This window comes from Salvelinus alpinus, chromosome 1 (genome assembly GCF_045679555.1).
Source record: "Salvelinus alpinus chromosome 1, SLU_Salpinus.1, whole genome shotgun sequence".
Classification (NCBI taxonomy): domain Eukaryota; kingdom Metazoa; phylum Chordata; class Actinopteri; order Salmoniformes; family Salmonidae; genus Salvelinus; species Salvelinus alpinus.
In genome coordinates this window covers 36390776-36534954 of record NC_092086.1, presented here as the reverse complement: position 1 = coordinate 36534954, position 144179 = coordinate 36390776, and the positions used below count along the sequence as shown (strand labels likewise).

Here is a 144179-nt window from a genome sequence, read left to right as displayed (position 1 = left end):
GGGAGAAAAGTGACTTTGAGGAGGAACAGAGCAGACTGACGGAGTCCCTCTCTCTGGTCCTTATGGTCTCTCTGAGCTGCTGTGTGTTCATACAGGCCTGTGGTGCTGCTGATTATACCAGGACAGCATGGTGACTGACTGGTACCAGGTAGGGAGGGAGAGAGGAGGACGGTTAGATTGATGGGAGTTAGAGTAGGTTGTGGTAGCGCTCTGTCTAATCTGGCTATGTGGAATGATGATGGTGGAGATTATTCCATTTTTTTTGTCCTACAACAGAAACAAAATACATGACAAACAAGAGGACGAGATGGAGGGTGTTAAGAAATAGGACCCGGCAGCCTATTTAGTTGGTTGTGGAACAACAACTGTTGAGACAGTCAGTGGTTCAGGTGCAAAAATAGATGGTTTTTATTTACAGTGCAGGCAGTGATGAAGAAGACTGAATCCAGAATTGAGAGTTGTATTTACAAAAATGTACAGATGGTAAAAATGATGAAAATAGTTGACACAAATAATTAACTTGAAAAAACAATAAACTTACTTGACCAAGGTAAAAACACCCTAGAATTGACCATTTCAATAGCAAACTCCCACAGCTGAGTAATAGCAAAGCTTCTAGCAACATGTTACTTCAAAAGCAGCTCTTCCCTAAACGGAGAGAGTGGGGATCCTTAAAGGATCTGCCCGAACTTGGCATAAACCATTCACCTTTAAACAGGTAGACTACATTTTTTATGAACAGTTATAATATACTTTAACAGCAATACTATTGGACACTTAACATTACAATGGTCAATAACTAACTCCTTCATGAAAAAAGGCATACTTTTCATAAACATTAAGTTTCTAAGAACTATGAACCTCTTAAGGATCCACCTCAATTTTCGCCTAAAATTACATACCCAAATCTAACTGCCTGTAGCTCAGGACCTGAAGCAAGGATATGCATACCATTTGAAGGGAAACACTTTGAAGTTTGTGGAAATGTTAAATTAATGTAGGAAAATATAACACATTAGATCTGGTAAAAGATAATACAAAGAAAAATACCAAGATTTGTGTCTTGGATTTGTGTCTTTTTGTACCATCATCTTTGAAATGCAAGAGAAAGGCCATAATGTATTATTCCAGCCCAGGCGCAATTTAGATTTTGGCCACTAGATGGCAGCAGCGTACGTGCAATGTTTTAGACTGATCCAATGAACCATTGCATTTCTGTTAAAACGTTTGTATCAAGACTGCCCAAATGTGCCTAATTGGTTTATTAATAACTTTTTAAGTTCAAAACTGTGCACTCTCCTCAAACAATAGCATTGTATTCTTTCACTGTAATAGCTACTGTAAATTGTACAGTGCAGTTAGATTAACAAGAATTTAAGCTTTCTGCCAATATCAGATATGTCTATGTCCTGGGAAATGTTCTTGTTACTTACAATCTCATGCTAATCGCATTAGCCTATGTTAGCTCAACCGTCCCGCGGGGGAGAGACGTGGTTAACGGTACCTCTTAACTGAACACGGTATGGGGCGATGAAACATCGGAAGCCGCTCGTTTTCAAGGGAGGGAAGCAAAGTGTCAGGGGAAATGTTGGGCGATGCGAGCATGGGCGAGAAAGTGTGAACAGGGCGGGACCAAAGTTGGGAAAGCTGAATATTATGCAAACAATCTGCGACATTGCGGCGCTATTGACCAATTGAAGCTCACTACAGCTTCCAGACCCTACTGGATTGGTTGTTGATACCTAGCACTACCTAGTATGCTTGCTACTGTAGCATCCACATGAGGGTGAAGCTATCGTGGTGTAATGCTGGGAACTAGATCAGCTCGCGCTCATCTAGAAAGCCTGGACCTAGTACTGGCTAGTGATACCAAACAACAATGCTTAACATTTTGTGAAGAATGATAATCAAATGCTGGCGTTTTCTGTTCACTCTATATTTAAAGCAAAATGTTTAATATGACTAGCGATAGCGTAGTTAATTTAGCAAGCGATGTTTGTACCAAACAATCAAGAGGCCTACGTTTGTCCGGGGAGAAAGGGAGGGAAATGTCCCACTTCATGTGACACATCGGCAGGGTTGTACATGTAATCAGTTACGTTACCAGCAAAAATATTGTAATCAGATTACATGTACTTTTGAAAACTAGATTAATACTTTTAAAATCAGAAAGGATGTTTGCGAGGAGGAAGAAAAGTTTGTTCCATCTGAGCGAGTCTAACCACAAATCAGAGACTACTATAATAACACACCAAATGTTTTTTAAGGATCCTTTTTGTCTTCTTCTAATGCCTCTTAAGGGGAAAGTAAACCAACCCAGCCATAACAGTGTTAACCTTATTTCCAACTGAACACAGACCAGTACAAATAACAGAAAGTAATCAGATTATGTTACTGAGTTTGGGTAATCCAAATTTACTTTACAGATTACAATTTTGTACAGGTAACTAGTAACTGCAACGGATTACATTTAGAAAATAACCTACCCAACCCTGCGCATCGACACAAAGAGTGATGTATAAAAACTGTGGAAGAGCATAGTTGAGGCATTGAAGGTCAAAGGGCCTTAGTTCAGACCTCAGCCCATTTGTTAAATGATCATTCAGCTCTGATTGTATATGGATCAGATGTCCCTGATTACACCAGCCTTCTGTCAACACCTTCCAGAGATGACTCCCTCACACCCACTCTGTGCCCCCCCCCCCCCCCCCCCCATCCAGAGTCACCCATTCGGACTCATCTCTTATGGGTTGACAGCCTAGGGGTATGAAGGAACCCTGGCTCTGAGGCCCACACTGACAGACAGGTCAGACTCACGCTGCCGCTGCTTACAATAACCAACCAGAGGAGCTGGTGACACCATTAACCCAGTCAGCTAGTTGGCCAAGCAGCCACTGACTGATGAGCTGAGTGACTGACTGAGTAGGTGAGAGAACGTTAGGGTGGTGGTTTATTTCCAGAGTGGAGCGAGCAGCTCCTTTTGTTTAACCCTGTTATAGTTGAGCAGATTCATCACTGTGATTAATACTCCTTCAGAGAGGGAGAGGAGGGGGTCGGAGTCTCTCCACCTGGTCTTTGAACTCACCCCTGGACCTGAGCCTCAGCTCTACCAGCCTCTGTCCTGTCCAATGATGGATAGTGGTGGTGCTCTGCTTTGTAATGCAGTACCACACAGCCTGATCCTGTCTCTACCTGGGAAGAGAGAAAGCTCCTGATCCTCTGGCGCCAGCCGTTCTTTCCATTGTGGTGCTATAATACCGTACATTAGTCCTGCTCTTTGATATCCATAGGCAAGGTGTAATGTGAACTGGTATTACTCACAAGACTTTCACTATTTCATGTTTAAACCTAGAATGAGGAATGGCTGTGATCGTTGAGAGTTTCATGACGAAGCATGAAAGTCTGTCAGAACAGCAAGCAAACACATCGAATCAGTGTTCTGACACGGCAAGTAATGTCTCCTCCAGCCGTTTATTTTCACACCCCCAAACATTGTCGGCCATTTTGAAACCTGTTTGTTTTTCCATCACTTCAAACGGCCTTGACTGCACCATGTTGGCCTAATCACTGGCCATGTAGCTGACAGAATGAAAGGGAGAGAGAGAGAGATGGATCTGTGCATGGTGGAACCCGGGTGGCCTGAAAGGTGGGTGAGGAGAAAGATTAAGAACATGAGGACTTTGTGTTTACAAAGGGGGGAGAGAGTTAATGTTGCCATAGTGAAGCACAGAGGCTAATTTGTCTGGTTAATGCTCTAATCTCGCTCCTGGTGTTGGTCTGGGATGTGTCTCCTCCTGCCTCCTGTAATGCCTTCCAGGCAGCTGTCAGAATGGGGGGGAATTATTTTTATAAATGTGTTTTTAAAGGCAGAGGAGGCTCTGTTAGAAAAGAGAGCAATCTGAGTAAATGACGATCAGTGAGAGACAATGGGGTTTGGAACATCATCCTTCACACACACTCTCTCTCTCTCTCTCTCTCTCTCTCTCTCTCTCTCTCACCCCCATCTCTCTCTCTCACCCCCCTCTCTCTCTCTCTCTCTCTCTCTCTCTCTCTCTCTCTCTCTCTCTCTCTCTCTCTCTCTCTCACCCGCGTCTCTCTCTCACCCCTCTCTCTTTCTCTCTCTCTCTCTCTCTCTCTCTCTCTCTCTCTCTCTCTCTCTCTCTCTCTCTCTCTCTCTCTCACCCCTCTCTCTCTCTCTCTCTCTCTCTCTCACCTCTCTCTCTCACCCCTGTCTCTCTCTCTCACCCCTGTCTCTCTCTCTCACCCCCCTCTCTCTCACCCTCTCTCTCTCTCTCTCTCTCTCTCTCTCTCTCTCTCTCTCTCTCTCTCTCTCTCTCTCTCTCTCTCTCACACCTCTCTCTCTCTCTCTCTCTCTCGCTCACTCTCTCTCTCTCTCTCTCTCTCTCTCTCTCGCTCACTCTCTCTCTCTCTCTCTCTCTCTCTCACACCTCTCTCTCTCTCTCTCTCTCTCAATTCAATTCAATTCAATTCAAGGGGCTTTATTGGCATGGGAAACATGTGTTAACATTGCCAAAGCAAGTGAGGTAGATATTATACAAAAGTGAAATAAACAATACAAATTAACAGTAAACATTACACATACAGAAGTTTCAAAACAATAAAGACATTACAAATGTTATATTATATATACACAGTGTTGTAACAATGTACAAATGGTTAAAGCACACAAGTTAAAATAAATAAGCATAAATATGGGTTGTATTTACAATGGTGTTTGTTCTTCACTGGTTGCCCTTTTCTTGTGGCAACAGGTCACAAATCTTGCTGCTGTGATGGCACACTGTGGAATTTCTCCCAGTAGATATGGGAGTTTATCAAAATTGGATTTGTTTTCAAATTCTTTGTGGATCTGTGTAATCTGAGGGAAATATGTCTCTCTAATATGGTCATACATTGGGCAGGAGGTTAGGAAGTGCAGCTCAGTTTCCACCTCATTTTGTGGGCAGTGTGCACATAGCCTGTCTTCTCTTGAGAGCCATGTCTGCCTACGGCGGCCTTTCTCAATAGCAAGGCTATGCTCACTGAGTCTGTACATAGTCAAAGCTTTCCTTAAGTTTGGGTCAGTCACAGTGGTCAGGTATTCTGCCACTGTGTACTCTCTGTTTAGGGCCAAATAGCATTCTAGTTTGCTCTGTTTTTTTGTTAATTCTTTCCAATGTGTCAAGTAATTATCTTTTTGTTTTCTCATGATTTGGTTGGGTCTAATTGTGCTGTTGTCCTGGGGCTCTGTGGGGTGTGTTTGTGTTTGTGAACAGAACCCTAGGACCAGCTTGCTTAGGGGACTCTTCTCCAGGTTCATCTCTCTGTAGGTGATGGCTTTGTTATGGAAGGTTTGGGAATCGCTTCCTTTTAGGTGGTTGTAGAATTTAACGGCTCTTTTCTAGATTTTGATAATTAGTGGGTATCGGCATAATTCTGCTCTGCATGCATTATTTGGTGTTCTACGTTGTACACGGAGGATATTTTTGCAGAATTCTGCATGTAGAGTCTCAATTTGGTGTTTGTCCCATTTTGTGAAATCTTGGTTGGTGAGCGGACCCCAGACCTCACAACCATAAAGGGCAATGGGCTCTATGACTGATTCAAGTATTTTTAGCCAGATCCTAATTGGTATGTTGAAATTTATGTTCCTTTTGATGGCATAGAAGGCCCTTCTTGCCTTGTCTCTCAGATCGTTCACAGCTTTGTGGAAGTTACCTGTGGTGCTGATGTTTAGGCCGAGGTATGTATAGTTTTTTGTGTGCTCTAGGGCAATGGTGTCTAGATGGAATTTGTGGTCCTGGTGACTGGACCTTTTTTGGAACACCATTATTTTGGTCTTACTGAGATTTACTGTCAGGGCCCAGGTCTGACAGAATCTGTGCAGAAGATCTAGGTGCTGCTGTAGGCCCTCCTTGGTTGGTGACAGAAGCACCAGATCATCAGCAAACAGTAGACATTTGACTTCGGATTCTAGTAGGGTGAGACCGGGTGCTGCAGACTGTTCTAGTGCCCGCGCCAATTCGTTGATATATATGTTGAAGAGGGTGGGGCTTAAGCTGCATCCCTGTCTCACCCCACGACCCTGTGTGAAGAAATGTGTGTGTTTTTTGCCAATTTTAACCGCACACTTGTTGTTTGTGTACATGGATTTTATAATGTCGTATGTTTTACCCCCAACACCACTTTCCATCAATTTGTATAGCAGACCCTCATGCCAAATTGAGTCGAAGGCTTTTTTGAAATCAACAAAGCATGAGAAGACTTTGCCTTTGGTTTGGTTTGTTTGGTTGTCAATTAGGGTGTGTAGGGTGAATACATGGTCTGTTGTACGGTAATTTGGTAAAAAGCCAATTTGACATTTGCTCAGTACATTGTTTTCATTGAGGAAATGTACGAGTCTGCTGTTAATGATAATGCAGAGGATTTTCCCAAGGTTACTGTTGACGCATATTCCACGGTAGTTATTGGGGTCAAATTTGTCTCCACTTTTGTGGATTGGGGTGATCAGTCCTTGGTTCCAAATATTGGGGAAGATGCCAGAGCTAAGGACGATGTTAAATGTCTCTCTCTCTCTCTCTCTCTCTCTCTCTCTCTCTCTCCCCCTTCGGTACCTATCTCATGGATGCAGACACACACATTAAGATGTAGCAAAAATGTGGCAAATTCCAGATGTCAACACTCGATCAGAAATTGTAATGTGAGACGTACATGAAAAAATTCTCCCTAGTGGAAAAAAACATTGGATTAGTTGCATGTCATCCTATTGTTTAGGAAAAACACGCAGCTTGTGTTATGATCGCCTGTTTCTATTTAAGTATAGTTCTGAACGTGCTCCAAGACCCAGCAGATCAAATGGCATACAAGCTGGCAGCTCCACTTGTATTTATTCAACTTTGTGAAAAGGTACCTCTGTGTATTTTTCCTTCCTGGTAATCCCTCATGTTATAAACCTATATTAGACAATGTTATAACTCCACACCTGCTGTTAAGCTATTCTGAGAGTTCCTGTCTTTGAACCTCATCTCAGGGTTGCGCTTGTTAAAGTACTGGTCTGTGTTCAGTTGGAGATAAGGTTAACACTGTTATGGCTGGGTTGGTTTATTGACAGGGACAGAAAAAGAGACTGGGCTGGGCTGGAGTAACTGTCAGGATTGTTGCTATATGCTTGGTGTTTTATGGTGTCTGACTGTGAGGACGATCACACTTGTCTGACTGTGATGATGATGACACGTCTACTGAGTCTGTCAGTCTATTGGACTGGTGTAATAGTGAAGGACCTGTGTTTCAGTCTGTGGTAAACCTACGTTTTCTCCCATGTGAACACTGAAATGATTAGAATATGTATCTCATTTGCTCTGCGACCTCCCTCCTCCCCCTCCTTCCTTCACTCTGCTTTAACTCTTGCTCACAGGATGTGGTTTACTGCCAAACATATTCCAACAGCCCTCCCTGAATACAGACTAATCTATCCCAACAGGCTATACTTGTATCTCTCTCCCCCCATCTTGTTTTGTCGTAGTGAAATGCCATGATCTCCACATCCCTCTTTTTCTGTCTCTCTCTGTTGATGTCTGTCACTGTCTTCATCCTTTCCTCGATCTCATTATTTGAGTCTCTCCTTTTTTTCAGGTTTCTCTCTTCTTTTTCTCCCTGTTCCCCCTCTCTCTATCCCCCTCTCTCTCCCTTCTCCTCCTCTACTCTCTCTCTTCGTTCTCTATCTCTGACATTTAGAAACATCCTGCTCATGGTACTCAGATGACAAAGACACAGCTGGTCTGGGTCTGGATTGGGGCCTGCTTTAGTTTATTTATGCCCTTTTCTCCTCTCTCTCTCTCTCTCTCTCTCTCTCTTCTCTCTCTCTCTCTCTCTCTTCTCTCTCTCTCTCTCTCTCTTCTCCCTCTCCCTCTCTCTCTCTCTCTCTCTCTCTCTCTCTCTCTCTCTCTCTCTCTCTCTCTCTCTCTCTCTCTCTCTCTCTCTCTCTCTCTCTCTCTCTCTCTTCTCTCTTCTCCCTATCTCTCTCTCTTCTCCCTCTCTCTCTCTTCTCCCTCTCTCTCTTCTCCCCCTCTCTCTCTTCTCCCTATCTCTCTCTCTTCTCTCTCTCTTCTCCCTATCTCTCTCTCTTCTCTCTCTCTTCTCCCTATCTCTCTCTCTTCTCTCTCTCTTCTCCCTCGCTCTCTTCTCTCTCTCTTCTCCCTCGCTCTCTCGTTTCCCCCTCTCTCTCCTGTTTCTCTCTCCTCCATCTCTCTCCTGTCTCTCTCTCCTCCATCTCTCTCTCTTCTCTCTTCTCCCTCTCTCTCCTGTCTCTCTCTTCTCCCTCTCTCTCTCTCGCTCTCTTTCTTTCTTTCTCTCTCTCACACTCCCTCTCTCTCTCCCTCTCCTGCCTCTTTCCCCCCTCTCTCTCTTTCTCTCTCTCTGTCTCTCTCTGTTCATAGGCAGCAGAGAAAAGCAGCGTGAAGAGTGGTCAGTGATCCTACCATTGGAGCAGATGGTTGCGATCTTCAATTGGACAGTGCTGTTCTGTTCCGTCCTCATAATTGATACTTGGTACCAATTGCCTCATTAATTATGCATAGAGGACTATGTAATGTATTGTGAGCGGCCGCCGAGAAGTAATCCCTCCAATCAAGTAAAAGAGTTGAACAAAGGAAATACACTGTAGTTCTGTGACATTAACCGAGAGGGAATGGGGCTCCATCACTTCCACACACAGCCAAGATATCGCCTGCTGACCATTAACCGAGAGGGAATGGGGCTCCATCACTTCCACACACAGCCAAGATATCGCCTGCTGACCATTAACCGAGAGGGAATGGGGCTCCATCACTTCCACACACAGCCAAGATATAGCCTGCTGACCATTAACCGAGAGGGAATGGGGCTCCATCACTTCCACACACAGCCAAGATATCGCCTGCTGACCATTAACCGAGAGGGAATGGGGCTCCATCACTTCCACACACAGCCAAGATATCGCCTGCTGACCATTAACCGAGAGGGAATGGGGCTCCATCACTTCCACACACAGCCAAGATATAGCCTGCTGACCATTAACCGAGAGGGAATGGGGCTCCATCACTTCCACACACAGCCAAGATATCGCCTGCTGACCATTAACCGAGAGGGAATGGGGCTCCATCACTTCCACACACAGCCAAGATATCGCCTGCTGACCATTAACCGAGAGGGAATGGGGCTCCATCACTTCCACACACAGCCAAGATATCGCCTGCTGACCATTAACCGAGAGGGAATGGGGCTCCATCACTTCCACACACAGCCAAGATATCGCCTGCTGACCATTAACCGAGAGGGAATGGGGCTCCATCTCTTCCACACACAGCCAAGATATCGCCTGCTGACCATTAACCGAGAGGGAATGGGGCTCCATCACTTCCACACACAGCCAAGATATCGCCTGCTGACCATTAACCGAGAGGGAATGGGGCTCCATCACTTCCACACACAGCCAAGATATCGCCTGCTGACCATTAACCGAGAGGGAATGGGGCTCCATCACTTCCACACACAGCCAAGATATCGCCTGCTGACCATTAACATATGGCAGATATGCACTGTAGACTTTAGCCATACGTTACGTACACCATACCATATGCATCTTACACGGGGCATACGTACAAAGCCATTTTCCATTTACATCTGTGGACGGTCACAACAGCCAATCCTCCAGCCTGAATATGTGTGGATCATACAGTAAGGTGGAGGGTGGTTGTGTGGGCGGGTATGTAAACAGTTGTCCCACCCGGTTTTAACTGATCTCCCACAACCCTCATGGCTGCTGCTGTGAAAGCTGGCACACAGGAATGCCAAACCACAGAGCATGGATACACTTGACTTCAGCTCACTACACTACAGTACACATGGCCTGGTTTGTACTGTATTGGTGGTCTAGCTGGGTGCTTTGGTCATTTGGCCACGCTTGTGGTTGATTAGCAGGACCTGTCTGGGGTGTACTACTGTACACACAACATGCATGAAGCACACACTGTGTGTTGGTGGTCTGTCTGACTATATAATGACAAGCAGCACACCAACATCCAGCATCCAAGGCATTTCTACTGTGATTGGTGGAGGGGAACAGAGAAGACTGGACACATACAAGGGTCCACTGCTGATCTGCTCAATGAACGTGGTTAGAGTTGATGGCCGTTTGATTGACTGCCATGTAGTACAGTTGAGTGATGGTGTATTGTAGGTTTCAGGGCACCGAGCTGCTTCCATAGGGCTTGGTGAGGTGGTAATGGAGGTAATGGAGGTAATGGTCTTGCTCCACTGCCTCTCAGTGTGTGGTGCTGCCGGAGCGGGACCTTTGTGTGTACGTGTGTGTGTGTACATGTGTGTGTGTGCCAACCCTCCCCTGTGGGTTTATTGCCCAGTATGGGGTCCAGTGTAGAGGAATGCAGAGCAGGAGTTAATGTGAGAAGCTACGTTAGTAGCACCAAAGGTTCAAGAGAAAACACTGGAAACTTCAAGACTCATTAACATGAAGTATTGTGTGTGTGTGTGTGTGTGTGTGTGTGTGTGTGTGTGTGTGTGTGTGTGTGTGTGTGTGTGTGTGTGTGTGTGTGTGTGTGTGTGTGTGTGTGTGTGTGTGTGTGTGTGTGGAGCCCCCTGTCTGAGTTGTAGACAGCATCATTATTGTTGGTGCCTGCTTTGATGTCCCAGATGATGTTTTATGTAATCTTAACACATGTATTCTCTTGCTGATATATAGAATTCTACTGAGAGGGAACAACAGGTCATGTGTGTATTACAGTATATGAATCAAAGTCCTAATGACATGTGTGGTATGTAACAATTCATTTGGACAACAGAACTTGGGTTGGTACAATAATTGAACATTGTCATAGTAACAACATGACTGACATGCCTTTCCATCCAACTCTCTCTCTCTCTCTCTCTCTCTCTCTCTCTCTCTCTCTCTCTCTCTCTCTCTCTCTCTCTCTCTCTCTCTCTCTCTCTCTCTCTCTCTCTCTCTCTCTCTCTCCTGTCTCCTGTCTCTCTCCTGTCTCTCTTTTCTCTCCCTGTCTCTCTCTCTCTCTCTCTCTCGCTCTCTCCTGTCTCTCTTTTCTCTCCCTGTCTCTATTTTCTCTCCTGTCTCTCTTCTCTCTCTGTGTTGGCAGTGAGTGAGTCATTGCTGTCTCTCATGATCATCATTTAGAGTCTCCAATAGGGGGGATTAGACCTGTAGACCCTACATCGGGTTCTGATCATACCTCCATTGTGTGGAATACTAACCTTCAGATTGGTGGGGGACAAAGAACCAGTGAGAGACAGACAGAGCAGTGTTTCTGCTCTCCCTCCTCCATTCTTCTCTTTTTTCATCAACCCTCCTTTCTTTTCCCCAGAGAAGTGACAAATGTGCCCATTCCACCTTTTTTTAGGCGCAGTAATAGCAGGGTTTTGTCATTCTAAGTCAGAGATGAAGCACAATAATCTCTAATGATGATTACTTTAATTACTGCTCAATTTGTCTGCCTCCACACCCCCACCGTGACCCCATCTCCCCATCTCCCCCCTCTTCCCTTTACTCCTCCCAGTCAATCAACCTTTCCTGAAGTTTCCTCATACAATCAGCAGGTGCAGTTTATTATTAATGGTTGCCAAGGCGGGTTTCTAAGCGGAATTGATGTGGAATAAGTGTTGCTTATTGATGTTATAAATCCCAGGGTTCCTCTGAGAACGAGTATAATCTGTGTGTCGTGTATGTTCCTAAGGCTGTCAGAGTTCACCTTTGACCCGATGTTATGTTCCCCAACAGCCTCTCTGGGTAACAGACCTGTGATTCAGTGCTGTGGTCTACTGCACAGACACAGTGGCCGTAGTCCTCCCAGTGAGTTGGGTTCCCCCCACCACCCCATTCTCTCATGCTCCTTCAGCAGACACTCAGATCTCACCGAGGCCACGAAGGCATCTGATACCACTTTCAACCATTGTGGTGTATTCTATGTTAGTGCATGTATTTTATTCTCTCTCTCCTTCATTCTCTGTCACAAACACAAACACATTCACACAAACATTATATTGTACATTGTAGGTAGTAGTCATTGTGTTCCAATCCCCACTGTTTAACACAGAGAGAAGCCACTGTCCAGTATTCCCAGACCTCTCTCTCTCTCTCTCTCTCTCTCTCTCTCTCTCTCTCTCTCTCTCTCTCTCTCTCTCTCTCGCTCTCTCACGCTGTCTCGCCCGCTTAGGTTCTTTTCATCCCACTTTGTTTGGGATTAGATTGGTAACTTCTACTCTGTGTCTGCTGGTTAATGTGGTTTCAGCCCACAGACATTCTCTCACACACACAGAGAGAGAGAGGCTCAGTCACATGGTTTCCAGTTCTGACTGGAGAGAGCTTGGGTGTTGGGGATAATGTGAAGAAGAAGGCAGACTAAGACAAACTAAGAATTAGTCAAGATTATTCTTAAACTTCCAGCACACTTTGAAAGCGTGAGATGGCTCAAAGTGGAGGAGAGAGTCTCTCAGATTAAATTGTGTCTGGTACATCAGATTGTCCACAGTATGGTCCCCAGGTACCTATGTAACTACTTTAACTTGGTACGGGATAACCATAACAATTCCACTAGAAGGAGTGAAACTGACGCTGTTCCTTTTAGATTTAAAAGTGGTATTGGGAAATAAACTTTTTTATACTCAACCGCCGTTCTTTGGAATAGTCTTCTGAAGAATTTGAAACTTATGACCTCCACAGGTAGTTTCAAGTTCTCACTGAAAAAATGGCTAAAAAGTAGCATGTCTCAAAAGTGATTAGTAAGATTATAGTACGTGGCTGAGTAGGAAATGCCCAGGATAGTTTATGGTCTGCCTTTGGTACAGTACCTGTTGTTAATTATATTGTGATTGTGTCAGGTATGCGTAAATGGCTGTAAGAGAGTCAGGTGCAGGAGAGCAGATATTGGGTAGCCAACGGAGCCTTTTATTTAGGCGAACCAAAAGCACACGGCAAAATAAACACAAAATAATAATTTGGGTTAACATAACCCAGCGCAACAGACTAACGTACGCATAACATGAAACAGAATAAACAATACCACACAAAGACATGAGGGAAACAGAGGGGTTAATGCGGTAATCGGGGGGAAGCTGTAACCTGTAACATACAGGTTGTAACCTCATTCACTCTCCGCAGGACTTTAAATGGCCCCACAAACTTTCTGGCGCAGTACGGCACGCTGAAGGTGGACATGGGCGGCGTCCCATGTTTCTTCCGCGCGCCGGAATCAGTCGTCCACCGCAGGAGCCTCGGTCTGACTCTGATGCCAAGGAGCCAGAACCGGCTGATACCCCAATACACACTGGAAGGGAGAAAGGTTAGTGGAGGAGTGGCGGAGCGAGTTCTGGGCCATCTCTGGCCAGGGCACGAACGCCGCCCACTTCCCCGGCCGGTCCTGGCAATAAGACCTCAGAAACCTACCCACATCCTGGTTAACTCTTTCCACCTGCCCGTTACTCTCGGGGTGAAAACCTGAGGTAAGGCTGACCGAGACCCCCAGACATTCCATGAACGCCTTCCAGACCCTTGACGTGAACTGGGGACCCCAATCAGACACTATATCCTCAGGCACCCCGTAGTGCTGGAAGACGTGTGTAAACATGGCCTCCGCCGTTTGTAGGGCTGTAGGGAGACTGGGCAAAGGGAGGAGATGACAGGACTTAGAAAAATGATCCACAACGACCAGGATCGTGGTGTTGCCCTGTGAAGGTGGAAGATCGGGTAGGAAATCCACCGACAGGTGCGACCACGGCCGTTGTGGAACGGGTAAAGGTTGTAACTTACCTCTGGGCAGGTGTCTAGGAGCCTTGCACTCTGCGCTCACCGAGCAGGAGGAAACATAAACCCTCACGTCCTTAGCTAAAGTGGGCCACCAGTACTTCCCACTGAGACAGCGCACCGCCCGACCGATCCCAGGATGACCAGAGGAGGGTGACATGTGGGCCCAATAGATCAGCCGGTCGCGGACAGCAGATGGAACGTACAGACGCTTAGCTTGACACTGAGGGGGAGTGGGCTCTGCACGTGACGCCCGCTCAATGTCCGCGTCCAGCTCCCACACTACCGGCGCCACCAGGCAGGAGGCCGGGAGTGGGATCCATGAGCCGCTCCTCTGTGTCATACAGCCGGGACAATGCGTCTGCCTTAACGTTCTGGGAGCCTGGTCTGTAAGAAAGAGTGAAAACAAAACAGGTGAAAAACATGGCCCGCCTTGCCTGGCGAGGGTTCAGTCTCCTCGCCGCCCAGATGTACTCCAGATTGCGGTGGTCAGTCCAGATGAGAAAAGGGTGTTTATCCCCCTCAAGCCAATGTCTCCACGCCTTCAAAGCCTTGACGATAGCCAACAACTACCAGTCCCCCACGTCATAGTGTCGCTCCGCCGGGCTGAGCTTCCTCGAGAAGAAAGCACAGGGGCGGAGCTTCGGTTGGTTACCCGAGCGCTGAGAGAGCACAGCTCCTATCCCAGCCTCAGACGTGTCCACCTCCACTATGAACGCCAAAGAGGGGTCTGGATGAGCCAGCACGGGAGCCGAGGTAAACAGAGCCCTCAGGTGAATAAAAGCCCTGTCCGCCTCAGCTGTCCACTGCAAGCACACCGGGCCCCCCTTCAGCAGTGAGGTAATGGGAGCAGCTACCTGACCAAAACCTCGGATAAACCTCCGGTAGTAGTTGGCAAACCCTAAGAACCGCTGCACCTCCTTTACCGTGGTGGGAGTCAGCCAATTACGCACGGCTGCAATGCGGTCACTCTCCATCTCCACCCCTGAGGTGGAAATGCGATACCTTAGGAAGGAGATGGACTGTTGAAAGAACAGGCATTTCTCAGCCTTGGCGTACAGGTCCTGCTCCAACAGTCGACCAAGCACCTTGCGCACCAAGGACACATGCTCGGCACGTGTAGCGGAGTATATCAGAATGCCATCAATATACACCACTACACCCTGCCCGTGCAGGTCCCTGAAAATCTCGTCTACAAAGGCTTGGAAGACTGATGAGGTACTCATAGTGCTCAGAGGTGGTACTGAAAGCAGTCTTCCACTCATCTCTCTCCCGGATACGCACCAGGTCATAAGCGCTCCTGAGATCTAGTTTGGTGAAGAAGCGCGCCCCGTGCATTGACTATATCGCTGTGGCTATGAGCGGTAGCGGGTAACTATACCTCACAGTGATCTGATTCAGACCCCGATAGTCAATACACGGGCGCAGACCTCCCTCCTTCTTCACAAAAAAGAAACTCGAGGAGGTGGGTGAAGTGGAGGACCGAATGTACCCCTGACGCAGGGATTCGGAGACATATGTTTCCATAGCCTCCATCTCCGCCTGTGAGAAGGGATACACGTGACTCCTGGGAAGTGCAGCACCTACCAGGAGATCAATCGCCCCGTCGATGAGGTGGTAATTGAGTCGCCTTCTTTTTGGAGAAGCCGAGAGCCAAGTCGGTATATTCAGGAGGAATGCGAGACCTGGTCTGGACTCTCCACTGTAGTGGCACCAACGGAAACCCCTAAACACCTACCTGAGCACTCTCGCGACCACCCTGTGAGAGCCCTCTGTGGCCAAGAAACAGTGGGGTTATGACAAGTTACCCAACACCACGGGAAACGCAGGAGAGTCAATAATAAAGAGACTAATTCTCTCCGTATGACCCCCCTGCGTCACCATGCCCAAAGGAGCGGTGACCTCCCTAATCAACCCTGACCCTAATGGTCGACTATCTAAGGCGTGAACGTGGACGGGCACATCCACGGGAACGATGGGGATCCCTAAACTATGGGCAAATGATCTATCAATGAAATTCCCAGCCGCGCCTGAATCGACGAGCGCCTTATGCTGGGAATGCGGGGAAAATTCAGGAAAAGTAACAAACAAAAACATGTGTGCAACAGAGGGCTCTGGGTGAGAATGGTGCCTTCTCACCTGGGGTGACGCCAGAGTGCCCTGCCTGCTGCCTTGAACCCTAGAGGAGCCAACACGGCACCGACCAGCAGTGTGACCTCTGCGGCCACAGATGGTACACGTGAAAGCCCCTCCTCCGGTCTCCCTGTGCGCAGCACCTCCCAGCTCCCAGCTCCTCGTGCAGGCTGCAACGGTAGTGATCGATGAGGGCCCTGTCGCTACATCCCGCTCCGGCGGCCAAGGTCCGAAATTCCAGTGCGAACTCCTGGGCGCTCTTCGTCCCCTGCCTCAGGTGGAACAGACGTTCACCCGCCGCTCTACCCTCGGGCGGGTAGTCGAAGACTGCCCGGAAGCGGAGGGTGAATTCCGTGAAGTCATCCAACGCCGCATCTCCTTCTCCCCACACGGCGTTGGCCTACTCCAGAGCTCTCCTTGAGAGGCACGAGACGAGGGCGGACACCCTCTCCCTTCCCGAAGGAGCTGGATAAACGGTGCCCAGGTAGAGGTCCAGCTGTAGTAGGAAGCCTTGGCACCGTGCCGCCGTCACATCATACACTCCGGGAAAGGCGAGACGCATCCCACTGGGACCGGGTACAGGAGGGACGGGTAGTAGGACCCCTGTTGTGCTGGAGGAGGTACTGGAGGACCTCCCTGTCTCTCCCAGCGATCCATCGTCTGACAGACGCAGTCCATGGTAGTGCCGAGATTGTGAATCAACGCTGTGTGCTCCTGGACGCGCTCCTCGACTCCGCTACCATAGGTACCTGCTCCTGCTGACTCCATAATGGGTGTGGTATTCTGTCAGGTATGCGTAAATGTCTGTAAGAGAGTCAGGTGCAGGAGAGCAGATATTGGGTAGCCAATAGGCGAACCAAAAGCACACGGCAAAATAAACACAAAATAATAATTTGGGTTAACATAACCCAGCGCAACAGACTAACGTGCAAATAACATGAAACAGAATAAACAATACCACACAAAGACATGAGGGAAACAGAGGGTTAAATACACAACACATAATGAGGGAAATGAGAAACAGGTGTGTGGGAAAACAAGACAAAATGGAAAATGAAAAATGGATCGGCTATGGCTAGAAGACCGGCGACGTCGACCGCCGAGCACCGCCCGAACAAGGAAGATTGTCTTGTATATATTAGGGATTGATTGTTTTATATATTAAGGGTATGTGAGACAAGGGAGAAGTACCTGTCCAGAGTAGTTTATTTGGAAAGGAATTTGTACCAATTATCTCATGTTATGAAACAAACAACAGTTTTGTCTGTCATTGTCTGTTGCCACTACTATCGCCGACTAACCTTGTTGCATTCCCTCTTCCCTCTTCAAAAGCACCACAATGGAAATAAGCTGTTAAGCTTTATTGTGTTATCCTTGATGATTTTCTTAAATTGTATGTGGAGGTGTCACCGGCTGGAGCGCCCTTATGTACGTATGTATTTTACAAATTGTCAAATAAATTCAATCAATCAATCAAGACAGACAGGAGGTTGGTTGGCTGTGGTGTGAGGCTTTGGGGGCTTAAAATGGCTGCCATAACTGCCACATGCTTGGCTGCCGAACACCAGCTCATACCCCCCTCTTGCTCCCCCACCTTTCACTGCTTCAGATTTCCTAGGTTCCAGACGACCTTTAGTGTAATTGCCCTAACTGCCTCCCTCTGTCTCATTAGTGTCCCGTGGTTAAGCCATAAACAGCTGCTGAGCTCACCCACCACTGGTACACCCTGACCTGCAGACCGGCTTCCTCCCTCCCTCGCCCCCTGGAACCTGCCTCCGCCCACGTCAGCACTGTCACTACTGTCATCCTCAATACCATCAGCCTCAGAAACACCAGATTCATCATCAGGTATAGTGCTGTTAGTTAACCATCAGCCTCACCCTCAGGTATACTGCTGTTAGCTAACCTTCAGCCTCACTCTCAAGTATACTGCTGTTAGCTAACCTTCAGCCTCACCCTCAAGTATACTGCTGTTAGCTAACCTTCAGCCTCACCCTGAAATATACTGCTGTTAGCTAACCTTCAGCCTCACTCTCAAGTATACTGCTGTTAGCTAACCTTCAGCCTCACCCTCAAGTATACTGCTGTTAGCTAACCTTCAGCCTCACCCTCAAGTATACTGCTGTTAGCTAACCTTCAACCTCACCCTGAAATATACTGCTGTTAGCTAACCTTCAGCCTCACCCTGAAATATACTGCTGTTAGCTAACCTTCAGCCTCACTCACAGGTATACTGCTGATAGCTAATCATCAGCCTCACCACCAGGTATACTGCTGATAGCTAATCATCCGCCTCACCACCAGGTATACTGCTGATAGCTAATCATCAGCCTCACCATCAGGTATACAGCTGATAGCTAATCCTCAGCCTCACCACCAGGTATACAGCTGATAGCTAATCCTCAGCCTCACCACCAGGTATACTGCTGATAGCTAATCATCAGCCTCACCATCAGGTATACAGTTGATAGCTAATCATCAGCCTCACCATCAGGTATCATGTTGATAGATAATCATCAGCCTCACCACCAGGTATACAGCTGATAGATAATCATCAGCCTCACCTTCAGGTATAGGTATAGGTATCAGGTATACTGCTAAGGAGAGGAGCAGAGGTATGGTTTCTCTATGTTGTGACTTTGATGTATGGTTTATTTATCCTGCATGGTCTCTGTGTGTTGGTTCTCCAGCTTGTGCTGCTGGGCGACCTGCCGTCACACAGCTGTCCGGCTCTGGCCACGCTGGCTTCTGGTTGGTTGCCATGGAAGCCCTCCGGCCTGCCGCACGCCTTCATTTTCATAGTCATTAGAAATGCATTATTTTGGAGGAGCTGCATTTGACCATAAGCACAATAGACTGAATCAATAAACACAGGTCAATGAACTCCATTCAATACATCTAGCGAAACTCACAAATACGGTCAACAATACAGTCCGTGTTCAGCGGCCTGCCAGCATATGACTCCTGAGGGGATGCTGTTTTTGCTGCGCTGTGTTAAAACTCTAATGCAATTATGGCCAGAATAGTTCCTGAGTATTGACTGGGTGTGAGGGACCAAGAGGGGTGAGGCGGGGCACTGCTCTGGGGATGACCCCTGCCACTCTCTGATTGATTGGGTGTGCCGGAGCAATTCCTGGCCAAATGACTCAATTGGAGTGCATCGAGCCTGGGCCCCCATTATTAACTTACCCAGGCAGAGGGCACCGTAAATAGCCTGGAGTGGAGCCTCGTTGGGGGATACTGCGGAAATAAAGAGGGGAAAAGCAGCCTTGCTAAACTCAATTTGTAATCCAACCCTTGGTGCTGCCATCGATCGAGATGCTCTCCTGCACCGGCGGCCAGGGCACGGCTCAGACTCCATCTCTCTTTATCACCCTCTCTCCTTTCCTCCCCTTTTCTCTCCCTCCTCTTAGAGATGCTCTCCTGCACCGGCGGCCAGGGCACGGCTCAGACTCCATCTCTCTTTATCACCCTCTCTCCTTTCCTCCCCTTTTCTCTCCCTCCTCTTAGAGATGCTCTCCTGCACCGGCGGCCAGGGCACGGCTCAGACTCCATCTCTCTTTATCACCCTCTCTCCTTTCCTCCCCTTTTCTCTCCCTCCTCTTAGAGATGCTCTCCTGCACCGGCGGCCAGGGCACGGCTCAGACTCCATCTCTCTTTATCACCCTCTCTCCTTTCCTCTCCTTTTCTCTCCCTCCTCTTAGAGATGGTCATGATACTGTCCGTCTTAGCTGGACACACACTTACTCTCTGTCTCACTTTCTCTCTCTGCGTCTCCCCCCCCCCCCTCTCTTTCTTTCTTTCTTTCTCTATATCTCCCTTCCTTTCTCTATCTCTCTGTCTCTCTCTCTTTTTCTCACCCCCTCCCCTCACATACACAATGCAGAGATGGTTATTCAAGAGATTCAGCCCCTACACTGCAGACTTGGCCATACAGCACATTGTTACCCTACAGACTGCCTCTACTATACAGGCCTGCTGGCTGGGTCTCAGGTGAGTCCATTCAGAATGCCTCTATCATCACCCAGTGTCCATGTGGCTTGTGTCCAGCCCTGTCCTGTCTCTGTCTGTGTCTGACCCACGGGGTCATTGTCTCCCTCCAGGCCCTGAGGAGCATAAAATAACTGTGGTCCTTTTGTAGCCAGGACAATGCAGCGCCAGGATGGGGAAGCTCTCCATTCTCTCCCGCTTTGTTTGATCTGAGCTCGATTGGCTCTGCCTGACAGGCGATACCTGTGTTAACTACCATCTGTCAGCTGAATACTGTCTGAGTCCAGGGGCTCCTCCGAGCCAGAGAGGGGGTTTGCATGTCTTGGATGAAGTGCCACGCCTCTGCCTGATGCCACAATCCCGCTCCGTAACTTCTGGGATGGTCTCTATAGCAAAGTGAATGTACTGTTGCACTGTGTGGGGGGGGTTTGATTGAGAAGTGTCCTAGTCATGTCAACAGGGTGGGCCAAGAGCAATGTCTCTGTTCTCACCGTCCTCTCTGATTCTGTATGGTGATACTGTATGACTCTCTCTCTCTATGTAGTCAGTGTATTCTGTATGGTGATACTGTATGACTCTCTCTCTCCATGTTGTCAGTGTATTCTGTATGGTGATACTGTATGACTCTCTCTCCATGTAGTCTATGTATTCTGTATGGTGATACTGTATGACTCTCTCTCCATGTAGTCTATGTATTCTGTATGGTGATACTGTATGACTCTCTCTCTCCATGTAGTCTGTATTCTGTATGGTGATACTGTATGACTCTCTCTCCATGTAGTCAGTGTATTCTGTATGGTGATACTGTATGACTCTCTCTCTCCATGTAGTCTGTATTCTGTATGGTGATACTGTATGACTCTCTCTCTCCATGTAGTCTGTATTCTGTATGGTGATACTGTATGACTCTCTCTCTCCATGTAGTCAGTGTATTCTGTATGGTGATACTGTATGACTATCTCTCTCCATGTAGTCTGTATTCTGTATGGTGATACTGTATGACTCCCAGGTTTTATTGTTTCCATGTGTCCCATGCAGGCTTGTCTTGGGGAATAGGAGGGAATTGATCCCTAAATAAACAGCCTGCTTCAAACTTTCACATCGGGTTAGCCAATCAGCACCCCCTGCTGCTCCAACTCTCTCACAGCTCTCACAGCCAGTCTCACTGGAGCTTCAGTCAGATCTTCAGGAATGCACACATACACTCTCATTCACACGACTAATTAATTCATTTGCAATGACAGATTCATTTGAAATGACTTTCTCACAAGTCACAAGAGAGGCCAAGGATGTTGAGTGTCAGTCCCCTAGTTTCTTGGCTGCTCAACGTGGGCTGTCGTTATTGATAGACAAGGGTTAGACAGGCAATGAAGCCCATTCACTACAGGAATGAGGTAACCTTGACCGTTGCCCTTCGATTAATATATAATTTATTAGCATTAGCATGGGGAATGAGCCTACTTGATTTGGGAGGTAATTTAGCAGATTGGGTTAATTAAGTGTTTGGTGCTAATTTACTGTAGAGGCAGTGACTTACTGTATTAAGTGAAAGGACGTCCAGTTCATAGAAGGCTCCGATTTCAGCCAACAAGACGTAGCCACTCTCCCCTAATGTACTTATATTTAATGTGTCTCTCCGCTTTTAGTTGTATATCATACTCTCTCGTCATTTGATTTGTATATTCTGGAAATCATTCACAATTAAAAGCTAGGGGACGTTATTTTCAGCATGATTGCATGTTGTCAGGGGGCTATGATTTAACGTCTCCCAGGTTTGGGGAATGTACGAGGTGTAAATACTCTCAGATGGATCTGCTGCTGTTGCTGCAATGAGGGGAGAGAGGAGGGAGAGAAGAGAGGAGAGAGAGAGAGAAGAGGAGCTCTAACTCAACAGGGCTCTGCACTCTGACACGGGTCATTGGAGAGCTCAAAGGGCTTGGAGGAAAATAAATGATTTACTCATTTCCAAGGTTTATATTTCTGTGTTAAAGTGTCCGGGAAAACCTGGTTCGCAGGCCGAACCGAACATGATGGATCAAAAGACAAGGCAAATATACACACTCTCCTATAGACACACATACTTTGACACACACTCACTCATTTTCACCTCCTGTACACAAAATATGTCTCTTTACCAGATGTAGACTTCTTAGGGTAACCCACTCTGTCTCACACACACACACACACACACACACACACACACACACAGTTCCATTACAACGTTGCACCATGCAGTAACACTCCAGTTCCCTTTTCGCTGGCTCTTTTCTAAATAAACAGACAGATGAAAGGACAGGTTGGAACTGAGAGTCAGTCTGTTCTCTACTAATGAGCTGACCCAACCTTATGGATGCCTCATTACCGATAGTACACTGACTACTGCTTGGTTTTCTTAAAAGATGAATTTACCTTTGTCCAAGCCTGGCTGTCAACTTCGACTCGCCTTGCCACAATTGTTTTGTAGTGAACAACGTGCCTCCATGCCTGTTTTGATGTGTGAGAACGCTGGTACATATGTGCATGTGGGGGTTTGAGAAAGAGGGGCTGTGGGAAGGAAAGGAAATAATCTGCTAACCAAGTGTATGTTATGGACCACGTAGACCAGCTGAATGACCCATAACCTGAGAATGAAACACACTGAGACATGTTATGGACCATGTAGACCAGCTGAATGACCCATAACCTGAGAATGAAACACACTGAGACATGTTATGGACCATGTAGACCAGCTGAATGACCCATAACCTGAGAATGAAACACACTGAGACATCGGGATGGACCAGCTTCCTCCTCTCCAACAGACTTCAGATGTGTCATAGTTCAGACATAAGGGTCATTCAGTCAACACAGACATAATGAACATTCCTCCTCCATAGTCAGTCTCTCAAAACCTGTTTCATAATCTTAGACATGTGGAAGAGGTCACCCAGTCTAGCTTGACACTTTGTGTGTGTGTGTGTGTGTGTGTGTGTGTGTGTGTGTGAGAGAGAGAGAGAGAGAGAGAGGGGGGAGGAAATACAACAGACTGGTGTCCTGCTCAGCACAAAGACAGGTGAAAGGTGACAGGTGTTAACATTAGTCCTTTAACTCACTCACTCACTCACTCACTCACACACATGTGTCTACCCCATCCTCCCTGTTTCCTCCAACGTGCCAGTTAGCCACTCCTCTCTGACAGGGTGTGCTTAAAACGATTAGAAAGGAAAAAGGTCAAAAATGTCACCTGCCAAAAAGAGAAGAAAAGATAAAAAGCATAGTTCCTTTCCTAGATTAAAACCCCTAAATCATATCAGGTGTGCCATCAGTGTACGCTCAGCAGGCTCCTGATGGCTTGGCTGCACTTTCATTTCATGAATTTCCTCTTTCCTTTATTCTTTATTCTTTCTTCCTTCAGAGTGGTCTCTCTGACTAATCTGCCGGGGGAAGAGCGGGTGCAGATGCCTGGGGCCAGGCAACGTAGGCGTGGGGAGGGGGGCACAGTGCCCGTAGGTAGGCTACTGCCAGCCCTCAGCTGCAGAGCTGGACCATTGGAAGAGTTCATGGAAGAGAGGAGGATGCAGCCACTCCCTTTCCTCACATTTACATTTACATTTAAGTCATTTAGCAGACGCTCTTATCCAGAGCGACTTACTCACCATCTTACTGTATCAGCTCTCCCTCACGTATGTTCATTTATTCTAAAAGACAGATTGATATAAGGTGGACCACATCATGCAGTATAGCACATTTCATTATCACGCACATACTTCTACTCTTGCATGTACAGTGGAGACACGTGTGAAACAGCATTACAGATGTTTCCAATCCGTTGTCCCAATAATCCTGAACCCCTCCTAACCACCTCAACTCTAGCCCTCCGACCGTGGGATGCTGAGGCAGGACAGTCCGTGGTGAGGGATGAAATGCCGCTGGCTGTGTGGTGTCTCTGTGTGTATCAGAGTGTCATCTATACGCATGGCCACATGGGTCCTTTTTAAATGAAACCCTGTTCCTCACTGTCTTTGTTTCGGGATTAGGAACAATGCTGCGTTGGCACCCGGCTTTCCCCTTTAGGATTGGTGGGAAGAAAGGGCTGTTCTGTGTACTCTCTCCCAGACTCTGTTGTGTGATATTATGATGACCGATGCCGAGCGTGACTGAGAGATCGGAACTAAAGAAAAGAGGCCTGATTCAGAATATTGTGTGTAGATTAATGAGGGAAAAACGGGGGGATTTTTTTTGTTTTAATTACGATTTAATCCATTTTAGAATAAGGCTGTAACGTAACAAAATGTGGAAAAAGTCAAAGGGTCTGAATACTTTCTGAATGCACTGTATGTTGACCACATGCCACCACTCCAATTCACTTTAGAATGTCATACGATTCATTTGCCGGAGACCATTGTGACACACAGAGACACATACAGTTACTTCCTTCTGAGTCAAGTACTGTATTGGTTTTCATGCCCACTTCTCTCCTATTATTCTGTGGATGAGCATCACATCTGTATACTGTAACTCTTTAGACCATAATAGCCATCATAAGACTCATTGTAGGACATTTGACTGATTCCTCTGTGTCTGTGGCTGTTTCTGTCATCCCTCTTTCTAACTCAGCCCACACCCTTGTTGTACTGATAATAGGGCTGGCAAGCCTGTGTTACTCACTGGAGTGTTGAGGCTGAGTCACTGCTGCAGTTTTCTCCTCAGACCCCCTTACCCCTCTCTCCCCACTGCAGACCCCCACCCTCTCTCCCCACTGCAGGCCCCCACCCCTCTCTCCCCCCTGCAGACCCCCACCCTCTCTCCCCCCTGCAGACCCCCACCCTCTCTCCCCCCTGCAGACCCCCACCCTCTCTCCCCACTGCAGACCCACACCCCTCTCTCCCCACTGCAGGCCCCCACCCCTCTCTCCCCACTGCAGGCCCCCACCCCTCTCTCCCCACTGCAGGCCCACACCCCTCTCTCCCCACTGCAGACCCCCACCCCTCTCTCCCCACTGCAGACCCCCACCCCTCTCTCCCCCCTGCAGGCCCCCACCCCTCTCTCCCCCCTGCAGACCCCCACCCCTCTCTCCCCAGTGCAGGCCCCCACCCCTCTCTCTCCGCTGCAGGCCCCCATCCCTCTCTCTCCGCTGCAGGCCCCCATCCCTCTCTCTCCGCTGCAGGCCCCCACACACCCTCTCTCCCCACTGCAGGCCCCCATCCCTCTCTCTCCGCTGCAGGCCCCCATCCCTCTCTCTCCGCTGCAGGCCCCCACACACCCTCTCTCCCCACTGCAGGCCCTCATCCCTCTCTCCCCACTGCAGGCCCCCACCCTCTCTCTCCACTGCAGACCCCCCCCCTCTCTCCACTGCAGGCCCCCACCCATCTCTCTCTGCTGCAGGCCCCCACCCCGCTCTCCCCACTGCAGGCCACCACACACCCTCTCTCCCCACTGCAGGCCACCACACACCCTCTCTCCCCACTGCAGGCCCCTACACCCCTCTCTCCCCACTGCAGGCCACCACACACCCTCTCTCCCCACTGCAGGCCCCTACACCCCTCTCCCCCTACTGCAGGCCTGTCTGCCCACCACTCTCTCTCTAATCTCATCAATGTTGATTTCTGATACGGCAGAGAGAGCTTTTAAGGAGATGGTATAGAGGGTCTTCTACGTGAATGTGATGGGTGAGAGGATAGAGGATGGGGGAGGTGGAATAGAGTGGTGGGCTGCGGAGTGAGATGCAGGTATTTCCTGTAATGGCCTGTGCCCCTTTCCTTTTAGTCCCCCCCCCCCACCTGACCACTAATGAGCCTGAATAGACACCCTTTAGGGTTTATGATGATGTTGTGGTGTGTGTGTGTGTGTGTGTGTGTGTGTGTGTGTGTGTGTGTGTGTGTGTGTGTGTGTGTGTGTGTGTGTGTGTGTGTGTGTGTGTGTGTGTGTGTGTGTGTGTGTGTGTGTGTGTGTGTGTGTGTGTGTGTGTCACTGCACAGCTGGTCACTTAGATGTATTGATATGTGTTTCAATCTGCCATACACATGCATTCATTCATGCACACACATTCCATTTTCTCTGTGTCTCTGTTCCATGCAGTGAACGGCTCCCCGCGGAGGGTCTGGACCTCTTTGTCTCTGAGTTAAGTGTCTCAATCTATGGGGTAGAGATGAGTGTCTCTCTCTGTCTATGTCTGTGGCTCTCTCTCCATCTCTCTCTCTCGCTCTCTGTCTCTTTCTCTCTCTGTCTCCCTCTCTATCTTTCCCTGTAAACACTGAAACCTGCTGTCAGGACAGTAGAGCTGAAACAGGAGCTGAAACTGTGTGTGTGTGTGTGTGTGTGTGTGTGTGTGTGTGTGTGTGTGTGTGTGTGTGTGTGTGTGTGTGCTGAGTCTCGTACAGTAGAGCAGTCCTGGAGGCTTCAGTTTCTTCACTGGTCTGCTTCTCATTACGCACTGAGGAGGGAGGCCCTCTGTCTTAATGAAAACACTTATTCAATCAGAGACTGAGTTGATCCCCTGATAAATAATGTGTCCAAAGATAATCCGTTTACTCTATACATCCAATGCATCTAAGTCCCACTGGGATAACCAGTGAAAAGTATTATTTTTGTACCATCTTTAAACATTGTTAAGGTCTGGTGAATATTTATCACAGTGAAGGCCCATGGCGTGTACTATGGCTTGATGTATAGGCTCTGTTCACAGTATGATATATCCTCTACTCTACTCTGTATTTTGTTTTGATATCTCAGATGATATCTCCTGTGAGAATCTAGAATATTATGTTTGATAAAATCTCAGTTTAAAATGGACCCAACGAAAGAGTGTCCGTTGCGATGGGTCAGTCTATAAAGAGAGAGAGGGGGGAAGAAAAGTGAGAGAGTGATTCAGGGATAAATGAAAGAGTGATGGAGAGCTCACACTCAGGTATGTTTCCATAGAGAGCATGGAGGCCAGGGCCTAGTTACTGTAACTGGGAGTTATGGGGCAGGAGAGGTGGAGGTCATCCTGGGGTTAATGGCCTCTGTATCCACATGGAACCATCTCAGGAACCAGAGCAGAGCAGGGCTCCCCAAAGCCTGGTGAGAGAACCTGCAGGTCTGTGCTGCAGACACCTGCTCCACAGGACGTTTGGTCATTCATCATCATTATCTGGACAAACAAACGACTATTTTCATCATTTTGCCCATATGTGAATATTTCCATGTGTGATAAATCAACAAACTTACAAACCACTGTTTGTAGAAATTCAAAGAAGAAATCATGGTATACAGATGTAGTATCTTAATTTGAGCAACAGGAAATGTGACTTATTACGTGGAGTATAATTAATGGAGATCGTTGGAGGGGTTGATACATTTCTCGTAGGGTAAAATCAAGTCAAATATTTCAGTGGAAATTACAAACTTCAGATGCCTTTTTAAACCTCAAATACTCTTCCTTTATTGCAGGAAAGTTCTCCTGTAACAGGATGTGTTACGGTTATGAGGTTTAGGGGGTGTAGGTTTCCATCACTCATATCATTGTGGGAGTTTTGGGGCCTAGATTACATACACAGATTAGAGAGTGCATCCAAAACTCCTAAACAGCTATTTTGTGTTGAGGATACCCAAAGCACTGGGGAAATAAACAAACACACGCTAGTCGTCACCTCCGTTTCTAACAGCAAATAGACTGGAGGAGCTGTCTGACAGGGTTATTATGATGCTCGACTGACAACAAGGGTGGAGAGTTGAATGGGGTCAACGAGGGTTTCCTTTCACAGATGTCACAGGGATAGGTGTCATAAACATATACACGACACACAAATACACACATGTAGGCCTACATTCTGTATTTAGACACTACACACACACATATACACTCACATACATACATACATACACACACACACACACATTTTTAGAGAGAAGGGAGGGATATGAATGGTTTCCAGGTGTGGGCCTCTCTCCCAGGTCTATCGTAAACACCATGTCTCCTGGAGAACAGGTTTACAAGGCTCTGCTGAGGCTCGGAGGTTCTGACCCCAGTCTGAGGGCAGCCTGATGGCTGATGGCCTTTTCAGATCAGGTGAGAGCAGAGCAGAAAGATGTGATCTCTGCTCACTGCAGTAATTCACATCAGGCAGCCCAGTCCAGTCCAACATATTTATGGCTGATATTGTGCTGTAAAACTATAATCTCTAAGGCGTACTGTACAGTGCGTGTGCTAGTGACAGCAGATGTTTCATTTAGTGTGACAGATCTCAAGTTCAAGTTGGACCTCATCTCTCCTAACGAAACGCAACTTCCTGGATCATACTTGAACTAAACTGTCTCTCTCTCTGTCTCTATGTGTTCCTGTCTCTGTCTCTCTCTGTCTCTGTCTCTCTCTGTATCTCTCTCTGTCTCTCTCTCTCTATCTTTCTCTGTATCTCACACTCTCTCTCTGTATCTCGCTCTCTGTATCTCACTCTCTCTCTCTGTGTCTCGCTCTGTCTCTCTCTGCATCTCGCTTTCTCTTTCTCTGTATCTTGCTTTCTCTCTCCAGGTGAGTGTGACTGACTCATCTGTATCTCTGACATTGTAGGTCAGTGAGCAGCCCTGATAGAATACACCACTACCTCTGATCTTGATTATTGGCTGGAGGGGAGACTGATAATGACTCATAGTCAACACGTCTCATCTTGTAACCACTCCATACCGCTCTCTTTCTCTCTCCCTCTCTCCCTACTGTCCCTCTCGCTCTCTCATTCTCTCTCTCTCTCTCTCCCTCGCTTTCTCTCGCTCTCCCTGTTTATTCTCTCTGCAGCTTCGAGCCACGCCATGGTGGTAAGATAATTGTGTTAGTCTGTTGGTCAATGGCCCAGCTGTAAGGGTGAGGAGTCGCCCCAGTCTGCGGTAAGGATGAGGAGGGGCCCCAGCCTGCTGAAAGGGTGAGGAGGGCCCCAGCCTGCTGTAAGGGTGAGGAGGGGCCCCAGCCTGCTGTAAAGGTGAGGAGTCGCCCCAGCCTGCTGTAAAGGTGAGGAGTCGCCCCAGCCTGCTGTAAGGGTGAGGAGTCGCCCAGCTTGCTGTAAGGGTGAGGAGTCGCCCCAGCCTGCTGTGAGGGTGAGGAGTCGCCCAGCCTGCTGTGAGGGTGAGGAGTCGCCCCAGCCTGCTGTAAGGGTGAGGAGGGCCCCAGCCTGCTGTGAGGGTGAGGAGTCGCCCCAGCCTGCTGTGAGGGTGAGGAGGGGTCCCAGCCTGCTGTGAGGGTGAGGGGGGGTCCCAGCTTGCTGTAAGGGTGAGGAGTCGCCCCAGCCTGCTGTGAGGGTGAGGAGTCACCCAGCCTGCTGTGAGGGTGAGGAGTCGCCCCAGCCTGCTGTAAGGGTGAGGAGGGCCCCAGCCTGCTGTGAGGGTGAGGAGTCGCCCCAGCCTGCTGTGAGGGTGAGGAGGGGTCCCAGCCTGCTGTGAGGGTGAGGGGGGGTCCCAGCCTGCTGTAAGGGTGAGGAGGGGTCCCAGCCTGCTGTAAGGGTGAGGAGGGGTCCCAGCCTGCTGTAAGGGTGAGGAGGGGCCCCAGCCTGCTGTGAGGGTGAGGAGTCGCCCAGCCTGCTGTGAGGGTGAGGAGTCGCCCCAGCCTGCTGTGAGAGTACTTCCGGGTTGGAGCGAGTAGTCGCATTTCGCTTCGCTCCACAGGTAGTATTACATTTCATTTCATTTCATTACAGTACAACGGTTTGATTTGTTTGATCTTAGCAATTTTTTCTTAGCTAGCTACATAGCCGTCTTTGTATCAAAGATAATTGTGTAGTTTAGAGTAATTATCGAGGTTAGCTAGCCAGCTATTTTCGTCCTTCTAACGTAGTCAACACTGCTAGCTAGCCTACTTCACCAGCCAGCAGTACTGTATCATTTTAGTCAATAAGATTTTTTGCAACGTAAGCTTAACTTGCTGAACATTCGAGACGTGTAGTCCACTTGTCATTCCAATCTCCTTTGCATTAGCGTAGCCTCTTCTGTAGCCTGTCAACTATGTGTCTGTCTATCCCTCTTCTCTCCTCTCTGCACAGACCATACAAACGCTTCACACCGCGTGGCCGCTGCCACTCTAACCTGGTGGTCCCAGCGCGCATGACCCACGTGGAGTTCCAGGTCTCCGGCAGCCTCTGGAACTGCCGATCTGCGGCCAACAAGGCAGAGTTCATCTCAGCCTATGCTTCCCTCCAGTCCCTCGACTTCTTGGCACTGACGGAAACATGGATTACCACAGATAACACTGCTACTCCTACTGCTCTCTCCTCGTCTGCCCACGTGTTCTCGCACACCCCGAGAGCTTCTGGTCAGCGGGGTGGTGGCACTGGGATCCTCATCTCTCCCAAGTGGACATTCTCTCTTTCTCCCCTGACCCATCTGTCTATCGCCTCCTTTGAATTCCATGCTTTCACAGTTACCAGCCCTTTCAAGCTTAACATCCTTATCATTTATCGCCCTCCAGGTTCCCTTGGAGAGTTCATCAATGAGCTTGACGCCTTGATAAGTTCCTTTCCTGAGGATGGCTCACCTCTCACAGTTCTGGGTGACTTTAACCTCCCCACGTCTACCTTTGACTCATTCCTCTCTGCCTCCTTCTTTCCACTCCTCTCCTCTTTTGACCTCACCCTCTCACCTTCCCCCCCTACTCACAAGGCAGGCAATACGCTTGACCTCATCTTTACTAGATGCTGTTCTTCCACTAATCTCATTGCAACTCCCCTCCAAGTCTCCGACCACTTCCTTGTATCCTTTTCCCTCTCGCTCTCATCCAACACTTCCCACACTGCCCCTACTCGGATGGTATCGCGCCGTCCCAACCTTCGCTCTCTCTCCCCCGCTACTCTCTCCTCTTCCATCCTATCATCTCTTCCCTCTGCTCAAACCTTCTCCAACCTATCTCCTGATTCTGCCTCCTCAACCCTCCTCTCCTCCCTTTCTGCATCCTTTGACTCTCTATGTCCCCTATCCTCCAGGCCGGCTCGGTCCTCCCCTCCTGCTCCGTGGCTCGACGACTCATTGCGAGCTCACAGAACAGGGCTCCGGGCAGCCGAGCGGAAATGGAGGAAAACTCGCCTCCCTGCGGACCTGGCATCCTTTCACTCCCTCCTCTCTACATTCTCCTCTTCTGTCTCTGCTGCTAAAGCCACTTTCTACCACTCTAAATTCCAAGCATCTGCCTCTAACCCTAGGAAGCTCTTTGCCACCTTCTCCTCCCTCCTGAATCCTCCTCCCCCTCCCCCCCCTCCTCCCTCTCTGCGGATGACTTCGTCAACCATTTTGGAAAGAAGGTCGACGACATCCGATCCTCGTTTGCTAAGTCAAACGACACCGCTGGTTCTGCTCACACTGCCCGACCCTGTGCTTTGACCTCTTTCTCCCCTCTCTCTCCAGATGAAATCTCGCGTCTTGTGACGGCCGGCCGCCCAACAACCTGCCCGCTTGACCCTATCCCCTCCTCTCTTCTCCAGACCATTTCCGGAGACCTTCTCCCTTACCTCACCTCGCTCATCAACTCATCCTTGACCGCTGGCTACGTCCCTTCCGTCTTCAAGAGAGCGAGAGTTGCACCCCTTCTGAAAAAACCTACACTCGATCCCTCCGATGTCAACAATTACAGACCAGTATCCCTTCTTTCTTTTCTCTCCAAAACTCTTGAACGTGCCGTCCTTGGCCAGCTCTCCTGCTATCTCTCTCAGAATGACCTTCTTGATCCAAATCAGTCAGGTTTCAAGACTAGTCATTCAACTGAGACTGCTCTTCTCTGTGTCACGGAGGCGCTCCGCACTGCTAAAGCTAACTCTCTCTCCTCTGCTCTCATCCTTCTAGACCTATCGGCTGCCTTTGATACTGTGAACCATCAGATCCTCCTCTCCACCCTCTCCGAGTTGGGCATCTCCGGCGCGGCCCACGCTTGGATTGCGTCCTACCTGACAGGTCGCTCCTACCAGGTGGCGTGGCGAGAATCTGTCTCCGCACCACGTGCTCTCACCACTGGTGTCCCCCAGGGCTCTGTTCTAGGCCCTCTCCTATTCTCGCTATACACCAAGTCACTTGGCTCTGTCATATCCTCACATGGTCTCTCCTATCATTGCTATGCAGACGACACACAATTAATCTTCTCCTTTCCCCCTTCTGATAACCAGGTGGCGAATCGCATCTCTGCATGTCTGGCAGACATACCAGTGTGGATGACGGATCACCACCTCAAGCTGAACCTCGGCAAGACGGAGCTGCTCTTCCTCCCGGGGAAGGACTGCCCGTTCCATGATCTCGCCATCACGGTTGACAACCCCATTGTGTCCTCCTCCCAGAGTGCTAAGAACCTTGGCGTGATCCTGGACAACACCCTGTCGTTCTCAACTAACATCAAGGCGGTGACCCGTTCCTGTAGGTTCATGCTCTACAACATTCGCAGAGTACGACCCTGCCTCACACAGGAAGCGGCGCAGGTTCTAATCCAGGCACTTGTCATCTCCCGTCTGGATTACTGCAACTCGCTGTTGGCTGGGCTCCCTGCCTGTGCCATTAAACCCCTACAACTCATCCAGAACGCCGCAGCCCGTCTGGTGTTCAACCTTCCCAAGTTCTCTCACGTCACCCCGCTCCTCCGCTCTCTCCACTGGCTTCCAGTTGAAGCTCGCATCCGCTACAAGACCATGGTGCTTGCCTACGGAGCTGTGAGGGGAACGGCACCTCCGTACCTTCAGGCTCTGATCAGGCCCTACACCCAAACAAGGGCACTGCGTTCATCCACCTCTGGCCTGCTCGCCTCCCTACCTCTGAGGAAGTACAGTTCCCGCTCAGCCCAGTCAAAACTGTTCGCTGCTCTGGCACCCCAATGGTGGAACAAACTCCCTCACGACGCCAGGTCAGCGGAGTCAATCACCACCTTCCGGAGACACCTGAAACCCCACCTCTTTAAGGAATACCTAGGATAGGATAAAGTAATCCTTCTAACCCCCCCCCCCCCCTTAAAAGAGTTAGATGCACTATTGTAAAGTGGTTGTTCCACTGGATATCATAAGGTGAATGCACCAATTTGTAAGTCGCTCTGGATAAGAGCGTCTGCTAAATGACTTAAATGTAAATGTAAATGTGAGGGTGAGGAGGGGTCCCAGCCTGCTGTGAGGGTGAGGAGGGGTCCCAGCCTGCTGTAAGGGTGAGGAGTCGCCCAGCCTGCTGTAAGGGTGTCCAGACTATCAGACATGCTGGCTATGCAATCCGACAGCCTCAGGCGCCGGCGATAACAGGTCCGGGTCCCTCACTCAACCATATGACAGGTGAGCTACAAGTCCCAGGAAATAACATGAAACACAGTGTGTGAGCAGCAGAAACACTGGCCAAAGTTAGAGAGGAGGTCATGTGAGCAGTGTTGCTGGCTAGAATCCCTGGTGGGCCTATAGTATTGGACATGTCCCTAAGCAAATGACAACACTTGATTGGATATCCTGTTGTATGAATGGAAGGATATGGGACACACACAATATGTGTTATGATAAGAGATCACCTACTATTAAATGACCATAAGGAGATGGTGTAGGACTACTATGAACACAAGTGAGACAATGAATCAATGAATCTGGTGATGTCAGAGAGATATATTATTTATTCTACTGCTGACACAGCTAGTGTCGCCACAGGATATAAACAATCTATATGTTACACAAACTGGGCCTGTTTCAATGAAACGTGTATGTCACTGAGAAGTGTGTTATCATCACAGTACATTCATACGTTCTGATTGGCTGCGGGTTGAGAGGGATTTGTCCTCTTCTGGTTCACCGAGGGTTGAGTCCAAGCTGTGAAAACACACACTACACAATTGTCCCTCTTGAAATGAGGGAAACATGACAAAATCAAGACAGGGCTGATCACAGTGTTGAATTCCTGCCTGATAATGTCTTTATGATTGGTTAACCCACATCACTTGAAAGGTTGCTCCAACATGTGTTAGACAAGTTGGTTACTCTAGTCTTTTGTCGTGATATTCCTGTGACTGTTTCTTGTTCTAAACACACACACACACCACATACAGTTTGTTGTCATTTGATTTGGATGTAGAACAAGTTAATATGGTTGTCATTAGGATGTAGAACAAGTTGATATGGTTGTCATTAGATTAGGATGTAGAACAAGTTGATATGGTTGTCATTAGGATGTAGAACAAGTTGATATGGTTGTCATTAGGATGTAGAACAAGTTGATATGGTTGTCATTAGATTAGGATGTAGAACAAGTTGATATGGTTGTCATTAGGATGTAGAACAAGTTGATATGGTTGTCAATAGGATGTAGAACAAGTTGATATGGTTGTCATTAGGATGTAGAACAAGTTGATATGGTTGTCATTAGGATGTAGAACAAGTTGATATGGTTGTCATTAGGATGTAGAACAAGTTGATATGGTTGTCATTAGATTAGGATGTAGAACAAGTTGATATGGTTGTCATTAGATTAGGATGTAGAACAAGTTGATATGGTTGTCATTAGGATGTAGAACAAGTTGATATGGTTGTCATTAGGATGTAGAACAAGTTGATATGGTTGTCATCAGGATGTAGAACAAGTTGATATGGTTGTCATTAGGATGTAGAACAAGTTGATATGGTTGTCATTAGGATGTAGAACAAGTTGATATGGTTGTCATTAGGATGTAGAACAAGTTGATATGGTTGTCATTAGATTAGGATGTAGAACAAGTTGATATGGTTGTCATTAGATTAGGATGTAGAACAAGTTGATATGGTTGTCATTAGGATGTAGAACAAGTTGATATGGTTGTCATTAGGATGTAGAACAAGTTGATATGGTTGTCATCAGGATGTAGAACAAGTTGATATGGTTGTCATTAGATTAGGATGTAGAACAAGTTGATATGGTTGTCATTAGATTAGGATGTAGAACAAGTTAAAATGGTTGTCATTAGATTAGGATGTAGAACAAGTTGATATGGTTGTCATTAGATTAGGATGTAGAACAAGTTGATATGGTTGTCATTAGGATGTAGAACAAGTTGATATGGTTGTCATTAGATTAGGATGTAGAACAAGTTAATATGGTTGTCATTAGATTAGGATGTAGAACAAGTTGACATGGTTGTCATTAGGATGTAGAACAAGTGATATGGTTGTCATTATATTAGGATGTAGAACATGTTGATATGGTTGTCATTGGATTAGGATGTAGAACAAGTTGATATGGTTGTCATTAGATTAGGATGTAGAACAAGTTGATATGGTTGTCATTAGATTAGGATGTAGAACAAGTTGATATGGTTGTCATTAGATTAGGATGTAGAACAAGTTGATATGGTTGTCATTAGATTAGGATGTAGAACAAGTTGATATGGTTGTCATTAGATTAGGATGTAGAACAAGTTAATATGGTTGTCATTAGATTAGGATGTAGAACAAGTTGATATGGTTGTCATTAGATTAGGATGTAGAACAAGTTGATATGGTTGTCATTAGATTAGGATGTAGAACAAGTTGATATGGTTGTCATTAGGATGTAGAACAAGTTGATATGGTTGTTATTAGATTAGGATGTAGAACAAGTTGATATGGTTGTCATTAGATTAGGATGTAGAACAAGTTAATATGGTTGTCATTAGATTAGTATGTAGAACAAGTTAATATGGTTGTCATTAGGATGTAGAACAAGTTGATATGGTTGTCATTAGATTAGGATGTAGAACAAGTTGATATGGTTGTCATTAGATTAGGATGTAGAACAAGTTAATATGGTTGTCATTAGATTAGGATGTAGAACAAGTTGATATGGTTGTCATTAGATTAGGATGTAGAACAAGTTGATATGGTTGTCAATAGGATGTAGAACAAGTTAATATGGTTGTCATTAGGATGTAGAACAAGTTGATATGGTTCTCATTAGATTAGGATGTAGAACAAGTTAATATGGTTGTCATTAGGATGTAGAACAAGTTGATATGGTTGTCATTAGATTAGGATGTAGAACAAGTTGATATGGTTGTCATTAGATTAGGATGTAGAACAAGTTAATATGGTTGTCATTAGATTAGGATGTAGAACAAGTTGATATGGTTGTCATTAGATTAGGATGTAGAACAAGTTGATATGGTTGTCATTAGGATGTAGAACAAGTTAATATGGTTGTCATTAGGATGTAGAACAAGTTGACATGGTTGTCATTAGGATGTAGAACAAGTTGATATGGTTGTCATTAGATTAGGATGTAGAACAAGTTAAAATGGTTGTCATTAGATTAGGATGTAGAACAAGTTGATATGGTTGTCATTAGGATGTAGAACAAGTTGATATGGTTGTCATTAGATTAGGATGTAGAACAAGTTGATATGGTTGTCATTAGATTAGGATGTAGAACAAGTTGATATGGTTGTCATTAGATTAGGATGTAGAACAAGTTGATATGGTTGTCATTAGGATGTAGAACAAGTTGATATGGTTGTCATTAGATTAGGATGTAGAACAAGTTGATATGGGAGTCATTAGGATGTAGAACAAGTTGATGTGGTTGTCATTAGATTAGGATGTAGAACAAGTTGATATGGGAGTCATTAGGATGTAGAACAAGTTGATATGGTTGTCATTAGATTAGGATGTGGAACAAGTTGATATGGTTGTCATTAGGATGTAGAACAAGTTGATATGGTTGTCATTAGATTAGGATGTAGAACAAGTTGATGTGGTTGTCATTAGGATGTAGAACAAGTTGACATGGTTGTCATTAGGATGTAGAACAAGTTGATATGGTTGTCATTAGATTAGGATGTAGAACAAGTTGATATGGTTGTCATTAGATTAGGATGTAGAACAAGTTAATATGGTTGTCATTAGATTAGGATGTAGAACAAGTTGATATGGTTGTCATTAGATTAGGATGTAGAACAAGTTGATATGGTTGTCAATAGGATGTAGAACAAGTTAATATGGTTGTCATTAGGATGTAGAACAAGTTGATATGGTTCTCATTAGATTAGGATGTAGAACAAGTTAATATGGTTGTCATTAGGATGTAGAACAAGTTGATATGGTTGTCATTAGATTAGGATGTAGAACAAGTTGATATGGTTGTCATTAGATTAGGATGTAGAACAAGTTAATATGGTTGTCATTAGATTAGGATGTAGAACAAGTTGATATGGTTGTCATTAGATTAGGATGTAGAACAAGTTGATATGGTTGTCATTAGGATGTAGAACAAGTTAATATGGTTGTCATTAGGATGTAGAACAAGTTGACATGGTTGTCATTAGGATGTAGAACAAGTTGATATGGTTGTCATTAGATTAGGATGTAGAACAAGTTAAAATGGTTGTCATTAGATTAGGATGTAGAACAAGTTGATATGGTTGTCATTAGGATGTAGAACAAGTTGATATGGTTGTCATTAGATTAGGATGTAGAACAAGTTGATATGGTTGTCATTAGATTAGGATGTAGAACAAGTTGATATGGTTGTCATTAGATTAGGATGTAGAACAAGTTGATATGGTTGTCATTAGGATGTAGAACAAGTTGATATGGTTGTCATTAGATTAGGATGTAGAACAAGTTGATATGGGAGTCATTAGGATGTAGAACAAGTTGATGTGGTTGTCATTAGATTAGGATGTAGAACAAGTTGATATGGGAGTCATTAGGATGTAGAACAAGTTGATATGGTTGTCATTAGATTAGGATGTGGAACAAGTTGATATGGTTGTCATTAGGATGTAGAACAAGTTGATATGGTTGTCATTAGATTAGGATGTAGAACAAGTTGATGTGGTTGTCATTAGGATGTAGAACAAGTTGACATGGTTGTCATTAGGATGTAGAACAAGTTGATATGGTTGTCATTAGATTAGGATGTAGAACAAGTTGATGTGGTTGTCATTAGATTAGGATGTAGAACAAGTTGATATGGTTGTCATTAGATTAGGATGTAGAACAAGTTGATATGGTTGTCATTAGATTAGGATGTAGAACAAGTTAATATGGTTGTCATTAGATTAGGATGTAGAACATGTTGATATGGTTGTCATTAGATTAGGATGTAGAACAAGTTGATATGGTTGTCATTAGATTAGGATGTAGAACAAGTTGATATGGTTGTCATTAGATTAGGATGTAGAACATGTTGATATGGTTGTCATTAGATTAGGATGTAGAACAAGTTGATATGGTTGTCATTAGATTAGGATGTAGAACAAGTTGATATGGTTGTCATTAGATTAGGATGTAGAACAAGTTGATATGGTTGTCATTAGATTAGGATGTAGAACAAGTTGATATGGTTGTCATTAGATTAGGATGTAGAACAAGTTAATATGGTTGTCATTAGATTAGGATGTAGAACATGTTGATATGGTTGTCATTAGATTAGGATGTAGAACAAGTTGACATGGTTGTCATTAGGATGTAGAACAAGTTGATATGGTTGTCATTAGATTAGGATGTAGAACAAGTTGACATGGTTGTCATTAGATTAGGATGTAGAACATGTTGATATGGTTGTCATTAGATTAGGATGTAGAACAAGTTGATATGGTTGTCATTAGATTAGGATGTAGAACAAGTTAATATGGTTGTCATTAGATTAGGATGTAGAACAAGTTGATATGGTTGTCATTAGGATGTAGAACAAGTTGATATGGTTGTCATTAGATTAGGATGTAGAACAAGTTGATATGGTTGTCATTAGGATGTAGAACAAGTTGATATGGTTGTCATTAAATTAGGATGTAGAACAAGTTGATATGGTTGTCATTAGATTAGGATGTAGAACAAGTTAATATGGTTGTCATTAGATTAGGATGTAGAACAAGTTGATATGGTTGTCATTAGATTAGGATGTAGAACAATTTGATATGGTTGTCATTAGGATGTAGAACAAGTTAATATGGTTGTCTTTAGGATGTAGAACAAGTTGATATGGTTGTCATTAGATTAGGATGTAGAACAAGTTGATATGGTTGTCATTAGATTAGGATGTAGAACAAGTTGATATGGTTGTCATTAGATTAGGATGTAGAACAAGTTAATATGGTTGTCATTAGATTAGGATGTAGAACAAGTTAATATGGTTGTCATTAGATTAGGATGTAGAACAAGTTGATATGGTTGTCATTAGATTAGGATGTAGAACAAGTTGATATAGTTGTCATTAGATTAGGATGTAGAACAAGTTGATATGGTTGTCATTAGATTAGGATGTAGAACAAGTTAATATGGTTGTCATTAGATTAGGATGTAGAACAAGTTAATATGGTTGTCATTAGATTAGGATGTAGAACAAGTTGATATGGTTGTCATTAGATTAGGATGTAGAACAAATTGATATGGTTGTCATTAGGATGTAGAACAAGTTGATATGGTTGTCATTAGGATGTAGAACATGTTGATATGGTTGTCATTAGGATGTAGAACAAGTTGATATGGTTGTCATTAGATTAGGATGTAGAACAAGTTGATATGGTTGTCATTAGATTAGGATGTAGAACAAGTTGATATGGTTGTTATTAGGATGTAGAACAAGTTAATATGGTTGTCATTAGATTAGGATGTAGAACAAGTTGATATGGTTGTCATTAGATTAGGATGTAGAACATGTTGATATGGTTGTCATTAGATTAGGATGTAGAACAAGTTGATATGGTTGTCATTAGATTAGGATGTAGAACAAGTTAATATGGTTGTCATTAGATTAGGATGTAGAACAAGTTGATATGGTTGTCATTAGGATGTAGAACAAGTTGATATGGTTGTCATTAGATTAGGATGTAGAACAAGTTGATATGGTTGTCATTAGGATGTAGAACAAGTTGATATGGTTGTCATTAAATTAGGATGTAGAACAAGTTGATATGGTTGTCATTAGATTAGGATGTAGAACAAGTTAATATGGTTGTCATTAGATTAGGATGTAGAACAAGTTGATATGGTTGTCATTAGGATGTAGAACAAGTTGATATGGTTGTCATTAGGATGTAGAACAAGTTAATATGGTTGTCTTTAGGATGTAGAACAAGTTGATATGGTTGTCATTAGATTAGGATGTAGAACAAGTTGATATGGTTGTCATTAGATTAGGATGTAGAACAAGTTGATATGGTTGTCATTAGATTAGGATGTAGAACAAGTTAATATGGTTGTCATTCGATTAGGATGTAGAACAAGTTAATATGGTTGTCATTAGATTAGGATGTAGAACAAGTTGATATGGTTCTCATTAGATTAGGATGTAGAACAAGTTGATATGGTTGTCATTAGATTAGGATGTAGAACAAGTTGATATGGTTGTCATTAGATTAGGATGTAGAACAAGTTAATATGGTTGTCATTAGATTAGGATGTAGAACAAGTTAATATGGTTGTCATTAGATTAGGATGTAGAACAAGTTGATATGGTTGTCATTAGATTAGGATGTAGAACAAATTGATATGGTTGTCATTAGGATGTAGAACAAGTTGATATGGTTGTCATTAGGATGTAGAACATGTTGATATGGTTGTCATTAGGATGTAGAACAAGTTGATATGGTTGTCATTAGATTAGGATGTAGAACAAGTTGATATGGTTGTCATTAGATTAGGATGTAGAACAAGTTGACATGGTTGTCATTAGATTAGGATGTAGAACAAGTTGATATGGTTGTCATTAGATTAGGATGTAGAACAAGTTGATATGGTTGTTATTAGGATGTAGAACAAGTTAATATGGTTGTCATTAGATTAGGATGTAGAACAAGTTGATATGGTTGTCATTAGATTAGGATGTAGAACAAGTTGATATGGTTGTCATTAGATTAGGATGTAGAACAAGTTGATATGGTTGTCATTAGATTAGGATGTAGAACAAGTTGATATGGTTGTCATTAGATTAGGATGTAGAACAAGTTAATATGGTTGTCATTAGATTAGGATGTAGAACAAGTTAATATGGTTGTCATTAGATTAGGATGTAGAAAGAGTTGATATGGTTGTCATTAGATTAGGATGTAGAACAAATTGATATGGTTGTCATTAGGATGTAGAACAAGTTGATATGGTTGTCATTAGGATGTAGAACATGTTGATATGGTTGTCATTAGGAAGTAGAACAAGTTGATATGGTTGTCATTAGATTAGGATGTAGAACAAGTTGATATGGTTGTCATTAGATTAGGATGTAGAACAAGTTGATATGGTTGTTATTAGGATGTAGAACAAGTTAATATGGTTGTCATTAGATTAGGATGTAGAACAAGTTGATATGGTTGTCATTAGATTAGGATGTAGAACATGTTGATATGGTTGTCATTAGATTAGGATGTAGAACAAGTTGATATGGTTGTCATTAGATTAGGATGTAGAACAAGTTAATATGGTTGTCATTAGATTAGGATGTAGAACAAGTTGATATGGTTGTCATTAGGATGTAGAACAAGTTGATATGGTTGTCATTAGATTAGGATGTAGAACAAGTTGATATGGTTGTCATTAGGATGTAGAACAAGTTGATATGGTTGTCATTAAATTAGGATGTAGAACAAGTTGATATGGTTGTCATTAGATTAGGATGTAGAACAAGTTAATATGGTTGTCATTAGATTAGGATGTAGAACAAGTTGATATGGTTGTCATTAGATTAGGATGTAGAACAAGTTGATATGGTTGTCATTAGGATGTAGAACAAGTTAATATGGTTGTCTTTAGGATGTAGAACAAGTTGATATGGTTGTCATTAGATTAGGATGTAGAACAAGTTGATATGGTTGTCATTAGATTAGGATGTAGAACAAGTTGATATGGTTGTCATTAGATTAGGATGTAGAACAAGTTAATATGGTTGTCATTAGATTAGGATGTAGAACAAGTTAATATGGTTGTCATTAGATTAGGATGTAGAACAAGTTGATATGGTTGTCATTAGATTAGGATGTAGAACAAGTTGATATGGTTGTCATTAGATTAGGATGTAGAACAAGTTGATATGGTTGTCATTAGATTAGGATGTAGAACAAGTTAATATGGTTGTCATTAGATTAGGATGTAGAACAAGTTAATATGGTTGTCATTAGATTAGGATGTAGAACAAGTTAATATGGTTGTCATTAGATTAGGATGTAGAACAAGTTGATATGGTTGTCATTAGATTAGGATGTAGAACAAATTGATTAGGTTGTCATTAGGATGTAGAACAAGTTGATATGGTTGTCATTAGGATGTAGAACATGTTGATATGGTTGTCATTAGGATGTAGAACAAGTTGATATGGTTGTCATTAGATTAGGATGTAGAACAAGTTGATATGGTTGTCATTAGATTAGGATGTAGAACAAGTTGATATGGTTGTCATTAGATTAGGATGTAGAACAAGTTAATATGGTTGTCATTAGATTAGGATGTAGAACAAGTTAATATGGTTGTCATTAGATTAGGATGTAGAACAAGTTGATATGGTTGTCATTAGATTAGGATGTAGAACAAATTGATATGGTTGTCATTAGGATGTAGAACAAGTTGATATGGTTGTCATTAGGATGTAGAACATGTTGATATGGTTGTCATTAGGATGTAGAACAAGTTGATATGGTTGTCATTAGATTAGGATGTAGAACAAGTTGATATGGTTGTCATTAGATTAGGATGTAGAACAAGTTGACATGGTTGTCATTAGATTAGGATGTAGAACAAGTTGATATGGTTGTCATTAGATTAGGATGTAGAACAAGTTGATATGGTTGTTATTAGGATGTAGAACAAGTTAATATGGTTGTCATTAGATTAGGATGTAGAACAAGTTGATATGGTTGTCATTAGATTAGGATGTAGAACAAGTTGATATGGTTGTCATTAGATTAGGATGTAGAACAAGTTGATATGGTTGTCATTAGATTAGGATGTAGAACAAGTTGATATGGTTGTCATTAGATTAGGATGTAGAACAAGTTAATATGGTTGTCATTAGATTAGGATGTAGAACAAGTTAATATGGTTGTCATTAGATTAGGATGTAGAACAAGTTGATATGGTTGTCATTAGATTAGGATGTAGAACAAATTGATATGGTTGTCATTAGGATGTAGAACAAGTTGATATGGTTGTCATTAGGATGTAGAACATGTTGATATGGTTGTCATTAGGAAGTAGAACAAGTTGATATGGTTGTCATTAGATTAGGATGTAGAACAAGTTGATATGGTTGTCATTAGATTAGGATGTAGAACAAGTTGATATGGTTGTTATTAGGATGTAGAACAAGTTAATATGGTTGTCATTAGATTAGGATGTAGAACAAGTTGATATGGTTGTCATTAGATTAGGATGTAGAACATGTTGATATGGTTGTCATTAGATTAGGATGTAGAACAAGTTGATATGGTTGTCATTAGATTAGGATGTAGAACAAGTTAATATGGTTGTCATTAGATTAGGATGTAGAACAAGTTGATATGGTTGTCATTAGGATGTAGAACAAGTTGATATGGTTGTCATTAGATTAGGATGTAGAACAAGTTGATATGGTTGTCATTAGGATGTAGAACAAGTTGATATGGTTGTCATTAAATTAGGATGTAGAACAAGTTGATATGGTTGTCATTAGATTAGGATGTAGAACAAGTTAATATGGTTGTCATTAGATTAGGATGTAGAACAAGTTGATATGGTTGTCATTAGATTAGGATGTAGAACAAGTTGATATGGTTGTCATTAGGATGTAGAACAAGTTAATATGGTTGTCTTTAGGATGTAGAACAAGTTGATATGGTTGTCATTAGATTAGGATGTAGAACAAGTTGATATGGTTGTCATTAGATTAGGATGTAGAACAAGTTGATATGGTTGTCATTAGATTAGGATGTAGAACAAGTTAATATGGTTGTCATTAGATTAGGATGTAGAACAAGTTAATATGGTTGTCATTAGATTAGGATGTAGAACAAGTTGATATGGTTGTCATTAGATTAGGATGTAGAACAAGTTGATATGGTTGTCATTAGATTAGGATGTAGAACAAGTTGATATGGTTGTCATTAGATTAGGATGTAGAACAAGTTAATATGGTTGTCATTAGATTAGGATGTAGAACAAGTTAATATGGTTGTCATTAGATTAGGATGTAGAACAAGTTAATATGGTTGTCATTAGATTAGGATGTAGAACAAGTTGATATGGTTGTCATTAGATTAGGATGTAGAACAAATTGATTAGGTTGTCATTAGGATGTAGAACAAGTTGATATGGTTGTCATTAGGATGTAGAACATGTTGATATGGTTGTCATTAGGATGTAGAACAAGTTGATATGGTTGTCATTAGATTAGGATGTAGAACAAGTTGATATGGTTGTCATTAGATTAGGATGTAGAACAAGTTGACATGGTTGTCATTAGATTAGGATGTAGAACAAGTTGATATGGTTGTCATTAGATTAGGATGTAGAACAAGTTGATATGGTTGTTATTAGGATGTAGAACAAGTTAATATGGTTGTCATTAGATTAGGATGTAGAACAAGTTGATATGGTTGTCATTAGATTAGGATGTAGAACAAGTTGATATGGTTGTCATTAGATTAGGATGTAGAACAAGTTGATATGGTTGTCATTAGATTAGGATGTAGAACAAGTTGATATGGTTGTCATTAGATTAGGATGTAGAACAAGTTAATATGGTTGTCATTAGATTAGGATGTAGAACAAGTTAATATGGTTGTCATTAGATTAGGATGTAGAACAAGTTGATATGGTTGTCATTAGATTAGGATGTAGAACAAATTGATATGGTTGTCATTAGGATGTAGAACAAGTTGATATGGTTGTCATTAGGATGTAGAACATGTTGATATGGTTGTCATTAGGAAGTAGAACATGTTGATATGGTTGTCATTAGATTAGGATGTAGAACAAGTTGATATGGTTGTCATTAGATTAGGATGTAGAACAAGTTGATATGGTTGTTATTAGGATGTAGAACAAGTTAATATGGTTGTCATTAGATTAGGATGTAGAACAAGTTGATATGGTTGTCATTAGATTAGGATGTAGAACATGTTGATATGGTTGTCATTAGATTAGGATGTAGAACAAGTTAATATGGTTGTCATTAGATTAGGATGTAGAACAAGTTGATATGGTTGTCATTAGATTAGGATGTAGAACAAGTTGATATGGTTGTCATTAGATTAGGATGTAGAACATGTTGATATGGTTGTCATTAGATTAGGATGTAGAACAAGTTGATATGGTTGTCATTAGATTAGGATGTAGAACAAGTTAATATGGTTGTCATTAGATTAGGATGTAGAACAAGTTGATATGGTTGTCATTAGGATGTAGAACAAGTTGATATGGTTGTCATTAGATTAGGATGTAGAACAAGTTGATATGGTTGTCATTAGGATGTAGAACAAGTTGATATGGTTGTCATTAAATTAGGATGTAGAACAAGTTGATATGGTTGTCATTAGATTAGGATGTAGAACAAGTTAATATGGTTGTCATTAGATTAGGATGTAGAACAAGTTGATATGGTTGTCATTAGATTAGGATGTAGAACAAGTTGATATGGTTGTCATTAGGATGTAGAACAAGTTAATATGGTTGTCTTTAGGATGTAGAACAAGTTGATATGGTTGTCATTAGATTAGGATGTAGAACAAGTTGATATGGTTGTCATTAGATTAGGATGTAGAACAAGTTGATATGGTTGTCATTAGATTAGGATGTAGAACAAGTTAATATGGTTGTCATTAGATTAGGATGTAGAACAAGTTAATATGGTTGTCATTAGATTAGGATGTAGAACAAGTTGATATGGTTGTCATTAGATTAGGATGTAGAACAAGTTGATATGGTTGTCATTAGATTAGGATGTAGAACAAGTTGATATGGTTGTCATTAGATTAGGATGTAGAACAAGTTAATATGGTTGTCATTAGATTAGGATGTAGAACAAGTTAATATGGTTTCCATTAGATTAGGATGTAGAACAAGTTGATATGGTTGTCATTAGATTAGGATGTAGAACAAATTGATATGGTTGTCATTAGGATGTAGAACAAGTTGATATGGTTGTCATTAGGATGTAGAACATGTTGATATGGTTGTCATTAGGATGTAGAACAAGTTGATATGGTTGTCATTAGATTAGGATGTAGAACAAGTTGATATGGTTGTCATTAGATTAGTATGTAGAACAAGTTGACATGGTTGTCATTAGATTAGGATGTAGAACAAGTTGATATGGTTGTCATTAGATTAGGATGTAGAACAAGTTGATATGGTTGTTATTAGGATGTAGAACAAGTTAATATGGTTGTCATTAGATTAGGATGTAGAACAAGTTGATATGGTTGTCATTAGATTAGGATGTAGAACAAATTGATATGGTTGTCATTAGGATGTAGAACAAATTGATATGGTTGTCATTAGATTAGGATGTAGAACAAGTTAATATGGTTGTCATTAGATTAGGATGTAGAACAAGTTGATATGGTTGTCATCAGGATGTAGAACAAGTTGATATGGTTGTCATTAGATTAGGATGTAGAACAAGTTGATATGGTTGTCATTAGATTAGGATGTAGAACAAGTTGATATGGTTGTCATTAGATTAGGATGTAGAACAAGTTGATATGGTTGTCATTAGATTAGGATGTAGAACAAGTTGATATGGTTGTTATTAGGATGTAGAACAAGTTGATATGGTTGTCATTAGATTAGGATGTAGAACAAGTTGATATGGTTGTCATTAGATTAGGATGTAGAACAAGTTAAAATGGTTGTCATTAGATTAGGATGTAGAACAAGTTGATATGGTTGTTATTAGATTAGGATGTAGAACAAGTTGATATGGTTGTTATTAGGATGTAGAACAAGTTAATATGGTTGTCATTAGATTAGGATGTAGAACAAGTTGATATGGTTGTCATTAGATTAGGATGTAGAACAAGTTGATATGGTTGTCATTAGATTAGGATGTAGAACAAGTTGATATGGTTGTTATTAGGATGTAGAACAAGTTAATATGGTTGTCATTAGATTAGGATGTAGAACAAGTTGATATGGTTGTCATTAGATTAGGATGTAGAACAAGTTGATATGGTTGTCATTAGATTAGGATGTAGAACAAGTTAAAATGGTTGTCATTAGATTAGGATGTAGAACAAGTTGATATGGTTGTCATTAGATTAGGATGTAGAACAAGTTGATATGGTTGTCATTAGATTAGGATGTAGAACAAGTTGATATGGTTGTTATTAGGATGTAGAACAAGTTGATATGGTTGTCATTAGATTAGGATGTAGAACAAGTTGATATGGTTGTCATTAGGATGTAGAACAAGTTGATATGGTTGTCATTAGATTAGGATGTAGAGCAAGTTGATGTGGTTGTCATTAGATTAGGATGTAGAACAAGTTGATATGGTTGTCATTAGATTAGGATGTAGAACAAGTTGATGTGGTTGTCATTAGATTAGGATGTAGAACAAGTTAATATGGTTGTCATTAGGATGTAGAACAAGTTGATATGGTTGTCATTAGATTAGGATGTAGAACATGTTGACATGGTTGTCATTAGATTAGGATGTAGAACAAGTTAATATGGTTGTCATTAGGATGTAGAACATGTTGATATGGTTGTCATTACATCAGGATGTAGAACAAGTTGATATGGTTGTCATTAGGATGTAGAACAAGTTGATATGGTTGTTATTAGGATGTAGAACAAGTTGATATGGTTGTCATTAGGATGTAGAACAAGTTGATATGGTTGTCATTACATTAGGATGTAGAACAAGTTGATATGGTTGTCATTAGGATGTAGAACAAGTTGATATGGTTGTCATTAGGATGTAGAACAAGTTGATATGGTTGTCATTAGATTAGGATGTAGAACAAGTTGATATGGTTGTCATTAGGATGTAGAACAAGTTGATATGGTTGTCATTACATTAGGATGTAGAACAAGTTGATATGGTTGTCATTACATTAGGATGTAGAACAAGTTGATATGGTTTTCGTAAAGGTTCAGTACCAAGTCAGAAACACAGGTCTGTATATATTCCACTTTAGAGTTTGGCGATGAGGACACCAAGGACTGACAGCTACACTACACTTGTTCCTCAGAGTTTATGGTCATGTAATTATATTGAACAAAATTATAGACGCAACATGCAACAATTTCAAGATTTCACTGAGTTACAGTTACAGCCAGTCAGAATTAGTTTTTTGACACAAAGTGCTTTATTACAGACAGACACTCCTCAGTTGTATCAGCTGGTCTGCTGTTTTTAGTCCGGTTGTACGTACTGCCAAATTCTCTAAAACGACTAAGGCGGCTTATGGTAGAGAAATTAACATTCAATTCTCTGGCAACAGCTCTGGTGGACATTCCTGCAGACAGCATGCCAATTGCCCACTCCCTCAAAACTTGAGATATCTGTGGCATTGTGTTGTGTGACAAAACTGCACATTTTAGAGTGGCCTTTTGTAGCCCCACTACAAGGCGCACCTGTGTAATGATCATGCTGTTTAATCAGCTTCTTGATATGCCACACCTGTCAGGTGGATGGATTATCTTGACAAAGTAGAAATGCTCACTAACAGGGATGTAAACAATTGTATTTTTAGAGAATTAAGCTTTTTGTGCATATGGAACATTTCTGGGATGTTTTATGTCAGCTCATGAAACATGGAACCAGCACTTTATATGTTGCAATTATACTTTTGTTCAGTATAAATTACTAGACCAGAAGCAGGTTCAATTCCAAAACTCAAATTCTGATCTTTATGACAGATCCCCTCCTTCAGATAAGATCTTGTCTTATCATCTCTGGGTTTCTCATATTTGTCATGGCAGTAGAATAAAATATTGCTTTTTTTGGTGTTTGTATTGCAGTCTAGGCCATGTCATGATGAAGACACTCAGGGCACATGGGAAGCATCTACTCTCTCAGATGTGCCACTTCCTTCCTTCCTCTCAGTTCTCCATCTACCCTGCCATTAAGCAGACCTGACGGCTGGGCCCGTTCTCCACAGCCCCCACGGCCCTGCCCATTACAGAGGTCACCAGAGGTCGTTCTGGAGGTCGTTATGAACCAAAGACAGACCAACGACCAGGGGCAACCCAACACACGTACCTACGGGGCAGTGGCAGGAAGACCAACAGGATATGGGTCTGCGGTGAGGGGAGGGGAGAACGCTAACTAGACCTGTATTTGTTTTGGATCGTTCAGAGGAAGGAAAGGCTCAGATGTAATGGCTTGTTTACATGGTTCTGAAATGTCCCTCCGCTGGAATCACATAATTGCCCCCTGACTCTATCAATCAAGGTATGGAGCAAGGGTCTGCAGGTTAAGTAAACATATGAATAGTTTTAGATTTCTGCTCTCTTTCCTCTGCCATGGGAAACATCAACAGCTTAGAGAGACTGAGTTATGGAGGACCCAGTGAAGAACGTTGTTTGTTTATTGAATAAATGCATTGAACAAGCAGAGAAACTACCAGACACTGTTAAGATTCATGGCGCAGAGAGGCTTTTAGATTCCTCTCCAACTAAGGATATGGAAAGCTACAGTGCAGTATATGGCGATAAGGCTGCAATTATGTAAACATCACTGTTAGACTTTCCGATCCAGCAATTCGGTATTGTTCAGTCCGGTGATATTATGGACTTTTATAAATTGACATTAATGCTCACTTGGACAAGACAATGTTGATCATTTCAGACCTTTTGATGCTGGGGTTTTGTGTTGTGGACCTCAGGATCCTTTCTATCTATTCTAGACCAGAAATGTTGATGCAGGGGTCAGATAATAGACAGGGTTCAGAGGGGTGAGAAGTTCTACAGGGGTTAAACCTCGCCATTATGGGTCACGTCCTCTCTAGCAGCATCTCCTGTCTCTCTCTGTCTTTTACCACCTCACCATGTCTGTCAACACAGATATAACACGCATGGCTGCCAAGCTGGGGAATGTGACTGGTGTGTGGCATGTACCCACTGAACTCTGAATCACTCTGCCTCACTCCTCCACTGACTGCCTTGTTTATACCTCACTCTCTCCACAAACCTTTCTTTCCCTCTATTCTCTCGCTCTCGCTCTCCCTCTCCCCCTCACTCTCCCTCTCCCTTTCCTCTCCCTCTCCCTTTCCTCTCTCTCTCTCTCTCTCTCTCTCTCTCTCTCTCTCTCTCTCTCTCTCTCTCTCTCTCTCTCTCTCTCTCTCTCTCTCTCTCTCTCACACTCTCTCACACTCTGTGTTTTTGAATCCCTCCTTTGTGACAGCTGAGGTTTTGGTAAGTCGTCCTGGTGGTCCCCTCTCAAGTAAAATAAAATAAAATGGTATTTGTCACATGCTTTATAAACAACAGGTGTAGACAGACAGTGAAATGCTTACTTCCAGGCCGTTCTCAACAATGCAGAGAGGAAAAAGAGAATAGAAAAATTTGAAAAAATTGAAAAATAATAATAGAATGGAATGGAATAGAAAATAGAATAGAATAACACAAGAAATAAATACACAATAAGTAACGATAACTTCAGAATCACCAAGTACATTTAAACATTCTCAGAATTGTACTTGGTGAATTGGGGCTGCTATTGATAAAATACAGACAACGGCGTTTAAACAAAGTTTACATACATTACATACAAATAGTAGTGAGCATAGAGCTATAAGACAATGGGCAGATATGCAAATGTTCAGTGGTGTATACTGTATGTCACGACTTCCGCCGAAGTCGGCTCTTCCCCTTGTTCGGGCGGCGTTCGGCTGTCGACGTCACCGGCTTTCTAGCCATCGCCGCTCCATTTTTCATGTATCCATTTGTTTTGTCTTGTTCCCTGCACACCTGGTTTTCATTCCCCAATCAATTCATATGTATTTATTCATCTGTTCCCCATCATGTCTTTGTGTAGGATTGTTTGTGTTACGTGTATTTTGATATTGTGGATATTGTTACGCGCATTACTTTTTGTCTATGTTCCGTGTTTTGGGCACATTTTATGTTATTTTGTGCTGTCATTTTGACCGGAATAAAAAGTGCGCCTGTTCACTACACTCTGCTCTCCTGCACTTGACTTCGCCTCCAATACACACTTTTAACAGTATACGGTTGATATACGGTGGATGTACACATTTACAGTATTAGTATGAATATATCTAAATGCAGAGAGATGGACAGAGTATGATGCAGTATAGTGCAGTTCATTTGTGCACAGTTCAGAGATCTGTTGATGCTGTATACAGCATGGAGTGCATAGTCCTTTAGTCTCTATGGGCCAGATGGCCTGTTGGTAAGGGTCACAGCACAGGGGAAGAAACCTTTCAGGTGGCATGAGGTTTTGGTCATGACCCCCTCCACTCCCTCTACCCTCCACTCCCTCTACCCTCCACTCTCTACCCTCCCCTCCACCCTCCACTCCCTCCACCCTCCACCCTCCCCCCTCCACTCCCTCTACCCTCCACTCCCTCTACCCTCCACTCCCTCCACCCTCCACTCCCTCCACCCTCCCCCCTCCACTCCCTCTACCCTCCACTCCCTCCACCCTCCACTCCCTCCACCCTCCACCTTCCCCCCTCCACTCCCGCTACCCTCCACTCCCTCTACCCTCCACTCCCTCCACCCTCCACTCCCTCCACCCTCCACCCTCCCCCTCCACTCCCTCTACCCTCCACTCCCTCTACCCTCCACTCCCTCCACCCTCCACTCCCTCTACCCTCCACCCTCCTCCCTCCACTCCCTCTACCCTCCACTCCCTCCACCCTCCTCCCTCCACTCCCTCTACCCTCCACTCCCTCCACCCTCCACTCCGTCCACCCTCCACTCCTTCCACCCTCCACCCCCTCCACTCCGTCCACCCTCCACTCCCTCCACCCTCCACTCCCTCCACCCTCCTCTCCACTCCCTCCACCCTCCACTCCCTCCGCCCTCCACTCCCTCCACCCTCCACGCTCCACTCTCCACTCCCTCCACCCTCCACTACATCCACCGTCCACTCCTTCCTCCCTCCACCCTCCACTCCGTTCCACCCTCCACTCCGTCCACCCTCCATTCCTTCCACCCTCTACTCCGTCCCCCCTCCACTTTGTCCACCCTCCACTTTGTCCACTCTCCGCTCCCTCCATCATTCCCCCAGTCATCACTAGATTTACAGCGACATCATTACAGTGTTGCATTTTTCCACTAAAGCATTTTCTGAAACTGTAAAACAAGAAAAGGAGCAGTTACAATCTAGCCTTACAAGCCAAACAGGGTGTTACATGTCAGCTGCTGTCAGCCATACATCCTGCTGCATGGTCTTTATAAGGATTTGCCTCAGTGCTGTTCCGTGTGAACCTGATAGGACACCTTATAAATTCAGCCTGAAGATTAAGCTCCACAGTAAACTACACACTACTATAGTACAGACCAGTCATTAGGCATCCTGCTCCCTCTCCCTGTATACTGTAACCACAGGGCTGGCATGGCTCTCACACACCTCCTTCCTAATGGCTTTCCCAGAGAGAAGAGCGGCCCTAGCTGCTGTCTAATTGGAAGCTTTGCTATTTTAAAATGAAACAGACCGTAGCTCCAGCTGAGCATGATATGGAACGTTGTGGTATAATAATGTTATATGATGTACTGTTTTATCTTTTGTTTTAATGTAATGTAAGTACTATAATGTGTTTGGACCCCAGGAAGAGAAGCTGCTGCCTTGGTAGCAGCTAATGGGGATCCCTAATAAATAAAAATACAAACTGGTACAGTACTGTGCAGACAGCGGAGTGACTGATGCTGGTAGCTTCAATCTGGCCCAGTACACAGTCTGGTATAGTACACAGTCTAGTATAGTACACAGTCTGGTATAGTACATAGTATAGTACACAGTCTGGTATAATATACAGTCTGGTATAGTACACAGTCTGGTCTAGTATACAGTCCTGTCTAGTATACAGTCTGGTAGAGTATACAGTCTGGTGTAGTATACAGTCTGGTCTAGTATACAGACTGGTACAGTATACAGACTGGTATAGTATACAGTCTGGTATAGTATACAGTCTGGTATAGTATACAGACTGGTACAGTATACAGACTGGCCTAATATCCTGTCTGGTCTAGTATACAGTCTGGTCTAGTATACAGTCTGGCCTAGTATCCAGTCTGGCCTAGTATCCAGTCTGGTATAGTATACAGTCTGGGATAGTACACAGTGTAGTCTAGTATACAGTCTGCTCTAGTATACAGTCTGGTCTAGTATACCGTCTGGTATAGTACACAGTATGGTATAGCATACAGTATGGTATAGTAAACAGTCTGGTCTAGTATACAGTCTGGTCTAGTACACAGTCTGCTCTAGTATACAGTTTGGTCTAGTATATAGTCTGGTATTGTACACAGTCTGGTCTAGTATAAAGTCTGGTAGAGTATACAGTCCGGTCTAATATACAGTCTGGACTAGTATACAGTCTGGTCTAGTACACAGTCTGGTCTAGTATGCAGTCTGGTATTGTACACAGTCTGGTCTAGTATACAGTCGGTTATTGTACACAGTCTGGTCTAGTATAAAGTCTGGTAGAGTATACAGTCTGGTCTAGTATACAGTCTGGTCTAGTACACAGTCTGGTCTAGTATGCAGTCTGGTCTAGTACACAGTCTGGTCTAGTATACAGTCTGGTCTAGTATACAGTCTGGTCTAGTACACAGTCTGGTCTAGTACACAGTCTGGTCTAGTATACAGTCTGGTCTAGTATACAGTCTGGTCTAGTATACAGTCTGGTCTACTACACAGTCTGGTAGAGTATACAGTCTGGTCTAGTATACAGTCTGGTCTATTATACAGTCTGGTCTAGTATACAGTCTGGTCTACTACACAGTCTGGTCTACTACACAGTCTGGTCTAGTATACAGTCTGGTCTAGTATACAGTCTGGTATAGTACACATTCTGGTGTAGTATACAGTCTGGTATAGTACACATTCTGGTGTAGTATACAGTCTGGTCTAGTACACAGTCTGGTCTAGTACACAGTCTGGTCTAGTATACAGTCTGGTCTAGTATACAGTCTGGTATAGTACACATTCTGGTGTAGTATACAGTCTGGTATAGTACACATTCTGGTGTAGTATACAGTCTGGTCTAGTATACAGTCTGGTCTAGTACACAGTCTGGTATAGTACACAGTCTGGTCTAGTATACAGTCTGGTCTAGTACACAGTCTGGTCTAGTACACAGTCTGGTCGAGTATACAGTCTGGTCGAGTATACAGTCTGGCCTAGTACACAGTCTGGCCTAGTACACAGTCTGGTCTAGTACACAGTCTGGTCTAGTATACAGTCTGGTCTAGTATACAGTCTGGTCTAGTATACAGTCTGGTCTAGTATACAGTCTGGTCTACTACACAGTCTGGTCTAGTATACAGTCTGGCCTAGTACACAGTCTGACCTAGTACACAGTCTGGCCTAGTACACAGTCTGGTCTAGTATACAGTCTGGTCTAGTATACAGTCTGGCCTAGTACACAGTCTGGTCTAGTATACAGTCTGGTCTAGTATACAGTCTGGTCTAGTATACAGTCTGGTCTACTACACAGTCTGGTCTAGTATACAGTCTGGTCTACTACACAGTCTGGTCTAGTATACAGTCTGGTCTACTACACAGTCTGGTCTAGTATACAGTCTGGTATTGTACACAGTCTGGTCTAGTATACAGTCTGGTAGAGAATACAGTCTGGCCTAGTAAACAGTCTGGCCTAGTCCACAGTCTGTTATTGTACACAGTCTGGTCTAGTATACAGTCTGTTATTGTATACAGTCTGGTCTAGTATACAGTCTGTTATTGTACACAGTCTGGTCTAGTATACAGTCTGGTCTAGTATACAGTCTGGTCTAGTATACAGTCTGTTATTGTACACAGTCTGGTCTAATCTACAGTCTGGTCTAGTATACAGTCTGGTGTAGTATACAGTCTGGTCTAGTATACAGTCTGGTCTAGTACACAGTCTGTTACTGTACACAGTCTGGTCTAGTATACAGTCTGGTCGAGAATACAGTCTGGTCGAGAATACAGTCTGGTCTAGTATACCGTCTGGTCTAGTATACAGTCTGGTCTAGTATACAGTCTGTGATTTTACACAGTCTGGTCTAGTACACAGTCTGGTCTAGTATACAGTCTGGTAGAGTATACAGTCTGGTGTAATATACAGTCTGGTGTAGTATACAGTCTGGTGTAGTATACAGTCTGGTAGAGTATACAGTCTGGTCTAGTATACAGTCTGGTGTAGTATACAGTCTGGTGTAGTATACAGTCTGGTGTAGTATACAGTCTGGTAGAGTATACAGTCTGGTCTAGTATACAGTCTGGTCTAGTATACAGTCTGGTCTAGTATACAGTCTGGTCTAGTATACAGTCTGGTCTAGTACACAGTCTGGTAGAGTATACAGTCTGGTCTAGTATACAGTCTGGTCTAGTATACAGTCTGGTCTAGTATACAGTCTGGTAGAGTATACAGTCTGGTATAGTATACAGTCTGTTTGAGAGCCTGAGGAACACAACAGTTACCAACACTAATTGAAATCAAATTTTTCCCAAAGACCCATTTCAGAGGACTGCTTCACTGACATCAGAACCCCCCAGTTTTGTGCCAACCTCTTCATTTCACCCATCTCAATCCCACTCCTGCCCCCAGTAGGGCTCCTTTGTCTGGGCTGTTTAGGCTGTGAGGTCGGCCTGATTTATCTGGCTGTCTCTGGGGCTTCCTGAGGTGATCAGTGGGACTGTGCCATGGAGAGGAATTAAACACTGTCATCACCCTCTCCTCTGCAGAGCACAACACTCCATCAACCAGACAGCAGGACCCAGCGTTCCCCCAGTGAAGTGAAACACACCAGAGACAGACAGACATGTAACTCCTTTTTGATGTGTCTGCCTGCCAGCCTGTCTGTCTGCCTGTCTGTCTGCCTGTCTGACTGCCGGCCAGCCTGTCTGCCAGCCTGTCTGTCTGTCTGTCTGCCTGCCTGTCTGTCTGTCTGCCTGACAGCCTGTTTGTCTGTCGCTGGGAAACCAGTGAACTTCTGAGTAAGAACACACCTGATAAGCCATGGTCTCTCTCACAACTCTCATGTCTCCTCATCTACTTCCCTTGTGGTTCTTGTCAGATGTTGGAGGTGGGTTAATAGGAGGAAAGGAGGGAGAGGTGTCAGTGTGTATGGTAGTTTCCACAGAGAGGCAGAGCTGTGGGCCAGGTGTTAGTGTCACACCAGACTATCCAGCTCATCACTCTCTGGCCAGCAGAGCCTTAATGACATTACAGCCATTATGTTGAACTGAAGCCTCACATGACCCCAGTTTACACTGGCTTGCTGTTCTGAACCCAGAGGTGCACCATCTGGTGCAGTGGTTCTCAAACCTCTCCTCAGGGATGCCCAGACTTTTCATTATTTTATGATAGCCCTGAAGTACTGTAACCGGTGAGAAATGGCTAGCTAATTAGCGGTGCGCGCTTGTAACATTTCAATCGGTGACATCACTCGCTCTAAGACCTTGAAGTAGTTTCCCTTGCTCTGGCTTTTGTGGAGTGAATGGTAACAATGCTTAGTGGGAGGCAGTTGTTGATGTGTTCAGAGAGTCCCTGGTTCGAGCCCAGGTTGGGGCAAGGAGAGGGACGGAGGCAACACTGTTACACTAGCTCACCTGATTAATCTAATCAAGGGCATGATGATTAGTTGACAAGTTGAATCAGGTGTGCTAGCTCTGGATTAGAGCAAATACATAGAACCGCTGAGTGGCTCTGAGGAGAGGTCTGAGAACCACTGATATAGTGGATCTGAGGAGAGGTCTGAGAACCACTGATATAGTGGATCTGAGGAGATGTCTGAGAACGACTGATATAGTGGATCTGAGGAGAGGCCATGAAATGCTTTTTCCCATCTATCTCTCCCATAGTAGACCTCCTTAAAGTTCATATAGGAGTACCTTTCTCATGTAATTGATTCAAACCGTTTCAGTATGCAATGTAATCGTATAGGAGCGGTGCTCTGTAAGATGGTAAGTGGTTGGGCATAGTGACATATTCAAAGAGGACTGAAGGAATTAAAGATAAATTAAATTCTTTATGTTGCCATTTTTCCATAGGAAATGAAAAATGACCTTTGATTCAAACACTCTAACTCTTTGTAGTGGTACAGCTGGGATTTCTCTTTCAAGGCACTCTCTTCCAGGTGTCAGAATATGAACTATTAATGTTTTTTAGTGTTCCCCACTTGCATCTAGGGCTCTGATTCAAGTCAGACATGAATTCAAAACATGTGACAAACATCCACCCACACACACAGCCACAGCCACAGCCACAGCCCCCAACTCCATATAAATACTTTTAGCATTTTCACCTCATTGTTTGGAAGCTTTCCCAAGCTGTTATTCTTCTCACTGTAAACTAATGTAGTCGTATAACTGTCTGCAGGACTGAGGGGCCAGGTAACACATGTGCATATGGCATGTGTGGAGGCTGGCTCTAGATGTTACATAGGTCTCAGGGCTGTGAGTGAGTACAAAAGTGATGTGAGTATGGCTAGGACTGGAGCTGGAGGGAGGGAGGGAGGGAGGGAGGGAGGGAGGGAGGGAGGGAGGGAGGGAGGGAGGGAGGGAGGGAGGGAGGGAGGGAGGGGCTGGTAGATTATTTTTCAAGGATTTTACTCTCCTGTTGAAATGTCACACGGTGGGTTGTTGAAAATGTGTCCACCATTCTTTTTCAGAAAGACATCTGGGAGCATGTGAAAGGATAGACATTTTACTTTAAATATCAAAAACTGGAGCTTCATCTAATTACTATCGTGACCATGTGCACAATGCTGTTTTAAAGATCTCTCTCTCTATATCTCTCTATATCTCTCTATATCTCTCTCTCTCTCTTCTTCCCTCTCTCCTCCGCTGCTCTAGAAGCATAGCCCTTATTGATCTCATTCTCTAAGTGTTACCATAAATTCCCTCTTCATTAGTTTAAACAGCACGGCGCTACATCCATCCCATGATTCATCTGGACAGTTCTCCTAAGAGCCACACAGTGTGTACCGTATCTCTTCCTCTCCTCCAGACGCCCCCCTCTACTCCCTTCATCCCTCCACCCCATGTCCTCCCTCCATTATTACCTCTCCATCTGCGCAACTCTTTTTCCACTTTTTCAATCACTCTCTCCCTTGATAATAATTCCAGGATTCCAGTGCTGTGGTACAAAGTGCTTCTGATAGAGAGATTAAATCTAACCCTTATTTGGTTATGTGTATTTTTGTCAGTGTTGTTTGTTTTAAGTGGAGACACTTTTTACCCACTTTCTGTCCTTGAGATCGGCTCAATGTTCTGTAACAGTGAAATATGGAGAGTTTTCTGGTGGTGCTATTAAGTATTACTTTCCTTTCGGTCATATGTTCACCATACTTTGAACCAAAATCAACACACAAGACCTGTCTGTACTATCTGTGGAAGACATTTGACAGCACGGCATACTAAGGCGAGGTCAGGAGAGGTAAAGATTGACACCAGTCCAGAGTCAGCAGCAGCCCATTACCACAGCAGTGGCAGCTTAGAGAGATATGCTTTCATACTCATATCACATATCACATGATTGCTCTCTCCTGCGCAGTCTTTTAGCCTCCACGGTCTCATGTGACCAGGGTTCTCGGCTCAACTCCCAGGTGAGAGCATGGAAATCCACTTGAATCACTTTGCTAAAGCATCAAACACTCTGAAGTGTGAAATGTAAGACACACAAATCATCCTGGATGGATGAATGAGCCACATGCAAGGCATAAAAGTAATGATAGCAATAATAATCTTGGTTAGGAGCCAGGAGGTAGAATTATGACTTTGTCAATGCAGTGAAATATATGCCTTTATTCTAAACTTGATGGAGAATCTGAGTCTGAATGACAGATGGAGCTGTTGTTTCCACAGGGATGGCAGACAGCTATAGTGATTCTCTGGAATAGTGCCTGGGTGGCCCGTTGGCGAGATCCAAGCAGGCTGTAAAGCTTCAGTTATGGAACCAAAAAGGGTTTACCTGGAACCAAAAAGGGTTTGCCTGGAACCAAAAAGGGTTTGCCTATGGGGACAGCCAAAGAACCCTTTAGGAACCCTTTTTTCTTAGAGTGTAATCCACTAAAGCCTGTATACGTTTTATGCCCCAGAATCTGTGTGAGTCTGTGTGTGTCCTGCCCATCTGTGTCAGTCTGTGTGTGCATGGATATGAGTGTGTGTGTATGGAGTGTGTGTGCATGGATATGAGTGTGTGTGTTTGGATATGAGTGTGTGTGTATGGAGTGTGTGTGCATGGATTTGAGTGTGTGTGCGTGGATATGAGTGTGTGTGTGTGTGTGTATGGAGTGTGTGTATATGAGTGTGTGTGTATATGAGTGTGTGTGTATGGAGTGTGTGTGCATGGATATGAGTGTGTGTGTATGGAGTGTGTGTATATGAGTGTGTGTATGGAGTGTGTGTGAGTGTGTGTATATGAGTGTGTGTGTGCATGGATATGAGTGTGTGTGTATGGAGTGTGTGTGATCTGGAAGGAAGGAGCAGATTGGCTTTGGGAGATCAAAGCTGTAATTTAATCAGACGTTCAAAAATAGACTGAGCTGGAAGTTTGATTAAAAAACTTGTGCATCTGTATAAGGAGGCTGGTTCAGCCTTCTCCATGCCTGGCCCTGTGGATGGACCAGCATCCAGTCAGCTGATTAAACCCCCACAGGACCCCTTCACTGGATAACGCTCTCTGAGTGAATAGACTGGGAGTGGTTGACAGGGGAGGGTGTGTGTGCGTGTAAATAGAGTCCCAGTCAGTGCACTAAATCCCCATAGCTTCTCCTTTACTACCAGCCACCTCCTCTCTTCCTCTCCTCTCTCCTCTCCAATCCAGGGACCCTGTGCTCCTCATGACGTTGAGGATGTATTTCATTATGGCTCTGATTTACAAGTGGAGGTCATTGGGTTGGTGTGTTTCCTCAGAGGTCATGGAAGAAGCTGCCCTCTAAACAACACAGAGTTGTGTTAGGCTTCCACATCGTCTAATCAAATTGTGATAGGACACATGCTTTGTTAATGGCCAATCATCAGAGGTTCATTAACCACCTGCTGTGCTGCTCCATTATACAGTGGGGAGAACAAGTATTTGATACACTGCCGATGTTGCAGGTTTTCCTCTCACTTCAACTGTGAGAGACAGAATCTAAAACAAAAATCCAGAAAATCACATTGTATGATTTTTAAGTAATTAATTTGCATTTTATTGCATGACATAAGTATTTGATCACCTACCAACCAGTAAGAATTCCGGCTCTCACAGACCTGTTAGTTTTTCTTTAAGAAGCCCTCCTGTTCTCCACTCATTACCTGTATTAATTAACCTCTTGGAAATAGGGGGCGCCATTTTCACTTCTGGATAAAATCGTGCCCAATTTAAACGGCCTCGTTCTCTGTCCTAGATCATATGATATGCATATTATTATTACTATTGGATAGAAAACACTCTGAAGTTTCTAAAACTGTTTGAATTATATCTGTGAGTAAAACAGAACTCATTTGGCAGGCAAACGTCCAAACAGGAAGTGAAAATTCTGAAATGGGTCTCTGTGAAAGGCATTGCCTATTCAATTGTCTTTTATTTATGGATCTGTATGCACTTCATACACCTTCCACTAGATGTCAACAGGCAGTAGAACGTGGAATGAAGTCTCTAGCCTTTTCTGGGACCGGATGGGACTCGTTGGAGTGAGAGGTCAGCCACATTGGTAGTACGTGGCTACGCACTTGGGTTTGTCATATCGTTTTCTGCAATGCGTTAGGTAGACACGAAGAAATGCTACGTCTGGGACGTTATTGGATATATTTGTGAAAAACATCCTAAAGATGGATTATCAACTGAGTTTGACCAGTTTATTCGACTATTATTATGACTTTTTGAATTTTTCGTTCATGCGTAAAATCTTCATGGACACGTGAGCAACACCATGCTCGGACAAATGGACATTCTAAAACAAAACAACGATTTATTGTGGAACTAGGATTCCTGGCACTGCATTCTGATGAAAGATCATCAAAGGTAAGGGAATATTTATGATGTTATTTCGTATTTTTGTGGACTCTTTGGACTCCAACATGGCGGAGAATGGCTGAGCGCTGTCTCAGATTATTGCGTGCTGTGCTTTGTACTAAAGTTATTTTTTAAATCTAACACAGCGGTTGCATTAAGAACCAGTGTATCTTTAATTATATATGCAACATGTATTTTTCAGCAAAGTTTATGATGAGTTTTTCTGTTAGATTAAGTGGCTGTCTAAAATTTCTCCGGTCATTTTGGTGCCATTTGTGACCATGGCTGCAATGTAGAACCACGATTTATAGCTATAAATATGCACATTTTCGAACAAAACATAAATGTATTGTATAACATGATGTCATAAGACTGTCATCTGATGAAGTTGTTCAAAGGTTAGTGATTAATTTTATCTCTTTGTGGGTTTTGTGAAAGCTATCTTTACGGTGAAAAAATTGCGTTGTGTTTTGGGCTATTGTGGTGAGCTAACATAAATATATGTTGTGTTTTCGCTGTAAAACATAAAAAAAATCGGACATGTTGGCTGGATTCACAATATGTTTATCTTTCATTTGCTGTACAACATGTATTTTTCATAAAAGTTTTATGATGAGTATTTCTGTATTTCACGTTGCTCTCTGTAATTATTCTGGCTGTTTTGGTGCCATTTGTGACCATGTCTGCAATGTAAAACCACGATTTATAGCTATAAATATGCACATTTTCGAACAACACATAAATGTATTGTATAACATGATGCCATAAGACTGTCATCTGGTGAAGTTGTTCAAAGGTTAGTGATTAATTTTATCTCTATTTGTGGGTTTTGTGAAAGCTATCTTTGTGGTGAAAAAATGGCGTTGTGTGTTGGGCTATTATGGTGAGCTAACATAAATATATGTTGTGTTTTCGCTGTAAAACATTTTAAAAATCGGACATGTTGGCTGGATTCACAAGATGCTTATCTTTCGTTTGCTGTATTGGACTTGTGATTTCATGAAATTATATTATATGATATCCCTGTGGCGCTAGGCTAGGCTATGCTAGTCAGCGTTTCTGATGAGGATGATCCCAGATCCGGGAGGGGGGGTCGGTTGTTAACTGCACCTGTTTGAACTCGTTACCTGTATAAAAGACACCTGTCCACACACTCAATCAAACAGACTCCAACCTCCCCACAATGGCCAAGACCAGAGAGCTGTGTAAGGGTGGGATGGGCTACAGGACAATAGGCAAGCAGCTTGGTGAGAAGGCAACAACTGTTGGCGCAATTATTAGAAAATGGAAGAAGTTCAAGATGACGGTCAATCACCCTCGGTCTGGGGCTCCATGCAAGATCTCACCTCGTGGGGCATCAATGATCATGAGGAAGGTGAGGGATCAGCCCAGAACTACACGGCAGGACCTGGTCAATGACCTGAAGAGAGCTGGGACCACAGTCTCAAAGAAAACCATTAGTAACACACTATGCCGTCATGGATTAAAATCCTGCAGCGCACGCAAGGTCCCCCTGCTCAAGCCAGCGCATGTCCAGGCCCGTCTGAAGTTTGCCAATGACCATCTGGATGATCCAGAGGAGGAATGGGAGAAGGTCATGTGGTCTGATGAGACAAAATAGAGCTTTTTGGTCTAAACTCCACTCGCCGTGTTTGGAGGAAGAAGAAGGATGAGTACAACCCCAAGAATACCATCCCAACCGTGAAGCATGGAGGTGGAAACATCATTCTTTGGGGATGCTTTTCTGCAAAGGGAACAGGACGACTGCACCGTATTGAGGGGAGGATGGATGGGGCCATGTATCGCGAGATCTTGGCCAACAACCTCCTTCCCTCAATAAGAGCATTGAAGATGGGTCGTGGCTGGGTCTTCCAGCATGACAACGACCCGAAACACACAGCCAGGGCAACTAAGGAGTGGCTCCGTAGACTAAACACTCCTGTAGTTACACTGTTATCCTCACGACCTGTAGACTAAACACTCCTGTAGTTACACTGTTATCCTCACGACCTGTAGACTAAACACTCCTGTAGTTACACTGTTATCCTCATGACCTGTAGACTAAACACTCCTGTAGTTACACTGTTATCCTCACGACCTGTAGACTAAACACTCCTGTAGTTACACTGTTATCCTCACGACCTGTAGACTAAACACTCCTGTAGTTACACTGTTATCCTCATGACCTGTAGACTAAACACTCCTGTAGTTACACTGTTATCCTCATGACCTGTAGACTAAACACTCCTGTAGTTACACTGTTATCCTCATGACCTGTAGACTAAACACTCCTGTAGTTACACTGTTATCCTCACGACCTGTAGACTAAACACTCCTGTAGTTACACTGTTATCCTCACGACCTGTAGACTAAACACTCCTGTAGTTACACTGTTATCCTCATGACCTGTAGACTAAACACTCCTGTAGTTACACTGTTATCCTCATGACCTGTAGACTAAACACTCCTGTAGTTACACTGTTATCCTCATGACCTGTAGACTAAACACTCCTGTAGTTACACTGTTATCCTCATGACCTGTAGACTAAACACTCCTGTAGTTACACTGTTATCCTCATGACCTGTAGACTAAACACTCCTGTAGTTACACTGTTATCCTCATGACCTGTAGACTAAACACTCCTGTAGTTACACTGTTATCCTCATGACCTGTAGACTAAACACTCCTGTAGTTACACTGTTATCCTCATGACCTGTAGACTAAACACTCCTGTAGTTACACTGTTATCCTCATGACTTGTAGACTAAACACTCCTGTAGTTACACTGTTATCCTCACGACCTGTAGACTAAACACTCCTGTAGTTACACTGTTATCCTCATGACCTGTAGACTAAACACTCCTGTAGTTATACTGTTATCCTCATGACTTGTAGACTAAACACTCCTGTAGTTACACGGTTATCCTCACGACCTGTAGACTAAACACTCCTGTAGTTACACTGTTATCCTCATGACCTGTAGACTAAACACTCCTGTAGTTACACTGTTATCCTCATGACTTGTAGACTAAACACTCCTGCAGTTACACTGTTATCCTCACGACCTGTAGACTAAACACTCCTGTAGTTACACTGTTATCCTCATGACCTGTAGACTAAACACTCCTGTGGTTACACTGTTATCCTCATGACCTGTAGACTAAACACTCCTGTAGTTACACTGTTATCCTCATGACCTGTAGACTAAACACTCCTGTAGTTACACTGTTATCCTCATGACCTGTAGACTAAACACTCCTGTAGTTACACTGTTATCCTCATGACTTGTTGACTAAACACTCCTGTAGTTACACTGTTATCCTCATGACCTGTAGACTAAACACTCCTGTAGTTACACTGTTATCCTCATGACATGTAGACTAAACACTCCTGTAATTACACTGTTATCCTCACGACCTGTAGACTAAACACTCCTGTAGTTACACTGTTATCCTCATGACCTGTAGACTAAACACTCCTGTAGTTACACTGTTATCCTCATGACCTGTAGACTAAACACTCCTGTAGTTACACTGTTATCCTCATGACTTGTAGACTAAACACTCCTGTAGTTACACTGTTATCCTCACGACCTGTAGACTAAACACTCCTGTAGTTACACTGTTATCCTCATGACCTGTAGACTAAACACTCCTGTAGTTACACTGTTATCCTCATGACTTGTAGACTAAACACTCCTGTAGTTACACGGTTATCCTCACGACCTGTAGACTAAACACTCCTGTAGTTACACTGTTATCCTCATGACCTGTAGACTAAACACTCCTGTAGTTACACTGTTATCCTCATGACTTGTAGACTAAACACTCCTGTAGTTACACTGTTATCCTCACGACCTGTAGACTAAACACTCCTGTAGTTACACTGTTATCCTCATGACCTGTAGACTAAACACTCCTGTGGTTACACTGTTATCCTCATGACCTGTAGACTAAACACTCCTGTAGTTACACTGTTATCCTCATGACCTGTAGACTAAACACTCCTGTAGTTACACTGTTATCCTCATGACCTGTAGACTAAACACTCCTGTAGTTACACTGTTATCCTCATGACCTGTAGACTAAACACTCCTGTAGTTACACTGTTATCCTCATGACTTGTAGACTAAACACTCCTGTAGTTACACTGTTATCCTCATGACCTGTAGACTAAACACTCCTGTAGTTACACTGTTATCCTCATGACTTGTAGACTAAACACTCCTGTAGTTACACTGTTATCCTCATGACCTGTAGACTAAACACTCCTGTAGTTACACTGTTATCCTCATGAACTGTAGACTAAACACTCCTGTAGTTACACTGTTATCCTCATGACTTGTAGACTAAACACTCCTGTAGTTACACTGTTATCCTCACGACCTGTAGACTAAACACTCCTGTAGTTACACTGTTATCCTCATGACCTGTAGACTAAACACTCCTGTAGTTACACTGTTATCCTCATGACCTGTAGACTAAACACTCCTGTGGTTACACTGTTATCCTCATGACCTGTAGACTAAACACTCCTGTAGTTACACTGTTATCCTCATGAACTGTAGACTAAACACTCATGTAGTTACACTGTTATCCTCATGAACTGTAGACTAAACACTCCTGTAGTTACACTGTTATCCTCATGACCTGTAGACTAAACACTCCTGTAGTAACACTGTTATCCTCATGACCTGTAGACTAAACACTCCTGTAGTTACACTGTTATCCTCACGGCCTGTAGACTAAACACTCCTGTAGTTACACTGTTATCCTCACGACCTGTAGACTAAACACTCCTGTAGTTACACTGTTATCCTCACGACCTGTAGACTAAACACTGATGTAGTAACACTGTTATCCTCATGACCTGTAGACTAAACACTCCTGTAATTACACTGTTATCCTCACGACCTGTAGACTAAACACTCCTGTAGTTACACTGTTATCCTCACGACCTGTAGACTAAACACTCCTGTAGTTACACTGTTATCCTCACGACCTGTAGACTAAACACTGATGTAGTAACACTGTTATCCTCATGACCTGTAGACTAAACACTCCTGTAGTTACACTGTTATCCTCATGACCTGTAGACTAAACACTCCTGTAGTTACACTGTTATCCTCATGACCTGTAGACTAAACACTCCTGTAGTTACACTGTTATCCTCATGAACTGTAGACTAAACACTCATGTAGTTACACTGTTATCCTCATGACCTGTAGACTAAACACTCCTGCAGTTACACTGTTATCCTCATGACTTGTAGACTAAACACTCCTGTAGTTACACTGTTATCCTCATGACCTGTAGACTAAACACTCCTGTAGTTACACAGTTAATAACACAACACCATTTATTGGGCACTCCAATCCCACATAATGTTTCAGTTGAAAACACATATTTAAAGATCTATAAACAAGGAGACTATCTGTTTGATGAGTTTATCATCTTTATTAGAGCTCATGTTTTTAGTGGAGAGTTTCATCTTCACATCACCTCCAGTCGTGTGTTGATGCACCTTCCTTCACTTCCATTTGGAATGTTTTACAATGAGATGACTTATGGTGTCTGAGTGTACCAGTGAAGGGTGAATTACAACATGTTAGTGGTGTAAGCCTGGAATTCAATCCAGTGTGCATTGTAAATAAGCATGCTACACTGACTAATGACTAGTAATGTGCCTTTTAAATGCAATATTCCCAACGTCGGCGGAGATTCACGGTAATTCACGGCGGAGATTCATGTTGGCTCAACCATGAATTACCTTAAAAAGTTCAATGTCTGTCTTTACAATGATCCTTGGATTGAGTCTGGTCTATGTATTTGATGTTCTATGTACGTCTGCTTATAGGACATACAGCATGCATGACCTTTCACCATTCATTGCTGGTAATGTTCTGTATGTAAGAGAATTTCACTATTTCCTCTGAAGGAATGAACTACCCCCCTCCTCTTCCTCCCCCTCCGTCCCTCCATCTCCCCCGCGCCCACTCCATCCCTGACCCTTTCCACTCAGTTCCATTTACCAGTGCACAGAGTATGATTTCATTACACCATCCTTAATTGTGTCTGCAGCATCCTAATATGCTCGGGCAAAACAATAGGGAGGGGGAGGAGGGATGGGGACGGCGGGCAAAGGGGATGTCAATGCTTTTATTCACTGGCTTTTAAGAAGCTCTCTATTCCACGCTGCTGCACTTCCTCTCCGCAGGCCTGGGCTGAGTGTGCCTCCTCAGCTGTGACTGTACACTGAGAGAATAGGCCTTCAGTAAGTCGCCTAACTGCCTGCCTGCCTCAATGAGTTATATCCCCCAGTTTATGGTGTAGAGGGAGGAGAGTGATGGAGGGAGAGAAAGGAGGCAAGAGTGAGATGTTGTAGCTTCAACATCTTAACTGGCTGCATCACCGCCTGGTATGGCAACTGCACCGCAGTTGCAGACGGTCCAGTATATCACTGTGGCCAAGCTCCCTGCCATCCAGGAACTTTATACCAGGCCCAGGAAGGCCCAGAAAATTGCTAAAGACTACAGCCACCCAAGCCATGAACTGTTCTCTGTGTTCCTGTCAGACAATTGGTACCGAAGCATCAGGTCTCGGACCAACAGGCTCCAACATAGACGCTGCTGCTACTTTTGACTTTACCCTGATTATCTCTCCTGATGCCTAGTCACTTTACCCCTGCCTACATGTACATACCCAGCAAGCACATAACATTCTGAGAACCCTATGTTTCTTAGAGCTTGGTGAGAGCATGGTTGCTCTATGCTTACAACCTTCCCACAACTTTCTGGGAATGGTGCAGGAAAGTTGCTTGGATTTGAAACATTCTTTTGACAAAATAACATTATTTTCTTGGAATTTCATTACTTTAACAAGGTGTTTACTAAAAGTTCAAATATGGTTACATTTTTGTATATACATTTTTTTTATTTAATATTAATAAAACATACAATCTAACTGTAGTGAAGTCGGTCAACATTTACTTTACATTCAGTCATCTAGTAGACACTCCCATCCAGAGCGACCCACAGGCGCAACCAGGGTCAAGCTCCCAGCCCAAGGGCAGGTCGACAGATCTTCCACCAAGCAACGTATCAACCACCAAACCAGTGACCTATCGGCCACCGGCCCAAGCTCCCAACTGCCAGGCTACCAACCATCCAAGATCCCCCCCCCCCACAGTTCCCCGAGAGCTGCATCTCAACCAACCGAGACCCCCTCGAACCTCTCCACTCCTCACCTCCAAATCTCCCCTACAGCCACCGTCCCCCAACGCACCAACAAAATGAACAAAAGAGAAAAAGAGGAAAACAACAACAGAAAACGAAAGACATCAAGGACAACAATAATCAAAACAGCAAGGCCGAACTTATGCATTTGAGTGCATATGTGGCACTATTTACATACGTGTGTGTGTTTGTCTGTGTGTGTGCACTCTGACTGTCATTCTATCCCCCGCCCAGCAACTCCACTCCCACGTGTCTCCAGTTCCACATCCCAACCCTCAGTTTCCCTCAGCCCATCCCACCTATCTCTGCTGGCCACTCTACGGATTTCTACACAACATATATCTTTCAACTATGCTGTGATGTTTAACATACAATTTTAATCTATTAATCGAATCCACAGATTGCGAGTTTAAGATAAATACTTTTAGTAAGAGTATTAGTATATTAGTAATATATTAGTAATTATTAGTAACCAGGTCTCTCCAGATCTCCCAACAATGCTATTTCTAGGGTACATTTTTTATTAGTGTTATGCTTTTTCAGTCATTCCTGAACGTGAGGCCAGAAACAGGCTACCTGAGGGTAATACCAGCACACATTTCAGCATTATGTCAAGAAGCAGTGTGGCTTGGAGGGGTCTTGTTTTGGCGGACACATGGCTCACATGTCTTCTCCCGAGTCAAGACTGTAACTACCAATTGGATACCATGAAAAAGGGGGAAAAATTGTCTTCTTGAAACATTCAGTGAAATAACTTATAATTTCTATTCTGAGCGTTAATAAAACCTCCCAGGAAAACTTTCAAGGAAACAGAGTAAAATGTTCTCAGAACTTCCCTGCATCCTAAAAATAAACAGTCCCAGAACAGGCGAAATGTTCACTTCTGTTCTCAAAACAAAACAACCCCTCAATTTTACCGATCAGGAAACATATGGTTTTGTTCCCAGAGTCAATGGGAAACCAAAAACGTATGTTCCAAGAAGACTTCCAAGACTTCCAAGAAACCAAATGTGCCAGCTGGGTATCTACCTCAATTACCACTTATCCTTGCATTTTTCTTTTCTGACTTTGCATCATTAGGGAAGAGCTTGTAAGTAAGCATTTCACTGTAAGGTCTACCTGTTGTATTCGGCCCATTTGATAAATACAATTTGATTTGATTTTGATACAGAGAAGGGCAAGACACAGAAAGGGAAAAAGGAAGATGATATAGGTTATTAGAGAAAAGGTAATGAAGAAGGGGAAACAGCGAGAGAGATGAGGAGAGAGAGAGAGAAAATAAAAGGACCTTTACGGCTATGCCTTAGCCTCTATAAATCTGACAGAAGTATATCATTTCTTGATAGAGTTAGACCTAAATAGCCTGATTATGTTCTCACTTTTCTTGGTAGCCGCTGCCTATTTACAGCTATTACAAGAGCTTACATTTCTAATCAATCTGGACAGCTGGAAATATACCACAGAGAGATGCCTGGCAAACCTCACATGGGGGTCGGAGTAGCAACGATCCCATCAGGGACTTGAACCTACACCCCTCTGCTGTTCCCCGGCCTGGCTGTTGGTGACACCTGACACGGCCTGGCTTACGGCCTGGGTTGTGGAGCTGAAACACCTGCTGGGTCTATTATTATATGTGGAGATCTGTTCACATGGGTTCAGAGGTCAGCCATCCACCCACAAGACACCACCCCACTGCTGGTTAAGCTGTCAGACTGCAGCTGAGAACGATGCCCTGTCAGCAAATTTGAGATGGAATAATTTGTGTGTGTGTGCGTGTGTGTGTGTGCGTGCATGTGTGTGCGTGCGTGCATGTGTGTGCGTGCGTGCTTCCATGAGCTTATGTGTGTTTGTTGATGTTGGAGGTAAAAGAGTTAACACACATTCCATGTCTGCAAAAAGTATCATATTGATTTCAGTGAATGTTCTCAGATATTGACAACAACAACAGCAGCCACAGAAAGTACCATGTTGATTTCAGTGAATGTTCTCAGATATTGACAACAACAACAGCAGCCACAGAAAGTACCATGTTGATTTCAGTGAATGTTCTCAGATATTGACAACAACAACAGCAGCCACAGAAAGTACCATGTTGATTTCAGTGAATGTTCTCAGATATTGACAACAACAACAGCAGCCACAGAAAGTACCATGTTGATTTCAGTGAATGTTCTCAGATATTGACGACAACAACAGCAGCCACAGAAAGTACCATGTTGATTTCAGTGAATGTTCTCAGATATTGACAACAACAACAATAACCACGGAAAGTACCATGTTGATTTCAGTGAATGTTCTCAGATATTGACAACAACAACAGCAGCCACAGAAAGTACCATGTTGATTTCAGTGAATGTTCTCAGATATTGACAACAACAACAGCAGCCACAGGAAGTACCATGTTGATTTCAGTGAATGTTCTCAGATATTGACAACAACAACAATAACCACGGAAAGTACCATGTTGATTTCAGTGAATGTTCTCAGATATTGACAACAACAACAGCAGCCACAGAAAGTACCATGTTGATTTCAGTGAATGTTCTCAGATATTGACGACAACAACAGCAGCCACAGAAAGTACCATGTTGATTTCAGTGAATGTTCTCAGATATTGACAACAACAACAACAGCCACAGGAAGTACCATGTTGATTTCAGTGAATGTTCTCAGATATTGACAACAACAACAATAACCACGGAAAGTACCATGTTGATTTCAGTGAATGTTCTCAGATATTGACAACAACAACAACAGCCACAGGAAGTACCATGTTGATTTCAGTGAATGTTCTCAGATATTGACAACAACAACAATAACCACGGAAAGTACCATGTTGATTTCAGTGAATGTTCTCAGATATTGACAACAACAACAGCAGCCACAGAAAGTACCATGTTGATTTCAGTGAATGTTCTCAGATATTGACAACAACAACAATAACCACGGAAAGTACCATGTTGATTTCAGTGAATGTTCTCAGATATTGACAACAACAACAGCAGCCACAGAAAGTACCATGTTGATTTCAGTGAATGTTCTCAGATATTAACGACAACAACAACAGCAGCCACAGAAAGTACCATGTTGATTTCAGTGAATGTTCTCAGATATTGACGACAACAACAGCAGCCACAGAAAGTACCATGTTGATTTCAGTGAATGTTCTCAGATATTGACGACAACAACAGCAGCCACAGAAAGTACCATGTTGATTTCAGTGAATGTTCTCAGATATTGACGACAACAACAACAACAGCCACGGAATTCTGTTCTCGTAAAATTAAGCACTTCCATCTTTGTCTCTCTCTTTGAGGTGGCTGGTGGATTCCGTCATGTGGCGGGTGATACACTGTGTTCTGTATGCTTGAGTGAGAGACACTGCCATTGCAGACCAGTTGAACAGTTTGTGGTTAGCCAGCCAAGGTGCCTGGCAGTCAGCTGGAAATGAATTTTTCTCCTCCAGACTAAATCCAGAGACGTCTGATGATGGTGGGTTCAATAGAATCCCTCTTCACAGAACAGAGCCCTCCAGGTCGAGCCTAAGGGACAAACTCCTGGGCAGTTTGTGTGTGATTGTGTTTAAAGTTAGAATTTACCCTTGATTTAAGTTGTTATGGATTGAGAATTGAACAGGGGTGGCTGTATACCAGAGGAGGCTGGTGGGAGGAGCTATAGGAGGACGGGCTCATTGAAATGGCTGGAATGGAGTATATGGACCAGTATCAAAGAGTGTGTATGGGCCAGGAGGAGACTGAGTACAGGGACAGACGGGGTTGTCATAGAGGGTTCAGAGATTTGACAGTGTACTGATGCTGCTCAGCTGGCCGTTCTGTCTTAAATCCCTCATCAGTTGACTGTCTTCCTGGGTGGGGTGGGGGGTCGGGAGGCAGCAGAGGCCCTCTGAACCCCAAAATATGGCACACACCTGTAATCCTCCAAGCCTCTGGAAGCAGTCTGGGGCTGGACAACATACAGCAGTACATCTCTGTAGATACTCAGTGGAGAAACAAGGTCTTTCTTTAAGGCTATAGATCAGGTCTTTAAGGCTATAGATCAGGTCTTGTATAGTAACTTTGAAAAGTGGACTTTGTAGTTTGATTTTCTCGGGCACTGGAGCACTGGTCAGTCCTGCCATTGGCTTGATTGCACTCACTTAGGGCCGTTTGGGTCTTCATTAGAGGTAGCTTACATTTATTATCCCACATATCACATACAGATGTAGGATCCTAATTTGAGCACTCTTTTGTTGTTGAAATGCAAACGTGTAGTCTATTCAAGGTTTAAAAGGCTTCTAAAGTTTGTAATTTCCACTTTAAAATGTCAGACTTGATTTGCCCTAACGAAAAATGTATCAACCCCAACAAAAAATATACATTCATTATAATTCACATAATATTTCACATTTACTGTTGCTGTAGGATTATTTTCCTGCTGTGACAAACTGGCTCAAATTAAGATCCTCCATCTGTACGTACAGTAATACAACTGAGTAGTCTTCTGACCTTACAAATGGACATGGAGTGCATACAGCAGGTTTTAAGCAGAGAGAAGCATATTGAACACTATACCCTCTATTACCTAGCTATTTCAGTGTCATAGAAAGCTCTACACAACTCAACTTTGCTTTTATCTGCACCCATCTATACTAGCTTTACCGCTAATGTACATGCATGCATTTGAATAATTGGGGTGAATTTAAAGACTCGCATCTAGGCTTTTAGCTGTTATGATATGTGGAGCACGTCACTGAGAAGCAGGGGCAGAGAGGGTCTTTGTGATTTATAATTGGGTCGGGCACTTTCCTAGACGGGCCTGCAGCGCCAGCGAAGGACCCATGTATGGTCTTTTGTTTTGATCCTCCTCAGCTTGTCTGATGCATTGAACCACCTCTCTCAGCAGACACACTCAGCAATGAGTCACGGTAAAGAGAACCGCAATGAGATGCATTGTAAATGCACGGTCCCGTGTGGCTCAGTGGCTCAGTTGGCTCAGTTGGTAGAGCATGGCGCTTGCAACGCCAGGGTTGTGGGTTCATTCCCCACGGGGGGACCAGGATGAATATGTATGAACTTTCCAATTTGTATGTCGCTCTGGATAAGAGCGTCTGCTAAATGACTTAAATGTAATGTAAATGTAAATGTAAAACCTGACCCCTTATTCCTTACTGTACAATGTGATGCTCTCTACTGCATTATAGCATAGGTCATAGGTCACTCCCCACACATAAACTATCCGCAGTGGACATTATACTGGAGTGTTATGGTACTATAAAGCCCACACAGCACAGCAGACTAAGAAACTTGTAATGATTCATGATTTGTAAACTGAGGCTTGATTGTCCTCACAGAAGTCTGGAGAGATGAACTAATAAAACCCAATGGAAAATGCATTGGACTTGTTAATTGAATCAACTTAAAACAATAGAACAACAGGGTGTGTCATTGTTAACAGTTTGGCACCTCAAAAATGCATAAAGTTGAAGAATGAAATGATGCAGTTACTCAATGAGAATGTGGTTAATTACAACATTTCTGAGGGGTTCTAACCTCAGAAATGTGTGTGTGTGTGTGTGTGTGTGTGTGTGTGTGTGTGTGTGTGTGTGTGTGTGTGAGACAGTCAGGGAGCAGCAGTCAGCAGAGCTCTGACCCTTAGCCTCCAGAACCTGCTAATGAGATCGCTAAAGACCCTGGTCCCTGGGTCTCTCTGCTCCCTGGTACAACAACACCTCCTCCATTCCTCTATGCTACAGACCCTGGTCCCTGGGTCTCTCTGCTCCCTGGTACAACAACACCTCCTCCATTCCTCTATGCTACAGACCCTGGTCCCTGGGTCTCTCTGCTCCCTGGTACAACAACACCTCCTCCATTCCTCTATGCTACAGACCCTGGTCCCTGGGTCTCTCTGCTCCCTGGTACAACAACACCTCCTCCATTCCTCTATGCTACAGACCCTGGTCCCTGGGTCTCTCTGCTCCCTGGTACAACAACACCTCCTCCATTCCTCTATGCTACAGACCCTGGTCCCTGGGTCTCTCTGCTCCCTGGTACAACAACACCTCCTCCATTCCTCTATGCTACAGACCCTGGTCCCTGGGTCTCTCTGCTCCCTGGTACAACAACACCTCCTCCATTCCTCTATGCTACAGAACCTGGTCCCTGGGTCTTTCTGCTCCCTGGTACAACAACACCTCCTCCATTCCTCTATGCTACAGACCCTGGTCCCTGGGTCTCTCTGCTCCCTGGTACAACAACACCTCCTCCATTCCTCTATGCTACAGACCCTGGTCCCTGGGTCTCTCTGCTCCCTGGTACAACAACACCTCCTCCATTCCTCTATGCTACAGACACACTGCACCTAATCAGGCACACACCACACAGTCCTTCCTTGCTCATATGGATGCATTGATAGAACAGGGCCTTGAGTAGCTAAACAAGTTCTCTGCAAAGCAAGGCTCGTCTTCAAGCTAATGAACCACAGAGTGCTGCCTCTGAAAGAGAGAGAGAAAGAGAGGGAGAGAGAGAGAGAACGAGACAGAGATATGATAAAATGGGAAAAGAGGGGGCAGAGTAGGGATGTAATCTAATACAGTTTTGTAAAAGCATTTCCATCAGGACGGGGCGAGGGTCCACGTGGGCTGACTAACGACAAGCACAGCTGCATCTGTACAGTTACACAATCCTGTCCTACACAGAGGAATTTGGCTAAGGAACCAACACTAGAATGGGTTCTTTAAGGGTTAGTTGGAAGCTCATTCTTAGCTTGCACTTTTATACTGCTGTTTTCATTTAGGAAGAGCCATTCTATTCAGAGGTCTTTTCCATTGCTCAGATGACATTAGGCATCTAAAATAACAATGAAGAAAACATGGAGTCATTAGTGCAAAATCAGAAGTGAAACAAGTGCTTCAAGTGAAATGAAAGAGCCAAAATGAAGTTTAATTTTTTTTAAAGAAAAGCTTTCGGGTGTAGGTCTAATGTTGGCCCTCATCCCCCTGTTCTCTCATATCACATTATTGATCACAGGGTTCTTAATATGACCAGACCAGTCTACAACACTTAAACAGTGGTCCTGTATGGCTCAGTTGGTTGTGGGTTCAGTTCCCAGGACCACCCATACGTAAAATGTATGCACGGATTACTGTAGGTCACCTTGGATAAAAGCATCTAACAATGTTGTGTGGTCATACCATTTGGAAGCCATTAAGCATTATACTGTACATGAGCAACCATATATCACACTATATAGCAGTCTGTCCATGATCACTGGCACAGTTTACCAGTCCATGTGGTCCTTTAACAGAACACGTGTTCATTTACAGTACAGTGTGTAACAGTATACATGATAATACAGACCCAGGGGAACTCTCCCGGCCTGTGCCATCAGGCCATGTCTTTATTAGTTCCCATGCTGTAATGAGATGGAGGGAGGAGAAGAGGGGGGGATCTGTTAGGCTAGTCTGTCCAGGCTAGGTTTAGGTTTACCCCTCCGCAGGGTCTGCTGTTTTCTTTTAGGAAAAGCCATTCTATTCAGAGATATTTTCATTGCTCAGATGACATTACAATGGAGAAAACATGGCCTAGGCTCTGGTCTTAGTAGTGCACTATTTAGGGAAAAGGGGGCCATTTGGGACACACAGATGTTGTAGACTGGGAAGGCTGGTGGAGAACAGGGAGCTATAGCAGGACTGTTGAGATCTGGTGACACATTGAGAAAACAGGGTGTGAAAATGGATGAGAACAGTAAGCTCTCCTGACAGATGTGTTGACAAGGCTGCAACAGGAAGGGCTCATGGTGAGGGTTTAACTGTGAACCGGCCATAAAGGATGGAGGGAGAGAGAAAAGGAGGGAAAGAGAGAAGGGGAAGATTTGGGAAAGGAGGAAATTGGAGTCTTCTTTCTCAGCTGTGATTAGTCATCTTATTTCTCTGACCACCCTTCAAACCTCCCTCCAAATTAGTAACTGTCAGACCCTGTCCCTCTGTGGCGCTGATTGATGACCTCATCGGGGAGTTAACATGACACTTTGTGTCAAGTTTGGAGACTGCCACTCACCTACTAGTCTTTCCTCCTGCCTCTTCACCAGATACCAGTCATCCCTTTTTCACTTATTTTCCCTATTTCCCATTCCCTTCTCTATTTCTGTTTCTCTCTCTCACCACATGTGGCGAGCAGATTTCTGGCACAGCATTAAAGTGGAAGCAGGGTAGGTCATTGTAGTGAATGCAGGGATCAGTGCTAAGATAGGTGAGGATGTTTGACTAAGGCCCCTGCCAGAGTTCCAGCTTGGAAGGGCTTGGTTCACCCTGTCCTGAGACTTCCTGCATTGGGACACTACCCACGCCCATAGGTTGTTGATGCATGGCTGGAACTCTGATGGATGACTCAGGGTGCTCTGTGTGGTGGGGCTCAGAGGTTTATCTACTTTACAGTCTGTTGGTGTGTCCTCAGAGCACTAACTGTAATTTACTGCAAGAGAGCAAAAGTGACCAAAGTTGGAGAGTTAAAGTTTACAGTCAGTCCTTTATTCTATCAGAGCTACTTGATATGATATGTTTGATATGATAAGTTGATATGTTTTCTTTCCATGTCTCATTGCATTCTTCCATTTGATCACAGACATAAACATGATCCTACAGATATAGGATCTTAATTTGAGTCAGTTTGCTACGGCAGGAAAATAATCCTGCAGCAACAGGAAATGTGGATTATAATGAATGGGCATTTTTCTAGGCGTTGATACATTTTTCGTTAGGGCAAATCAAGTCAGAATTTACAAACTTTAGAAGCCTTTTAAAAACTTGAATACACTACAAGTTTGCATTTCCTGCTGTGCAGGAAAATTCTCAACAACAAAAGAGTGATCAAATTAAGATCCTATATCTGTACTTTTATTTTAGTTTGGGAGTTGTCTTCTTCATTACCATGCATTGGCAACCGTTTATAAACATTTAACAGAGGGTCTCATCTGGAAAATACAGCAGTTTTTCAGGGCAACTTGTTACTGTGCCAACATGTTGCGAAATCAGTGTTGTTTGTATGGCATTTCCTGAACAATAAAGTCCACTGTGGTTTCAGCATGGCTTTGTACCGGGAGAGTAATGATCTTTGGGATGTGAGGGTTCTATTAGCTGTCCTATGATTAATAATATTTGTGCTACTCAGAATGATATGTAATGAGTTTTGACTTTTCATATAAATAACGTAACAATGGAGAACTCCAACTAACCCTTTAAATACTTTATGAATGCAAATGAATTCAAGCCCAGAAAAACACATTTAGCATTTGCATCACTTCACTTCCTGGCAGACAAATCACAATATTATAAAAAAAATGATATGCTTTCTTCGTTTTCTTTTCTTATCCATTTATGTTTTGGACAGTAGCCCACTTCCCTGGTTGGTTGCTGGCACCACATTTTTAAGTGGGTAATGCTGCAGTTGTTTGTTTGTCTGTTTCTGGTTTAAAAAGTAAAAAAAAACATTTATCAGACAGCTTGACTGGTGAGATGAAGAAAATAAAGTGAGACTTATTCATTCTTCATAATGTCATCTAAGGATTGGCTGTGGTGTAGATGGGGTGGGGTGGGGGGCACGGTAGCCCATCTGGGCAGTCTCTCATTCACTACTGTTAAAAGTGAGGATTTCCCCTTGATATGGTATATTCAGCGATGAGCGGAGAGAGAAATGGAGAAGAACTACTGCTGCCGAATGACAGGTGTGCTTTATTGTCTCAGTGTAATGGACTTGGCACAAACACATGCAGGTGATTATCATTAAAGTGACTCCCTAGCTCATTACAGTACGGTACGTGCAGAGCAGCCTGCCTCCTCTTCCTCACTGTCACAGAGACAGCCATGTAGGCAGCCTGAGTCAGAGTCAGGGAGACGTGGAGACGTGCCCTGGGTACCCAGCAGCCTCAGGCTTTCCCTGGGGGGACGTGTGTGGGATCCATAGCAACCCTGCTTTCTTCTGGCTCTCTGTCAGATATCCCCGTCTCACTGACTCAGTGACTCATTCATTCACAAACACAAGCGCACACGTATACATGGACACACAAACACCCTATTACTTGCGTATATAGATTGTATTCCAAACATGCAAAAAACTTGTCCCTTGCATAAGCATCTGCATACAGTCACATGCTATACACACAAGGGGCCCACATACCCACCATATGCACGTAGGAGATGCTTGGTGTTCAGACGGCATAGAGCCAAATGCATCTGAGCCCTGCAGAGAAAAACAAACTCACGGTATATTGTTGGTGACAGCAATTGGTGGGTTTGAATGACGGGACAAAGTACGAAGAAAAAGTAAACTGTTACACTCTTTGAAAGCAAGCCTCTCTTATTTGGCCCACAGCCCTTGTTGCATTATGAGTTTGGAATGATAGGTAGGCTGCTTCTTCACTTTCTCAGGTTCATGTAACTGATACCAGCAATGCTAAGCAGGATTTGGCTTGGTCTAATGGTGGAATATAATTTTACCCCGTTCCGTTCACCTTGGTATTATCAGGAATGTCTGAGTGTTTTTGATCTGTACCGTATCAGACTCCAGACTATGGTGTTGTATGCCTTCCTGTCTGGAAAATCAGTTTGTGTATGCCAGCGTCTGTTTAGTGTGTGTGTGTGTGTGTGTGTGTGTGTGTGTGTGTGTGTGTGTGTGTGTGTGTGTGTGTGTGTGTGTGTGTGTGTGTGTGTGTGTGTGTGTGTGTGTGTGTGTGTGTGTGTGTGTGTGTGTGTGTGTGTGTGTGTGTGTGTGTGTGTGTGTGTGTGTGCGTGTGTATAATAGACGCTTAAATCCACTGGGACAACAGGAAGAAATAAATCCTGTCTTGTCTTATCAACAAAGTAGCGGATGAAGAGAACTCCCAGAGACTCTTATTATCAGGTACGTCAGAGCAGAGATGAATGCAGACAAAGTGTTGTGTCTGATCCTTTCTGCTTGTATCCCATTACTGTAAAAGCTCTGCTGACTATCAACAACCAGGTGTCTGTGTTTAGCAGCCAACCACAATGGTTTGTTAAGGCATGAGACATCAGTCCGATACTGGTATGTAAATTACAGACACATTATCGTATTGCAGTTAAATCATCTTAATGTCTGCAGACCATGTGAAATTAGCCAGACCTAAACTCAGGATGAGTTGCTTTTCAAGGCAACTGTCACAAATAGACAGGCGGGTGGTGCTGTCATTGTGGTCAATGGTTAACACAATGGGAACGGAATCACATAATGAAGAAACAGTGACAGGGTAATGGCCTCATTTGTGTGTGTGTGTCTGTGCATGTGTGCATGTATGGCTGCATGTGTGAGTGTGTGTGGCCTCATTTCCAGACTTTTGTATGAGTGAAAGTGTTGTGGGGTGTGGTCGGGAGGGAGTACAGTTTGTGTTGCAATGCTGTAGGTTGTGAATTACTTTTAAGTGCTCAACAGTATCACTAGTACCCTGGCATTGGAAACAGATAATTGGATATAGATGAGTAAGGGTGTGTGTGAGTGGGTGGGTTGAGAGGGGAGGGGGGCAAGACACTTACAGGGTCGGGTGCTTACAGCTGGTCTCCAGGGAGGGGTATGTCTCTCTCTCCCTATTCTCCCTCTCCCTCTCATAAGGCAGAGTGACAGACAGGGTGGTCCCTCTCCACCTGTGTGGGAGGATGGAGGAATGGAGGATGGGTGGGGCTGTTTGATTTACTCGTATTAATTGCTGTGGTGTTCCAGATGGTTTCCTCATGTGCGTTCTAACACCAGTTTCTACTAGCCCAGAGAGGAGAGGAGAGGAAACCGACATGTTGGATGATGCCCTGTAGCCTGTTCCAGCCAGCTCCCCACACAGATCACTACAGAGACTTGTAAACAAACACCTGAGAAAACCCAGTAAAACCCAGCAGCAGGAACAGTAACAGAGCGACTTGATAATGATCTCAGTACAGCAGTAGTCCTACCTACCAATCTGTGGTCTATGTTCAGAAAGGGATGAAAGACTATAGGGTGGCTCTGCAGCTGTCTTTTGGTTAACTGCGTGTGCCAACACATTCTGGGAGTGTTTTTCTGTGTATGTGAATCACTTTCTCTCATGCCTGCCTTGTTCTAGGCCTACGCCTGTGTCATCTTCGATCAGGCAATACGATGCCTTCATCAATCACCTTGACCTTATTCTGAACTGCTTCCAACAGGCAAAGTCTCTGCTTACCAGAGTCTGTAGAGACAACAATGAGTGGTAAGTTCTGATGTCTCACAGGCTATTCAACATGGTCAGTGGATGAGATAAAGGAGAAAGTACACTAAGTCAGAGTTTCTGTAACATTCAGGTTAGCAGGGGTGTATTTTCTATGGGCCTAATCATAGAATTCCATATAGAACTGCTATTAATTCAATAGGATCTCTGTAGACCTAGTCGTAAAGATTTGTCATTTAACTTTTAAAATGTATTACCTTTCATTGTGGCATACAAACAACCAATCACGATGCCTTCATCTGATTGTCAAGCAATCACTTCAAAGGAATCCTTTACTAGGCTACCCATGCACATTCATCCACTCGCAACATACAGTGCATTCGGAAAGTATTCAGACCACTTGACTTTTTCCACATTCTGTTATGTTACAGCCTTATTCTGTAACATTAAATCGTTTTTTTTTACCTCATCAATCCATACACAATACCCCATAATAACAAAGCAAAAACAGGTTTTTAGAAATGTTTGTACATTTAGAAATAAATAAATAACTGAAATATCAAATTTACATAAGTATTCAAACCCTTTACTCAGTACTTTGTTGAAGCACCTTTGGCAGCAATTACAGCCTCAAGTCTTCTTGGGTATGATGCTACAAGCGTGGCACACCTGTATTTGGGGAGTTTCTTCCATTCTTCTCTGCAGATCCTCTCAAACTCTATCATGTTGGATGGGGAGGATCGCTGCACAGCTATTTTCAGGTCTCTTCAAAGATGTTCGTTCGGGTTCAAGTCCGGGCTCTGGCTGGGCCACTCAAGGACATTAAGAGACTTGTCCGGAAGCCACTCCTGCGGTGTCTTGGCTGTGTGCTTAGAGTCGTTCTCCTGTTGGAAGGTGAACCTTTGCCCCAGTCTGAGGTCCTGAGCGCTCTGGAGCAGGTTTTCATCAAGGATCTTTCTGTACTTTGCTCCATTCATCTTTCCCTCGATCCTGACTAGTCTCCCAGTCCCTGCCGCTGAAAAACATCCCCACAGCATGATGTTGCCAGCATCATGCTTCACCGTAGGGATGGTGCCAGGTTTCCTCCAGACGTAATGCTTGGCACTCAGATATTCAGGTTTTATCACACCAGAGAATCGTGTTTCTCATGGTCTGAGAGTCTTTAAGGTGTCTTTTGGCAAACTCCAAGTGGGCTGTCATGTGCTTTTTACTGAGGAGTGCCTTCCGTCTGGTCACTCTACCATAAATTCCTGATTGGTGGAGCGCTGCAGAGAATGTTGTCCTTCTGGAAGTTTCTCCCATCTCCACAGAGGAACTTTGTAGCTCTGTCAGAGTAGCCATCAGGTTCTTGGTCACCTCCCTGACCAAGGCTATTTTCCTCCGATTGCTCAGTTTGGCAGGGCAGCCAGCTCTAGGAAGGTTCTTGGTGGTTCCAAACTTCTTCCATTTAAGATTGATGGAGGCCACTGTGTTCTTGGGGACCTTCAATGCTGCAGAAATGTTTTGGTACCCTTTCCCAGATCTGTGCCTTGACACAATCCTGTCTTGGAGCTGTACAGACAATTCCTTCAACCTCAGGGCTTGGTTTTTGCTCTGACATGCACTGTCAACTGTGGGACCTTATATAGACAGGTGTGTGCCTTTCCAAATCATGTCCAATCAATTGCATTTACCACAGGTGGACTCCAATCAAGTTGTAGAAACATTTCAAAAATGATCAATGGAAACAGGTTGCACCTGAGCTCAATTTCGAGTCTCACAGCAAAGGTTCTCAATATTTATGTAAATAATGTATTTCTGTTTTCTCATAAATTTGCTAACATTTCTAAAAACCTGTTTTTGCTTTGTCATTATGGGGTATTGTGTGTAGATTTTTTATTTTACCTTTATTTAACTAGGCAAGTCAGTCAGTACCTGCCGCCCCTTGATGAGGAAATGTTTTTATTTAACCCATTTTAGAATAATGTATAAAAATGTGGAAAAAGGGAAGGGGTCTGAAGACTTTCTGAATGCACTGTACATGCATTTCCAGCCTCCAAACAGTGGTGTATGGAAAGAGACTGTAACGAGTGAGCTGAGAGTCAGGAAGCAAGTTCAGGAAGTGAGTGTTTTAATAAATAAAAGAAACAATGAACACGAAACACAAACAACGCACCAACATGAAAACAGAGTCAATAACACCTGAGGAAAGAACCAAGGGGAGTGACAGATATAGGGAAGACAATCAAGGAGGTGATGGAGTCCAGGTGAGTGTCATGAGGCGCTGGTGCGCGAGGCGATGGTGACAGGTGTGTGGGATAATCAGCAGCCTGATGACCTAGAGACCGGAGGGAGCATACGTGACAGAGACATCTGTTACACAAAACACCAAAAAGTTGAATAAGGTTAAACTTATGAAGGTCAGTGTTTGCATATACTTTATACAGTAAGCATAATTAATGACATCATCCACATTGAATGTGATCGCCTCAATCACATTTCTGAACGCTTTTCCCCCGCATCTCCACATACATCCATTTTAGTCATGGTTGTTCTTTTTTTCTCTTTAACGATGTTCCTTTCTTTGCAATTTCAGCTGACTCATGCTCTTGATTAATGTTCAGGTAGGAAAAAAATACATTTCAGCATTTGATTAGCGCCTCTATTTGAACGGTCCCGGCTAATCAAATTATACTATGTAGCGTGTCTATTAAACTATGTAGCGTGTCTAGCTCCCATCTGGTTTGCTGGTTTGGGATCAACCGCACATTCTGATGATTCAGCAATTCATCACACTATGTCTTATCTGTAGTCTCTGCTCTGCGTGCGTGCGTGCGTGCGTGCGAGAACCATATCTACCAGACATCTCCATGTTATTGAACGCGTACCTGATAATAAGAGAATAGAGGACTAGACTCCAACAGTCCAATGAACCCTCACATATGGTCCTGTTTTTAACTGTGGTTTGGCTAAGGTCACATGCTCCGTACTTTGTGGTTTTAACATTTTATTTTCATTAGCTTGAGGCCTTTTTCAGAAATACTTTGGGGGTAATTCTAAACGGGAACCTTTGGGTATTTTCATACAGAAAGCCAAAACTGTCAATGAGACACAAACCCACAGAGATTATTCCTGTAACTGTTATATCAGTTTTGGCTTATAGATGAGTTATAGATGAGGGTCGGGAGAGTTTGTACTGGGTGCTGTCCAATATTGTTATAATCAAGGATTTCCCGGGAGAGATAGCCGACTACCAGTGTTAAACATTGGCAATTTTAGATGTTTTAAGCGAAGAAGCATATTTCAGTGTATTGTGTCCACTATATTTCTTTCCCAAGCAACAATGAATTCCCAGTAGGGAATGAGAACCCATCAGCTGACTTGCTATATTATCAACATTGAGGACAAATGACTTGACAAAGGTGCAATTACATTTGTTTTTATTCTATCAGATAACTAATTTGTTTGCTTTTTCAATTTTATAGTGTATTTATATATTGTAACAACTCTAAGAAATTCACATTTACACAATGCATTTTACACTAGTAGGTAAGTACATGTAACATTCAGCTTTTGGGGGGACGGGGTCTGAAATTTCTGTGGGGATTTATTATATCTTGGATATTAATATAGAGAATCACAGTGAATCCTCCTCATACATGGCATGTCTGTCCACAACCTCTGGACAAGCTGAACATGTAAAAACATACTGGTCATGCTCATCACATATTGCCACTTTTGCACTGTAGATAGAGTATATTGTGGTGGGTAAAATAGGACCACAGCAGATGGCATGTACGTAGATGATGCTATATGGATTTCAACAACAACAGTAGGATGTTTTAACCTATGGCCTATACTTCCTGAAACCTTCATTAACACTCAAATGATGAAACAAAACACAGATCATACAACAAGGGAGAATAAAAACAGAAGAAGAACAGAAAGTGTTCTGAACATAACTCAAAGACACCTGACTCTGTACACAGGCACTTGTATAGCACAGTCTTTGAGTGTGCATATTACATCTAATAAGTGCTAAAACAAGAAACCGTTTACAAAAAAATACTGATTTCAAAAAAGAGAATGATATTCATAACAAAAACAATAGAAGAACATTGAATGTTTTGCATATTTATGACTGTAACGTTATTCAGCTTTACATTCTTATATTATCGTCCTTCACTCTACCAGTGTCCCCTGCTGTGGAGGAACCGTACAGATTGAGTCATACTGTAGATTCTATATTGACACCTCTATTCACCTGTGAGACAGCACAGTGTTAGATTGGGCCTGTGGGGCCGCCAGCCACAGTGAAAGGTTCAGTTGTTCACCAGTCGTTGATGACAATCCCTCCTGTCAGTCAGTGGTATTATGCCAATCTGTTGGTCCACTGGGTCCTACTGCACTTCCATTGTGGAGCAATATGAATCACACTGCTGTCAATAATATTGTGTGAAACACTGTGTGTGTGAAGCCACTGGATATGTCACAAGCAGAGAGAGGCCTCCAGGGGGAATATAGTGTGGGTGTGTTGGTCTGTTTTCTATTCAAAAGCCTCAAAACTCACTACTATGAGAGCGTCTTCCCTACTGTATCTTTGCTACACCAGATTATCTCTCTCTCTCTCTCTCTCTCTCTCTCTCTCTCTCTCTCTCTCTCTCTCTCTCTCTCTCTCTCTCTCTCTCTCTCTCTCTCTCTCTCTCTCTCTCTCTCTCTCTCTCTCTCTCTCTCTCTCTCTCTCTCTCTCTCTCTCTCTCTCTCTCTCTCTCTCTCTCTCTCTCTCTCTCTCTCTCTCACACACACACACACACAAAAGTATCTCTGCTAATATCTCTACTTTGCTATCTACCTACATCTAAATTCAAGCATCAAACCACACCAAAGGGACCCTGAGTAATCACATGTCCCTGGGAATCAAACCTGGACTTCAAAGCAGTACAGTTACAGTAAGCGTAGCTACATTGCCAACATCTAGTACCTACTGCGTGTTCAGTATGCTGCGTGCCAGTATAGATACATACAAAAGTGATCAAAGGCAACACATACATACAGTTTATCATCAGAGAGAGTGTGGTGGGGGGGGTGTATAAGTGCTTCAGATCACTATTGTGATACAGTAAAATGTCACTGCTCTCTCAGACACATGAGAGGTGAGCAATGGTAATGTCACATTGTTGCCACTTTAAAAGCGTCCTGTATGTCTCTGTGCAGTACAGAACAGAGGGATCCAGATGAGAGCCAGCTGACTGAGTGAAGCTAAATGAACCTGAAACCCTGAGGTAATTATACCTGCCTGCCAGGAATGTCTCCCTAATGGCCCCTGTGTTTACTCCCATACCCCTACCATACCATACCGCAGCAGACACATTAGCGCCACCGCACACTCTTTAGCACACACACATATCTGCACGTGAGTGTGTGTGTGCAAGTGCTCGTGTTTATTTCAGTGAGACGGAAGTCTCTGACGAGTGTCCCATGTCTCCACTCATTAGCAAGTACAATGTAATGGATATTTAAGGGGAGTCTTGAGTATAGCCTACTATACAGTGTTTGTATATAAACTCTGTATACTATTTCTAGCCAACTCTCGTCAGGCTACCATGGAACAGCCTCGAATACTGATACTGCAGAGCCTCTTTCTGATGACGTCACAGTTCCATTTTTGGCAGTTGGACATCACATTACGTGTCAGGTCAATGAGTCAGCAATGTTCAACAGTCCAAAAATGCTCCTCATATTGCATATCACAGCTCCTGGGGTAATGGAGCTGCACTGCTGAGGAAGCCTTGTAACTCAAACCCCTAAGAGAGGCGGAATACAAGAAGAAAGCAAGCCAGCACGATGGTATGGTTGCTATGGTGATTTCGGTAAACAAACAGTGCAAATCAACATCCGGTAGAAAACAACGATACGACAGACAACAAAAGTTTAAATATTTTAACTCTGGTGGCATGTCCTGTCTACCGTGACCTCAACGGCATTTACCGTCGTGCTCTCATTGAAAACAATGACATCCGGACGCCGTCTACCTCGTACCATCTAAACGCAGCATAACCGTTCCCCCACTGAGTTATGGTGAATAGTATCCCACTGTTATCTATCAGACAGGATCACATGGAGGATTACAACAGGCTGCTGAGGTCTGAGAAGACAGTCTGGAGGTGTGACGGAGTCACTGAGAGACTACTCCAGGACTAGCCCTGAGAACACACTAGGATAGGATAGGAATAGATGGAGGGATGGAAAGAGGGACAGATAGTTACACGCTGAGAGAGAGAGAGTACAGACAAGGGGAGAGAGGGGACAGAGAGTTTATCTACCTCTGAGGCACAAACATTTGATGATGTGAGTGAGTAGGGGGGAATCGGGGGGTGGATGAATAATAATTTTAGCAAATGGTCAAAGGAAGTTGGCAGTGAACTTATGGGGACACATGATAAAACTCCTTCATGGGATAACATACTAACACACTTTCATAATGATTGGTCAACACCAGCTGACAGAAAAGACAGAGACCAGGATATCTAACACAGTGATGCTTCTTGGATTATGGGTGGTAGTGATATTGCAACTTTAGTGACTTGAGGCAGACGTTTGGTGTTGGGGTTGGTGTTAGGGTTGGTGTTGGGGTTGCTGTTGGGGTTGCTGTTGGGGTTGCTGTTGGTGTTGGTATTGGGGTTGGGGTTGGGGTTGGTATTAGGGTTGGTACTGGCGGAGAGGCTTAGTGTTCAAAGACACACTGGCAGAGTTGGGTTCTGTGTAGAGATACTGGGTCAGCCTCTGATGCTCCAGTCTGTCCAATAAGGGTCCATACTGGTACAAGAGGTCAGTCAGAAACCAGTGGCCACCCTTGGTGAAAAGGGGCGATAATGTCGTCAACTTCCTTGTTGTATCCAAGAAGCCCACTCAGTCTGTACTCGTATACTGTATGTCCATTCCCACATCAAGGTTTCCATGGCAACCCACTTCCCCCTCTCCTCCTTTTCCTCCTTCCTGTCAGCGGCTTCTCCTCTTCCTCAGACCTGGGGGGGAGGTGAGTCAGGTCCCCCATCCACCCTCACCACTGAGCGAGAGAGAGAAACATGTTAAAAACATATATGATCAGTGGTGAAGCATGCAGATGTTCTCTGGTCATATGAAGTAACGCAGTATCAGTGGTCAGCGGTCTTTGATGCTGTGTCCACTCTGACACACTTTGCCCTGTAGGGGGCCTTGTGAGGTCACAAACTCATCAACCCCTCCAACTGTTTCACTGAACTCATTACTACAGGGAGTGAGGAAGTGGGACAAATGTCCCCTTTTCCCACAAGCCCTCAACCTGTTGTCAGTTGAGGGGTGCCATGGAAACGCTTCCGGAATGCAGAGGCGGTTTTTAGAGGAGCTCCGAGCTCACTGGTTGTTTTCTTGTCTTGATCAATGCACCCCTGTGCCAGCCAGAAGAGAGCTCTAATTCTAAAGGTTCACAAGAAGGGCTTTTTTGTATCAACCACGCTATGACATCATCAGGCCTGTTTAAGTGTATGTGGTGCACAGAGGCGGAGCTCTGCGAAGCCTGCTACAGTCGATCTTCTCTCATTCTACAAACATTCTTTTTTTTTCTGAAATCCTCTCTTTTTTCTCTGGCTCTCCTTTAGCTCTCGTTATTCATGTTGATTCTCTCCAGAGCACGTCATGCAGTCTGTGACTTGTTCTCCTTCTTGTGTAGACAGCCATCCTGCAGGCATGACAGACACTGCAGACAGACACTGCAGACAGACACTGCAGACAGACACTGCAGACAGACACTGAGCAGTCTTGCTGAATCATTCTGTCTTTTTATGATAGCAGCAAAATAATTGTGTTCCTCTTCAGGATCTCCACTTTGAATGGTTCATGCAGCCCTCCCTAGACTACAAATGTAAACCTACTGAGTCAGTTGGTGGCTTCCTTGATAAATATTGTTGACACAGAAAATCTAATGGTAGCTTTAAATGGGAACCACTGTTTCACCCATTCCAATTCTAAGCTATTGACCAGTCTTTATCAGATGAAATTCTACTGGGCATGTTCAGAATAGTCGATCTAACAGTCGATCTTCCATTAGCATGTTCAGCCGATGCTGATTTAATTTCAGGCCACTCCGAAGCTTTAAAGATAGCTGATTAAGACTGAGATTGAGATCGGTAGTGAATAGGCAATCAACTGCTCTCCTCTTAATGGCAAGAATGGAATACAGGAGACATGCTGATTACCTTCTGTTGCCCCAGGGTCATTTGACCAGGACCCCTCATACACTACCTGTCAATCAGCCGGCAGTTACATGTACCTCATTGCCTCTGGCACCTTGAGGCGTCTCACATTCCTCCTCACATTCGATTACCCTCTCTGTGATGTGATTTTGCTTAAACAGGGACTGTGATTTGTGGTTGTCTTACCTACCTTAATTGAATGCACTGACTGTAAGTCTGTCTGGATAAGAGCGTCTGCTAAATTTCCAAAGTGTACATGTAAAATGTAAATGTGACCTGGCCTTAGCTTCTCTGTCTGATTGTCACACTGTACCCCTCCCACCACTAAATTCCCTCTTTCTTTTAGAACTGAGTCAATACAGACTCAAGTTATTCTATTTTACTCAATACAGAGGTCCTCACTACAATATGTTACATTTATTCATGATTAATACCAATAATGGATTAGCATTTATATAGCTCTTTTCATTTAGTCTCAAAGTGCTTTGGACAAAGCAATACGTCAGTATTTGTCCTGCTCTAAAGCTATCGCTGTCTACCTCATCCACATCCCAGGGCTGCCTCCATAACAGAAAGGGCTACTCCCTACTACACCAGCTTTCTACTGCATTAACTACTCTCCTACTCTACTAGCTACTCTCCTACTCTACTAGCTACTCTTCTACTACACTAGCTACTATTCTTCCCCACTAGCTACTCTCCTAACCATCTAGCTACTCTTCTGCCGTACTAGCTACTCTCCCACCCCACTAGCTACTCTCCTACTCTACTAGGTACTCTTCTACCCTACTAGCTACTCTCCTACCCCACTAGCTACTATTCTTCCCCACTAGCTACTCTCCTAACCATCTAGCTACTCTCCTACCCTTCTAGCTACTCTCCCAATGCACTAGCTACTCTCCGAACCATCTAGCTACTCCTCTACCCCACTAGCTACTCTCCTACCCCACTGGCTACTTTTCTACTCTACTAGCTACTCTCCTACCCTACTAGCTACTCTTCTACCCCACTAGCTATTCTCCTACCCCACTAGCTACTCTTCTACCCCACTAGCTACTCTCCTACCCCACTAGCTACTCTCCTACCCAACTAGCTACTCTCCTACCCATCTAGCTACCCTTCTACCCCACTAATTACTCTCCTACCCATCTAGCTACCCTCCTACCCTACTAGCTACTATCCTACCCCACGAGCTACTCTTCTACCCCACTAGCTACTCTCCTACCCCACTAGCTACTCTCCTACCCATCTAGCTACTTTCCTACCCATCTAGCTACTCTCATACCTTACTAGCTACTCTCCTACCCATCTAGCTACTCTCCTACCCCACTAGCTACTCTCCTACCCATCTAGCTACTCTCCTACCCCACCAGCTACTCTCCTACCCTTCTAGCTACTCTCCTACCCATCTAGCTACTCTCCTACCCATCTAGCTACTCTCCTACCCATCTAGCTACTCCTCTACCCTACTAGCTACTATCCTACCCTTCTAGCTACTCTCCTACAAACTAGCTACTCTCCTACCCCACTAGCTACTCTCCTACCCATCTAGCTACTCTCCTACCCCACTAACTACTCTCCTACCCTACTAGCTACTCTCCTACCCCACTAGCTACTCTCCTACCCCACTAACTACTCTCCTACCCCACTAGCTACTCTCCTACCCCACTAGCTACTCTCCTACCCATCTAGCTACTCTCCTACCCCACTAGCTACTCTCCTACCCATCTAGCTACTCTCCTACCCCACCAGCTACTCTCCTACCCTTCTAGCTACTCTCCTACCCATCTAGCTACTCTCCTACCCCACTAGCTACTCTCCTACCCCACTAGCTACTCTCCTACCCTACTAGCTACTCTCCTACCCCACTAGCTACTCTCCTACCCCACTAGCTACTATCCTACCCCACTAGCTACTCTCCTACCCCTCTAGCTACTCTCCTACCCCACTAGCTACTCTCCTACCCCACTAGCTACTCTCCTACCCCACTAGCTACTCTCCTACCCTACTAGCTACTCTCCTACCCCACTAGCTACTCTCCTACCCCACTAGCTACTCTCCTACCCCACTAGCTACTCTCCTACCCCACTAGCTACTATCCTACCCCACTAGCTACTATCCTACCCCTCTAGCTACTCTCCTACCCCACTAGCTACTCTCCTACCCCACTAGCTACTCTCCTACCCCACTAGCTACTCTCCTACCCCACTAGCTACTCTCCTACCCCACTAGCTACTATCCTACCCCTCTAGCTACTCTTCTACCCCACTAGCTACTCTCCTACCCCTCTAGCTACTCTCCTACCCCACTAGCTACTCTCCTACCCCACTAGCTACTCTCCTACCCCACTAGCTACTCTCCTACCCTACTAGCTACTCTCCTACCCCACTAGCTACTCTCCTACCCCACTAGCTACTCTCCTACCCCACTAGCTACTATCCTACCCCACTAGCTACTCTCCTACCCAACTAGCTACTATCCTACCCCACTAGCTACTTTCCTACCCCTCTAGCTACTCTCCTACCTCACTAGCTACTCTCCTACCCCACTAGCTACTCTCCTACCCTACTAGCTACTCTCCTACCCCACTAGCTACTCTCCTACCCCACTAGCTACTCTCCTACCCCTCTAGCTACTCTCCTACCCCACTAGCTACTCTCCTACCCCACTAGCTACTCTCCTACCCCATAGCTACTCTCCTACCCCACTAGCTACTCTCCTACCCCACTATCTACTCTCCTACCCCACTAGCTACTGTCCTACCCCACTAGCTACTCTCCTACCCCACTAGCTACTCTCCTACCCCTAATAGCTACTTTCCTACTACACTAGCTACTTTCCTACTACACTAGCTACTCTCCTACTACACTAGCTACTCTCCTACTACACTAGCATTGTACTACACTAGCTTTAGCCCACTGCCCTTCTAACCTGGGACGAGCAGACTTTGATTGACCGTTTCCGCGACTATCGTTCAGGTAGAGAATGGGATCAGATTAAGGATAGAAGCACGATGATGAGAGATGAGTGAGAGGTTTGAGTCCCATTTAAATTTTAAACACCCCTCTGCCCCTTGAGGAAGGAATACTCCAGTGTAAAGGGGAAGGGGCCTCAGAGGGAAAAGACAGATTGCTTTTTAAAAGATCACCAGATTGCACTGGAGAGTAGAGAAGACTTATTATAGATGTCTGTAAGTCTTTTGGGAGTTCTTACCCCAAGGCAGGGATGCGGGGAGTCCTTTTGAGCTTGTCAATCAAAGCACAGGGCATCTTTTATAGATTTTCATATTTCACTTGAAATCTTAATTGACTTGTTTTGACTGGGTATGACACCGTCTACAAAGACTGCTGTGGGCTTTTCAGTCATACTGTATGTGTAAAATATGGTTCATTTGAAAAGGGAAATCCATGTGATTTTATGGATTTATTGTACATATTCTCACCCCCTTGGGTGTTTTATATTTTAACAAGTCCCCATTTACTAGTGGAGTAGCCGCCCAACCCACAGCATGCTGTGTGCAGTACTGTATTTTAATGGCTTCTGCGCCAAAAGACAGCGCTGACGCTAATTAGCAGACATTAAACACTGTTGCTGGATCAGATTTAAACAGGCAGGGGGATCGGGCCTGGCCTCCATCACACAACACCTGCTAATGAGCCAATCACACAAAGAAACAAGGGTTAAAGGGGCGGGCATCACCTCAATGACCCAATCACATGTTAATACCCAGGAAAAGATGCCCCCTTTTCTCCATTATACTGAGGCTTTGCATTTCTGAGTGGGGGGAAATGAATAGAATTCCCGCTACACAAAATAAAACAATAGCAGCATTTCCCAGGCTTCCCAGACATCACATGGGCATGGGTATGCATTTAGGTTGTGGGTAAGATCCAAAACAGCAGAGGTCCAGGGTCAGATCAGGTGATGGTGCATAAGTTAACTCACGATTCACGAACATAACTTTATAATTGTCTTCTGAACTACCTCATTACTATTCATAACGTCTTCAGTTATGCATTCATGACTGCATAGAGAGAGACGCTGAGTCACTGGATGTGTAGGGCCCCTTAGGCTCTGGCTCAGCACTTAGGAGGTTGGAAAAACAAACTCTTCACTCTGTAGTTGGTCTCCTCTCTTCCTTTTGACGACAAAGCTCTCTCTATCACTCCTCTGAGGGGATAGAAACTGTGCCACGCCACTGAGACTCCAGAGAGAGAGAGATAAAGAAAAGGGGAGATAGAAAGGGAGGGAGAAAGAGTAGATATGTAGAGAGACACAGAAAGAGAGAGATAAGTTGAAAGAGCTAAAGAGATGGAGAGAGGAGTAAGTAGAGCATGGTTCTCCTCAGTATAAGAGGACTGACTGTGTCTCTGCCATGGATTTTTGAATTAAAGGAAGATAGGTTGCTCCAGGCTCTATAGAGAGACCACTTCACATTCCTGAAGCTCTTGCTTTTGTTTTCACTTTCTTGTTCCGTTTAAAAAGTTGCTCTCCTCCTTCACGACCATTCATCATGTATTTCCCACAAGGCAGTGGTGCTGTCTCCCACCGAATACTGGACCACCCTGTCCTCCTCTCTCTCTCTCTCTCCCTCTCTCTCTCTCTCTCTCTCTGTCTCTGTCTCTGTCTCTCTCTCTCTCTCTCTCTCTCTCTGTCTCCCAAATATCGAAGGCTGGGTCACATGTAGCATAGGTAAAGGGGTATACATTGATAAAACACAGATTCATCCTTCCCTCCTTCATAACCTCCCATGTTAAGACTTCTTTTGTGACATTTCCAAAGTTGTATCTAAGTATGTACACACAACGAGATAATATCTGAGACTCGCTATGTACAATAATAAAATATGTATCCTAAATTCACTTTGTTACCACTTTCATCTCTCACTTGTATATGCCTAGTCCAGCTAGCATAGAATCTCCTAACAGACCCAACAGGTGAACACACAGACATCCATTACAGCATCTAGCTAAGTGTACAGTGTGTGTTGTAGGGTAACAGTGTAACAGTGTTATGGGAGCTCACCTATCTGTTCCTGTCTCTGTGTCTGTGTCTGGACCTGGGCCTGGGCTGCATGCTGCTGCTCCTGCAGACTCTGGCTGTCCACTGAGATGCCGCTGTCGCTGTGCAGCTTCTCCCCCTCCGGCGTCACCGTTTGATTGGCTGCTGTGGCTTGGTGGTTGTTAGCCGGCTGTTTGTTCTGCTTGCAGCTGTTCCACCTGGGAAGGTGTGAACGGAGAAGAAGTGAGTCATGCCCACAACACTGTGTTCCCAGAAGTGGTTTAATTGATGTGATGCGAGTAATGGACGTTTTGTGGTTGGGATGGTCATCAAGAAACGTGGAAGGGACGAGGAGGGATCAGTCATCAAACATCTCTGAAAGTCTTCCAGTAAACCTAAAGGACCAGCAGGGAAACAAGCCTTCTGGCCTCATCGTGGTTTAATCCTCCGTCATTTTTACTGTAATGTTGTCTCTGGCTGGAGCAGCCTCCTAGTCCTAATGATCTAATCAATCAGTCAATCAAAGCCTTTTAACAGACAGTGTTGGACCTGTTTATACAGTGGAAGGAGACAGATATTAAAGTAGCCCCGTAACTGTTTGTGTTGACGAAGTAGCCACTCGGATTTCAACTGGACTGCACTTTACAATCGATACTGGATTTGATGATGAGCTTGTTTACTTGGTACATGGTGTGTTTGAATCGGCGTGTGTGTATGTGTTGTGTGCAAATGCTTGTGTGTGTATGTGTGCGTGCATCTGTGTGCGTCATTTCTAATGTTTAATATGTCACTCACCTCTGTCAATCCTTTTACTCTGAGTGTGTGACCTTTGAAATGCATTATGGTGTGTGTGTGTGTGTGTGTGTGTGTGTGTGTGTGTGTGTGTGTGTGTGTGTGTGTGTGTGTGTGTGTGTGTGTGTGTGTGTGTGTGTGTGTGTGTGTGTGTGTGTGTGTGTGTGTGTGTGTGTGTGTGTGTGTGCAATCATGTGGTGTAACTGGGTCAATGTCTTGCCATTCCACAACAGGCCTGAATATTTCACGATACAGTCGCTCTCTATCTGGCTCCCTGCCTTTCTTTAGCCATGGGCTACATCACTCAAACACCATCCTGCCTGTCATTCCCCTTCCCTGACTAGTCAACCTCTCTGTCCTAGTTCACTCTCTCTCCCTCCTCCAGCCTGAGCCCACTGTCTGCATACATGTATCATTCTACCTGCTTTGTATCTGGTCCTATCCTGCGTGATAGCTGCTTCTATCTGTGTGATAGCTGCTTCTATCTGTGTGATAGCTGCTTCTATCTGTGTGATAGCTGCCTCAATCTGTGTGATAGCTGCTTCTATCTGTGTGATAGCTGCTTCTATCTGTGTGATAGCTGCTTCTATCTGTGTGATAGCTGCTTCTATCTGTGTGATATATTCTTCTATCTGTGTGATAGCTGCTTCTATCTGTGTGATAGCTGCTTCTATCTGTGTGATAGCTGCTTCTATCTGTGTGATATATTCTTCTATCTGTGTGATAGCTGCTTCTACCTGTGCTCATATCCTATCTCCCTGCTTTGTCTATGCTCCCACTCCATGGCCCCTCACCTTTTGAAGACGATGTAGGCCACCAGCCCCACCACCACAGCAGCCAGGATGGAGCAGTAGATGGGGATGAGGTTCTCGTTGAAGCCCGGTCTGATGAAGTGAGGGCTGGGCTGGGCCGTGGTGCTCTCTCCCCCCGGGGAGGGGCTGCTGGAGCTGTCTGGTGGGAAGATGTCTGTGAAAGAGGGGGATGACAGGTCCAGGGGAAAGGTGGGAGACGTGTAGGACGGGAAGAGAGGATCTAAGGAGAGTGAAGGAAGAGAGGTAAAAGGAGAGAATGCTATTATATAAGACAGGAAGAGGACATTTTCATATGAGGTCATTATTTTACGGTAAGAATGTTTTATTTTTTAAAATCCCACACTTAACCAGTAGTAATAATAGCCAGTTTAGGAATACATTATCATTGGCTAAGCAACCTACATCAAGTCTCCTTGGAACCAGCACATTGTACTGTAGTTAGCACACCGGTATATCAAAAAGGGAATTTACAATGGGGACCAGGGAAATAAAAACAAACAAAAAAGATATGTTTCCCCATAATGAAAAAATACAATTTCCTAAACTATAACTGTATACATCCTTCTTCAAGTAGTTCTGAGCCTGGGTTTAGTCACGACGATGTCCCTAAGCAGATGTTTGAGTGACAGTGCACACATGTGAATGCTTGTTCTTATAGGCAGATGGGCTCCGGCTAAGATGCTATCTGGAGAAAAAGGGGGAATGCTTCGAGAGGAGGAGGAGGAGGAGATGGGAGGCAAACTGTCACTTACCCACATAATAACCCAAGCCCAGCAGCACATTATGACTCTTTCACCAGGGCCGCACCCTATTTCCTACATAGTGCATTACTTTTGACCAGAACTCATAGGGCTCTGGTCAAAAATTATATAGGGAATAGGGTGCCATTTGGGACGCACTCCAAGTTCTTCTCTATATGGTAGCATGACTGTGATCTCTGTACATAACATGACACACACCATGTGGAGTACCCGCAGTACAAAGTCAGGGGCTTTAGAGGGTCAGTGTGTTCAGCTTAACCTCTGGTGCTGCAGGCCAGGCCTGGGAGGGCAGCAGTAGGATCTCTCTCTCTCTCTCTCTCTCTCTCTCTCTCTCTCTCTCTCTCTCTCTCTCTCTCTCTCTCTCTCTCTCTCTCTCTCTCTCTCTCTCTCTCTCTCTCTCTCTCTCTCTCTCTCTCTCTCTCTCTCTGCTACTGGAGGGGTCTGGTTTTCATCAGACTTAACTCACTAAAGAGGAGACATTTTTATAAATTGTCCCATTTCCTCTCTCTCTTTCTGTTTCTCTGTAAATTGCATTAATGATCAACTGCTATTTTCCAGTGTGCCAGCAACACCATTCACCATGGCTGCCCAGAGGCCTTCTTGCTTATGCTTCCCTTGGCAACGTACATACAGTGCGTGTTCTTTGTAGTGGTTACCCTGTTATCTGCTGTGTCACGCACTCCTACTGTGTGTGTTGTGTAATAAAACTGTTATGCTTCTAGCATTAGATGTAGCTACAGTATGTCTGCCAGTATCCACACCCCGAGGGGAGTATGGTGGATGGTGGAGATGGGCCTTGTCTCTCTCTGTGGTGGTGTGGATATGAAGGAGTAATCCCCAACAGAATAGAACCCCATGCAGGCTTCCTCAGCCCTCAAATAATATGATTTTCCTGTGTTTTATAAACACCGGGTCAGACCTAAAAGTCAGAAACATTCCACAGGGATGTTGGTCTGTTGACATCAGGCAGGATGGGTCCATGGACTCATGCTGCTTACGCCAAATCCTGACTCTGCCATCAGCATAACGCAAATTTTTCTACTCCTCAATTGTCCAGTGTTGGTGACCACGTGCCCACTGGAGCCGCTTCTTCTTGTTTTTAACAGATAGGAGGGGAACCCAGTTTGGTCGTTTTCTGCAATAGCCCATCCGTGACAAGGATCGACAAGTAGTGCGTTCCCGAGATGTCGTTCTGCACACCACTGTTGTACTGCACCGTTATTTGTCTGTTTGTGGCACGCCTGTTAGTGTGCCCGATTCTTGTAATTCTCCTTCGCCGTTGCTTATCCACAAGCTGTTGTCGCCCACAGGACTGCTGTTGACTGGATTTTGTGTTTGCTGCACCATTCCCTTCGTAAAAAGCCCAGGAGGCCAGCTGTTTCTGAGATACTGGATCCGGCGCGCCTGGCACCGATGATCAAACCAGACTCAAAGTCACTTAGGTCACTCGTTATGCCCATTGTAACATTCAGTCGAACAGGAACTGAATGCCTCGATGCCTGGCTGCCTGCTTTAGATAGCAAGCCATGGCCAAGTGACTCACTGTCTGTAGGAGCCATCCTTTTTGTGAAACGTGGTGGTGTACCTAATAAACTGGCTGGTGAGTGTATCTTTCCACACTATGAGTGAGGTTGGTATAATACTGTGAAAATTATGATAATGCCATTTTAGTGAAAGAGCTGTTTGAAAATACTGCCTGAAATTTCTGCCTGTTTTGGTGGGATGGAGTTTTGACATCACCAGGCTGTAAATTAGTTAATAAGAAAGAGTTCCAAACCTCTCTGCCAATAACAGCTAGTTTTCAGTTTTCCCCACCCCACTTGAGAAATTGCTCTTTGCTAAGAAGCTATTTTTCTTTCTTTTTGACCATTTTAATTAAAAAGAATCACTGTAAAGTACTTAATTATTACCCAGAAATGATTTGATATTGAGATAAAATGGCTGCAATGGAACTTTAAGAACACAGTGAAGTATGGAACGGCAGTTCTGGTCAGTGATGTGGTCTCTTGACAGTTTGACGCAAAGAAAAGCAGTGGACCATCACAATAATAACGAACTGTCGAAATTCAGCACTTCTTTTTATTACTGACAAGGCTGTTTTTCAGTTTTTTTCTCCACATTGATTGAATGCATAGTCATTTACGCTCCCCAGGAACACTGATGGGACTCTTAGGGTACATTTGTTAAATTCTGCAGCTTGTTAAGACTCAGATATCTCCTGGCTGTTTCCTTGGCGATGACAGGTCATTCCTTTGTCCGTAGGGAGGGATAGGTTTACTGAAACTGTAGAGAATACCGTTCCACACTGGACACTCCCTGCTCACAGCCACGTCACACCAAGACACAAAAATAAAACTCAACCTATTTAAAGGCATGGTATCGATTTCAGGGAATTCTTTTAGGCCAAGGTCAGGTCACAAGTGTGTGGCCAGTAGGAATGGTAGTCACGTTTCCAGTCTGTCAGTCCCAGTGCAGGTGTAACAGAACATGCTTGAACTTTCAGGAAGTGTGCTTCTCCTTCCATCTCTATTCACCAATCAGTTACAGTCGGTTTAGCATTATGGTGATAAAACAAGAAGATCCCAAAGATGAGATTTCCACAATCACTTCAAATTCCCCTCTTTCCACTTTTTACACTGTGTGAGTCATACAGTGCATGCAGCGACTACGTCAGCCATATAATTCTACAATGACCACCCACACACACACCATTTATTCACACCTTTGGAGACGGTGTGTGTGAGTTCTGATAGCCGTGTCCATTTAATCCGGTACCGTACAGATGGCAATCTGGGGTGATCACAGTGAGTCAGAGTGACTCAACACTCACTGTCACCAACACAAACTTTCTCTTTTCCTCCTTTCAGCTGTATCTCTTTTTTCTCTCTTTCTTTCTATATCCCCTTGCCCTCTTTCTCTCTCTTTCTCCCCATTCTCTTTCTCTCTGTTTTTTTCTCATATCTCATGCTTACCTGCATGTATGCATCAGCCCTGTGCTGATCTAGAAGGTAAGGCAGTTAACTGGGAAATCAACCTGCGGCTCCAGTGCCTGTCTCGGTCGGCTAAGCGTGTTACCCAAATGCGGCCGTGGTTTAACTGTTTTATTTCAGCTTCAATGGATTTTAAACGTCTCTGAAACAAATAAAACTTCCCTGAGCTTTTATGAGCCCAGGCTCATGAATAACTGTTTATTAGGGGGAGTGGAGGAGGATAGAGAAATGCTATGTAATTGTATTTTATTTGGCATTTTAGGTTTTTTATTGTAAAGTTAACCCTATATAATGCCTTCAGAAAGTATTCATACCCCTTGACTTACTCCACATTTTGTTGTTACAGCCTGAATTCAAAATGGATTAAATAGATGTTTTCCTCACCCATCTACACACAATATGACAAAGTGAACACATATTTTTATTTGTTTTGCAAATGTATTAGAAAATGAAATACAGAAATATCTCACTTACATAAGTATTAACACCCCTGAGTCAATACTTTGTAGAAGCACCCTTCGTAGCAATAAGCATTTGCAGGTCATGCCATAGATCTTCAAGTAGATTTAAGTCAAAACTGTAACTAGGCCACTCAGGAACATTTACTGTCTTCTTGGTAAGCAACTTTAGTGTAAATGTGGCCTTGTGTTTTAGTTTATTGTCCTGCTGAAAGGCGAATTCATCTCCAAATGTCTGGTGGAAAGCAGACTGAAGTTTCCTCTAAGATTTTGCCTGTGCTTAGACCATTCCATTTATTTTTTATCCTGAAAAACTCCCCAGTCCTTAATGATTACAAGCATACCCATAACATGATGCAGCCACCACTATACTTGAAAATATGGAGAGTGGTACAGGTGATGTATTGATTTGCCACAAACATAAAACTTTATATTAAGGAAAAAAAGTGAATTTCTTTGCCACATTTTTTGTAGTATTACTTTAGTGCCTTGTTGCAAATAGGATGCGTGTTTTGGAACATTTGTATTCTGTACAGGCTTCCTTCTTTTCACTCAGTTAGGTTAGTATTGTGAAGTAACTACAATGTTGTTGACCGATCCTCAGTTCCCTCCTATAACTGCCATTAAACTCTATATAACTGTTTTAAAGTCACCATTGGCCTCTTGTTGAAATTTACATTTACATTTAAGTCATTTAGCAGACGCTCTTATCCAGAGCGACTTACAAATTGGTGCATTCACCTTATGATATCCAGTGGAACAACCACTTTACAATAGTGCATCTAACTCTTTTAAGGGGGGGGGGGGGTTAGAAGGATTACTTTATCCTATCCTAGGTATTCCTTAAAGAGGTGGGGTTTCAGGTGTCTCCGGAAGGTGGTGATTGACTCCGCTGACCTGGCGTCGTGAGGGAGTTTGTTCCACCATTGGGGTGCCAGAGCAGCGAACAGTTTTGACTGGGCTGAGCGGGAACTGTACTTCCTCAGAGGTAGGGAGGCGAGCAGGCCAGAGGTGGATGAACGCAGTGCCCTTGTTTGGGTGTAGGGCCTGATCAGAGCCTGAAGGTACGGGGGTGCCGTTCCCCTCACAGCTCCGTAGGCAAGCACCATGGTCACCATGGTGACCATGGTCACCATGGAAATCCCTTGTAACTGAGTTAGGAAGGATGTCTGTATCTTCGTAGTGATTGGGTGTATAATTACACCATCCAAAGTGTAGTTAATAACTTCCCCATGCTGAAAGGGATATTCAATGGGATATTTAACCCATCTTCCAATAGGTGCCCTTCTTTTTGCGAGGCATTCGAAAACCTCCCGGGTCTTTGTGGTTGAATCTGTATTTGAAATTGACTGCTCAACTGAGGGACATTACAGATAATTGTATGTGTGGGGTACAGAGATGAGGCAGTCATTCAAAAATCATGTTAAACCCTATTATTGCGAACAGAGTGAATCCATGCAACTTATTATGTGACTTGTTAAGCACATTTTTACTCCTGAATGTATTTAGGCTTGCCATAACAAAGGGGTTGAATACCTATTGACTCAAATACATTTCAGAATTTCATTTTTAATTAATTTGTCCAACAACAAAAAAAGTATAGAAACATAATTCCACTTTGACATTATGGGGTATTGTGTGTAGGCCAGTGACAAAACATCTCAATTTAATACATTTTAAATTCAGGCTGTAACACAACAAAACATGGAAAAAGTCAAGGCACTGTATTCCCTCCTTGCTTCCTTGCAGTCAAGTTGGGGTGGAGGACAGTTATCAAACACACCACACGCACAATGACCTCTTTATCTATCAGAGAACACTCATTACGGCCCATCTCTATCTGTCTAGGCCTCTTGTAAACACCACACACACACACACGCACACACACAGTCAGACATTTCTCTCTCCCCGGATGAAATTATTCAAGTTGGCGTTCTGCTTTCCATAGAGAGTGAGAGTTAATAGGGAGAGTGGGGGTAGAGAGAGTCAGAAAGGGACAGTATTAGGAGAGTGTATGGGAGAGAGGAGGGGAGGGGGAGAGAGGAGGGGAGGGGGAGAGTGGGGGAGAGAGGAGGGGAGGGGGAGAGAGGAGGTGAGAGGATGGAGGACTAGAGGAACAGAAGCGCTGCTGTAAAGTGCTCTGATTAGCAGGAGTAATTACACTGCAGCAGTGAAGCACTGAATGACCCACTCCTCCCCTCATCCCTTTTCCCCCTCTTTTCCCTCGGCCTAACCCCTCAAGGCTGCTCGGGGAGAAAGGGAGGAGGGAGAGAGGGGAGGAGAAGAGAGGCTGAGAAAGAGAGAGTGGGGAAGAGATAAGGAGGGAGAGATAAAGAATTTCTCCCTCTTTATCTACGAAGGGTCTGTAGGTGATAAACTGAGTCATGAAAAGCTAAACTTTAGTGTTTAAGGAAGTGTGCAATAACCCTGTCACACACACAGTCTGCACACTCACCGACACACACAACCAACCGCATGGTGGAGGAGAGAGACAGCTGAGCTGAGAGATGAAGAGATGAACAGAGAGGGAAGGAGAGAGAGAGATGTGAGCTGAGAGAGGATGAGAGAGAGAGATGTGAGCTGAGAGAGATGTGAGCTGAGAGAGGATGAGAGAGAGATGTGATCTGCGAGAGAGAGAGATGTGAGCTGAAAGAGAGAGAGAATTGAGCTGAGAGAGAGAGAGAGATATGAGCTGCAAGAGAGAGAGAGAGATATGAGCTGCAAGAGAGAGAGAGAGATATGAGCTGCAAGAGAGAGAGAGAGATGTGAGCTGCAAGAGAGAGAGAGAGATGTGAGCTGAAAGAGAGAGAGAATTGAGCTGAGAGAGAGAGAGAGATATGAGCTGCAAGAGAGAGAGAGAGATATGAGCTGCAAGAGAGAGAGAGATGTGAGCTGAGAGAGAGAGAGAGATGTGAGCTGAGAGAGAGAGAGAGATGTGAGCTGAGAGAGTGAGAGAGAGAGAGAGATATGAGCTGCAAGAGAGAGAGAGAGATGTGAGCTGCAAGAGAGAGAGAGAGATGTGAGCTGAAAGAGAGAGAGAATTGAGCTGAGAGAGAGAGAGAGAGATATGAGCTGCAAGAGAGAGAGAGAGATATGAGCTGCAAGAGAGAGAGAGAGATATGAGCTGCAAGAGAGAGAGAGAGATGTGAGCTGAGAGAGAGAGAGATGTGAGCTGAAAGAGAGAGAGAATTGAGCTGAGAGAGAGAGAGAGATATGAGCTGCAAGAGAGAGAGAGAGATATGAGCTGCAAGAGAGAGAGAGAGATATGAGCTGCAAGAGAGAGAGATGTGAGCTGAGAGAGAGAGAGATGTGAGCTGAGAGAGTGAGAGAGAGATGTGATCTGAGAGAGATGTGATCAGAGAGAGAGAGAGAGAGAGAGAGAGAGAGAGAGAGAGAGAGAGAGAGAGAGAGAGAGAGAGAGATGTGAGCTGAGAGAGGATGAGAGAGAGATGTGAGCTGAGAGAGAGAGATGTGAGCTGAGAGAGGATGAGAGAGAGAGATGTGAGCTGAGAAAGAGAGATGTGAGCTGAGAGAGAGATGTGAGCTGAGAGAGAGAGAGAGATGTGAGCTGAGAGAGAGAGAGAGAGATGTGAGCTGAGAGAAAGAGAGAGAGAGAGAGAGAGAGTGTCCAAGTCTGTGTGGGTCCTGCTGCAGAGTGTTCGGTGCTCATAAAGGTCACCCAGCGAAACCTGAGTGTGAGCAGGAGAAACCCCAGCACTCTTATCGACCCTCCAGTACACACAGAACAGCACAGCACATCTGATGCACCCCCCTCTCTCTCTAATCATTCTCTCATTGTGAGTGATTGCCACTTGGAAACAGCTGGATATGAAGGGAATATGTGAAAATGCCTGCCGCAGCTACTTAAACACACACACACACACACACACACACACACACACACACACACACACACACACACACACACACACACACACACACACACACACACACACACACACACACACACACACACACACACACACACTGTGTCAGCAAGATTGAAATCTAGCATCACACACATTGACTGAGTTAGGCCTAGATTCAATCAGATCAAGTGTTAACCGCCGAAGTCTGGATAATTTTTTATTGCAAAAACGGGTTGGCTGGCTCCACTGGCTCCCATAGGCAAGATTTTGATTGGATGTTACATTTCAAGAACCCTCCCCCACACGCCCGTAGAAGGGGTGCTGTGTGTTATGTGCGTCACTGTTATCCCTCCAGTAGTTGTGGCCTATGCTAGTTTCAAGTTATGAAAGGTGGCCGACAGTCTGCGATTTATTTTCATTGAAATTGAAAGAGGATTATACTCGTAAAGTCAAACACGTTCTAAACCACTCTGGTGACAGACTTTTTTCCCTGTCTCCATTCATCGACATGGCTGCTTGCTGCACTTTGTTACCACCGCAAATATCGTGAAGATTGCCCATTATATTTCTTTTTGTAAGGACCCAAAAAACTGAGGCAGTGGGAGAACCTAGAAAGTAAATACAAAAACAATGTAGTATCAGCTAGCTAGCTGGCTACAGTAGGCCACTTGTAGGGTAATGCCAGGTGTGCACTACATGACTTTCAAAATCCTCTCACACTAAACCATGTGGCACAGACAGGGCTCACACACTAAACCATGTGGCACAGACAGGGCTCACACACTAAACCATGTGGCACAGACAGGGGTCACACACTAAACCATGTGGCACAGACAGGGGTCACACACTAAACCATGTAGCACAGACAGGGCTCACACACTAAACCATGTGGCACAGACAGGGCTCACACACTAAACCATGTGGCACAGACAGAGCTCACACACTAAACCATGTGGCACAGACAGGGCTCACACACTAAACCATGTGGCACAGACAGGGCTCACACACTAAACCATGTGGCACAGACAGGGCTCACACACTAAACCATGTGGCACAGACAGGGCTCACACACTAAACCATGTGGCACAGACAGGGCTCACACACTAAACCATGTGGCACAGACAGAGCTCACACACTAAACCATGTGGCACAGACAGGGCTCACACACTAAACCATGTGGCACAGACAGGGGTCACACACTAAACCATGTGGCACAGACAGGGGTCACACACTAAACCATGTGGCACAGACAGGGGTCACACACTAAACCATGTGGCACAGACAGGGCTCACACACTAAACCATGTGGCACAGACAGGGCTCACACACTAAACCATGTGGGCACAGACAGAGCTCACACACTAAACCATGTGGCACAGACAGGGGTCACACACTAAACCATGTGGCACAGACAGGGGTCACACACTAAACCATGTGGCACAGACAGGGCTCACACACTAAACCATGTGGCACAGACAGGGGTCACACACTAAACCATGTGGCACAGACAGAGCTCACACACTAAACCATGTGGCACAGACAGAGCTCACACACTAAACCATGTGGCACAGACAGGGCTCACACACTAAACCATGTGGCACAGACAGGGCTCACACACTAAACCATGTGGCACAGACAGGGGTCACACACTAAACCATGTGGCACAGACAGAGCTCACACACTAAACCATGTGGCACAGACAGGGCTCACACACTAAACCATGTGGCACAGACAGGGCTCACACACTAAACCATGTGGCACAGACAGGGGTCACACACTAAACCATGTGGCACAGACAGGGCTCACACACTAAACCATGTGGCACAGACAGGGCTCACACACTAAACCATGTGGCACAGACAGGGGTCACACACTAAACCATGTGGCACAGACAGGGGTCACACACTAAACCATGTGGCACAGACAGGGGTCATACACTAAACCATGTGGCACAGACAGGGGTCACACACTAAACCATGTGGCACAGACAGGGCTCACACACTAAACCATGTGGCACAGACAGGGGTCACACACTAAACCATGTGGCACAGACAGGGCTCACACACTAAACCATGTGGCACAGACAGAGCTCACACACTAAACCATGTGGCACAGACAGGGGTCACACACTAAACCATGTGGCACAGACAGGGGTCACACATTAAACCATGTGGCACAGACAGGGCTCACACACTAAACCATGTGGCACAGACAGGGCTCACACACTAAACCATGTGGCACAGACAGGGCTCACACACTAAACCATGTGGCACAGACAGGGCTCACACACTAAACCATGTGGCACAGACAGGGCTCACACACTAAACCATGTGGCACAGACAGGGCTCACACACTAAACCATGTGGCACAGACAGGGCTCACACACTAAACCATGTGGCACAGACAGAGCTCACACACTAAACCATGTGGCACAGACAGGGCTCACACACTAAACCATGTGGCACAGACAGGGGTCACACACTAAACCATGTGGCACAGACAGGGGTCACACACTAAACCATGTGGCACAGACAGGGGTCACACACTAAACCATGTGGCACAGACAGGGCTCACACACTAAACCATGTGGCACAGACAGGGCTCACACACTAAACCATGTGGGCACAGACAGAGCTCACACACTAAACCATGTGGCACAGACAGGGGTCACACACTAAACCATGTGGCACAGACAGGGGTCACACACTAAACCATGTGGCACAGACAGGGCTCACACACTAAACCATGTGGCACAGACAGGGGTCACACACTAAACCATGTGGCACAGACAGGGCTCACACACTAAACCATGTGGCACAGACAGGGCTCACACACTAAACCATGTGGCACAGACAGGGCTCACACACTAAACCATGTGGTACAGACAGGGGTCACACACTAAACCATGTGGCATGGTACAGACAGAGGTCACACACTAAACCATGTGGCACAGACAGGGCTCACACACTAAACCATGTGGCACAGACAGAGCTCACACACTAAACCATGTGGCACAGACAGGGCTCACACACTAAACCATGTGGCACAGACAGGGGTCACACACTAAACCATGTGGCACAGACAGGGGTCACATACTAAACCATGTAGCACAGACAGGGCTCACACACTAAACCATGTGGCACAGACAGGGGTCACACACTAAACCATGTGGCATGGTACAGACAGAGGTCACACACTAAACCATGTGGCACAGACAGGGCTCACACACTAAACCATGTGGCACAGACAGAGCTCACACACTAAACCATGTGGCACAGACAGGGGTCACACACTAAACCATGTGACACAGACAGGGCTCACACACTAAACCATGTGGCACAGACAGAGCTCACACACTAAACCATGTGGCACAGACAGAGCTCACACACTAAACCATGTGGCATGGTACAGACAGAGGTCACACACTAAACCATGTGGCACAGACAGGGGTCACACACTAAACCATGTGGCACAGACAGAGGTCACACACTAAACCATGTGGCACAGACAGGGCTCACACACTAAACCATGTGGCACAGACAGAGCTCACACACTAAACCATGTGACACAGACAGGGCTCACACACTAAACCATGTGGCACAGACAGAGGTCACACACTAAACCATGTGGCACAGACAGGGCTCACACACTAAACCATGTACAGACAGGGCTCACACACTAAACCATGTGGCACAGACAGGGCTCACACACTAAACCATGTGGCACAGACAGGGCTCTCACACTAAACCATGTGGCACAGACAGTGCTCACACACTAAACCATGTGGCATGGTACAGACAGGGCTCACACACTAAACCATGTGGCACAGACAGAGCTCACACACTAAACCATGTGGCACAGACAGGGCTCACACACTAAACCATGTGGCACAGACAGGGCTCACACACTAAACCATGTGGCATGGTACAGACAGAGGTCAAACACTAAACCATGTGGTACAGACAGAGGTAAAACACTAAACCATGTGGCACAGACAGGGCTCACACACTAAACCATGTGGCACAGACAGAGCTCACACACTAAACCATGTGGCACAGACAGGGGTCACACACTAAACCATGTGGCACAGACAGGGGTCACACACTAAACCATGTGGCACAGACAGGGCTCACACACTAAACCATGTGACACAGACAGGGGTCACACACTAAACCATGTGGCACAGACAGGGCTCACACACTAAACCATGTGACACAGACAGGGGTCACACACTAAACCATGTGGCACAGACAGGGGTCACACACTAAACCATGTGGCACAGACAGGGCTCACACACTAAACCATGTGGCACAGACAGGGGTCACACACTAAACCATGTGGCACAGACAGGGGTCACACACTAAACCATGTGACACAAACAGGGGTCACACACTAAACCATGTGACACAGACAGGGGTCACACACTAAACCATGTGGCACAGACAGGGGTCACACACTAAACCATGTGGCACAGACAGGGGTCACACACTAAACCATGTGACACAGACAGGGGTCACACACTAAACCATGTGGCACAGACAGGGCTCACACACTAAACCATGTGGCACAGACAGGGCTCACACACTAAACCATGTGGCACAGACAGAGCTCACACACTAAACCATGTGGCACAGACAGGGCTCACACACTAAACCATGTGGCACAGACAGAGCTCACACACTAAACCATGTGGCACAGACAGGGCTCACACACTAAACCATGTGGCACAGACAGGGCTCACACACTAAACCATGTGGGCACAGACAGAGCTCACACACTAAACCATGTGACACAGACAGGGCTCACACACTAAACCATGTGGCACAGACAGGGCTCACACACTAAACCATGTGGCACAGACAGGGGTCACACACTAAACCATGTGGCACAGACAGGGCTCACACACTAAACCATGTGGCACAGACAGGGCTCACACACTAAACCATGTGGCACAGACAGGGCTCACACACTAAACCATGTGGCACAGACAGGGCTCACACACTAAACCATGTGGCACAGACAGGAGTCACACACTAAACCATGTGGCACAGACAGGGCTCACACACTAAACCATGTGGCACAGACAGGGCTCACACACTAAACCATGTGGCACAGACAGGGCTCACACACTAAACCATGTGGCACAGACAGGGCTCACACACTAAACCATGTGGTACAGACAGGGGTCACACACTAAACCATGTGGTACAGACAGGGGTCACACACTAAACCATGTAGCACAGACAGGGCTCACACACTAAACCATGTGGTACAGACAGGGCTCACACACTAAACCATGTGGCACAGACAGGGCTCACACACTAAACCATGTGGCACAGACAGGGCTCACACACTAAACCATGTGGCACAGACAGGGCTCACACACTAAACCATGTGGCACAGACAGGGCTCACACACTAAACCATGTGGCACAGACAGGGCTCACACACTAAACCATGTGGCACAGACAGGGCTCACACACTAAACCATGTGGCACAGACAGGGGTCACACACTAAACCATGTGGGCACAGACAGGGCTCACACACTAAACCATGTGGCACAGACAGGGATCACACACTACAAGATTCCTCAATTGGTCGTGAGGATTGTCAATTGCACGTTCTATGGTATATTGGTGATCACACAATTGAATGTGCATCCCGCCACCTACTATGCAGGAGGGAAACAGGATTCCCCCAAAAACTGAACAAACGACCCAAAAATAAATAAATAAAATAAAATAAATCTAAACTTTTTTGTTAAAATATACAACAGATCTGATCCCTACACAGGCTCAAGGGGAACCTGGAAGGGCAGGTCTTCCGGCGCCAGTACCCCTTGAGAGTCTTCAGATGTAAAATCCTTAAGTCAGTTTGTCCAGTTTCCTAGACTTCTTTGAGACTTGTGCTGTATAGCTTATAACTGTGGAAATGAATGCAACAAATTCCACCCTTTTAACCCACAGGGTATCTTTTGTCTGGCAGCAAACATTTACTACAGGCTGTGGTGTATCCAGTACCATATCTTCACTTATGCTGCTCAGGTCAATACAATTCTGGTCTGACCAATCGGATTCCACGCTTCAAGATTGCTTCGATCACGTGGACCGGGATATGTTCCAGATAGCATCAGACAAAAACATTGACGAGTTTATTAACAAGTGCATCGGAGATGTCGTTCCCTCTGTGACCATTAAAACCTTCCCTAACCAAAAACTGTGGGTTGATGGCAGCATTCGCACGAAACAGAAAGTGCGACCTGAAACAAGACCGAATACAAACAGTGCAGCTATTCCCTCCTCAAGGCAATCAAACAGGCAAAGCGTCAGTATAGAGACAAAGTAGAGTCGCAATTCAACGGCTCAAACACGAGACGGGTCTACAGTCAATCACGGATTACAAAATGAAAACCAGCCCCGTCGCGGACACTGACGTCTTGCTCCCAGACAAACTAAACAACTTCTTTGCTCGCTTTGAGGACAATACAGTTCCACTGACACGGCCCGCTACCAAATCCTGTGGGCTCTCCTTCTCCGTGGCCAACGTGAGTAAAACATTTAAACGTGTTAACCCTCGCAAGGCTGCCGGCCCAGACGGCATCCCTAGCTGCATCCTCAGAGCATGCGCAGACCAGCTGGCTGGTGTGTTTACGGACATTTTCAACGAATCCCTATCCCAGTCTGTTGTCCTCACATAATTCAAGATGGCCACAATTGTTCCTGTTCCCAAGAAAGCTAAGGTAACTGAACGAAATGACTATCGCCCCGTAGCACTCACTTCTGTCATCATGAAGTGCTTTGAGAGACGAGTTAAGTATTATATCACCTCCACCCTACCCGATACCCTAGACCCACTCCAATTTGCTTACCCCCCCAATAGGTCCACTGACAATGCAATCGCAATCACACTGCACACTGCCCTCTCCCATCTGGACAAGAGGAATACCTATGTAAGAATGCTGTTCATTAACTACAGCTCAGCATTTAACACCATAGTACCCTCCAAACTCGTCATGAAGCTGGCCCTGGGTCTCGACCCCGCCCTGTGCAACTGGGTCCTGGACTTTCTGATGGGCCGCCCCCATGTGGTGAAGGTAGCAAACAACATCTCCACCCCGCTGATCCTCAACACTTGGGCCCCACAAGGGTGTGTTCTCAGCCCTCTCCAGTACTCCCTGCTCACCCATGACTGCGTGGCCATGCACGCTTCCAACTCAATCATCAAGTTTGCAGACGACACTACAGTGGTAGGCCTGATTACCAACAACGACAAGACAGCCTACAGGGAGGAGGTGAGGGCCCTCGGAGTGTGGTTTCAGGAAAATAACCTCTCACTCAACGTCATAAAAGCAAAGGAGATGATCGTGGACTTCAGGAAACACCAGAGGGAGCACCATCCTATCCACATTGACGCGACCGCAGTGGAGAAGGTAGGAAGTTTTAAGCTCCTCGGCGTACACATCACAGACAAACTGAAATGGTCCACCCACACAGACAGTGTGGTGAAGAAGGCGCAACAGTGCCTCAGGAGGCTAAAGAAATTTGGCTTGTCATCTAAAACACTCACAAACTTTTACAGATGCACAATCGAGAGCATCCTGTCGGGCTGTATCACCGCCTGGTATGGCAATTGCACCGCCCTCAACCGCAAGGCTCTCCAGAGGGTATTGTGGTCTGCACAACGCATCACCGGGGGCAAACTACCTGCCCTCCAGGACACCTACAGCACCCGATGTCACAGGAAGGCTAAAAAGATCATCAAGGACAACAACCACCCGAGCCACTGCCTGTCCACCATAACGCGACTTTAATAATGTTTACATACCCTACATTACTCATCTCATATGTATATACTGTATTCTACACCATCTACTGCATCTTGCCTATGCCGCACGCCATCGCTCATCCATATATTTATATGTACATATTCTTATTCATCACTTTACATTTGTGTGTATTTGTGTGTATAAGGTAGTTGTTGTGAATTTGTTAGATTACTTGTTAGATTTTACTGCATAGTTGGAACTAGAAGCACAAGCGTTTCACTACACTCACATTAACATCTGCTAACCATGTGTATGTGACCAATAACATTTGATTTGATTTGACTTGTTTTCTCAATTCTTTTAATCGCCTCCGCATAGGAGATATGATTGACAGCTCTAACTTTTGCCACCTTCTTCACCTTCACAGGGCACTCCAGGAACTCAGGATCATGATCCCCACCACAATTGCAGCACCATCATCTATCTACACACCATTCTTCAGAATACTCTGTTCGTCTGCACACTGTTGAAACGTCTGCACACATTTGAAACATGGCCAAATCCTTTAATATTCTTACACTGCAGTGGTTTGGGGACGAAAGCTTCCTACATAACCAAGCTTCACATGCGTAGGTATTTGCTCTTTATCAAAAACCAACAGAACCGACAGACTTTCTTCTATTTCTCCATTCCCCCAGCGGTTCAGACGCCGGGCACCAACCACACCAGGAATTCTCTTCAGGTATTCAACCTGAACATCCGTCGTCGCTCCTGAGATGACTCTTTTAACGGGTGCTCTACTCTGAAGTTCAAAACATTAAAACTTCTGTTGTCCTGATTCTTTTGAGTCCCACTGCAATCTTCCTCTGCTCTTCAGAAATACAATTAATCAAAATACGCCATTTTAGACACCTCAAACGGGTTTCCCACATATGCATCCTTACTCAACAAACGCATCCCAACAAGAAGCAATTCATTATCATTCACACACGTATCCTCCACTCCAATTTTAAACAATTTCAACTACTGTTCTCCATTCAGAACATTCGTCTTCACCAAATTTGCTCGACGCGCTGCTTGATTCCAACTCAGCATCCACTTCCGCCATCTTCCCAAACTCTAGTCGACACATTGAAATGAAAGTGGACATGTAAACGTTGCATCATCTGCTCAGATGACAGATAAACCAATACATGTATTGACCCAAATTACTTATTGATATTGGTATGAGTGGGTTCATGTTGTTTTATAGATCTACACAAGCTGCGGTTTGCTATGTAGAGTTGATGAACTAGACTTTCCATTGCAATAATGATGTCATTTCAGTTAACGTAGCTACAACAAGCTTTGGCTCAAAGCAGCCTCATAAATGTTTTCAGTCAGACATTCATGCCACACAGAGTTGAAATGTCTAGCCAACACTTCAGAGCTGTAACGATTTAACGCTTTGGTTAAAGGCAAGTATAAACGCATACCAGTAGTAGTCATCGTTCCTGCTGGAGAGTCTACACATTCTGGGTGACGCGAAACAATGTCAACATCTCACTGGCTTCTTCTCTGGCGAGCTCTCATTGGCTATTGCTGATCACAGTTCTAAAAGCTTGTTGTTGCACATTTCACACTACAAGAGCATTGCAGATTTTGCTCTGATAAAATCAAACATGTTTGAAAATATCGGGATGTCTGGGACTGCTCGAAGACGAGATCGGTAGCCCTCAGATTGCGTCTCTGACCCGTTCAAGTTAAATGAGCGTTGGTGACGGCCGCACGCCCTGAGGAGGCAACGACATGGGGATTTTGTCTCAGATTTCAGGGACAGCTAAAACTGTGTAGTGTACACCCGGCATCACTCAATGGAACTGATAATTAGCTGACTTTACACACTGTTAAGCTAAGTGAATTAAATGTCATCAACTAGCAAACTTCCTATTAGCTAGCTATCTTGATGTAATCATTGTTAATTAAAAACACAGTCTCCAAATGCATTTGTAAAGAATAACCATGGAAGAGGGTGAAATTGAATCTCCAGCAGTCAGTAAAGGGAGAGTGTCGGCTACTGGACAGGGCAGGTCATTTTGTTGCAGGACATTATGAAAAGATTGTCCAGTTCCAGTACCTAGAGGGGAAAGGTTTGAGGACAGCGAGATAATAGCAACATAATATTCTGTGTAATTGAAGTATAATGAAGCCTGTTTCTTTGTGATGTTTTCTGTCTTCAGATATGGAACGCTGTGAAAGCCTGTTTGTGTCACACCCTGATCTGTTTCACCTGTTTTGTGATGGTCCCCCCCCCCTCCAGGTGTCGCCCATCTTCCCCATTATCCCCTGTGTATTTATACCTGTGTTCTCTGTTTGTCTGTTGCTAGTTCGTTTTGTTCATAAAACCTACCAGCATTTGTTCCCCTACTCCTGCCTGTTTTTTTGCTCCTGTTTTCTAGTCCTTCCCGGTGTTGACTGTTCTGCCTGTCCTGACCCTGAGACTGCCTGCCGGTTTGTACCTTACCCCACCGTTCTGGATTATTGACCCCTACCTGCCCTGACCCTGAGACTGCCTGCCGTTCTGGACCCTTTACACCCTCTCTGGATTATTGACCACTGCCTGCCTTGACCTGTTATTTGCTTGCCCCTGTTGTTGTAATAGACTTTTGTTGCTTCGACATAGTCTGCATCTGGGTCTTACCTAAACGTGACAGTTTGCCGATGAAGAGAGAGGTCCCAATGAAGGTTCCAAGAGACTAAGGGCATATCCTATATGCCATGGGTCATTGTGGCTAGCTACTTCTTGTCCCTCATGCTAGCCTTTACAACCAAATATCACTTCAGAAATGTCAACATTTTAAATATTGACATGGCCAGCATTGTAGACCATTTCTCCCCTCTTGCTGCAGATTTAACTGATCTAGAAATAACAGAGACATTCTGTGAAAACCAGCGTGCTGTAAATGTTCTTAAATGTTTTGTCACCACTGCTTGTTTTGTAGAATTATTTTGTCCTCATGCACTGTTGCTACTAATCTGGTGAGCACCAAATTTGTCCTCATAGACCACCGGGGTGTCTTGGGAACAGAACAGTCATGGCAATGGTTCGATGGCGTCCACATGTTTCCATGTGACCTTATGGGTGTGTGACTGTGGCTCCTTTCACATGCCAGAGTCCCCCGACACACCACACAGGGCAAGGTCACCCAGAGCCACCCCATACTGTCACTACTGTCACTAGCACTGTCCCTAGTCCTGTCCGTGGCCAGCGGAACACAACACAGGGTCACAGAGAAGAAGACAGAGCCCCGAGGTCAGAGGTGAGAGGCGCTCTGGTTGTGTGCTGTCTTTATCTCCACTGCTGGTGGTCCTCTATATGGTACAGCACAAGGCTGCATTGTACCCTACTGTACATCACTCATAATAGAAGGCCTGACATAGATGTTCACTCACTGTATGAGGCACACATGGTGTGGTTTGACTGGATGTCTGCAGTCCATATGACTCTCTGACTCTCACACAACGTATGAGTGATATAAGTGATATTCCCAATTCTCATATTTAATACTTTATTTTTTAGAGTCAGTGAAAGAGAGAGAGAAAGAAAGAGAACACTGTATATAGACATAATATGACATTTGAAATGTCTTTATTATTTTGGAACTTCTGTGAGTGTAATGTTTACTGTACATTTTTATTGTTTATTTAACTTTTGTTTAGTATCTACTTCACTTGCTTTAGCAATGTTAACATATGTTTCCCATGACAATAAAGCCCTTGAATTGAATTGAGAGAGAGAGAGAAGAAGGTAGTGAGGAAAACAGAGAAGGGAAGAGAGGACACAATTTCTTACACTTTCATGTCTGGACTTGTTCATGTGACTATGAATTGGGAAGGTTCTGGACTGGTTCATGTGATTATGAATTGGGAAGGTTCTGGAGTGGTTCATGTGATTATGAATTGGGAAGGTTCTGGAGTGGTTCATGTGATTATGAATTGGGAAGGTTCTGGACTGGTTCATGTGATTATGAATTGGGAAGGTTCTGGAGTGGTTCATGTGATTATGAATTGGGAAGGTTCTGGACTGGTTCATGTGATTATGAATTGGGAAGGTTCTGGACTGGTTCATGTGATTATGAATTGGGAAGGTTCTGGACTGGTTCATGTGATTATGAATTGGGAAGGTTCTGGAGTGGTTCATGTGACTATGAATTGGGAAGGTTCTGGAGTGGTTCATGTGATTATGAATTGGGAAGGTTCTGGAGTGGTTCATGTGATTATGAATTGGGAAGGTTCTGGAGTGGTTCATGTGACTATGAATTGGGAAGGTTCTGGAGTGGTTCATGTGATTATGAATTGGGAAGGTTCTGGACATGTTCATATGATTATGAATTGGGAAGGTTCTGGACATGTTCATGTGATTATGAATTGGGAAGGTTCTGGACTTGTTCATGTGATTATGAATTGGGAAGGTTCTGGACATGTTCATATGATTATGAATTGGGAAGGTTCTGGACTTGTTCATGTGATTATGAATTGGGAAGGTTCTGGACATGTTCATGTGATTATGAATTGGGAAGGTTCTGGACATGTTCATGTGATTATGAATTGGGAAGGTTCTGAACTGGTTCATGTGATTATGAATTGGGAAGGTTCTGGACTGGTTCATGTGATTATGAATTGGGAAGGTTCTGGACATGTTCATGTGATTATGAATTGGGAAGGTTCTGAACTGGTTCATGTGATTATGAATTGGGAAGGTTCTGGACTTGTTCATGTGATTATGAATTGGGAAGGTTCTGGACATGTTCATGTGATTATTAATTGGGAAGGTTCTGGACATGTTCATGTGATTATGAATTGGGAAGGTTCTGGACATGTTCATGTGATTATGAATTGGGAAGGTTCTGGACATGTTCATGTGATTATGAATTGGGAAGGTTCTGGACATGTTCATGTGATTATGGTGCTGGGACATGTGTCCTATTTTTTCCTCACTACCTTCTACTCTCTCTCTCTCTCTCTCTCTCTCTCTCTCTCTCTTCTCTCATTTTAATCTCTCTCTCTCTTTCGATCTCTTTCTATCTCTTTCTGTCTATCTGTCTCTCTCTCTCTCTTCTCTCATTTTAATCTCCCTCTCTCTGAACAGAGATGTCCCTGGCTGATCAGAAGCAGGTGTTTCTGCCTTTTTGAGAACCCAGAAACAGCTGTCAGTGAGGAGGAGGAGTCTGCCTCCTAAATGACACTTTACTCACTATGTAGTGTACTACTTTTGACCAGGACACGCTACGGGCTCTGGTTAAAAGCAATTCACTATATAGGGAATAGGGTGCCATTTTGGACACAGCCTATGTGTGGGCGAGAGAGTGTTTTCTCCTCTCCTGATCTTTCTGGGTTTATCTTTTCTCAGTCTGTTTCACAACTAACTGAGAACTGCCAGCCGCGGCCAAGAGATGACAGAACATTAAAAGAAGAGCGATTTATGACCCCCATCTGCCTGACAAGCATCTCCAGCACAGTGCAGCAGGTGTCCACGGATATCCCACTTGCATTTGCAACGTGGCATTTCTGGCCCAGGCAGCATCCAAGTCCAGCACACAAACCTCACCCAAGTCCCCCATCCAAAAAGTAACTAATCCCAGTAAGTGTCCAAGTTCCAAATTCCGAACCTAATATCCAAAACCATTACGGAAATCTTTTTCCAAAACCCAAAATTAATGTCCATGATCCGAAACCAATATCAAGCCTTGTTTTTATCACCTTTACGAAACCTTGGAACATTCTAGTCCTACTGTACCAAAGGTCATCTGGAGGTGGCGTTAAGGACCTCTGTTATAAAGTTGATAATTTCCTTCATACAGTATATTTACTGGAACTCAAACCTGCTGGGCCCATAGACCTAACCCAGCCTGTGGAGCCAACCCAGGTCCCATAAACCTATCCCAGCCTGTGGAGCCAACCCAGGTCCCATAGACCTAACCCAGCCTGTGGAGCCAACCCAGGTCCCATAGACCTAACCCAGCCTGTGGAGTCAACCCAGGTCCCATAAACCTAACCCAGCCTGTGGAGCCAACCCAGGTCCCATAGACCTAACCCAGCCTGTGGAGCCAACCCAAGTCCCATAAACCTAACCCAGCCTGTGGAGCCAACCCAAGTCCCATAAACCTAACCCAGCCTGTGGAGCCAACCCAAGTCCCATAAACCTAACCCAGCCTGTGGAGCCAACCCAGGTCCCATAAACCTAACCCAGCCTGTGGAGCCAACCCAGGTCCCATGAACCTAACCCAGCCTGTGGAGCCAACCCAGGTCCCATAAACCTAACCCAGCCTGCTACCAAAGCAGGGAGCTCCATATCTTGTAGCCCAAGCAGCAGTGGACCTCCCAGAGGCTGGGCTTATTATTCACTGACATGGCTGATTTCATGCCACGTCCACCCTGCTGGATTGACAGCTTCCTGGGTATGTGCTCCAGTGCTGCAGCCTGCCCTGTAGTGCATCTGTGTTCATCGTGCCCGCAGAGGGAATACATGGCCTCTAGTTAGAGCGTTTGGAGATTATGCACTGTCTCTGTGTTGACACTCCACCACTTCTTGACCTCTGTGACCGCTGTTCTGTTTTTTCTGCCGTCTGACAATTTGGCCTGCATGGCCCTCTGACCCTGACTGTAGAACAGACACATGTGGAAGTCACCCCTGTTGACCTCCTGAATTCACATGAGAAAGAAAACATTGTGATAGAGACATACAGGCCTTTACTATACGACCCTGATAGGACAGGAGGGCAAAGGTTACCATAAGTTCCCAGACGTTACTGTTACTGGCTAGCGTGCAGGTTGTGTGTGTATGTTGCTGTGAGTGTGCGTTGGTTCTCTTACTGTGGCAGAGGGAGTCGCTGACGGGGGTGCAGGCGCTCAGCTCCACCTCGATGCCCTCATCACATATGGTGCAGGGCAGGCAGGGGTCCAGGGAGCTGTCCCGGTCGGAGTAGGTGTCGTCTATACACTCCTCACACACCGTGTCGTGGTTGTGCTCGCAGTGTGCCAGCACGCCCTGGCCCGCCGGGCACACCGTGCAGGGCTCGCAGCGCCCAGACACCTCATTCAGGTAGTAGTTGTAGTCACACACGCAGATGGCATTGTTGGAGTCAGTGCAGGGCGTCTGCATGCGCATCAGACCTGTACACATGGTGCAGGGGATACATGTGTCTGTGTGGCTGTAGCTCTCTGAGTAGGTCTCACCTGGAGGAGAAGAAAGAAGAAGGGGATAGAGAACGATGAGGGGAGGATGATCTACCGATCCTCGACTTTGGCGATGTCATTTACAAAATAGCCTCCAATACCCTACTCAATAAATTGGATGCAGTCTATCACAGTGCCATCCGTTTTGTCACCAAAGCCACATATACTACCCATCATTGCGACCTGTACGCTCTCATTGGTTGGCCCTCGCTTCATACTCGTCGCCAAACCCACTGGCTCCAGGTCATCTACAAGACCCTGCTAGGTAAAGTCCCCCCTTATCTCAGCTCGCTGGCCACCATAGCAGCACCCACCTGTAGCACGCGCTCCAGCATGTATATCTCTCTGGTCACCCCCAAAACCAATTCTTCCTTTGGCCGCCTCTCCTTCCAGTTCTCTGCTGCCAATGACTGGAACGAACTACAAAAATCTCTGAAACTGGAAACACTTATCTTCCTCACTAGCTTTAAGCACCAGCTGTCAGAGCAGCTCACAGATTACTGCACCTGTACATAGCCCATCTATAATTTAGCCCAAACAACTACCTCTCCCCCTACTGTATTTATTTATTTTGCTCCTTTGCACCCCATTATTTCTATCTCTACTTTGCACATTCTTCCACTGCAAATCTACCATTCCAGTGTTTTACTTGCTATATTGTATTTACTTCGCCCCCATGGCCTTTTTTTTGTTGCCTTTACCTCCCTTATCTCACCTCATTTGCTCACATTGTATATTGACTTATTTTTCTACTGTATTATTGACTGTATGTTTGTTTTACTCCATGTGTGTTGTTGTATGTGTCGAACTGCTTTGCTTTATCTTGGCCAGGTCGCAATTGAGAACTTGTTCACTACTTGCCTACCTGGTTAAATAAAGGTGAAAAAAAAGAAGAAAAAAAAAGAAAATTTGACAGAGGGGTGAAGGGGAAGGGGGATGGAGGGAGGAGAGGAAAAATGTATATGAGGAGGAGATGAGAGAGAGAGAGACAGTCAGTCTAATGACATGAATCATGTTTACTGCTGCTGTGTTCATCGAGAGGGGGGACACAGTGATCCAGTGGGCTCTGGATGATTTGTGTTCCGAGACATGAAAGGTGCTCTTGTTGAGGAAGGAGTCTGAAGCCCGCCGCGCTCATTACTAGATTGATCTCTGTGTGGACTGTACCGACTGTACTGTAATCATATAGCTCTCTACTGCTCTGAACAGACGATGAGATGGCCTGTATTCAAAGTTAATCAAGCTGGGTTTGATCACTGGTATGATCACTGATCATTTGATGCTTGGCCACTCTTCATAACTTTAAAGTATGTTTCAAGCTATTTCTGAAAAGATATTGAGATGTATAAACTTAGTGCACGCCATACGCATGTTTCCCATTGTAAATCAGACTTGTCATGAAAGTGTGCGTGTGTGAACAAGCATTATAACTCTGCCAGGAAAACGCCCTCCATTCACCTGACTATAACACCCTCCAACACCCTTTATTTGCTGCATGATTTGGAACTGTTGGAATTAGGCCATGGGACGGCAGTTTCTAAAAGAAAGAGCAATGGCGAATTTGATCACATTTCTGTAGAGGTGTGGGCAGAATGTTTTAATCTTTTACAGTGACTTTTTCAAACTAAACATGCATGCTGCCTATATCGAGTGCCAAACACTTTATTGATTGTATATTCAAAAAAAAATTAATTAAAATGCTACAGCCCACACTTCTTTGCAAAAGACTAATTGTTTTGTTGATCAATATTTTATTGTGTTTCTTCAGTATCTCCTGCCTTGGGTCTCTGAGATGTCACGCTCCTATCGCACAGTAATACTGTAGCCTATACCCATACTGTCAAATCTTTTACACAAGCAACCGGTATATTTACTGTGTAGGAAGAATGTATTCATCTTTTTCAGTCATTTATGCTGTATCTGGCTGTAAAGGGCAGTAATTTATGCTGTATCTGGCTGTAAAGGGCAGTAATGTATGCTGTATCTGGCTGTAAAGGGCAGTAATTTATGCTGTATCTGGCTGTAAAGGGCAGTAATTTATGCTGTATCTGGCTGTAAAGGGCAGTAATTTATGCTGTATCTGGCTGTAAAGGGCAGTCATTTATGCTGTATCTGGCTGTAAAGGGCAGTAATTTATGCTGTATCTGGCTGTAAAGGACAGTATTTATGCTGTATCTGGCTGTAAAGGGCAGTAATTTATGCTGTATCTGACTGTAAAGGACAGTATTTATGCTGTATCTGGCTGTAAAGGGCAGTAATTTATGCTGTATCTGGCTGTAAAGGGCAGTAATGTATGCTGTATCTGGCTGTAAAGGGCAGTAATTTATGCTGTATCTGGCTGTAAAGGGCAGTAATTTATGCTGTATGTGGCTTTAAAGCACAGTATTTATGCTGTATCTGGCTGTAAAGGGCAGTAATTTATGCTGTATCTGGCTGTAAAGGACAGTATTTATGCTGTATCTGGCTGTAAAGGGCAGTAATTTATGCTGTATCTGGCTGTAAAGGGCAGTAATTTATGCTGTATCTGGCTGTAAAGGGCAGTCATTTATGCTGTATCTGGCTGTAAAGGGCAGTCATGTTTGCTGTATCTGGCTGTAAAGGGCAGTAATTTATGCTGTATCTGGCTGTAAAGGGCAGTAATTTATGCTGTATCTGGCTGTAAAGGGCAGTAATTTATGCTGTATCTGGCTGTAAAGGGCAGTAATTTATGCTGTATCTGGCTGTAAAGGACAGTAATTTATGCTGTATCTGGCTGTAAAGGGCAGTCATTTATGCTGTATCTAGCTGTAAAGGGCAGTAATTTATGCTGTATCTGGCTGTAAAGGACAGTAATTTATGCTGTATGTGGCTGTAAAGGGCAGTAATTTATGCTGTATCTGGCTGTAAAGGGGAGTAATTTATGCTGTATCTGGCTGTAAAGGGCAGTAATTTATGCTGTATCAGGCTGTAAAGGACAGTATTTATGCTGTATGTGGCTGTAAAGGGCAGTAATTTATGCTGTATCTGGCTGTAAAGAACTGTGACACTTTCTGACAGAGAAAACAGTGGCCAATTGTTGTGGACTTGTCAACAATGTTTTGATTTCAATTCCAAAAGTTCTTCTAGTTCTTCTCACTAACAGCAAATGGTTGCATCTTGTTATTATGTTTTTATGAATGTGTGTCCTCATATCCCCCATTTGCACAACATACTTACTTGCCTGCTTGCAATACAATATTACAACTGTGCGTGGAAAATGTGCGTGGAGGAAAGCACATTCTCAAGCCAAGTTCACTTTTTATAAATGACAACTTTTGCGTCCAAACTGGCGCATGCATGTTTTGTGGTATATTTTGTAGCTACGCAATGTTTATAAAGGAGGCCCCTGATGACTATTTGCTGAGCCAGTTGTAGTTGTCTTTATGAAGTTCCATTAGTAGAATGTGCTCTTCAGGAATGTTGGTGCTAGAAGTTGAGCCATGAAGGTGTTGACCCCAAACTGGGTTATTCTCATGCTGAGAGTTCTTAGCGGTACAAAGTCATCCATTAATATTGCATGTTCTTATAGAATTTTTTTCAGATATAATTGGAACCCTGCTGAATTATTCATAGAGTCTGTTATTTTCGTGGCTGTAGGAGATGAGAGTGACGTTTGGCGGGAGAGGAGGAGAGGGAGGATGAGAGAGGAGAGGGAAGAGATGAGGAGAGGAGAGGATAAGAGAGGAGACGGTGGAGAGGAGGACAGGATAAGAGAGGAGAGGATAAGAGAGGAGAGGAGGAGATGGTGGAGAGGAGGGGCAGGCTGGTTTGAATAACAGAACAGCGGGATCCCCACCGGATATAGGGTTCCCCAAATCCCTCTGTACTCCTGTGTGATGCTCTTCTAAATGGGGAACAGGAGAGAGGAGGCATCTTCTGCAATCTGTTCAATGTAGAGCTTTAGAGGCTTCCCTTGCTATTAGAAACAGCAAGTGATGCATGTTTTTGTGTGTCTGCATCTGCGTGAGAGTAGTGTGTGTGCCTGCCTGCCTGCCTGCCTGCCTGCCTGCCTGCCTGCCTGCCTGCCTGCCTGCCTGCCTGCGTGCGTGCGTGCCAGGACAAGCAGTGAGAAGTGTTGGATGGCAGTTGTTGTTGTGTTCAGTAAGAGAGAGAGAGCGTATTGCTGGTGTGAAAAGCCCTGCAGCAATGTCCCAGCACTTGCCTTGCCTTGGAAGCTCCTCCAGCATGTAAACACTAGCACAGGCTGAGCCTAATATCTCTAACACCTTGTAAACAGCAGCACAGCTTACTACCTGACAACACAGGGTGTCATCTCCCTTACTTTAAACACAGTGGAAACAGAGAATGTGAGAGGTAACGGCAACATTAGTGGAGGATAAACAGAACAGGATTGGATAAAACAGGCTCATACTGTGAGAACAGGATTGGATTAAACAGGCTCATACTGTGAGAACAGGATTGGATAAAACAGGCTCATACTGTGAGAACAGGATTGGGTAAAACAGGCTCATACTGTGAGAACAGGATTGGATAAAACAGGCTCATACTGTGAGAACAGGATTGGATGAAACAGGCTCATACTGTGAGAACAGGATTGGATTAAACAGGCTCATACTGTGAAAACAGGATTGGATAAAACAGGCTCATACTGTGAGAACAGGATTGGGTAAAACAGGCTCATACTGTGAGAACAGGATTGGATAAAACAGGCTCATATTGTGAGAACAGGATTGGATTAAACAGGCTCATACTGTGAGAACAGAATTGGATTAAACAGGCTCATACTGTGAGAACAGGAATGGATTAAACAGGCTCATACTGTGAGAACAGGATTGGATTAAACAGGCTCATACTGTGAGAACAGGATTGGATAAAACAGGCTCATACTGTGAGAACAGGATTGGATGAAACAGGCTCATACTGTGAGAACAGGATTGGATTAAACAGGCTCATACTGTGAGAACAGGATTGTATAAAACAGGCTCATACTGTGAGAACAGGATTGGGTAAAACAGGCTCATACTGTGAGAACAGGATTGGATAAAACAGGCTCATACTGTGAGAACAGGATTGGATGAAACAGGCTCATACTGTGAGAACAGGATTGGATTAAACAGGCTCATACTGTGAAAACAGGATTGGATAAAACAGGCTCATACTGTGAGAACAGGATTGGATAAAACAGGCTCATACTGTGAGAACAGGATTGGATAAAACAGGCTCATACTGTGAGAACAGGATTGGGTAAAACAGGCTCATACTGTGAGAACAGGATTGGATAAAACAGGCTCATATTGTGAGAACAGGATTGGATTAAACAGGCTCATACTGTGAGAACAGGATTGGATTAAACAGGCTCATACTGTGAGAACAGAATTGGATTAAACAGGCTCATACTGTGAGAACAGGATTGGATTAAACAGGCTCATACTGTGAGAACAGGATTGTATAAAACAGGCTCATACTGTGAGAACAGGATTGGATTAAACAGGCTCATACTGTGAGAACAGGATTGGATAAAACAGGCTCATACTGTGAGAACAGGATTGGATTACACGGGCTCATACTGTGAGAACGGGATTGGATAAAACAGGCTCATACTGTGAGAACAGGATTGGATTACACAGGCTCATACTGTGAGAACAGGATTGGATAAAACAGGCTCATACTGTGAGAACAGGATTGGATAAAACAGGCTCATACTGTGAGAACAGGATTGGATTAAACAGGCTCATACTGTGAGAACAGGATTGGATAAAACAGGCTCATACTGTGAGAACAGGATTGGATAAAACAGGTTCATACTGTGAGAACAGGATTGGGTAAAACAGGCTCATACTGTGAGAACAGGATTGGGTAAAACAGGCTCATACTGTGAGAACAGGATGTTATTTCCTCTGGGTTTCCAACTCCAACCATTTGAGGTAACACAGTGAAAAACATTGACGATGGTCCAAAATTGGATGATCCAAACATGACAACATGTTACAGACCATCAAAAAGACCATCAAATAGTAAATATAAATTCATATGATTCATAAGAATCAGGGAACATGTGACAGAGCAATGGAGAGACCTGAGGTTGAGCTCCCTCCACTGACAGGTGGTAGCCCAGGTCCAGTTTGGCAGTGAGTGTTTCAGATGGTGGTCTGGTCTCTTTATATGGCTCTGGCTAGAGGTAGCAGAGCAGCTCTGACATTGACTGAATGAGCGGGGCCTTCGATCTGGCGGAAAAATAACTGACCTTAGGGTAAATAATGATTTGAAGTAGGACTCAGAGCCTTTGTTTTCTTTTCAGTCAGGCTTGACGGTACAACCTTTCCTCAACCTCCCCAATTATCCCGCAGTGCAACAGGCCTCTACCTAATTTTAGCTCGCATGCATAAATCCCTATGCAGTCATTGTATATAAACATGTCTAAACGTGACCGTATGCTCCAGAACCACGCACATGTTGGAGGGAGGGAGGGAGGGAGAGAGGGAGGGAGGGTAAAAATCAGTTACCATGCCCGTCACCACCTGAGACCATGCAGAACATTAAGGTTAGCAACATCTTTCCTCTCTTCCTGAATATGATCCTCATGGTTCCTGTCAACCTGACCACCCTCCTCTAGATATCTAGCAGTATGATCCTGTCAGAAGTTAGTGATTGAAGGCTGATGGATGTGGTGTAAATGTGCCAATTCAGCCTGAGAAGGCCCCTCCTCTCACATCGAAGTGTTTCGACCACATTAGATTAGCATCATTAATAATGCAGGTCTGGACATCCTTAAGTTTCTCCTGTGTCCATCCTCTTTCATCTTCTCCATTTTCAGCACTATGCTGCTGTGTTCTTCTAGTGGACCGTGGCCAATGGCCATTTCCCCACTAATGTCAGACAGCTTTCCTTCCTTAACTCTTTTCTCTCTTTCTGCTATGCTAACATAACATACTGACCTTTCACTGGCTCTTGTTTCTCTGTAGGGCTATACGTTAAACGTTCTGAAACCTGCATGCCGGTTTCTATTTGTCTTTTAAAACTTGAAACATGTATTTAACAGTGTGTAATTATCGCCACGCTTCAGTGATCTGCTTGGCTCGACCCCAAGGTTTACAACATCTGTTTAGGGTATTATTAACGTTCCTATAATGCTATTATTAGGATGTTAAAAAGCGAAGTCATATCTGGTGACAGTTATGTGTTATCCCTCATTAGCTCACCTAGTGTTGTTCTGGGGTCAGTGGAGTAATGCAGTAGTTTCCGCTGTAGGAGCCACAGAGGAGTCTCAAACTAATTTCTCCTCATTCCCCCCATTACCCACTGATCCACAATCAGTCAGTCCTCTTTTACACACTCCATTGACTAAGGAAGCTGTGGTTCTCCTCTCTCTATGTCCTTCTCTCTCTCTGTCTCTCTCTCTTTCCCTCTCTCTCTCTAAATCCCCAACTGAACCCCATTCAGTCAGAGGACTTTCTAAACACTTTATTGACTGGCCTTTTCTCTCTCCATCCCCACTGATCCCCAGTCAGTTGCAGCCCCCTTTGTGATGCTTCACTGAGAAGCAGCTCTGGATGTGCTGTGTCCCATGACAGGCAGAGAGAGAGAGAAAGTGGAAAGGACTGATAAATATTTCAGCGGTGCTGACGTTGGCAGGCGTCTAGACCTGAAAGGATAGGGCAATGAGGAGGGGAGGTGTTAGCAGGACAGGAAGTAGAGTATCCAGAGAGGAAGAAGAGGTAAATAAAGATTCACCCATATTTGCCATGAAACAGGAAATGGATGCTCTGAATGTTTTGTCACCTTTTAAAATATTAATACCTGCGCTTTATGAAATACTGCTTCTATCTACGTATATAGCTTTTGTTATTTAGGTAAAGGTCCGTGTTTTCAGCCACTGACATCCATTTATAACACTCTCAGGCCCTATTTTTGTTAGTGTTTCAGGGATGCATCAAGCACATTAACATTTTATTGGGACTAACAAAAACGGACAGGCAGAGAACAATTGTAAATTGACTCAAATTGTCACAAACTAATGCAATTCTGCTAAATTGTGTAATGTTTACCACATTATTGATACCATGTCTGTATCGTGGCTCAAGATAATTGTTTTCTAGGGCTTCCCGGTGTCACTACAGATCCGGATTCAATCCCGGGCTGTATAGCAGCTGGCCGCGACCGGGAGACCCATGAGGTGCGGCTGACTTCCGGGTTAAGCGAGCAGTGTGTCAAGAAGCAGTGCGGCTTGGTGGGGTCGTGTTTCGGAGGACGCATGGCTCTCGACCTTCACCTCCCCTGAGTCCGTACAGGAGTTGCAGCGATGGGACAACACTGACAACATTGTTTTCTGCATCCCTGTGTAGGATATCAAATGGGTGCGGCGCACTGGTATAATTAGTCTGTTTAAATGTGTAAAGATGCAGTCATGTAACACCATGCAAGATGAATGAGCAGACCCTGCTCTTTGGTGCTTGATGCTCCCTCAGACCAGTTTTTGTCCCCGTTACAGCCGATGAGTCACATAAAGACTGGTAGGGAATGAGAGTGGAGCGCTCAGTAGTGGTTTATCATTTCCCATGAAAAGAGTGACAGCATTTATACATTTTAATTTATAAATGAAGGACTCTTAGGGCAGGGTTCAGTCAAACCTTAGAATACAAGTCCATATTAGGATGTCTCTACTGCTTTTGCAGAGAAGCCAAGTGGCTCCAGTTTCCTGCTGTAATCCATCACTTTGTGTAATTTGCTGATAATAATGATGAATTAGTCTCCATTCCTCATCCCCTCCCTTCCAGTTGTTCTTTTACCTCTCTATGTACACTGTCTGGTTGGCTGTTCACCACCTGACCAGCTGCTGTGGATGAGACTTTGATCTTAAACTGCCAAGTTCCAGGAATGTTTGGAGGTTACATTAAATAATATGTGCATGCCATGTCTTTACACATTGTTGGGCAGCAGTTCACAGGCATCCCAGGCTAGTGTTGTGTCTGTAGGAGCTTGTTATGGTAATACTATATCAAGCAGCAACACAGGCCATCTTCTGACTAAATTACTTAATTGATCTAATTTTAGACCTCGTCTGTTCTGTGTCCTGCTCAAATTGTGTTGGAAGACACTGGCATTTCTGGGATTTGTAAAGGACCTCAACTGAAGAATACTTTGTCTGTGAATTGTCACAGTTGTGAAAGAAGATCCTATTTGTACGACTCAGTCAATAGAGCAGACCTGACACCAATCATGAGTCACAATGCACTCTGACATTCTGCTCATCCACCACAACCATGCAGTGACCTTTGAGAACTACATTTTGACTTATAGAAGTGCTGTAGAATCCAGCTGACTTTCTCTCTCTGGATTCTATTTCTATGCTATGCAGTGACCTATGAGAACTACACTTTAACTTCTACTATGCATCTTAATTACTGTAAAGGACAACAACAGAAAGAGAGTGAAAGAGAAAGAGAGGGAAAATGGTGAAACAAACCCTAAGATGAAGTGTATATGTATGTTTGCATAAAGGGTCTTCCTCTCTGTAGGACGTTCTAGCACAACATTGGCACCTCTCCCGTCCCGTTTTATCCTCCCTCTGAATCAGTGCTAATGGGTTTCAGCCTGAGTTGTAAGTGAACACATTTGGCCCCACTTACAGCCATCAAACATAGGAACCCCTGCCTGTTTATAAAGAACACTTTGCTATTAAAGCAGGGACAGAAGGCTTTTTTTAGTAATGTGCAAATTGGACAGTAACATTTTTGTTCAGGCTTTTTTCTGTTTTGATTGGATGGTTTTAGACGGTGGGGTATTAATGTGTAAATTGACGTTGGTGGTGTAAATGAGTGCATATAAGGTGAAATGTGTAGTTCAGGGATTTTTCTGCCATTGAAATCATTGAGGTGGCTAAGTCCAAACAGTGTAAAAGAAAGTTCTAAAATACTGTATATATACTTTTTAAAATACATTTTTGGGATATAAAAACACTTTCAGCGTGTACTTAAATGACTAAAACCAGACATAAAGTGTGTAAAAAAGATAATGGACCTATATATTTTTTGATAACATAATCATTGAGAACTAACAATCCCCAAAATAAAAACTAGACAGTCAGGGAGAATTGAAAATTCTAAAAACAATGAATTTAGCATTATAGATTTTGTTATTATGTTTGAGCAAAAGAACACAACATTAGCCATTCTTTACCCCGCCAAGATGGGAGCTTCTAAAATTATAACGCGCCGACGGGCCAACCGCGCCCCCTGCCATGCCCACCACCTAAGCCCCTTTTTGATACAGAAGAAAACCTCTAGTTGTGCACCTGAAAATAGCTGTGTGTGCGTGCCTATGTGCATAATACAGTATGTCTGTATAGATGTGTACATTTGAAGGATGAACTCACTGTCTAGGCACTGGGCGCAGACGGTCTGGTTGGCACCACACCTCCTCACCACCCCCTCTCCAGGTGGGCACACCTCGCAGCACTCTCCACCCTTGGTGTACTGGCCTGACTCACAGGGCACCTGCACCGCCCGCTCCGTCTTAGAAGCCACCAATACCCCAACCTGGCACAGACAGAGGAACAGACAGAAGGGTGTTAAAGCAAAGGTCACCCATAATACTGGCTCATAGAGGGGAATGTTTTGAAGGCAAAAATGACAGCCAGATGCGTATTACAATCATGTTCCTAATCTAACCTCGTATCATGATTCGCAATAAATAATTTTGTCTTCATCTAAATCAGAGACAAATTCTTCTACAGAGCAATACAAATCAAATCAAATCAAATCAAATCAAATTTTATTAGTCACATACACATGGTTAGCAGATGTTAATGCGAGTGTAGCGAAATGCTTGTGCTTCTAGTTCCGACAATGCAGTAATAACCAACAAGTAATCTAACCTAACAATTCCACAACTACTACCTTATACACACACAAGTGTAAAGGGATAAAGAATATGTACATAAAGATATATGAATGAGTGGTGGTACAGAACGGCATAGGCAAGATGCAGTAGATGGTATAGAGTACGGTATATACATATGAGATGAGTACTGTAGGGTATGTAAACATAAAGTGGCATAGTTTAAAGTGGCTAGTGGTACATGTATTACATAAAGATGGCAAGATGCAGTAGATGATATAGAGTACAGTATATACATATGAGATGGGTAATGTAGGGTATGTAAACATTATATTAAGTGGCATTGTTTAAAGTGGCTAGTGGTACATTTTTACATAATTTCCATCAATTCCCATTTTTAAAGTGGCTGGAGTTGAGTCAGTATGTTGGCAGCGGCCGCTAAATGTTAGTGGTGGCTGTTTAACAGTCTGATGGCCTTGAGATAGAAGCTGTTTTTCAGTCTCTCGGTCCCTGCTTTGATGCACCTGTACTGACCTCGCCTTCTGGATGATAGCGGGGTGAACAGGCAGTGGCTTGGGTGGTTGTTGTCCTTGATGATCTTTATGGCCTTCCTGTGACATCGGGTGGTGTAGGTGTCCTGGAGGGCAGGTAGTTTGCCCCCGGTGATGCGTTCTGCAGACCTCACTACCCTCTGGAGAGCCTTACGGTTGTGGGCGGAGCAGTTGCCGTACCAGGCGGTGATACAGCCCGACAGGATGCTCTCGATTGTGCATCTGTAGAAGTTTGTGAGTGCTTTTGGTGACAAGCCGAATTTCTTCAGCCTCCTGAGGTTGAAGAGGCGCTGCTGCGCCTTCTTCACGACGCTGTCTGTGTGGGTGGACCAATTCAGTTTGTCCGTGATGTGTACACCGAGGAACTTAAAACTTTCCACCTTCTCCACTACTGACCCGTCGATGTGGATAGGGGGGTGCTCCCTCTGCTGTTTCCTGAAGTCCACAATCATCTCCTTTGTTTTGTTGACGTTGAGTGTGAGGTTATTTTCCTGACACCACACTCCGAGGGCCCTCACCTCCTCCCTGTAGGCCGTCTCGTCGTTGTTGGTAATCAAGCCTACCACTGTAGTGTCATCCGCAAACTTGATGATTGAGTTGGAGGCGTGCATGGCCACGCAGTCGTGGGTGAACAGGGAGTACAGGAGAGGGCTCAGAACGCACCCTTGTGGGGCCCCAGTGTTGAGGATCAGCGGGGTGGAGATGTTGTTACCTACCCTCACCACCTGGGGGCGGCCCGTCAGGAAGTCCAGGACCCAGTTGCACAGGGCGGGGTCGAGACCCAGGGTCTCGAGCTTGATGACGAGTTTGGAGGGTACTATGGTGTTAAATGCTGAGCTGTAATCGATGAACAGCATTCTCACATGGGTATTCCTCTTGTCCAGATGGGTTAGGGCAGTGTGCAGTGTGGTTGCGATTGCGTCGTCTGTGGACCTATCGGGTCGGTAAGCATGACTAAAAATGACTAGTCTCTCAAAGCACTTCATGATGACGGAAGTGAGTGCTACGGGGCGGTAGTCGTTTAGCTCAGTTACCTTAGCTTTCTTGGGAACAGGAACAATGGTGGCCCTCTTGAAGCATGTGGGAACAGCAGACTGGAATAAGGATTGATTGAATATGTCCGTAAACACACCAGCCAGCTGGTCTGCGCATGCTCTGAGGACGCGGCTGGGAATGCCGTCTGGGCCTGCAGCCTTGCGAGGGTTAACACGTTTAAATGTTTTACTCACCTCGGCTGCAGTGAAGGAGAGCCCGCAGGTTTTGGTAGGGGGCCGTGTCAGTGGCACTGTATTGTCCTCAAAGCGGGCAAAAAAGTTGTTTAGCCTGTCTGGGAGCAAGACATCCTGGTCCGCGACGGGGCTGGTTTTCTTTTTGTAATCCGTGATTGACTGTAGACCCTGCCACATACCTCTTGTGTCTGAGCTGTTGAATTGCGACTCGATTTTGTCTCTGTACTGGGACTTAGCCTGTTTGATTGCCTTGCGGAGAGAATAGCTACACTGTTTGTATTCGGTCATGCTTCCGGTCACCTTGCCCTGGTTAAAAGCAGTGGTTCGCGCTTTCAGTTTCACGCGAATGCTGCCGTCAATCCACGGTTTCTGGTTTGGGAATGTTTTAATCGTTGCTGTGGGTACGACATCGTCAATGCACTTCCTAATGAACTCGCTCACCGAATCAGCATATTCGTCAATATTGTTGTTGGACGCAATGCGGAACATATTCCAATCCGCGTGATCGAAGCAGTCTTGAAGCGTGGAATCAGATTGGTCGGACCAGCGTTGAACAGACCTGAGCGCGGGAGCTTGTTGTTTTAGTTTCTGTTTGTAGGCTGGAATCAACAAAATGGAGTCGTGGTCAGCTTTTCCGAAAGGGGGGCGGGGGAGGGCCTTATATGCGTCGCGGAAATTAGTATAACAATGATCTAGGGTTTTTCCAGCCCTGGTAGCACAATCGATATGCGGATAGAATTTAGGGAGTTTTGTTTTTAGATTAGCCTTGTTAAAATCCCCAGCTACGATGAATGCAGCCTCAGGGTGTGTGGTTTCCAGTTTACAAAGAGTCAGATAAAGTTCGTTCAGGGCCATCGATGTGTCTGCTTGGGGGGGAATATATACGGCTGTGATTATGATTGAAGAGAATTCCCTTGGTAGATAATGCGGTCGACATTTTATTGTGAGGAGTTCTAGATCAGGTGAACAGAATGACTTGAGTTCCTGTGTGTTGTTATGATGATCACACCACGTCTCGTTAATCATAAGGCATACCCCCCCGCCCCTCTTCTTACCAGAAAGATGTTTGTTTCTGTCGGCGCGATGCATGAAGAAACCAGCTGGCTGCACCGACTCCGTTAGCGTCTCTTGAGTTAGCCATGTTTCCGTGAAGCAGAGCACGTTGCAATCCCTGATGTCTCTCTGGAATGCTACCCGTGCTCGGATTTCATCAACCTTATTGTCAAGAGACTGGACATTGGCGAGTAGTATGCTAGGGAGTGGAGCGCGATGTGCCCGTCTCCGAAGCCTGGCCAGGAGACCGCCTCGTTTGCCCCTTTTACGGCGTCGCACAGGGTCGCCGGCTGGGATCAGATCCATTGTATTGGGTGGAAGGCAAAACACTGGATCCGTTTCGGGAAAGTCATATTCCTGGTAGGAACGATGATGAGTTGACGTTAATCGTATATTCAGTAGTTCCTCCCGACTGTATGTAATGAAACCTAAGATTACCTGGGGTACCGATGTAAGAAATAACACATAAAAAAACAAAATACTGCATATTTTCCAAGGAACGCGAAGCGAGGCGGCCATCTCGTTTCGGCGCCGGATGTTTACATTGTCCCATCCTCAGAAAGCCTTAAAAGGCACATAAAGGCAAGCCTCAAGGTGCTCACCCATGACTGGTCCAAGTAACACCGAAAACATATGTGCCTAATGCACAACCTCATGTTGCATGTTAGCACTTCAATATATCCTCCCCATACACACACACACCCATGCATGCACACACTCGTGCACACACACACACATGCACACACACACACTTCCCCCCAGAATTCCTGTTCTGATCATCCATGTCCAGCCCACTGCCCTTTACACTGAAGCTGTCAGAGTGCAGGGTGTTTACAAAGTCTCCTGAACCCATTAATTTTTATTTAAAAAAATAATAATTATCCCCTTTTCTCCCCAATTTTCGTGGTATCCAATCGCTAGTAATTACTATCTTGTCTCATCGCTACAACTCCCGTACGGGCTCGGGAGAGACGAAGGTCGAAAGCCATGCGTCCTCCGAAGCACAACCCAACCAAGCCGCACTGCTTCTTAACACAGCGTGCCTCCAACCCGGAAGCCAGCCGCACCAATGTGTCGGAGGAAACACCGTGCACCTGGCCCCCTTGGTTAGCGTGCACTGCGCCCGGCCCGCCACAGGAGTCGCTGGAGCGCGATGAGACAAGGATATCCCTACCGGCCAAACCCTCCCTACCCCGGACGACGCTGGGCCAATTGTGCGTCGCCCCACGGACCTCCCGGTCGCGGCCGGCTGCGACAGAGCCTGGGCGCGAACCCAGAGACTCTGGTGGCGCAGCTAGCGCTGCGATGCAGTGCCCTAGACCACTGCGCCACCCGGGAGGCCAACCCATTCATTTATAAGGAGAAGATCTACGTTTGTTTTTCTAATACTTGATTTGTGTTTTCTTCCCCATAGGGGTTACTCTCATCCTTATTTATTCGCTTGTAGTGCAAATGTTAGTTGAATACTCCAGGCGGGACTGTTTCGAGAAGTAAAGCATTTGAGGAGCTTCACTTTTTCTTTAAGGCCAAGACAAACGGAACTGTCTACGGGGCTATTGGTCAGACTCAGTACTGTTGATGGAGGGCCTGGGAGAGTTAACGTCCTTGTTTTTCTCTCTAATTGCTAGGTGTGGTAAAAGACAGATTCCTCTCTGGAATTTGCATAACAAGTCCTCATATTGCGCAACTTAAAACTATAAATTCCCACACGCACGCAAAGGCATACACACATGCTGCTTCCTGCTACACACAATCTTCTCTCTGTCTCTTTATTTCCACTCTTTTTCTCACTGCCTCTCTCCACTCTCCCTCTCGCTGTCACTTCCTCTCTCTCACTCTGATATAAATGCCAAACAGCTTCACAGGCACAGGACTAAAGCATGTTTTCATACATACAATACATTTAAATAAGGAAACAATAATGTGAAGCACATTCTGAAGTCATAATCATCAAAACCATTAGACTGAAATGCTTTCATGTTTAATGCCTCACATTTTACTAAGAAAAACTGCTGGTCTCTCTCTCACTGAGATGCCTTCTCTCTCTCTTTAATTGTCCCCCTCTCTCCCCCTCCCTCAGCCCCTGCTTTCATTCAGAAACAGATGCACTGAGAGCAGCCGCCAGCACAGCTCTCTCTCTCTCTCTCTCTCTCTCTCTGTCGATCGACTCTCATCCGCTCTGTACATTTCTCCCTCTCTCTCTTCCCTCTCTCTATCTTCTCTGTATTGTCCTAAAGCACACCGTTGCCTTGTTTTGTACCACAATCCAATGATAAAACTGAGGAGGACAAAAATGCAATTTCAGAATCCCCCCCGTCCCCAGTGAAAGTTGTGCTTGTGACCCCTCTACTCTTGGCATGTCTCCCTCTGTTGGAGAATTGCCCAAAGCATTGTTAAACCACACATAAGCATATTTTTTTATCCTTACTAATTTATGCAAACCTTTGCACTAAACCTGTTTTTATTTGAATATGGTCTTACACTATAATCACCAGGTCGGTGAATGTGAACTTGGAATGCCGCCCAAACCCCCAAGTTTATCTGTATTTGTGTGCATCTTGTCAGTGAAATAAACTGGCAATTTACCAGCTTCACCTCTGATAAGGAGCCTGCTACTCTCAACATGATCTGAGTGACTGAAAGGTGCTGCATGGTCAATCCGACGTCTGCATTGGCCGTGCAGCATTTAGGGTGATATGGCCTCTGCAGAAGTCAGGGTATTCATACTTCTTGAGATTAGCGGAGCAGCGCAGAACTGTTGTGAAGGAAGTTGTCAAGGAAGTCAGTTTGTGTTTATACAGGACCTCCTGACCTACAGTTGAAGTGGGAAGTTTACATGCACTCATGTTGGAGTCATTAACACTCGTTTTCAACCACTCCACAAATTTCTTGTTAACAAACTATAGTTTTGTCAAGTTGGTTAGGACATCTACTTTGTGCATGACACACGTAATTTTTCCAACAATTGTTTACAGACAGATTATTTCACTTATAATTCACTGTATCACAATTCCAGTGGGTCAGAAGTTTACATACACTAAGTTGACTGTGCCTTTAAACAGCTTGGAAAATTCCTAAAATTATGTCATGGCTTTAGAAGCTTCTGATAGGCTTATTGACATCATTTGAGTCAATTGGAGGTGTACCTGTGGATGTATTTCAAGGCCTACCTTCAAACTCAGTGCCTCTTTGCTTGACATCATGGGAAAATCAAAAGAAATCAGCCAAGACCTCAGAAAAACTATTGTTGACCTCCACAAGTCTGGTTCATCCTTGGGAGCAATTTCCAAACACCTGAAGGTACCACGTTCATCTGTACAAACAATAGTAGGCAAGTATAAACACCATGGGACCACGCAGCCATCATACTGCTCAGGAAGGAGATGCGCTCTGTCTCCTAGAGATGAATGTACTTTGGTGCGAAAAGTGAAAATCAATTCAAGAACAACAGCAAAGGACTTTGTGAAGATGCTGGAGGAAACAGGTACAAAAGTATCTATATCCACAGTAAAATGAGTCCTATATCGACATAACCTGAAAGGCCGCTCAGCAAGGAAGAAGGCACTGCTCCAAAACCGCGATAAAAAAGCCAGACTACGGTTTGCAACTGCACATGGGGACAAAGATCATACTTTTTATATAACTGTTTGGCCATAATAACCATTGTTATGTTTGTAGGAAAAAGGGGGACGTTTGCAAGCCGAAGAACACCATCCCAACCGTGAAGCATGAGGGTGGCAGCATCATGTTGTGGGGGTGCTTTGCTGCAGGAGGGACTGGTGCACTTCACAAAATAGATGGCATCATGAGGGGAAATTATGTGGATATATTGAAGCAACATCTCAAAACATCAGTCACGAAGTTAAAACTTGGACGCAAATGGATCTTCCAAATGGACAATGACCCCAAGCATTCTTCCAAAGTTGTGGCAAAATGGCTTAAGGACAGCAAAGTCAAGGTATTGGAGTGGTCATCATAAAGCCCTAACCTCAATCCTATAGAACATTTGTCGGCAGAACTGAAAAAGTGTGTGTGATTAAGGAGGCCTACAAACCTGACTCAGTTACACCAGCTCTGTCAGGAGGAATGGACCAAAATTCACCCAACTTATTGTGGGAAGCTTGTGGAAGACTACCCAAAACGTTTGACCCAAGTTAAACAATTTAAAGGCAATGCTACCAAATACTAATTGAGTGTATGTAAACTTCTGACCCACTGGGAATGTGATTAAAGAAATAAAAGCTGAAATAAATCATTCTCTCTACTATTATTCTGACATTTCACATTCTTAAAATAAAGTGGTGATCCTAACTGACCTAAGACAGGGAATTTTTACTATGATTAAATGTCAGGAATAGTGAAAAACTGAGTTTAAATGTATTTGGCTAAGGTGTATGTAAACTTCCGTCATCAACTATACCTATCATCAACCAATCATGTCAATGAGGAGCTATACGGAGCCCTCCGCATTGTCACACAATTTGAGACGCGCACAGCGATGCGGTACGGAGCTCATTTTTGTCTCTGCGTGCCTCCCCTCCGTAGACTCCGCAATTGCATCACACCATCTATACGGAGCCTCCGACCACATTTTCGGATCAAGCATAAATTGGCTTTAAGTCTTTAACTCAAACGTGTAGAATAAGGCAATGCCCTCACACACACACACACACACACACACACACAAACACACACACACACACACACACACGCAAACACACACACATACACACACCAGGTCACATCCCCAGCCTTGAGATGCCTGCTTTGCACTCTCCCCGATTTCATTGTCAATTAGAGACTATTTCTGAATCTAATTCTACAAACATGCTCTATACTACCACAATGTTGTAAAGAAGCTGTCAAAACAGACTGCTCCTGAGTAATGTAGAGGGCTGTTCACATGGTGAGTGAATGAACAAGCCTTATTAGACCAGCAGGTCTTGAAATATCAGGAGGATTAGCCTATGACAGCCACTCACCAAATAATAGCAAATAGTTTGTAATCATCCCCATCACCATTATCATTATCATCACCCAACTATCCAAAATTCACATGCATATCATGAATTGCTCAAAACTTTATGAACTTCAGATAAGTCACTACCTCCACTTCAACAGAAGCCTACTGCCAAAAAAAGTGAAAATATGGTTATTTTAGGATTTCATAACAGGTTCATGCATTAAAACTGTCATTAGATCACATACGGACTGAAATGTTAAGGGTTTGATCAGTCATCAGTAAATGGCACAGATCTGTTTCATATATGCATACTCAGTGTTGGGGAAGCTACTCTGAAAATATATTTTACCAAGCTACCAATTACTTGACACTGGAAGAAGTTAAACTGGGTATATGGGTGAAGTAGGCAATCATTTTCTTTTTTTCAGCATTAGACCTGACTAATTCTCACTTGAAACGTTTGTTTTTTTGTTTCTCAGGCTAAACGACACATTCTGTTAACATATGACCTCAATTGCAATTTGTTATCTATGGCTTTTCAGGTGCACATATGAACGTTTTTTAAGAACTAGTTTGGATGTAGTGAACTACTTTCTCAAAGTAACTTTAGTTCAGTAAACGATATTTGTTTTAAGGGTAGCTTTAATGTAGCAAATTAAGTAATTGGTAGCTTGGTAAACTATATTTTCTGAGTAGTTTCCCCAACACTGAGTATGCATATTTACCGATGACTGACAAAGCCTTTCATTTCAGTCCGTATGTGATCTTATCACAGTTTTTGAATGGATGGACCTGCTATGAAATCCTACATTGTAAAAGGAACCTTGGGCTACGGCACCTTCCTATGAAAACCTTCCAGGATGGTTGTTTTATAAAGGATTCAGATGAAGAGCATGGGGAACTATAACTGTTATTAGAAAACACACATTCGGGTTTATTATGATCAGTTCTGAGATGGGGGGGGGGGGGGGGGCTGATAAGCACCTTCCCTCCAGCAGTTCTCCTCAGATTAGTATCGTGACTAATTTGCCAGCATTAGATGGAGAAATACGAGGGACAGTGCAGGGATCCCCAGTCCAATACAACTACAGTGTTATAAAGCAAAGTAATAAAATGCAAACAATGAACACGTTTCTCCCATGCTACCTATTCAATCAAAATGAAATATATCTTTATGAAATCAGAGTTATAAATCATGCCACTACTCACCACTCCAAACAACATCACCAATGATAAGGTACCCGCCATGCTTCGGTTTCCTACAGTGTCATAAACAAATAGACTATACTAAATGGATACTGCAAAGGAACATACAGGACGAATTGTTCATTTTAATTCCAGTGGCAATTCTTTATCAATGAGTCCGCAGTCAATTCCCCATGCTCTTCGCTGCCGTGTAGCGTTCGAGACCTTTTGAGAGTGAGATGCGTCGCATTGGCAGGTCACTAGTGGGTGCGTGCAGCGTCCCGGCGCAGACTGACTGTACTGAGCGCTATCCAGCAGTGCACTGCGGAGGCAAGAGTCGTGCACGAACTGAAGAGAGGCACGTCCACTCTTTCCTGATTTACCCTGTGACTTCTACAGTAGACGACTTGGACGATCTACACCTGGGATCATCAACTAGATTCAGACGCGCGTCAACTTTTTCTTGAGTGGAAGGTTGGGGGGCAAGAACATAATTACAAATCATTTGTAGACTTCAAATTTACCGCATTAAGCCCAAACAGATATAATATTTGACTAAAACATAATAATTCCAAACCTTGCTTGCATTTGTATATGGTAATGTGTCTCTATATTATGCATGGAAATACTTGGAAACAGATATTCCAAATTAAAATAACTTGGAGCTGATTTACATTGTTTTATGTCCAACAATGAAAATGCAACAAAAAAAAACCATTAAAAACACCTGCAGTACAAATTCGTCACTCGGGCCGCCAGTTGGGGGACCCTGATCTACATAGACAAGAGACAAGGATCAACTGGAGTCACTTTTCTGACACTTCATCTATATCTCGCTCTCTCTCTCGCTCTGTTTCTCTCTCTCTTTCTCTCTATCTGTTGTTTGCCAAAGAAAGCATCCCCGGAAATCTACCTGAAATCTACTGGGTAGATGCGTTTTTCACATGCAGTTTTATTGATAATTTCAAATTTATGTGGTCTGTATTATTGCGTCAACTGTATATTAATGAATTAATTTAATGAGCTGGTGCACACCCCAAAAGTTGGTAGAGGTGCTGACCAACGGCGAGCAAACTAAGCAACAAAAAAAAGAGTCTCATACTCTATATACAAGCTCCCGGTAATGTATTGGGTAAACCACCAACGTTTTGTCATCACTTCAGGGTCTGTTGTCAAGCACATCATCATTCTAGGTACAGCTTGATTCTTGCGCTTTTTTTTTACATGTTCACGTAGCCTATAGCCTACAATATTTACCAGCTGCACCCAAAAAAATTATACATATACAGTATATGTAGCGAACAAAAGAAGTGGGAAGCAAATCCAGGCGTGAAAGGCAAACACCCTACGCAACGCGCCAATAGGGTTAACCCACTTGGTGGGAATTGTAAAGTGGCTCATATATCGAGGACCATCATACTGCCCCTTTCGAGCCCGTAGGCACGTCGACTTTCTTTCAAATCCCTTCACAAGTATCTCTGTGCCTTTCGATGGCCCAACGACCGCCATCCGACTTGACACCAACGTAGCGAACAGAGGGAGCAGCAAGCGAATCCTGGTCTCAGGCGTGAAAGGCAAACACCCTATGCATCGCGACAATAGGGTTAACCCACTTGGTGGGAATTTTAACATGGCTCAAAGAGCTAGGCTTTTTACCAGCCACACCACAGTATCTTACACAATATAAGGATGCACCACAAGAGGGAGACTGCTTCACTTGCATAGTTGGTCATCCCTGAAGTAACACTACTGTGAATGATCAGGCTATCAAGGTAAGACAGTTCAATGAGGGATGTGCACTTTCAAGAAAGAAACAACTTAATTAATATTGACTCATGTTTTACAATCCATTTTATAACATCATTTCATGTCATGTAATTTCATACCAAGGCTTACAACCGTTGACCTACCACTTGTACTTATCGTACCATGACACAACGCCATATGGTAAGTGAATAGAGTGAGAGACAGTGTGAATTTTCAATTGAGCCATTATGCTCATACACACACCTCTGGGATATGTTCTGTATTGAACCTGTCCATCAAAGCAGATCACATGGTCCATTATGTGGAGTTTTTGAACAGGCTCCATAGTCCTTGATGATACACAAAATTTGGGAAGGCCACTGAAAGACCACTAATGCACGTCTGAGTTCTATAATTGTGTTTACTGCTCATTGAGGTATTTACACTTAAAGGCAAACTAGTGTTGATGGCTATTGATCTCAGACAATTTGGCAGGGCAGAAGCCACCAATCAGGTTGCAGCACACTGAACCTGCTACCGTCACGTCCCACCTCCACTATAACCTTATTGTCCCCCTGACCCTGTCTGGCTCCACCCCTTCTGTACCTATCAGCTGAGGGGGTCTGCGCTACTCTATGGGCCCCCTTGTATTGGCAGGCTGGTTGGGTTTCACGGTTGAGATCTGAATACTCTCCTTTATTGATCTCTGGACACATCAATGATCCCACATCCTCCATCCTCCCAGAAGACCAGCCCCCACTCCTCACACCCACACGTCCCCCATCCAGAGGACACGGACCAACCAGTCAATTTAATCTAAAACATTGCATAGGAAATACACAAGTAAGAAAGTCTTCTACTGTGTCACTGACCTTTAGAGATGGTGTCACTCAAGTTGTTTTTTGTTTGAATGCATGTAGCCACAATATGACTCTTAAGACTATATTTTTATCCATGATGGTAGGTGGTAGGCCTACCATAGTTTGTTGTCATACACTTGGTTGGTTTGTTAAGATGATTGTCATGGCAACTTGCTAATGGATAAACAGCCCATTGAAAGAGGTGATGATGACTATGATGGTGATTACATGGTTATGGAGGTGTATAGAACTTCTTGCTGAAATGTATCTATCCAACTGGCCATAAATAGCAAATAGCCAGTGAATGAGAGCTCTTTAAGTAGTGTTATGTACAGTATATGCTGCTGGTGTGCTGACAAGGCCTTCTACGAGTCATACATTATTCTCTCCCCACATATCATGTTCCTGTCCTTATGATTAGTCAGCATACTGTAAGCCAATGTCATTCCACTCGGCAAGGTCACTCATAAAATATAGTCTCGATAAAGATTTGATGAGGCTGAACGTTTTAAAGGTTTGAATTGGTAAAGTAGCTGAATGGCCTATTCATTAGAATAAATAATGAAACATGATAAGTTTCTTAAAGTACCTTACTGTATGACTTTTCCTCATACAGTCTGTTACAGTTTGGTATGGTAACATAGACAGTCTCACTAAGAAGACACTAGAGAGGGTTGTGCTGAAAGCCTCAAAGATTACTGGTTGTCCTGGGACCTTCCCTCTGTGAGCTTTCTGTACACCAAGCGCACCTCCAAATGTGCAGAGAAAATCATCAACGACCCCTCCCATCCATCCAATTACCTCTTTCAGCCCTCCCCTCTGGTAGACGCTACAGGTCATTGACCACCAAAACTGAAAGTTTTAAAAACAGTGTTTTTCCCGCAGCAGTCAGAACATTGAACTCCCTTCGATAATATAGAGCTACACTAGATGGCCAAAGGTATGTGGACACCCCTTCAAGTTAGTGGATTCATCTATTTCAGCCACACCCGTTGCTGACAGATGTATAAAATCGAGTACACAGCCATGCAATCTCCATAAAAAGACAGTGGCAGTAGGATGGCCGGCACTGAAGAGCTCAGTGACTTTCAACGTGGCACCGTCATAGGATGGGACCTTTCCAACAAGTCAGTTTGTCAAATTTCTGCCCTGCTAGAGCTGCCCCAGTCAAATGTAAGTGCTGTTATTGTGAAGTGGAAACATCTAGGAGCAACAATGGCTCAGCCGTGAAGTGATAGACCACACAAGCTCACAGAACAGGACCCCAGAATGCTGAAGCGCGTAACTCCTAAAAATCGTCTGTCCTCGGTTGAAACACTCACTACTGCTTTCCAAACTGCCACTGGCAGCAACATCAGCACAAGAACTGTTCATCGGGAGCTTCATGAAGTGAGTTTCCATTTCCTAGCAGCCACACACAAGCCTAAGATCACCATGCGCTATGCCAAGCGTTGGCTGGAGTGGTGTAAAGCTTGCCTCCATTGGACTCTGGAGCCGTGGAAATGCGTTCTGTGGAGTGATAAATCCCCGAATCTGCTTAGTGCAAACTGTAAAATATGGTGGAGAAGGAATAATGGTCTGGGGCTGTTAATCATGGTTCGGGCTAGGCCCCTTAATGCTACAGAATACAATGGCATTCTAGACAATTCTGTGCTTCCAACTTTGTGGCAACAGTTTGGGGAAGGCCCTATCCTGTTTCAGCCTGACAATGCCCCTGTGCAGAAATGGCTTGAAGAGATCAGTGTGGAAGAACTTGACTGGCCTGCGCAGAGCCCTGACCTCAACCCCATCGAACAACTTTGGGATGAATTGGAACGCCGACTGCGAGCCAGGCGTAAACGCCCAACATCAGTGACCGACATCACTAATGGTCTTGTGGCTGAATGGAAGCAAGTCCCCATGGCAAAATCCCAACATCTAGTGGAGTTAGAGCCTATCAGCACAGTATACTGGAGTTAGAGCCTATCAGCACAGTGTACTAGAGTTAGGGCCTATCAGCACGGTGTGTACTGGAGTTAGAGCCTATCAGCACCGTGTGTACTGGAGTTAGGGCCTATCAGCACGGTGTGTACTGGAGTTAGAGCCTATCAGCACGGTGTGTACTGGAGTTAGGGCCTATCAGCACAGTGTACTGGAATTAGGGCCTATCAGCACAGTGTACTGGAGTTAGGGCCTATCAGCACAGTGTACTAGAGTTAGGGCCTATCAAGCACAGTGTGTACTAGAGTTAGAACCTATCAGCACAGTGTACTGGAGTTAGAGCCTATCAGCACAGTGTGTACTGGAGTTAGAGCCTATCAGCACAGTGTGTACAGGAGTTAGAGCCTATCAGCACGGTGTGTACTGGAGTTAGAATCTATTAGCACAGTGTACTGGAGTTAGAACCGATCAGCACAGTGTACTGGAGTTAGAACCTATCAGCACAGTGTACTGGAGTTAGAGCCTATCAGCATAGTGTACTAGAGTTAGAACCTATCAGCATAGTGTACTAGAGTTAGAGCCTATCAGCACAGTGTACTGGAGTTAGAACCTATCAGCACAGTGTACTGGAGTTAGAACCGATCAGCACAGTGTACTGGAGTTAGAACCTATCAGCATAGTGTACTAGAGTTAGAACCTATCAGCATAGTGTACTAGAGTTAGAACCTATCAGCACAGTGTGTACTGGAGTTAGAGCCTATCAGCACAGTGTACTGGAGTTAGAACCAATCAGCTCGGTGTGTACTGGAATTAGAGCCTATCAGCACGGTGTGTACTGGAGTTAGAACCTATCAGCATAGTGTACTAGAGTTAGAACCTATCAGCACAGTGTACTGGAGTTAGAACCTATCAGCACAGTGTACTGGAGTTAGAACCTATCAGCACAGTGTACTGGAGTTAGAACCTATCAGCACAGTGTACTGGAGTTAGAACCTATCAGCACAGTGTACTGGAGTTAGAACCTATCAGCACAGTGTACTGGAGTTAGGGCCTATCAGCACAGTGTACTGGAGTTAGGGCCTATCAGCACAGTGTACTGGAGTTAGAACCTATCAGCATAGTGTACTAGAGTTAGAACCTATCAGCACAGTGTACTGGAGTTAGAACCTATCAGCACAGTGTACTGGAGTTAGAACCTATCAGCACAGTGTACTGGAGTTAGAACCTATCAGCACAGTGTACTGGAGTTAGAACCTATCAGCACAGTGTACTGGAGTTAGGGCCTATCAGCACAGTGTACTGGAGTTAGGGCCTATCAGCACAGTGTACTGGAGTTAGGGCCTATCAGCACAGTGTACTGGAGTTAGGGCCTGTCAGCACACTATTTGGTATTTTTTATATTTTATTAGGATCCCCCATTAGCTGTTGAGAAAGCAGCAGCGACTCTTCCTGGGGTCCACACAAAACATGAAACATGACATAATACAGAACATTAACAGACAAATGATGAGTTAGGGCCAATCAGCACAGTGTGCACTGAGGCTGGGACCGGGCAGGTAGAGGCTGATCTAAGAGGTGGACTGTTCCCTATGAGGTCACAGCCTGGTGTGCATTTCAACATGGAGTGGAGAGAGTGGACACCACATGTGTGTATCTATTGCTAAGAAGGGA

The 144179-nt window shown here is 44.4% G+C and overlaps 1 protein-coding gene across 2 annotated transcripts; it reads right to left on the bottom strand.

Moving 5' to 3' along the window:
- Positions 1 to 82403: 82403 nt before the first annotated feature.
- Positions 82404 to 138396, bottom strand: LOC139574605 (tumor necrosis factor receptor superfamily member 16-like). 2 transcript variants are annotated; one of them, XM_071399346.1, is made up of 6 exons: positions 138007 to 138396; positions 128538 to 128700; positions 117824 to 118186; positions 95112 to 95349; positions 93550 to 93743; positions 82404 to 82631 (listed from the first exon to the last, which is right to left on the bottom strand). In XM_071399346.1, the coding sequence occupies exons 1-6, from the start codon at positions 138043 to 138045 to the stop codon at positions 82486 to 82488; spliced, it is 1143 nt and encodes a 380-aa protein (XP_071255447.1). In that variant the 5' UTR covers positions 138046 to 138396; the 3' UTR covers positions 82404 to 82485. The 2 variants fall into 2 exon arrangements, with proteins under 2 accessions (XP_071255447.1, XP_071255453.1); XM_071399352.1 differs by lacking the exon at positions 82404 to 82631 and adding an exon at positions 83717 to 87359 and having other exon boundaries at positions 138007 to 138390.
- Between the last annotated feature and the right edge of the window lie 5783 nt (positions 138397 to 144179).

What these genes read in the sequence shown, in the direction of transcription:
- LOC139574605 (XM_071399346.1), bottom strand. Translation starts at nt 138,045, where the DNA reads ATGGCGGGTACCTTATCATTGGTGATGTTGTTTGGAGTG. An exon ending in TGGTGATGTTGTTTGGAGTG is followed by an intron (nt 128,701 to 138,006) that starts GTGAGTAGTGGC and finishes TGTCTGTGCCAG; the next exon opens with GTTGGGGTATTGGTGGCTTC. An exon ending in GCCTACATCGTCTTCAAAAG is followed by an intron (nt 93,744 to 95,111) that starts GTGAGGGGCCAT and finishes ACACCTTCCCAG; the next exon opens with GTGGAACAGCTGCAAGCAGA.